This window comes from Oryza glaberrima, chromosome 3 (genome assembly GCF_000147395.1).
Source record: "Oryza glaberrima chromosome 3, OglaRS2, whole genome shotgun sequence".
NCBI classification, from domain to species: domain Eukaryota; kingdom Viridiplantae; phylum Streptophyta; class Magnoliopsida; order Poales; family Poaceae; genus Oryza; species Oryza glaberrima.
In genome coordinates this window covers 8,348,572-8,473,325 of record NC_068328.1, presented here as the reverse complement: position 1 = coordinate 8,473,325, position 124,754 = coordinate 8,348,572, and the positions used below count along the sequence as shown (strand labels likewise).

At 44.3% G+C, this 124,754-nt stretch overlaps 19 protein-coding genes across 30 annotated transcripts; 11 read left to right on the top strand and 8 right to left on the bottom strand.

Annotated features, from left to right (window-relative positions):
- Positions 1-3,778: 3,778 nt before the first annotated feature.
- Positions 3,779-6,711, top strand: LOC127766869 (tropinone reductase homolog At5g06060-like). The gene is made up of 5 exons (XM_052292036.1): positions 3,779-3,961; positions 4,074-4,281; positions 5,052-5,268; positions 5,355-5,461; positions 6,255-6,711. Exons 1-5 carry the CDS (start codon positions 3,864-3,866, stop codon positions 6,435-6,437), a joined length of 813 nt encoding a protein of 270 aa, XP_052147996.1. The 5' UTR covers positions 3,779-3,863; the 3' UTR covers positions 6,438-6,711.
- A 9,464-nt stretch (positions 6,712-16,175) lies between these two features.
- LOC127765089 (probable protein phosphatase 2C 30) lies at positions 16,176-18,229 on the top strand. The gene is made up of 4 exons (XM_052289895.1): positions 16,176-16,653; positions 16,807-17,145; positions 17,245-17,350; positions 17,448-18,229. The coding sequence occupies exons 1-4, from the start codon at positions 16,303-16,305 to the stop codon at positions 17,873-17,875; spliced, it is 1,224 nt and encodes a 407-aa protein (XP_052145855.1). The 5' UTR covers positions 16,176-16,302; the 3' UTR covers positions 17,876-18,229.
- Positions 18,230-26,735: 8,506 nt separating this feature from the next.
- On the top strand, positions 26,736-30,367 carry LOC127768168 (probable mannose-1-phosphate guanylyltransferase 1). 2 transcript variants are annotated; one of them, XM_052293703.1, is made up of 5 exons: positions 26,736-26,955; positions 28,046-28,190; positions 28,926-28,988; positions 29,093-29,332; positions 29,418-30,367. In XM_052293703.1, exons 2-5 carry the CDS (start codon positions 28,080-28,082, stop codon positions 30,087-30,089), a joined length of 1,086 nt encoding a protein of 361 aa, XP_052149663.1. In that variant the 5' UTR covers positions 26,736-26,955; positions 28,046-28,079; the 3' UTR covers positions 30,090-30,367. The 2 variants fall into 2 exon arrangements, with proteins under 2 accessions (XP_052149663.1, XP_052149664.1); XM_052293704.1 differs by lacking the exon at positions 26,736-26,955 and adding an exon at positions 27,294-27,719.
- A 3,145-nt stretch (positions 30,368-33,512) lies between these two features.
- LOC127767902 (digalactosyldiacylglycerol synthase 2, chloroplastic-like) lies at positions 33,513-37,036 on the top strand. 3 transcript variants are annotated; one of them, XM_052293382.1, is made up of 5 exons: positions 33,513-33,610; positions 34,032-34,346; positions 34,835-35,101; positions 35,676-36,025; positions 36,174-37,036. In XM_052293382.1, the coding sequence occupies exons 2-5, from the start codon at positions 34,065-34,067 to the stop codon at positions 36,664-36,666; spliced, it is 1,392 nt and encodes a 463-aa protein (XP_052149342.1). In that variant the 5' UTR covers positions 33,513-33,610; positions 34,032-34,064; the 3' UTR covers positions 36,667-37,036. The 3 variants fall into 3 exon arrangements, with proteins under 3 accessions (XP_052149342.1, XP_052149344.1, XP_052149343.1); XM_052293384.1 differs by having other exon boundaries at positions 33,999-34,346; XM_052293383.1 differs by having other exon boundaries at positions 33,517-33,610; positions 34,035-34,346.
- Positions 37,037-37,850: 814 nt separating this feature from the next.
- LOC127767402 (serine/threonine-protein kinase ATG1c-like) lies at positions 37,851-43,551 on the top strand. Of its 2 annotated transcripts, none has more exons than XM_052292734.1 (13): positions 37,851-38,285; positions 38,854-38,971; positions 39,061-39,119; positions 39,260-39,324; positions 40,180-40,273; positions 40,365-40,445; positions 40,528-40,633; positions 41,310-41,382; positions 41,458-41,813; positions 41,937-42,274; positions 42,524-42,797; positions 42,881-42,951; positions 43,052-43,551. In XM_052292734.1, the coding sequence occupies exons 1-13, from the start codon at positions 38,013-38,015 to the stop codon at positions 43,253-43,255; spliced, it is 2,112 nt and encodes a 703-aa protein (XP_052148694.1). In that variant the 5' UTR covers positions 37,851-38,012; the 3' UTR covers positions 43,256-43,551. The 2 variants fall into 2 exon arrangements, with proteins under 2 accessions (XP_052148694.1, XP_052148693.1); XM_052292733.1 differs by having other exon boundaries at positions 37,852-38,285; positions 41,904-42,274.
- Positions 43,552-44,361: 810 nt separating this feature from the next.
- LOC127765233 (uncharacterized) lies at positions 44,362-48,058 on the top strand. Its single transcript, XM_052290090.1, has 15 exons — positions 44,362-44,547; positions 44,676-44,763; positions 44,846-44,868; positions 44,987-45,061; positions 45,144-45,197; positions 45,305-45,382; positions 45,468-45,536; positions 45,599-45,751; positions 45,843-46,011; positions 46,185-46,225; positions 46,513-46,602; positions 46,682-46,786; positions 46,885-47,055; positions 47,163-47,272; positions 47,360-48,058. Exons 1-15 carry the CDS (start codon positions 44,512-44,514, stop codon positions 47,433-47,435), a joined length of 1,338 nt encoding a protein of 445 aa, XP_052146050.1. The 5' UTR covers positions 44,362-44,511; the 3' UTR covers positions 47,436-48,058.
- Positions 48,059-49,983: 1,925 nt separating this feature from the next.
- Positions 49,984-55,421, bottom strand: LOC127766763 (serine/threonine-protein phosphatase PP1). Of its 2 annotated transcripts, XR_008016288.1 has the most exons (5): positions 55,080-55,421; positions 52,134-52,693; positions 51,824-52,048; positions 50,296-50,426; positions 49,984-50,175 (listed from the first exon to the last, which is right to left on the bottom strand). XR_008016288.1 is itself a non-coding variant. In XM_052291902.1 (4 exons), exons 1-3 carry the CDS (start codon positions 55,297-55,299, stop codon positions 51,860-51,862), a joined length of 969 nt encoding a protein of 322 aa, XP_052147862.1. In that variant the 5' UTR covers positions 55,300-55,421; the 3' UTR covers positions 49,984-50,426; positions 51,824-51,859. The 2 variants fall into 2 exon arrangements, 1 of the variants encoding a protein (XP_052147862.1); XM_052291902.1 differs by having other exon boundaries at positions 49,984-50,426.
- An 8,451-nt stretch (positions 55,422-63,872) lies between these two features.
- Positions 63,873-69,374, top strand: LOC127765350 (LIM domain-containing protein HDR3). Of its 4 annotated transcripts, none has more exons than XM_052290222.1 (13): positions 63,873-64,283; positions 65,581-65,772; positions 66,163-66,296; positions 66,466-66,547; positions 66,639-66,771; positions 66,852-66,972; positions 67,065-67,148; positions 67,273-67,392; positions 67,565-67,777; positions 67,963-68,025; positions 68,320-68,435; positions 68,536-68,594; positions 68,689-69,374. In XM_052290222.1, the coding sequence occupies exons 2-13, from the start codon at positions 65,706-65,708 to the stop codon at positions 69,024-69,026; spliced, it is 1,530 nt and encodes a 509-aa protein (XP_052146182.1). In that variant the 5' UTR covers positions 63,873-64,283; positions 65,581-65,705; the 3' UTR covers positions 69,027-69,374. The 4 variants fall into 4 exon arrangements, with proteins under 4 accessions (XP_052146182.1, XP_052146181.1, XP_052146184.1 ...); XM_052290221.1 differs by having other exon boundaries at positions 63,875-64,283; positions 66,463-66,547; positions 68,689-69,370; XM_052290224.1 differs by lacking the exon at positions 65,581-65,772 and having other exon boundaries at positions 63,875-64,283; positions 68,689-69,371.
- A 1,060-nt stretch (positions 69,375-70,434) lies between these two features.
- LOC127765107 (uncharacterized) lies at positions 70,435-73,531 on the bottom strand. The gene is made up of 7 exons (XM_052289937.1): positions 73,102-73,531; positions 72,520-72,696; positions 72,281-72,427; positions 71,867-71,968; positions 71,710-71,780; positions 71,545-71,612; positions 70,435-71,009 (listed from the first exon to the last, which is right to left on the bottom strand). The coding sequence occupies exons 1-7, from the start codon at positions 73,324-73,326 to the stop codon at positions 70,768-70,770; spliced, it is 1,032 nt and encodes a 343-aa protein (XP_052145897.1). The 5' UTR covers positions 73,327-73,531; the 3' UTR covers positions 70,435-70,767.
- A 6,566-nt stretch (positions 73,532-80,097) lies between these two features.
- On the top strand, positions 80,098-84,933 carry LOC127765578 (uncharacterized). Of its 4 annotated transcripts, none has more exons than XM_052290507.1 (4): positions 80,098-80,438; positions 80,606-80,697; positions 81,671-84,178; positions 84,275-84,933. In XM_052290507.1, the coding sequence occupies exons 3-4, from the start codon at positions 81,767-81,769 to the stop codon at positions 84,560-84,562; spliced, it is 2,700 nt and encodes an 899-aa protein (XP_052146467.1). In that variant the 5' UTR covers positions 80,098-80,438; positions 80,606-80,697; positions 81,671-81,766; the 3' UTR covers positions 84,563-84,933. The 4 variants fall into 4 exon arrangements, with proteins under 4 accessions (XP_052146467.1, XP_052146465.1, XP_052146466.1 ...); XM_052290505.1 differs by having other exon boundaries at positions 81,665-84,178; XM_052290506.1 differs by having other exon boundaries at positions 80,098-80,532.
- A 107-nt stretch (positions 84,934-85,040) lies between these two features.
- LOC127765579 (uncharacterized) lies at positions 85,041-88,121 on the bottom strand. The gene is made up of 3 exons (XM_052290508.1): positions 87,679-88,121; positions 87,207-87,587; positions 85,041-85,929 (listed from the first exon to the last, which is right to left on the bottom strand). Exons 1-3 carry the CDS (start codon positions 88,000-88,002, stop codon positions 85,306-85,308), a joined length of 1,329 nt encoding a protein of 442 aa, XP_052146468.1. The 5' UTR covers positions 88,003-88,121; the 3' UTR covers positions 85,041-85,305.
- A 5,639-nt stretch (positions 88,122-93,760) lies between these two features.
- On the bottom strand, positions 93,761-95,625 carry LOC127765120 (uncharacterized). Its single transcript, XM_052289957.1, has 3 exons — positions 95,539-95,625; positions 94,547-95,041; positions 93,761-93,766 (listed from the first exon to the last, which is right to left on the bottom strand). Exons 1-3 carry the CDS (start codon positions 95,623-95,625, stop codon positions 93,761-93,763), a joined length of 588 nt encoding a protein of 195 aa, XP_052145917.1.
- A 771-nt stretch (positions 95,626-96,396) lies between these two features.
- Positions 96,397-98,130, top strand: LOC127765222 (fructose-1,6-bisphosphatase, chloroplastic). Its single transcript, XM_052290081.1, has 4 exons — positions 96,397-96,894; positions 96,991-97,215; positions 97,311-97,817; positions 97,932-98,130. Exons 1-4 carry the CDS (start codon positions 96,478-96,480, stop codon positions 98,001-98,003), a joined length of 1,221 nt encoding a protein of 406 aa, XP_052146041.1. The 5' UTR covers positions 96,397-96,477; the 3' UTR covers positions 98,004-98,130.
- A 2,622-nt stretch (positions 98,131-100,752) lies between these two features.
- On the top strand, positions 100,753-101,583 carry LOC127765480 (17.7 kDa class I heat shock protein). Its single transcript, XM_052290392.1, has one exon. It carries the CDS (start codon positions 100,873-100,875, stop codon positions 101,350-101,352), a length of 480 nt encoding a protein of 159 aa, XP_052146352.1. The 5' UTR covers positions 100,753-100,872; the 3' UTR covers positions 101,353-101,583.
- Positions 101,584-103,777: 2,194 nt separating this feature from the next.
- On the bottom strand, positions 103,778-104,538 carry LOC127767619 (18.1 kDa class I heat shock protein). The gene has a single exon (XM_052293013.1). It carries the CDS (start codon positions 104,434-104,436, stop codon positions 103,951-103,953), a length of 486 nt encoding a protein of 161 aa, XP_052148973.1. The 5' UTR covers positions 104,437-104,538; the 3' UTR covers positions 103,778-103,950.
- Positions 104,539-104,893: 355 nt separating this feature from the next.
- LOC127766739 (17.4 kDa class I heat shock protein) lies at positions 104,894-105,656 on the top strand. The gene has a single exon (XM_052291872.1). The coding sequence runs from the start codon at positions 105,002-105,004 to the stop codon at positions 105,464-105,466; it is 465 nt and encodes a 154-aa protein (XP_052147832.1). The 5' UTR covers positions 104,894-105,001; the 3' UTR covers positions 105,467-105,656.
- Positions 105,657-105,859: 203 nt separating this feature from the next.
- On the bottom strand, positions 105,860-111,644 carry LOC127766738 (LRR receptor-like serine/threonine-protein kinase FEI 1). The gene is made up of 14 exons (XM_052291871.1): positions 111,393-111,644; positions 110,465-110,700; positions 110,236-110,371; positions 109,983-110,054; positions 109,835-109,906; positions 109,620-109,691; positions 109,285-109,356; positions 109,127-109,198; positions 108,861-108,958; positions 108,426-108,596; positions 108,015-108,347; positions 106,748-106,993; positions 106,470-106,603; positions 105,860-106,355 (listed from the first exon to the last, which is right to left on the bottom strand). The coding sequence occupies exons 2-14, from the start codon at positions 110,556-110,558 to the stop codon at positions 106,143-106,145; spliced, it is 1,785 nt and encodes a 594-aa protein (XP_052147831.1). The 5' UTR covers positions 110,559-110,700; positions 111,393-111,644; the 3' UTR covers positions 105,860-106,142.
- A 2,042-nt stretch (positions 111,645-113,686) lies between these two features.
- LOC127768431 (SH3 domain-containing protein 2-like) lies at positions 113,687-118,985 on the bottom strand. Its single transcript, XM_052294011.1, has 10 exons — positions 118,131-118,985; positions 117,639-117,755; positions 117,479-117,548; positions 117,244-117,392; positions 116,460-116,561; positions 116,189-116,389; positions 115,431-115,493; positions 115,073-115,291; positions 114,326-114,400; positions 113,687-114,081 (listed from the first exon to the last, which is right to left on the bottom strand). The coding sequence occupies exons 1-10, from the start codon at positions 118,188-118,190 to the stop codon at positions 113,953-113,955; spliced, it is 1,185 nt and encodes a 394-aa protein (XP_052149971.1). The 5' UTR covers positions 118,191-118,985; the 3' UTR covers positions 113,687-113,952.
- Positions 118,986-120,177: 1,192 nt separating this feature from the next.
- On the bottom strand, positions 120,178-122,944 carry LOC127766011 (protein ENHANCED DOWNY MILDEW 2-like). Its single transcript, XM_052290999.1, has 7 exons — positions 122,885-122,944; positions 122,556-122,602; positions 121,564-121,657; positions 121,373-121,474; positions 120,813-121,084; positions 120,652-120,729; positions 120,178-120,559 (listed from the first exon to the last, which is right to left on the bottom strand). Exons 1-7 carry the CDS (start codon positions 122,942-122,944, stop codon positions 120,178-120,180), a joined length of 1,035 nt encoding a protein of 344 aa, XP_052146959.1.
- Between the last annotated feature and the right edge of the window lie 1,810 nt (positions 122,945-124,754).

The following is a 124,754-nucleotide window of genomic DNA, read 5'->3' as shown; positions in this document are numbered from 1 at the left end:
AATATAAAGTCTTTAGACCGTCCTATTTGACCCAGATGATATTCAAATCCAAGTTTAGGGACCGAGGAGACACAACTGAACAAGTTGGAGGACCTAAACAAGTGATCTTCAAGTTTTGGGATCGGGATAACACAATCGAACAAGTTTAAGGACCTGAACGGTCGATTTGCGAGTTTAGGGACCGAGATGACACAGCGGTACAAGTTTAGAGATCGGTGATGGACTTTACTCTAGAAAAAATATGTAAGGCTTCCGTAGTTTTTTTTTCATCCATCGTCATCCGTAAAAGCATTAGTTTCACTCGTCCTAATTTTTCTCATGCCAGCACCAGCCTATTTCGCTCTCCGCCCATGCCAGCTCGCTCCGGATCTGCGGCGAAGTAGGTCTCGTGCAAGTCTGTCTCGCCGACGGAGTCGTGTCAAATCATACATGCCAGCCCATCATCGTAGTGAGTTTGATTCGTTCCAACTAAAACTCAGTTACATTATACTCTCTCCGTTTTACAATGTAAGTCATTTTAGCATTTTTCATATTTATATTGATGTCTAGATTTATTAGATGTCTAGATTCATTAGCATCAATATAAACGTGGAAAATGATAAAATGACTTACATTGTGAAACGGAAGAAGTATATAGATTAAAAAAAAGAAAAATCGATATCTCTATATCCTCATCTTATCTTAACGGAATTGTGGCACAAATGTCTTCTTTGGTCGAATCGACTTTAGCAAAAGAAGAGAGAAGGAATTGTCAGGATCGAAGGCGGCGTTGAGTGATCATGTCGAAAAAATATTATTGTTATTGTACCGCTAGAAAAAAAATAAACTCTCAAGCAATTGTTTTATAGAGACCCTGGTATTTTTTTTCCAGAATACCCTATTTTGGGTCGCTACTAATGCTAGCAGCCCTAGTTGAATAAACCCTTTATCGGCTCACTATTGATGCTAATGATCTTTACTTCTTGATCTCAAAATATTACATATAGGTTTTATTTTTGTCTAAAATATAACTATCTAGAATATTTAAAAGGTGATTTTTACCCTATTACTTCCCATACTATCCTTGGTGGGACCTATCACCCCACCAATCCTTGAGACCCGCACCACACCAATATTATTGTTAATTTTCATCACTTCATCATGTATTAATAAAGGATATTTTAGACCTTTTATCCTATCATTAACCCCCAAAACACTCCTCGAAAGTTATATTTTAGGATAGATATCTATTTTAGGATATATGAAATATATGTTATGTGTTGTATATTAGTAGCGGTTCTACCTCTTAGCGCTTCTGATGCATGCCGCAAAAAGACACTAAGGGCTTTTTACGGTATGTGTGTGGTGTTCGGCCTGGGCGTAGATTCCATGCCTAGTGAGGAATGCAGAGCAAAAATGGGACACCCTTTCTCGCGAAACAAGGTTTTACAAGATGGATAGAGGCATTCGGCCATTAAGTAGAGGTCATGTAGAGGCCGGATTCGTATCCATTATCTAACCAAAAAAAAAAAGTGGAGGTCATGTCCTTGTAACTAGTTGCCTAACCCCCGGTTCTCAAATCATGCTTATCATATATCACTGTGACACTTGTGTCCTTCTAAGAACTTGGGCCTAGTTGGCTAGTGAGATCCAGCAAATGAGGAGTTGTATTGCTACTGCCTTAACAAGTTTAGCGGTAACACCCCGCGTGGTGACAGGACTTTGCTCTCGGTAAAAAAGGATGTGTATATTGCAAACAGTGTAGGGTAGGGAAGGAGATCGAGGGAGAGGAGGAACTTGCACAGAAGGTCAGGGATGCCGTGGATGCGAGTGTTAGTCATATGCCCTAGAAGCAATCATAGAGATGATTATATCACACACTATATTTACATATTTATTCGACTTTGTTTCTTAAAATAGATAAACTCATTATTGGTTAATGAATATGTGATTCTTTCAAGAGACTCTTTATGTTATGTGTTGCTATTTCTAAATAATCCCTGATCAAATATCATATGTGAAACAAATATGTTTAGATGATCAGCACATGTATTAATTGATGATCATGGTATAGAGATACCAAATTAATAATGTGGACACATGTTGGTGAATATGTTGTTGGATAGACCCAACATGAGACACTACAATAGCCATATGTATTGTGTCATCAGTGATCTCATTTAGTGTTGGTGTTGAATCCTTAGACCTGAGATTATCATAGTTCTCAACATGTGTAGTAGCTTACTTAGGGACTGCTAAACGCTACTCCGTAATTGGATAGTTATAAAAGTAGTTTTCGGGTATGCTATGAAACGTGTAGTGGGATATGAATAATCAAGATGGGATTTGCCCCTCCTATGGAGAGATATCTCTGAGCCCCTCGATGTTGTAGATTATGGAAGTGCATGGCCATGTCAAAGATGATTGAGGAGTCAATCACAAGTTATATAATCTATTAACAGGTTCGAGTGAATGATTAAGCTATTAGAGGATGGCACATATCTAGCCTTGAGCTTAATCGATATCGTGATGCAAAGGGGTTCATACAAGTATACACTAGAGGTTCAGCCGATATGATCTTTATATATGCCCGGTGGGTCAATACGTTCTGCTAGGGGCCGCTGTTGACGTGTGGACCGAAAAGGAGTTTTGGGTTAGAACCGAGTATACATGAACCTACAGGGTCGCACGCTTAATGGGCCGGAATAAGGGGATTGGATGGAGATCCAATATAAGCTTAATTCGGATAGGGATCCGAATAGGAGTCCTACGTGCCTTGGAGTACCGAGTGATGGATCCTATATATTCGTGAGAGGTGTGACCGGCGGAGATATTGCATCACGTGAGAAACCCTAGTCGTCACTTCCCTCCCCGAGCAAAACCCTAGCCGCGCGCGGGTGCTAGCACATCTGCACGTGGCGTTTCGTCCCTGTACGTGTGGATACCGGTAGAGGCGCCGCTGGTATGCTGTGCTGATCGGCGTGGGAGTACGGCGAGAAGAACGCACGAGGAGGAGAAGGTCGAGCCGATGCAATCGACTACTTCCTCTACATCGACGCGCGCTACTTCGCGAGAGTTCCTTCGACTTCTCAGCGTTTTCTTCCGCTGCGCAGCGCGTCGAGTGGTAACGATCTATGATCTAATATTTGCATGGTTCCTGGTTACGCGATAGAAAATTTTGATTTATGCTATCGTAGCCTACGCGTATCCCAACAGCGAGGTGGGTCTTATTCATAAACATTCGTGTGATCGTCCACTCGCAAAGAATGCGCAACTATTGTGTCAGTTATCATGATTAGTGTTTTTTTTTCACACGATGGTTGTTGTAATTGGCGTATTGTTTTAAAGTTATTAGCTAGGAGTGTCTTTTTTTTAAAAAAAATGATTAGCATTCCTGTTTCGCACCTTATGCATATTTAGCACCTTTAGGAATGATTTTTTTAACATGTTAATGGCTTTATATTCACAAATTTTGGCTAATTTAAATAAAAATTTCTGTTAATACTATTCTCTACTTAAATTGTCAAACTTTATACTCAAAAACTTTCTAAAAAAATTTACACACGTAAACTTTATGCACATATAAATTTTGCAAAAATAAACTTTGCATGTATAAATAAACATTCAATACAATATTTCATACATAGAAATATAAAGTATAGAAACTCTATACATATAATATTTTGGTATAGAAAAGTTATAAACATAGAAATATTCATATTAAAAAGCGAACTTTTTACTCATAGCTTATGATCTTGCCAGCTGGCACCGTCACCAATCTCAAAGCAACCCTGCTCCCACCCTTTCCCCTAGTTGTGGTGAACGGATAAGCGGAAGCAGGGACGCCGGCCGGACCGACCGGCGAGACAGCCGTAACCGGGGAGATGGCCGCGGCGGAGACCTCGGGCACGGTGGCGGCGCCGGGGAGGTGGTCTCTCCATGGCAAGATGGCTCTGGTCACCGGAGGCACCCGCGGGATTGGGTATATTCTCTCTCCCCGACCCCGACGGTTGCATGATTCCCTAGTGACACACTGAGACTGCAAGATTCCCGCGACGGTTGACGCGAGGCGGTTCGTTTTGGTGGCGGCGCAGGCGTGCGGTGGTGGAGGAGCTGGCGGCGCTGGGGGCGGCCGTGCATACCTGCTCCCGCAATGAGGCGGAGCTAGGGGAGCGCCTCAAGGAGTGGGAGGCCAGGGGGTTCCGCGTCACCATCTCCGTCTGCGACCTCTCCGCGCGGGACCAGCGGGAGCGCCTCATCGGCGACGTCGCCGACCGCTTCGGCGGCAAGCTCGACATCCTCGTGAGTTGGAAGTTGGACTAATCCCTCCCCAATCCCCATTCAGTTGAACGCAGTATTGGTATATCTCAAAGAAATGAATGTTCAGGATAAACATTTGCCATTTCCCGTTTTGTCAGCTGAAACATTTTAGTGGTCATGGTGGTGATGCATATCTCCCCTTCAGTGGCAGCTTCGACTGTGCTTGGATCGGCGCATTCATTATTATACATTTGCTGCTTGCAGTTTGAATATCTAAGATTACCTACTTGTAATCGACATTTCGAGGCTTTGACTGAACCACTTCCCCAAGCAAGCACCTCCGTTGCTGCAGAAAGAGAGGGATTTATAAATAGCTTTATGTTCAGAAATGAAGTCCCAATTGAATGTCTTATTTTCACGCTGCACAGGCATATAGCATGGTTCAATTCAATAGAAGAAAAATGTGAGCACAAGATTGAATGGAAATTCCTGATAGCAGCACTACTCATAAGACATGGTGAAAAATTGCCTTTTAGACCTCACCAACCCAAGCCCACTACTGCCCAGTGCCCAATAATGTTTGGTGCTAACCTAGAACTGCCTGGAGCTAATGGATTTGAATATTTGATGCCCGTAGTATTTATCATACATCAATTTGCAATTTGACCCAAGATTGAGTTCTGACTTGTGAGCACTCTCCATGTATATTTTCTTGCTGCAATACCTTTGCTTTGTTAATTTACATGTTTATTGCGCCTGCTTTAGTTTGTCACTTGATGATTTATGTTGCCGTTCTTCATTTGCTCTTCTAGGTAAACAATGTGGGGACAAACATAAGGAAACCTACTACTGAGTATTCTGCAGACGAATACTCATTTTTGATGGCTACAAATCTTGAATCTGCGTATCATTTGTGTCAACTTGGGCATCCTCTTTTAAAAGCATCTGGGTCGGGTAGCATTGTTTTCATATCATCAGTTGCTGGAATTGTAGCCCTATTTAGTGGAACTATCTATGCTATGACTAAAGGTAATAGTTATAGCTCACTATGAATGTCCATTTTATTTACCAGCATATATGATCATGACTTTGTTCTGTCTACAAGTTTTGTGTAGGTGCCATGAATCAATTAACCAAGAACTTAGCATGTGAATGGGCAAAAGACAACATAAGAACCAACTGTGTTGCCCCAGGGTACATCTTAACTTCGCTTTCAGAAGGAGTAAGTGTCTTCTTGTGTTAATTTACTAAGTTTCACTGTATTAATAAGTCGGAATATCATGTGGCTTCTACTATGATGAAGTGTGCTGGTTGCTGCTAGGCTGCATTTGCTTCATGACTATCCTTTATTCCCCCATATAACTGTTTAGATGTTGGTGCTTCAAAGTGCCCTTTTTTGGAAAAATATGCAAAATAATTGTATATCACTATTAAGATTAGAAATGAAGGTTTTGAAGCAATCAAGCACGATCCCTACGTAATTACTTCTTAGAAGTCTCCATGTCTTGTCAATAGCTGCTTCACCATCCTTGTCAATCATTAGTATACAAGCATAAATCATACGCTGTGTTTAGTTCCCTTCAAACTTCCAAAAATTCCGTCACATCAAATGTTTGAACACATGCACGTAGCATTAAATGTGGACGAAAAAAAAACCAATTGCACAACTTGCATGTAAATTGGGAGACGAATCTTTTCAGCCTAATTACGCCATGATTTGATAATGTGGTGCTACAGTAAACATTTGCTAATGACGGATTAATTAGGCTTAATAGATTCGTCTAGCAGTTTATAGGCGGAATTTATAATTTGTTTTGTTATTAGACTACGTTTAATATTTCAAATATGTGTCCGTATACGTCAAAATTTTTACACCTAAACAACTAAACACGGCCTATAGTTATATTTTGCCCAAGTGTGTTGCTTCCAAATGTTACACTGTTCAATAGTTCACTTTCTTTCGATATCTTCAACACGCTGAACCCACATCTCGTATATTTTTATTCTTCGAACAGATTTTGGCAAACAAGGAGTTCGAGGGCTCTGTTAAGAGCCGGACTCCTCTTAGGCGTGTCGGAGAACCAGCAGAAATCTCATCGTTAGTTGCCTTCCTTTGTATGCCTGGTTCAACTTACATTACTGGTCAGACGATCGCCGTCGATGGAGGTATGACTGTGAATGGGCTTTACCCCAGTTGAGGAGGGAGTCATGGATGATGGATGTTCTTGCTGCCAGGAAACAGACGCGTCTGATATTCGTGGAGTTGGTTGTTAGAAACTAAAGAAAAGGTGAAAAACACTTGTGTGAAAGTGAGTCCATCATGGACGCGTGATATATTTTTCCATTGCACAAGCCCTTTCAGAACTATGTGATGGAGGCGTTGTTAGCTAGATATTGCGCAAATACTTTGTGCCTCCGTCTTAATTACCTTTCATCTGTGATTGAGTGATGGTTAGTACCTTTCATCTGTGATCCAGTGATGTTTCCAGATCGTTTGTTTGGATTCACACCCATTGCGTAGAACGCTGGTAATAATAACTGGTAGTAAGAACTGTTGGTGAACAGACGCCAAAAAGGCTTCACCTCGAACACTACAGCAGAACGGAGTGTCCAACTGTCCACTTCGAGATGCTGCTGCCTTCTGCCTCGACGGCCATAGGCCATAGGCTGTCTCGCTCGCATCCGGGAAAGCGAGGCGTGCAGACGCCTACGTGCACCACGGACTCGTCGCCAACAGCGAAGCTGCGGAAAAAAGGGTTCTCCCCGGTAGCCTGCACGAGCAAAAAATCTCGCGCTCGAATCCGAAGTGCCCAACAGCGTGATCTACGTGATAGCAAGGTCTCTCGGCCCGGCGCCTCGCGGGCTCGCGGCCACCGAACACGTTGCCCTCTCCCTCGCTCTCTCGTCCACCATCATCGCGGCGCACGGATTCCACAGCGCCCGCGTCGGAGTCGCGTGGCGTTGCCGTCGCTGTCGTGCCGAGCTCTACCTGGCAGCGTGCGGCGCGGGCGTGTCGTATTCCTAACGCAAAGCCTCGTCGCCGCGCGTGTCTGTGAGCGGACGCTGACGGTTGGGACGTTGCGTCATAAGCATCGGCTTGGCTTGGCCAGGCCTCCCACGTAGACATAGAAAAATATATACCCACAAAAGGCTCGAAATATCGTGTCTGTGATCGATCCGATCCGTGGTTATATGATTTGAGCCTTTTTTGGGTGAAAGGGTCTGATCTGATTACGGATAGATTCGACTGAAAAGACCAGGAGATCGGAGTCGATCTATTACGTGTTGATTCCCTACGAAAGCCAGGTTTTGGTTGGCTGTTGCATAATGCTCGCTCCGTGGCAACCACATTATTGAAAAAAATTCGATGCTTACGCAATGAATTTGACATGTTTTTCTTTTCCTTTGGATAATTCGTGCTTGGTGTATTATCTTAGACGAGTCCACGTAAGGGTATCATAGCTCATCACCTGGCAGAGACATTGGCCAACCTCTACATCTGATACTCATAATAGTATAACACAAGACCGACGAACGTACGCTACCTGTTATATGTTGGTTGCTCTACTAACGTCGTGTCTTACGTTAACAACGGCTTTGATTGTCTCATTTCCTTTCCAGTTAACCCAAGATCCAACATTACAAAACTACTATGAGCGAATAAACTGTGCTTCAAATATTGCTCGATGTAACATATCCAGCCACATTGTCTTGATGAGATATATGACTGGATTTTGCAAATTTCTTCAGCTTTACAGGAACAATCTTTTTCATATATATAATATAGTAATTGTATATATTTTAAAAAGAAAAACTTTGATGATTAACCAGGTCACTGGAGTCTCAAACCTCTTCTAGCCTGATTCAATCAAATATTCCAAAAACTTGTTGCAGGTTAGATGAATCCTGAGTCTCAGAGGGTGAACTCCTCCACCAGAGAACCGTGAGGCCTCCTTTTTTGGTTCGGCCGGGGGCAGCGGGTGAGATTCGAGGGCTTGGAAAGCGAAACTGTGTGATTTTGAGGGGGTTAGGTCCCTCCAAGACGATGAGAGAAAAAGGGTTTATACATGTTCGGGCCGCTATGAAGCGTAATACCCTACTCCTGTGTGTATGATGATTCTTCTGTGCTTAGAAAGTCCCTAAATCCCTGGTGTACAAGCTAGGGTTAGACAAGCTTTGGCTCAGGGATCCAGAGTTCGATCCCCCTCCCCTTCCCGCTAGGTATGGTCCTCCTTTTATATTCTAAGGGGATACCACATATGTTGCGAGTGCTACCTAGGGAGAAGGGAAAATGTTCTCTATATTAGTTACATGTCTTGTGCCTTAGCCCAGAAGCTATCTACATGTCGGCTGCTGCGTGGGGCCCATCAGATCATGCGGGGCGCCCTTGTCATTCACCGTTTAATGGTTGAGGACTTCCGAGTTCCCGTTCACACGGGGAAACAGGAACACGGGTCAGTTCAGAGTGGTTGGACCAGCTCTAACCGGGATAAGAGGCTGTGAAGCACGTCATCATTATGATGGGACGGGATGGAGCACGCCGCACGCTGCCTGACACATTGACAGGGCGGGGGTACACAGTCGCCGTCTCATCGGTCATTCGACCGGTCACAGACCGGTCAGATGCGCAGCACGCCCGCATTAAATGCGGCATGGCGCGGCTGCATAGACCGCTGTAAATGCAGTTAGGTGGGCGTGAGGCACGCCCACCTAACCCTATACACGTGGGCTGATACGTGGAGGGGTCGGGGCGGCAGCCTCCTCCCTCTAGCTAGGAGGGGGCAGTCGTCGCTCCACCCCGGGCTTGATCCCCCTCGGGAGGAGCCACGTGGGTTTGAGGGCGGCCTCCTTCCTCTAGACGTGATACCCCGAGCCGATGTCACCGACACCAAGGGATATCAATCGGTTAGCAGATAAACTGGCAAAGGAAATTAAAGTTCATCACCAACCTAGTAGCTTGGTCCATGTCCGTGAAAATACATCACATAAAGTTAATCAACCTAGTAGCCTGGTCCATAACTGTCAAAATATATCACATCTTGCTTATCCTAGCAGAGGATGCTATGCTTAAGATCTGAAAGATTATTTCAGTGCAATTAATTGAACGCTTAATCATGTACTCTATTTCTTACTCCCTCCGTTCCATTATAAGTGCAGATCCATTATAAGTGCAGCCATAAATTTTCGTGCTCAATGTTTAGCCGTCTTATTTGAAAATTTTATGAAATTTTTTTAAAAAGTTAAGTCACACATAAAGTATTATTTATATTTAACATCTAATAACAATAAAAATACTAATCATAAAAATATTACGGATGGTCAAAGTTGGGCACTGAAACTCACAACTGTGCTTATTATGCAACGGAGAGAGTAAATGAAATAAAGGGCCTCTTTAGATCCCATCCCAAAATTTTTACATCATGTCACATCGAACGTTGAAACACATGCATGAAGTATTAAATATAGGCTAAAAATAACTAATTGCACATATTGCAACTAATTTGCGAGACGAATCTTTTAAGCTTAATCGCTCCATGTTTTTATAATATGGTGCTACAGTAAACATTTGCTAATGACGGATTAATTAGGCTTAATAAATTCGTCTTGCGGTTTACTGACGGATTCTGTAATTAGTTTTTTATTAGTGCCAAACACCCCATGTGACAATCTATATAATATCCGATGTGACATGCTAAAACTTTACACCTCTAGATCTAAACATCCCAACATGTACTGTCATATAGACAGTCCCAAACATTAGGGCCCTTGGAGGCCTCTATAATAAGCTTAGTCGCGCGTCCGTGCAATGGATGATGTTTGCCTATAATATTTGTTCATGTGCATAGTCCATATATGGAATGGGGGTAGGCAATGCCCCTGGGTTCAAGGATACAACGCCTGTAGTATTCCACGTCGATGATAGAGTGGTTTTGTAAGCCGCCCAGGACACCAACTTGCATTATATGTCAGCCGAATCAATTCAACGTACTCTCCCTACTCAAACTACGGGTGTGTTTAGTTTCTTAAAAAAGTTAAAATTTGAAGAAAGTTGAAAGTTTGAAAAAAAAGTTGAAAGTTCATGTGTGTAGAAAAATTTTTGATGTGATATAATATGATGGAAAGTTGAAAAAGGGAGAAACTAAACACGGTCTACATACTCCTACGACTGCCTACTCCTGCCAAAAGGAAGTAAGGTGGTGTTTGGATCAGAGACTTAATTTTAATCTCTGTATTTAGATATTAATTTAGAGCATTAAATATAGACTACTTACAAAACTAATTACATAAATAAAAGTTAATTTGTAAGATAAATTTTTTAAGCCTAATTACTCCATGATTAGATAATGTTTACTGTAGCATCACATAGGCTAATCATAGATTAATTAGGCTCAATAGATTTGTCTCGCGAATTAGTCCAAGGTTATGAATGTGTTTTATTAATAGTCTACGTTTAATATTTATAATTAGTATCCAAACATCCGATGCGATAGGGATTTAAAAGTTTTAGGGCCCCTTTGATTTGGAGGAAAAACACAGGAATTTTAGAGGATTTCAATCCTATAGGAAAATTTCCTATGAAGCCCTTTGAAACAAAGGATTGAATCCTATCTAATCCTTTGAAATTCCTATGGAATAGATAACCCTATAGAGATTTTGGAGGAAATTTAACAAGAGCTTCAACCTCTTGCTAACTTTCCTTTGAGTCTATATCTCTCATCCAATTGCTGTGTTTTTCTTATGATTCAATCAAACGGTAATTCCTTTGTTTTTCCTACGTTTTGCAATCCTCTGTTTTACACTTACATTCATATTAAAATCTTACGTTTTTCTTATTTATATATTTTCTCAATCCTGCGATTCAAAATGCCCTTAGTCATCTCTTATCGCGTCAGCTGGCCGTGCGGCCAATCACACATGTGGAAAATATCACGATGGAGAGGAGAGATGGACCAGATGGCTGGCTGCCGGACCTGCCGCTCCTGCTCATATTTTAAAGCACGGCCCGATGCACGAGGCACCGAACCATTGAACCTGACGACGCCAACGTGCTTACGTGCCACCCCGCTGCGTCCAAACAAGTAGTAGTACGTGCCGGCCGGGGACCATATATATGCCACACGGCGAGAAGGCTACCAGAAGCCGGCGTGCCAGGGACTTGTGTCCTGGCGCGGCCCGTCTCCGGCACATACGCACTTGGCTATACTTGCCATCCCCCCTTGTTTTTTTTCCTCTTCCAATACAATGTAGGAGGAGTACGTATGGGCGTATGGCATATGTATCGCGTATCGGGGTGATCCGGTGAACTGTACCGCGAGATTGTGCGGCGCCCTGTGTTCATCGGAAAATCGCGCGCCTTTCCAAAGAAAGCAGAACAATTCGATACCGTGTGCTTGTTTGTCGCATGCTTTTATAGTTATAGTACTATTAGTTCCCGGCCCGCACAAGTTCCGTGCATCGTACTAGCAGTAGCAGGCAGCAGCAGGCAGGTGTAACCTTGTAAGGTGTGTCGATTTTGTAGTACAATTTACAGCATGCATGGACGGCGTTGACGCCAGAAAGGACAGATATATCACAATAGCAGTGTGGTCCGAGTTGGTTATTTTCACATTTTTAGCGTGCGGGTTAAGTAATTCCTCCAGATTCAAATACTGGATTACTTGTTAACAAAATGTATATAAACACCTAATATATTTTATTTAGACCAATAGTATGCTTGTATGTAAAAACGGATATTGATTCATGTGCTAGGCTGCTAGGGTGGTTAACTCCCAGAAGGGGACCGAGGCATACGATAGTTAGGGGTCTCTCTGATATGATATTATTTTGGCCGAAATTTTTTATTTTTAAATTTTTTCGTGAATTTTGGTAATATTTGTTCAAATTCAACTAAATTCTCATCAAAATTTCGGACCAAAATTTCTAAAATTTCGGAAATTTCGGTGAGGTCCGATCAAATCGGCTAAACCGAAAGGTTTAACCTGACTATAGTACGACACATATGCTTTTTGTTTTTGGGTGAGAAGGAGGGTGGATGAACGACTCTACATTTAAGTATTAGAGAAAAGTGGATGGCTATTAATATTTAAACTTTGAACACTCGTATTATTTTGAAAATTATAAATACCTAAACTTTAAGAAATTGTATAAGTACTCAAACGTATGCTATATCAAAAAAATATGTTGCATCCTTAATATAGTCGTAAAACTTTATTATCTAATCATTCAAAATTTAATTACTTTATCAATTGTCAAAGTTAACAACCGTACTAGTCACAGTAACAAATATTTTAAACCAGTCGAGTATATTTTACTATAGCTAGTGGACATTTCCTTATAATTTTGTAATACACATATACAATCACTCTAATGTAAGATGAATAATTGCATAGAAGTATAGAACGTCATAAGGTAACAAATGAACACCCTCGTCAATCATCAATTTGTCGCCTCACATAAAAATAGACCGTCAACAAAGAAAATCCAATATACTTACGAAAGTTAAGTATACTGTTAGTTTTCAAACTTATTGTGCCATCTCAGTACTTAAAGTCTAAAAATACAGAACTTTCCTCCTAAATTTGTTAATGTGAAATGCAAGATCTAAGGGCATGTACAATATAGACCACAGGCACCAGTGGTTTCAAGAACCAAACAAAAGGTCATACTACCTACAACGGAAACTAGTACAAAATATATTTTGCATTTCAGCCCCTATATTTATATGACAATCCTTATAGTGTATGTTAGTATCAAACCTATTAAAAACTTTATCCCTATAACAACCAAAAGAAGTACATATGCACCCCTAAATACTATGGATCCGTTGTCTGCCTCTTCCCCCTCTCTTTTTTATTCTCTCTCTCCCTAGCCATCTCGTCGCCTTCTTCTCCACGAGACCATCGGCGCTCTCCTCCCAGTCCACCCTGCTAGCGAGACCCCTCCCCTCCCAGTGACCTCGCCGGCGAGACCCCTTCCCTCCCAGTCCCTCACGCCACCGCGAGCTCCCTATCTCCCATCTCCTTCTCTCTAGACGAGATGAGGGCGACGAGATCGGTGGTGCTTGAGCTCTCCGGCGATGAGAGAGAGTTGGGCGGCGGATTTGCCAACGAGCGGCGACGCGACCACAACGGCGGCGACGGTTCCTCTCCCCCTCCCTTCTTTGCAAGCGTCGACGACGGTGCTTCTCCGGCCATGAGCTTACCGGATCCGGCGGTGGGGAGCAGCAATGGCGGCGGATCTAGCAAGTGGCAACGCGACCACAACGGCGGCAGTGAGCGGCGACGACGACCATGACGAGATGGGGATTTGGGGTAGGTGCACGAGGGGACCGATCGGATGAGACGACGCGCGGGGCTCCGACTCCTCTAACGTGAGTCTTCGAGCTGTGGCTTCGCGACTCTCGAGCCCAGGTGCGACGCTTCAAGCGTTCCCTCTGCAAGCGCATTTCCAGCCTGCGGAACCACGCATTCGGCTGCCAGCTCGGCTTGGCTCCGACATGGAGCCGTGAAACCACAGGACAGAGTGAAGTGTTGTACATGGCCTAATGTGGCTTACCACCTACTCCCTCCGTCCAAAAAAAAAAACTCAATTCCTAGAGTTTGAATTTTATCCCACAAAAAACCTACTTCTACCCTCCTACCTTCTCTCATCACGTAAAACGAGAAGTTTTATTCCTTTAATACCCTTTACCTACCTATCACTCTTACTACTTTTTTCAATGATTAAGGGCATTTTAGTCATTCTCACTCTCCACTAATTCCATCTATTAGGAGTGCTAGGAATTGACTCTTTGTACAATGGATGGAGTAGACCATTTCTCATCTCGATCTCTCCTCGCTCCCATGGAGCAATAGCATCGGCTAACCAAAGTAGAGTAGAGCACTTCAGGAAGGAAAAATGGTTGTCGGTAGACACTGACCATGGCCCTGTTTGGAAGATTAGCCTCGGGCTAATTTTGAGAGCTAATGTTTAGTCTTGAATTGGTAGGCTAAACATTAGCCTAGGGTGATATGTTTGGATCCATAGGCTAATTGAGGGCTAAAAGGTGGAGAGAGAGTAAAGAGAGAGGAGAGAGAGAGAGAGAGGGAGATATGGCTGCTTTTTGATAGTCTCCACAAAAAATCAGCCCCATTAGCACCCCTTGGAGGGGCTAATGTTTTGAGGGGGACTAATTCACTTTAGCCCCAAATTCGCCCACATGTTTGTATCCTTAAGGGCTAATTTAGAGCTAAAAGGTGGGGGCTAATAATTAGCCCATGGAACCAAACAGGGCTCATATCGTGCATGACAGTAAGATAAGATTACCAATGGTAAAATGAGTCAAAGTGGGACCTAGCCAAGGAAAAGTGTTTTCATTTCTTAAGGAGATATCTTCTTGTTTCGTACGTGTCACCTAAATAGTTATTTTTTAAAAAAAATCACAAGATAGATTAATATGAAATATATTACTTCACAGACATGCAAAGCCAAATTTAATTTTCAAAAATTGTAACAAAAATAACAAATATAACTGCAAACATACTATAACAATTTTCAGTTTAATTGGTTCTTTTTGTTGCAACTTGTAGAAATCGATTTTGGCCTTACATGTTTGTGAAGTGATATATTTCATATTAATTTATATTATTATTTTTTAAAAAAAATTAATAACTATTTAGATAACATGCAAGCAAAGAGGGGGCATCCTCACGAGGGATGAAAATCCACATCTAACTAGCCACATCAGTAATCAAAAGGTGAATCTCTTTTAAAATATTTTACAATATTTTCTTTTTAAAAATATTTTAAAATATTAGAGGGGCTTGATATGCATGTTAAGTTTAAAGTTGGGGGTGACACCAGGTACAAGTTTAAAGACCAACCACCGTACTTTAATTTGATTATAAAGTTTCAATGCAAGTCCATCTCCTATTCACATTTTAGGAGGAGTGCTGAGGAGAAATTCTGAAATAATAAAACCCACATCGTAGAAACACGATCAGACGCTGGCAAACACGACTCGAACAAAATATCTAGCTGTAGAAACACGAAATATCCCATGAAAAACACAAGCCAGTGTCAAATTTAAACGCACAGGTCCACTCACGTCCACATGGGCGAAGCCGCAGGTACGAGCTGGACAGAGCCTGACCCGGACGGCGACGCAACGAGACGACGTAGAACCGTACACCCCACCGCTAACCCCTCCCCTCCACGTGTCCCCTCCTCTCTCCCCTGCCGACCTCTACCACTCTTAGTGCACCACAATAGTTATTTATAAACTCTCTACAAGAAATCCATGTCAGCATATTTTCCTACTTGGAAGGTATTAAATGAAGAGAGAGAGAGCAAAGCTATCTACTAACTTAGAGATAGTCTATAGAGAAAAACAAGGCAATGCATGAAATAGCTATAGATACCAATATAGACATACTATTAATGTGGTTTACTATTAATCGAGTCTATTACTGAGATGAACATGTTTTATAGAGAGCACCTTACTTTACCATTGCGGTTGCTCTTATCTCTCCACGGATCCGCGCTCAGGCCACGTCGACACGGTCCCCCACCCCCTCCGCACCCCGCACACAGCCGAGCCGAGTGAACCGAACCGCGGCTCGCTCGCGCCTCGCCTCGTTTACGTGTCGCCCCGCCCATCCCGCGCGCCGAACAGCAAACACCGCCGCGGCTACTAGCGCCTCGCCCAACTCGTGGCGCGCGGTGAAGCCTCCCAGCTCGCGACCGCCCGGTGGACGCGTCCCAGCCTCGACACGCGTCCGGGCGGCACGTACCGGCCACGGGCGCGCGTCACGTGGAGCCGCATCCAACGGCCCCCGGCGCGATCACACAACTGTACGTGTGGCCCGCGCCCGCCGCGTGGCACGTCGCCTCTCCCACCCCCACCCCTTCCCCCACCCACTTTTATATCGCCGGCCGCTACTTGCCATCACCTCTTCTCAATCGCTCTCACCGCTTCGAGGAGAGAAAACATTTCTTGCTTGACGAGCTGAGCTGAGCTGAGCAGAGGAGCTCCCACCTTCTCTCCCTCTGTTGCAAGGGATCTTTCGGAGATTTTGTTAGTTCATGGCGGAGATTTGCTGCGAGGTGGTGGCTGGATCGTCGTCGGAGGGGAAGGGCCCGGAGTGCGACACCGGGAGCCGAGCGGCGAGGCGGCGGCGGATGGAGATCCGGCGGCTCAGGGTGGTCGCGGAGCGTGGGGCGGAGGAGGAGACCTCCGGGAAGAGGCGGAGGCTTGATGGCGGCGGGGGAGAGGCCTCGACGGACGAGGAGGACAGGGAGGTGGAGCGCGCTAGGTACGGCTTTACGTCGGTGTGCGGACGCCGGAGGGACATGGAGGACTCCGTCTCCGCCCGCCCGGGGTTCCTCCCCGGCCACCACTTCTTCGGGGTGTTCGACGGCCACGGCTGCTCTCATGTGCGTGCCTTGCTCTCTTTGCTCGAGTTGTTTAATCGAACACCTTTTTGATGGTGTCAATAGATCTATGCGCCGAAACGCGCGGCGCGCGCATGTGCAGCGGTTTTGACTCGGGGAGTAGTACTTATTGGAATGGTTTGCATGTGCATGCAGGTGGCGACGTCGTGCGGGCAGCGGATGCACGAGATCGTGGTCGACGAGGCCGGCGCCGCCGCTGGGTCGGCGGGGTTGGACGAGGAGGCGCGGTGGAGGGGCGTCATGGAGAGGAGCTTCGCGCGGATGGACGCGGAGGCCGTGGCCTCGTCACGGGGGAGCGTCGCCCCGGCCCCCACCTGCCGGTGCGAGATGCAGCTGCCCAAGTGCGACCACGTCGGCTCAACGGCCGTCGTCGCCGTTCTGGGCCCTCGCCACGTCGTCGTCGCCAACTGCGGCGACTCGCGCGCCGTCCTCTGCCGCGGTGGCGCCGCCATACCCCTCTCATGCGACCATAAGGTATGGGGATGTGTGCGTACACATGGTCAACCAAAAAAAATCTAAGTTTTTCTTACTTTAATCGCGTTGCTCTAAACGTATCTGCTTTGATCGATTCAGCCGGACCGGCCCGACGAGCTCGAACGGATCCACGCGGCGGGAGGGCGCGTCATCTTCTGGGACGGCGCCCGCGTCTTTGGCATGCTCGCCATGTCACGAGCCATCGGTGAGCTCTCTACTCTAGTACTTTTGAAAATCTCTCGCTATGACACAAAAGAAACAAGCGCCATATGCTGACTGTTTCCATGGATGCGCCATTGCAGGGGACAGCTATTTGAAGCCGTACGTGATATGCGACCCGGAGGTGAGGGTGATGGAGAGGAAGGACGGCGAGGACGAGTTCCTCATCCTGGCCAGCGACGGCCTGTGGGACGTGGTGAGCAACGAGGTGGCCTGCAACGTCGTGCGCGCCTGCCTGCGGAGCAGCGGGCGGCGCGAGAGGAACCGGTCGAGCCCGACGTCCAACCTAAGCCCGAGGCAGAGCAGCAGCAGCGGCGACGAGGCGCCCAACGACGGTGCTCCTTCCGCCGCCGCCGCCGCCGCTGGCTCGGAGAGCGACGAGGAGAGCGCCGCCGAGGAGGACAAGGCGTGCGCCGAGGCGGCCGTCCTGCTGACCAAGCTGGCTTTGGCGCGGCAAACCTCGGACAATGTCAGCGTCGTCGTCGTAAATCTCAGGCGCCGGAAATTGTGACAAGTGGATCCATCAGACATACTACTCCTCTCGGTTTCCTGGCCATCTCTAACTCGAATTCACCTGGACGAAGCCGTGATCAAACAGAACGTTCCGAATTATGTGATCAAACGGAATGTGGCATCCTCAAAGCATATAATTGCAGATTATTATAGCATTATTTCGTTCACTTCCTTTCTTTGGGCGTTTGTGATCTCGTCAGACAGATCAGCCCGCTCCTTATTTCAGCAAAAAAAGCTCATGTGTTTCCGATGTTTGAAGAGAAACTTCCTCAAGCGTCAGAGAAATTGTAGTATAATTGAGTGTCCCCTTTGCTCGTGGAAATATAAAGAAGTTCCTACTTTGCTCTGACTAGATTACTAGATTGCGACACACTGCTGTGTTCATGCGTTTATAGTTAAATTATTTCCGTTCATCCTGATGATTGTGCAAACGTATTAGACGTGTTGGGCAACCGAATCGCTTGTGCCGTCTCGATTAGTCAATTAATAACACCCCACGGATGTTCCTCTCTTCTTGCCGTTTCCGAAAAGCTCCGATTTTAAATTCAGTTTGGAACGGGTAGAACACATAGGCTTCAACACACATACAATATACGTGTGCTTTTCGCACGCTAAACTCAAAAAACGCATCATTATCATAGTGTCGTTGGTGTCGTGTTCCCCTATTTGATGATCATGATGCGGGCTTTCGTGGTCGCTGAAAAGTCCTTGCTGGTGGGTGAACCGTGCAGTGGTGTGAGTCAACAAACACGCGAGCCTAAGATTAGCAACCAAACTAATAGTGGACACGAGGCACGCAGCCGTGCTACGACGACTTGACGAGCAGGCGAACACAGGAGAGAAAAATGAAAAAGAAAAGAAAAGATGGGTGAAATGAAATCACGTTTTCAGGAAGCCGAATGCCATCTGTCGCGTGGTCCTCTGTTTGGCCGATATGGCTACGATCGCATCGAAGATTCTCTCTCCGGATTGTGCATTGTTTGATTGGGACGGCATTTATCATCTCGCGCCACGTAAGGGGGCCGTCCTCGGCTGGGACTTTTCGGTTCTATTCGTTCTTCCTTTTTTTTTTTCTTCCTCTATCTCTTTCTGACGATGCCGATGCTGTACTTTTCGTCCCTCTAGTGGAAGGTAGCTGTGTCGTCGTCGTGTGTTACACACAGGTCGCGTAGTGTAACCTGGCTCCTGCCTGCTGGATCGTCCCGGGGCCTTTTGGCTTTTGCCTCCCCTAATGCTTTCCGTGTTGGAAATCAAATGCAAATAGTTTATGAATATAGTCAAAGTAAAAGAACATGGTTTTGCCCAACCCACCATGGTCGGCTATACGAGGAGAACTCCAAAGCATCCCTAATTTGGAAACAGGAACATGTCCGAAGTAATGCGCGGTTCAAGAAAGTGCACGAAAGTGCAGCATTAACCATCCATACTTGATCCTTCATAGTATTGAACTAACCAAAATTCAGATAAAAAAAATCGCATAAACTGCAGAGAATTCACCCGTCAGTCTGTCAAAGCCGGAGCAGTTAGTTTCAGAAGCATTAGAAACCCAAGGACGCATCCTACGTTTCTCGCCCCACTTTGCTTCGCGGCGTGGACTCTACAATTCGTTCCCCGTGAAACACGAGTGCTTGCGTAACTCTCCCAGATCAGCCACAATAATAAGCATATACACGCGCCTAACCTTACTCTTACACTGCAAGTCTGGTACCCTGTCCACCTGCCCTGCTGTCATTGCACACGCCTTCAGAAGTTCAGGAAAAAAAAAAGAGCACAAAAACGAGCTAAGCTAGCGTTATCTGCGGTGCAGCGGCAAACTACTCAGGCCGCAGAACCAGAGATGCCAAACCGAGAGCTTTCGCACCATGCAAAGCACGTCAGAGGTCACTTGCAACCCAGCTCGGCATTCAACATTCTGATCTCAACTCTGTTCCACTCGTCGTTTTGACAGCGATGAGAAGAGCAAATAAAAACGTAGCAAAAAGTAGCCCCTTTATTGGGGGAAAGGGATAATGGCTTTGGGTAGACAGCAGAATCGGTTCGACCTCAACGAAGGCCAAAAAAAATGGTGATAAGCCTTCGCACTGGGATGGCGACTCGGTGAGTGGCGAGTCATTCGCGTTGGGATCTCGCGACATAATTGGGCGGTCCTGCGAATCCAACTGGGGTAGTATTTTCGTTACAGGATTGCTGGAGCATGAGTATGACAGGGCATTTGTCCCCGTCATGAGTCGTTCAACGGGGCCGAAATAGTTGGTCCATCTCATGAGGCCTCGAAGGCCCAAGATAGAAGTTTACGGTTCACAGATTGTTAGGCCGTCCATGGGCTGTCAGATTATATTTTGGGGGAATAAGTTCACTATGTGACCCTCGAAAGTGATCGAAATCTAATCCGTGACCTACCGAATATCTCGACCCCCAACTCTTAAAACCGGTACAATTTGACTCCCTCGGCGGTTTTGGAGGGCGGTTTCGCTGACATGGCGTCTACGTAGCGATGTTGACTCAGTCTGCGGTCCACGTGGAGTTGACGTGGCGCTTATGTGTTATAGAATTAAAAAAAATATGTGCGGGTCCATTTGTCATTCACATCAAAATAATGTGAGACCCACTGATATGTGGGGCCCGCATGTCATTCATGTTTCCTTCCTTTTTCTCCCTTCTCTCTTTCTCTTTCTCCCATTTCTCTTCGTCTTGTCTGCAGGCGGCGGCAAGCGCTCGAGGGTCCAAGCGGCCGCAGTGGCGAGCGGGAAGGGAGGCGGCGACCCGGTGGCAGCTCGGCGGCAGCAGAGGCGTGCGACCCACAGGGAGAGTTGCTGCATTCCACAACCAAATTCCAATGAAAAACCAATTATGGCACAAGATATGGATTACCAGTGAAAGCTACTTAACAAGATTGAGCATCGCGTCGTTGATTCTAAGTACCTCGAGTCCAAGAATATGGAAATCAACTCTTCCAGGCTCACCGGCGATGCCCGCCATGAATCAACCTACGAACATGTGAAATCCTCTCATTTCACGGCGTGCCCAAAATGGCAAGGCACAGCACAAGCCAATAGCGCCATAAACTCAAGCTTGGCCTCAGACTGGAGCGTCGCGAGCACGCGGGGGAAGCTGCTGGACTCAAGGAATGCGGCGACCGTGGCCACCACAGTGGGCCTCGTCGTCGCGTCGGGGACGGCGGCGGCAGCGAGCCTTTGGAGGACGAATTGGTCTTGCTCTTCTCCTTCCTCGAGTCCTTCGTGGCTCCCTCTTTCGTCTACGTCGCTGCTGCCGCCGAGCCGCCGCCGGGTTGCTGCCTCTCCTCCCGCTCATCGCCGCGGCCGCTTGGACCCTTGAGCGCCCGCCGCCGCCTGCAGACGAAGACGAAGAGATATGGGAGAGAGAGAGAAGGGAGAGAAAGGGAGGAGGAAGAGGAAGAAGGAAACATGAATGACATGTGGGCCCCACATGTCAGTGGGTCCCACATTGTTTTGGTGTGAATGACAAATAGGTATAGCACATATTTTTTTAATTCTAGAACACATAAGCACCACGTCTAACTCCACGTGGACCGAAGACTAAGTCAACATCGCCACGTAGGCGCCATGTCAGTGAAACCGCCCTTCAAATCCGTTGAAGAAGTCAAATTGTACCGGTTTTAAGAGTTGGGGGGTCGAGATATCCGTGTTTTGTAGTTTTTGGTAACGGATTAGATTCTCGTCACAAAGTGAACTTATTCCTATTTTGGAGGGAAGTTGGGCTGTCAGATTTAGACGTACCATATGCTATGATCTTCTCCAACACCAACATGGTAATTTTTCTGCAGATCAATCTCTTGAATCCTTGATGCTCAGCAAAAACTAGTCCGCCTACGACAGTCATGTACCTTGTGTCTTGTAGCATTGGTGATGGGGTAGTATGCACCGTTCGAACTGCTTTTCAAGTTTTGGATTAAAGTGGCACGTTTTTTAAACTGTTAAACGGCGTGTTTCACGCGAAAACTTATATGAAAGTTGTTATAAAATATCAGATTAATCAATTTTTCAAGTTTATAATAGTTAAAACTTAATTAATTACACGTTACTACCACCTCATTTTACGTGAAACACTTTATCTTTATCATTAGGAGATTCAAACACCACCTATATCTTGCACACGCTGCTCCGCAGCGACATGGCGAGCACTATCGAGTGGTGCGTCCCTCGTCTCCGTTTGGACTGAATTGGTCCGGACTGAATGCAAGAGCATCAGCTGGAAGAGTTAGATTTCTTTGACCTGAGCATTCAAAGGATCTAGCCCTTGCAGCTGGGGAAAAAAGGATAAAATCGAGTACTATAGTATTTTCAGTAAGCCCTTTGTAAAGCTGTCATCACTGGCACAGTACTTGCATCGATCTGGAACAATAAAAATCTCCCAACTGTGACAATGGGTTGCCACTGCTGTACCAACCCGCTGCTTCTTCATGCAAGCTGTGTTTCACGGCGCCGACTTCCTAAACCGCAACCGCGAAGCGCTATAAACGCTGCTTCGCCCACGTACGAGACGTGCACGATGCACACCTGATCTGAAATCTGAAACCGATCAACGGAGTAATGGAAGGGCTCCTGCCGTTCGTGTACAGGGCGATCGTGCACAAGAGGGACGGCCACCGCGCCATCGGCAACCCGTTCCTGAACGACGATCCGGCGGCGGCGGCCACAGCGTACAAGAGGCTCGCCACCTGCGACTCCGGAACCTACTCCCGGCCCGCCACAACCGTGGATGCGCCGTTTCTCGGCGGGGCAGTAGTCACGGTACACTCGCCGCGTTGGCGGCCGGCAGCAGTGGCAGCCGGCAACGGCACACTGTCCCCTCGCCATCACGGCCCGTCCGCTCGGTCGTGAATGGACGGCAGACGGAGCACGCTCTTCGGATTTCGTGAATTGTCTTTCGACTTTTGCGCTGCTTACAACGCGAGTTTGTGCGTGTAATGTGTTTGTCTTTCACCTCTGTTCTTTCAGCTTCTTGGTTTGGTCTTTCCAAAAGGGAAAATATACTGCGTGAAGGCTGTTTAGTGGCTTCTTTGTGGGGATTGCGCTCCATGTGCAACCGGCAAACCATATAGATCTTCCTTCCAAATTTCTTGGTAAAGTTCTGCCTGTTCTGGGGAAAAGCGATCGAGTAGGGGAAAATGACTATTCTCGATCATGATTGGTCAAAAAGGGCCCATTTGTTTAAGGCGCCCCCAAAATTATGGATCTGAAAACAACTGGGCCCTTTTTTTCATTGTTCGATTGTCTGGTCCCCTCAAGAAATTTGGCCAAGTAAATTGGAACTAAGACCTACCACACACTTATCCTAAAATATAATAACCTAGTAATAAATTAGATATATTGTAGATTATAAATTTGAACAAATTCGATTGTGGGGCTGTCCATATTCGTAGTACCTTTGTCCAGAATTGTAGTACTGGATTGACAATCCAAATTTGTAGTATTATGGCATGTCGAATCCAATATACTTCTTCCGTCCTCAAATATTTATTATTTTAGATAGTTTAGCATATATATATTAAGGTTTAAGAAAAAAGGATAATAGTCCCTTATTAGAATGATGTATGGTTGGAAGTGGAGTGATGGTTGAGAGTAGAATAGGAAAAAGTTTAAATGAAAGATGATAGACGGGACAAGCAACACTTTAGAGTGATAAGTATTTTATGATAAATTTTGAATCAATTTTGGGACGAGTACTACTGTACGTATGACCCAGTTGTACAACTCATGTATAACTAGATATATGCAACTATAGATCAATCAAAGGAGAGCATGTTTCATATGCACTGTAACTGTTTACAACCATTGATTAAATGCAATCGTATGTGAGTCGAACAGTTAGATTGTATGCATAGTAATTTCCTTTTGGGACCAAGGTAAATAGGTTGTCATAGTTTTTGAGATAGAGGGAGTATATGATTATGCATGGTACTTATGATGGAGGATTGGAGGGTGCCACACTGCCAATCTCTACCCGGGAGTTCTTTGGTGCCTCCAGTAATTCTTAGGTGTATGTAAGATTTTGTGTGGGGGCGGACGGATCCATCTTTTCGCTCGCCCTCTCCCTCTCCAATCCAAAGACATGGATTGAGCCAGGTGTAGTTGGGTCGTTGTACTCCCGTTTTACCCTCATGGAGTTATTTTTGTTGTAGGCATGTTGTGTGGCTGTGTTTTTTTCTTGATTATAGCCTCCTAGGGCTATGGTCTTATAATTTTCTTCTGTTGTATCAATATGAAACATTGCACTATATTGAGTGGTTCATTTAAAAAAAGTTAGATATGTCATGCGTATATGCTGTGTGTATATTACCTAACAAAAATTTAGTTCACACGTCTGAATTGTGCTAAAAAGAAAAGGAGATCTGAATGTCTAGATCGAATAAGTGCTGAACCATGAAGAGCTCAGAAAAGAAAATTGAGGCAAAGGAGCTCGGAAAATTTGGAGCAATTTATCGACTGAAGACTATAGTGCCATTATCATCCAGATGAATTTGCTTCTTACTCTCCCATCGGCCATCACGAAAGATAGCAACTCTGACAAAATGACAACTCACAAGTTGCAAGTTGCACGGATCAGATAAACAATGTACATGACTACAATATACAAACGGTATTCAACAACAACCGAAATATACATATGAACAGATTGACAGATCATCATACATTACATTACTCTTATGTTGCCAGGAGTATCAACCGACAGCCCAACCGACAAATTAAGAAGGCCTCAGCGTTTTCACCTAGCTAATGGACAAGCTGAACTTCCCCCAGAATGAAAATCGAACAGGATGATTGAGACTTGATAGCACTGTCGATGAGGCCTACGTATAAATCTAGAATGCGCACCATGAATGTTCTGTATTGAAACATAAAATTTTTACACTTAACCATCATCACATGAACTGATACTCTGATAGAAATCAGACACTAGTACACGGCAATAACAAACGAGATAGGAGTACTACTAACTTGTGATCAGCGCACTAAATGCTGGTCCTGATTGCTGTGCAGTCCATTAGGTGCACAAGAAGATGCAAAACTCAGATGTGTCGGTGACGTTCTTGATTATTGCTCAAGCAGCACTGTCTGCCGCTCATCGGGCTGAATCAGGTTGGTATTATGATATTATCTAATCAGATCATGTGACACTCTGACTATGAACTTGCACAGATGTGATATAGGATCATGGGATTAACAAACTAATTCTGTATTATTTATTAAGTTCTTTTAATTTTCCGTACTGCAAGCAGGGAAATCTTGATTCTTTAATCAGCGCTTAAATCATGATCCAGGCCGAAATCAGAGCTTAAATCAAGTACTCCTGGTATTATGCAATAGTACTAGATTAGTTATTCAGGTCTTGTCAGAATTAAGACAGCTAATACGAATGAACGATGCGTTCTTCCATTTTGGAGTACTGCTGTTGCATACAGTATATAGCTGGTACTTGGAACGTCGATAACTAAATGGTTGTTTAGATTGTAGCTAAAATAAATCTTATCAAAATTTATTAATATCAAATTTTTGACAGGATTTCTTATGCGTTTATCAAAGTTTGGCTAAAAACTAAATGCAAGCACATCTTTAACAACTTTATAAAAAAAAAGGTATAGTTAGAAATGCCATCAATCTGAACATACTCTAAAAGCGTTAATTTACAGGTAACTCTATTTACTGCATTGTTCTCTTTTTGACATGATCCAGCTGCAGCATGATTTATTTGTGTACCACTTAAAGGAGGGCGCGCTTGTGTGATTCTGTGGCAATTCATTCCGTACTCCCACTCAAAGGCAGATGGACAGTTCATTTTCAACAGAAGTGGGCAGATGCACAAATGTACAACAAGCAGGTACATGAACATCATAAGCATTTGCTGCATTAGTGGTTTGTGTAGCGTAAGAAATTATTGAGCTCTGTGCAATATTGCTTCCAATTGTACAAGTTGAAGAATGCACCAACCGCTGAAGCTAGCCAGGTCAAACATGTAGTAGCACTAGCACATGAAGAAAAGATCGTGCTCTTTTACAATGGGACGGTACCCGTTCGTTGACCTAGGAAACGGTGTCAAGTTCTGAGATCTTTGGTCCTGATGTTGGCCTGGCTACTCCATACGAGTAGAGGTGAACGACCTGTTCGTGCCCTTGTAGGCTTGTAGTACCTACCAACAATGTATAAAACGTCTAAATTTGATTCAGAAAAAAATGAGAAAAAAAAGGGGCAAAAGGCCATGTGCCAGATGATCTCTCGGCTTGACGGGGTTGGCGTGCCACCGAGAAATGTGGCGGCTGGCCCACTGGCCATGGAGCCAAGCCCCGCCCACCAAAACACGTCGAAACCACGCGCGGCGGCGAGGAGAAAAGCGGAGAAGCCACGTCAAGTCGTCTCCCGCCCGGTCGTCTCGCCATCGTCGGAGGAGCCTTCTTCCACCGTGCCATCCGCCCAAAAACGCGCCTAAAAACCAAGTACTAACGCTAACCGTCGCCTTTACCGATTATCCGGTTCTTTACTAACACAAAAGCACAGTGCTCACGATAAAGTTATCATGGCAAAACATGTGTTGGATGAAGGGGTGACACCTGATACCTGGTGGCCCGCATGTCATGCACACACTGTACAGGAGCTGGTGGGCCACCTGTTGTTTAATTATTGTTATGGATAAACAAATGGGCTGTGATTAAGCCGGGACAGCAAATCCAGTGCTAAAAAACAAAAAGATGACATAATAAAGAAGAGATAAAAGGAAGAAGGAAAGAGATGAGATGGCAGGTCGCAACCTCGCAGGGATTGATTAGGATCGAAACTTGTGTTAAACACGTCAACTTCATGCATCTGCTGGAGGGGAGAGAGGCCATCGGAGGCGGGTGAAGGCAAAGCAGTGCTACTAGTATAAAGAGCGCCCGCGTCGCTGGCAGCCGCTCTGCGACGCGGCCGACGCTGTCTTCTTCCTCGTCATCAATCATCTTCCCCCCTCTCTCTCTCTCGTTCTCTGACTTCTTCTTTCTCAATTCCCGCCACCCCGGCACGCCCGCTCTCCTCTGCTCGGCGCAAGTTCTTCGGCTGCCTCAAGGTGCGTACACCACGCCCGAGTCTCTGCTCTGTTTTTTACTTGCTATGCATCTCTGTTCGTAGCTTATCGATGTCGAGTCACCATGACACCTGTTCCGTGCTCGTGCCGTTAGAGTTAGCAATGGGAATATGGGATGCGAATGGCAATTCCGTTGGTAAAGATCGAGAAAGGCGAGATCTTCCTTGCCGCGGCGCGCGCAGGCAGCGCCCACAGACAAGAGCTAGCAGAGCGGCAGAGAAGGCCAGCACCCAGATCTGCAATGGGTGGTAGCCCCACCGCTCATTCCTTTCTCCTTAATTTCGCTCCCCTCCGTTTTTTTTTCCCTTTTTCTCGTCCTTCTCTCGCGTGTCCCGGTCGGAGGGTGGGGGCGTGCCGGCGCGGCGCGGCGTGGGTGCTCGATGGCCGCGACCACTCCGTCATCTCTATCTCGTCTCTCCTCATCATGGATCCAGCCATGGAGAAGAACCCCACAAAAGTCATACAGGAGAGATAGATAGAGTCGTCTCTTCGTGCTGGCTCGAGATCTATTATTGGCTAGCAGGTTGGTTTTTCGGTGGGAAGCAGAGTGGTTCAATACAAGCGGACAACGACGCGTTCATCGGCAAGGTTAGGTGGATGGATAGATTAGGAGGCGGGCCGCCATATCTCTCCTGACGCCTGCAATTTGCCGTCTTCCTCGTTACCTACCCGATCAAGAGAGATCATCATTCCCTCTCCATCTCCCCTCTTTTTCCGCACGGGGTTTGGAGAGATCAGCCGATCAGGTCGCCGATCCTTATCCCAATGCCGTCTTTCAGTCCGATTTCTACTGTATACGCACGCGTATCGCGTTCTTGCTACCTGTACTTTCAGAATTCTGCCGCTTCTGCAGCGGCTGCAGCGGCGCAGATGCCATGACATGGGTGCTGTCCTGGGACACATCACACATGGCATCTGCGTACTAGACAGGGCGGATGGGTCTTGGAGTTCAGGGGCATGTCCCGACTCCCGCACTGTGGCCTCCGTGATCACGCGGGCATTAAGCGGGTTCTGGATTAGATCAGATCAGATCGTCTCATCGTTCTTATGCTGCTTGCTGCATTTTTCGCAGGGTGAGGAGGAGCTGAATTAGCAGGGCTGCGACCATGAAGGCGCTCATTCTCGTGGGAGGCTTCGGCACTCGCCTGCGGCCGCTGACTCTCAGCGTGCCAAAGCCGCTCGTCGATTTCGGGAACAAGCCCATGATCCTGCATCAGGTCAGCACAAATACTCCAATCTTTTTATCTCACAATACAGTCTTTTCAGTTCGTCAGGCATGACAATAGAGTAGTTATGGAGAACTTATTTGGGGAAATGGTAATGCAAGATGAAAAATGTCAGTTTGTTCCATTACCCGAGTTGGGGATAAGATGTAGACAGTTGATGTTATTGGCCTCACACTCTAGTCATGTCTCTTATGATGGATCGATCCATATGAGTTGATTCCTCACAACAGTAGCATCTATTTGCATCACTGAATTTGTTCATTCTAGTCATAAATAGTTGTGACAAATTGATATTACATCCGTCCCAAAATAAGTGCAGTCGTAGGGAACCGTGTTCGACGTTTGACCGTTCGTCTTATTTGAAAAATTTATGAAAAATTTGAAAAAAAAATAGTCACACACAAAGTACTATTCATGTTTTATCATCTAATAACAATAAAAATATTAATCATAAAAATTTTTTAAATAAGACGAATGGTCAAAAGTTGAACATGAACAGAGCAAAACTGCACTTATTTTGGGACGGGGGGAGTAGTAAACAATTAGTACTCCATTTTCCTATCGAAGTGAACTAATATTCGACCTTTTCCATGTCCCGATCAAAGATCTGATTCAGACTGGTATTTAGTCGTTCTTTTCAGAAGAAAAAGGACTTGTTGCTACTTGCACTGATACATCATTTCTCGATGCATCTTTGGACTGATTTTACAATGCACTGCTCACCAGATCGAAGCTCTGAAAGAAGTTGGAGTTACAGAAGTTGTTCTGGCCATCAATTACCAGCCCGAGGTAAACTGACATATCATGGCACATGGGGCGCTGTTGAACATCGTGCTTCTGTCGGTTGCTGAGATCTTACTGATGCACACTGTTTTACTTTGCCAAAATCATAGGTCATGCTTAACTTTCTCAAGGACTTCGAGAGCAAGCTTGGTATCAAGATCACCTGCTCGCAGGAGACAGAGCCACTCGGAACCGCCGGGCCGCTGGCCCTGGCACGCGACAAGCTCGCTGACGGCTCCGGCGACCCTTTCTTCGTCCTCAACAGCGACGTGATCAGCGAGTACCCATTCGCCGAGCTCATCCAGTTCCACAAGTCCCATGGCGGCGAGGCCACGATCATGGTCACCAAGGTATCACGAGACACCGAAGAATCTGGCATTCGTGGAAAAAGTGTCAGACCATCAGTGCACTGAGAAATGTTGCTGCTTGATGCAGGTTGACGAGCCTTCCAAGTACGGCGTGGTGGTCATGGAGGAGGAGACCGACAAGGTGGAGCGCTTCGTGGAGAAGCCCAAGGTGTTCGTCGGCAACAAGATCAACGCCGGCATCTACCTGCTTAACCCGTCGGTGCTGGACCGCATCGAGCTGAAGCCCACGTCCATCGAGAAGGAGGTGTTCCCGCGCATCGCCGCGGACAATGGCCTGTTCGCCATGGTCCTGCCTGGGTTCTGGATGGACATCGGGCAGCCGAGGGACTACATCACCGGGCTGAGGCTGTACCTCGACTCGCTTAGGAAGAAGGCGCCCGCCAAGCTCGCGTCGGGCGCGCACGTCCTGGGCAACGTGCTCGTCCACGAGACCGCCGTCATCGGCGAGGGTTGCCTGATCGGGCCGGACGTCGCCGTTGGCCCCGGGTGCGTGGTGGAGGCCGGGGTGAGGCTGTCCCGGTGCACGGTGATGCGCGGCGCCCGCGTCAAGAAGCACGCGTGCATCTCCAGCAGCATCATCGGGTGGCACTCCACCGTCGGCATGTGGGCGCGCGTCGAGAACATGACCATCCTCGGCGAGGACGTGCACGTCTGCGACGAGGTCTACAGCAACGGCGGCGTGGTGCTCCCGCACAAGGAGATCAAGTCCAGCATCCTCAAGCCCGAGATTGTCATGTGACAAGGCGAGGCGAGGCGAAGGATTAATCTGCGCGTCTTTCGTTTACATGGTGGTGACGATGCTAAGTGCGTCGGAAGAAGGGGGCCATTATGTGCTTGATATGTTTGTTGTTTGATTTGTTCCTGAACTGTCTCTGAAACTGGAAGTGTAACATGTTGTCCCAAGTAGTATGTGTCATCAGGCTATATGGTTGAATGAGTCCAAGTTTCTGTCTTTGCTTGTAGATAGGTGTCAAATGAATGGAAAAAAAAAACAAAAAAAGGCAGTTCTTTTTGTCTGATCATGGTATCATAAAGTGCGTGTGCATTTCTGTGTTCTTGTTTCATTACAAGAGGGAGAGAGTTTCTTCATCATGGACTTTGCATAACTTTTTGAGAACGACTTTGCATAACTGGATTGTTTTTTCTCTCTTCTCCTATGTGACTTTCAGTCCATTTACCAAACCTCAAGCTCTTCTGGCTCTTGCAGTACCTTGCTTTCAGAGTCAGACTCAGCATTAGAGTACTATTACCTGTTTTTGTCAATCTCGAAACAATCCAGTTAATTAAGGCTACGAGCTTTCATCGAACAACGGATCCTTCCATGGCGACTTTACCGTACCCAGGTTGTTAAAACAGCCCTATCATGACATGGGGTCCATGAGACCATGACTTTGTCACGTTTTCATCTTGGTGGCCCTGATGCAGAAGTTTCTTATTTGTTGAAAGGAAAAGGACAGCGATGAATGCTTATGATCCAAGATCTCGATGTTGGCAAGGAAGCAGATGATGGTGGTGGTGTGCAGTGTACATGCCACTAACACTGCTGGATAATTAATTCCCTCACCACAATTAACAGAAGGACGCTGTTCTTTCAAGCACATGTCTTCACCAGAAACTTTCTTTTATCAGCTTCCAACCGCAGCGTGTTTCAGTTTTACAGCTAGACTTCCATGGCCAGCGCTCAATTGATTCTCCCTCAACAACTCCTCAAAGCTCCTAGGATTCCTAGCTTCCCCATCTGAGCATGAAACAGAAAACAAGAGTTTTAGTACTCCTACACCTGGCAAAATTCTCTAGTAGTAGTAAATTCAGAATCTGCAGACACTTGACCTTAAAAAGGGCTTTGCTACTATGGCATGTTTAGAAAATGGGTTATGAAAATGTCATCCAATGCCACCCTATGAATGATAACTTTTAATCTTAGCCATCCATTTATCTCACCTCCAAAGAAAAACGAAGACGAAAGATTTTGGAAAAATACAGAGTAGAATTTGTTGTGTCTCGGATACGAAGATATCAAATGGGATTTCATCACAATCTTTCGTTCATTTCCATTTTCAATTCCACTCTTTATAATCCATTATCCAAACACACCCTCTTGGGTTGTTCTGCTGAAGTCAATGTTAGAAATCTAGTCATAATTCGGTATATTTTAATTCAAAAATGTAACATGCTAAATATGGCATGTCAATAAAAGGATAATCTACTGATAGTACAAAACATGAACACGCTAATAACATGAATAGCATCGTCTAATAACATATTTAACACTAAAGTGAATATAACAACATACTCAGAGAACACTCCATATCTAGAGACGGTGTTGGTGTTGGGGTTGACGTTGGTGTCGATGTTCCTGCCGTTCTCCCCAGACATGGTGATGCAGAGGAAGCAATGGAGACGTAGCAAAGCAGTCGCGCCGAATAAGCGCTCCCAGAAACTTGATCGCCCGCCTATTTATGCAGGTACTCCAGCTGACAAAGTTCCGGAGGCTTGCTCGTCCCGAGTACCCATGTGCGCAAATACCCAGAAACCGAGGAAAGCCTGAGTTGCACAAAAACAGAACAACAGAGTCTACCAAGAAAACCGTGGAAAGCCTGAGCTACACATAAACAAAACAACAGAGTCTACCCAAGGAGAACTAGAAATGGAACCAAAGAGACAAGGAGGAAGATCTTATCTACCTTTGACCTAGAATATAAATATTTTTGGATTTTGACATAATTTGTGAGATACTATTTTGACCAACAATATCTATAAAAGTAAGATTTTTTAAATAAAAAGAGTTACATATTATGATAGTTTGTTTAATGATAAATCTAGTAACATCAATTTTACATGATTGATTCTTTTTTTATTTTTTTCTATTAATAGTCAAAGTAAAAAATATTTGACTTTGCACTATTCTAAAAATATTTATATTTTGGAACGGAGTGGGTATTTAATTCGAGGTGGTATACTGGTCTCGTTGGTTGTTAAGGTGATATTAATATTTTAATATTAATTATGGACCCATAAAATTTATTATGGTTAAATTAGACCTAGCTAATTTAATTCTAACAAGAAGTACTTTACTTTTTGAGTTATCCAAAACTACTGCTAGACTGCTACTAGTTGCTGGATTTCAGAATGCGAGATCCACCGAACATAGAGGCAAGAAAATTCTACTCCTTATTCCATAATTGCTGAAATATGGGGCGGCAGGGGGACTTGACACGACTTGCTGTTCCTGTCACTCTCATTGTGAAGGTAGGACAGCTTTGCTTTGATAGGAGTTTGATTGCAAAGGACATTGCACCTAGTCCCTCCTTTTCTTAACACCACACTAACACGCAGCGACAAACCACCTGTGTTAAGTTCAAAGACAAAATTAGGATAGGAATTAAAAAACAGGGGTAACTATTTTATCAAAACTATTACTTAATTTGCTGCAAAATGGCAAGATATTCTATAAAATGCAATATAAACGTATGATTTTGCCATAGAGCAACAACTCACTGCTTTGAAGTTTGCTCAAATTTGAAGGAACTCTTGTAGCTTTATTGTTTCGCTTATACCTTCCGAAGTAGATTTTGTGTTTTTTACGTAGTTTATTTTATACTATTTGCTTTAGAATCACTAAGTACATACACATAATTTTTTTACTTATAGATAATTTCTTAATTTGTTGCGTTCGGCAGATGAAGAAAATGAGTGAGTTTGTTTCGATTTCCGCGCGTACGCTTCCCAAACTACTAAACGGTGTATTTTTTTGCAAAAATTTTCTATAGGAAAGTTGCTTTAAAAATTCATATTAATCTATTTTTCAAATTTAAAATAGTTAATACTCAATTAATCATGCGCTAATGGCTCACCTCGTTTTGCGTATCTTCCCAATCTCTTCCTCCTCAAACTCACCCTAAGCAGTACGAACAAATACAAGCACAAACGAAACGATGAAGTTATGGGTTGGAAAAGATAAAAAAAAAGATATGTGTCGGAGGGCCCAAGAGACAGACACCGAATAGATGGAGAGACGAAAGATTCACGTCTCATTCTAGGCCCAAGCCCAACCGCACGGGGAATCTGGGCCCGCATGGCAGATTCCTGCGGGCCCCGGTGCCGTTCCGTTGGGGATGACTGCGAGGTGCGAGCGGTGACGGCAACCTCCACACCCAACGGCCAAACCTGAAACGCCATCCACTCCACGGCACCAGGCTCCCCCTTCTCCCTCCTCTCCGCCTCCTCCCATCCACATCCGCGGCCGCGCCGATCGCACAGGTAACCAGCTCCTCCCCTCCCCTTCCCCTCGCCGGGTTCCTCCCACCCGCGCGCTGTCCTGGAACCGCGATTAGGATCTCGAGCTGGGCGGGTTGAGTTTGAATCGCCGGTGGGTAGGGTTGGAATTAGATCGATGCTGCGGTCATGCTGGATCTCTCTGTTTTAGCCCCCGAGTGTTCGTGAATCACGGCTGCATGTTGGTGGGCGCCGAATTAGATGCTCCCTGGATTCTCTGTTTTTCTTTAAAGAAAAAAATATCCCCAAGAGATGATTCGATTCTCCATGCGTATGGGCGGGATAAGGGGGAAAAATGATGGCACGGCTTTGCGGGATGCCGGCATTGTTCTTTGGCCACTTGTAATGATACGCTTTGGCGATGTGATTTAAGGGCTGGTGGGGTGGTGCTTGTTGGTCATTTCAGCAGCTTTGTGCGGTCGGGGTGGTCTCGGTGCCGATGGCGAGGAAGCAGCATATCGCCATATTCACCACGGCGAGCCTGCCATGGATGACTGGAACTGCCGTCAACCCCCTCTTCCGAGCGGCCTACCTTGCGAAGGCCGGGGACTGGGAGGTTACGCTGGTGGTTCCATGGCTTTCGAAGGGGGACCAGCTGCTGGTTTATCCTAACAAGATGAAATTCAGTGTGCCCGGGGAGCAAGAAGGCTATGTGCGACGGTGGCTCGAGGAGCGAATTGGGCTGCTGCCGAAGTTTGAGATAAAATTCTATCCTGGAAAGGTAAAGTAAACCAAAATTTCCAAAGTACTGTATAGTTCTATCTGATATTATCATGATCTAAATGTAATGTCAATTTATTGCTTGTTTGATATGATGCTTCTGATTTTCCCATGGTTCGCAAAAATTCATCACACAGTTGAGTTTAAATTGCTTGGCCATACAGTTGTACACACTACACACGTTGCTCTTAGCTCATGTTAGTGTCAAAACTAAAATGGAGCAGGATTGTATGTTCTGATTCTTGTTGAGATTTGAGAAGCAAATCCAATAAACCGTAGAAGTTGGTTCTTTTTTTAAAAAAAATGCATGCATCTAGTACCTTCAACACAAGAATTACTAGAAATATCTATGGTAGTGGAGTGAGCAGAAAATGAGACACTGAGTGTTATAAAACTTGAAAGGCCAGTATAAGTTGAGCGGGTGGTCATGTGGTTGATGTTCTTGTGATGTCATAATGAGGTTGATTGACATATTTTCTCCCCATACAGTTCTCAACGGAGAAAAGAAGCATTCTACCTGCTGGGGACATCACCCAGACTGTATCTGATGATAAAGCAGACATTGCAGTTCTTGAAGAGCCAGAGCATCTTACATGGTACCATCATGGACGAAGGTGGAAAAACAAATTCAGAAAAGTTATAGGTGTTGTTCATACCAACTATTTGGAGTATGTCAAGAGAGAGAGAAATGGATATATCCATGCATTTCTCTTAAAACATATCAATTCCTGGGTCACTGACATCTACTGCCATAAGGTTAGCACCTTCAATTTCTATTATATTTTTCTGGGTTTGCATGTTTTTAAAGTTCTTTTCTATTCTATTTTGCTGGTTTGCATATTTTTAAAGTTTTTCAGTAGTTCAACTATGAACATCTCAATTTGCTTCATATAACCTTATAAGTCTCCTGTCTCAGTAATACCCTTCATCCTTGATGGCAAAATATGTTCTTAACATGGATATGATTCTTTGCTCTTTGGACATATGTGACATTGCCTAACTTCTAGAAGTTCATTACCAGCTGCTGTATGACATTAGTCTATGAAATGAACAGCTGTGATATGCCTCCATCATGCATGGAATCACCATGTTCGCATAGTGACCAGATAAATATTGCCATTTTTTGAATATTTTTGTCAAGTTAAGGATGTTCCACATATTATGCACAGTATGATGCCGAATGGCATAAAAACCTTTGTAATGTATCCATATTTATTTAAATAATGAGAGCTTGAGAATTTATTCTTATCAAGTTATGGCATTTTCCGTCTATAATTTGATATGTAATCATGTGCTTTATTTTTATCTTTCATTGTTATTTCTTTTGTAGGTTATAAGATTATCAGCAGCAACTCAGGAAGTCCCAAGGTCAATAGTTTGCAATGTCCATGGAGTAAATCCAAAATTTATTGAAATTGGTAAACTGAAGCATCAGCAGATATCTCAAAGAGAACAAGCATTCTTCAAGGGTGCATATTATATTGGAAAGATGGTCTGGAGTAAAGGTTATACAGAACTACTCCAGCTGCTTCAGAAGCACCAGAAGGAATTATCTGGTCTTAAGATGGAGCTGTATGGCAGTGGAGAAGATTCTGATGAGGTTAAAGCATCAGCCGAGAAACTAAATCTTGATGTTCGAGTCTATCCTGGTCGTGACCATGGAGATTCCATATTTCATGAGTGAGTACTTAGCAGAAAAGTAATGGTTTAAATGTTATTCACAAGCAATTTAGCTGCTAGATTGTATTTTGGGCTATGTTTTTATTAGAAGTGATTTATGTTATTGATTTACTTATGATCTAACTGAATTTTGTTATCTCTTTTTCAGCTACAAGGTTTTCATAAACCCAAGCACCACAGATGTGGTATGCACGACAACTGCAGAAGCTTTGGCGATGGGGAAAATTGTGATATGTGCAAACCATCCTTCGAATGAATTCTTCAAAAGGTTTCCTAACTGCCACATGTACAATACTGAGAAAGAGTTTGTGAGATTGACTATGAAAGCATTGGCTGAAGAGCCAATCCCACTGTCAGAGGAACTGAGACATGAGCTTTCCTGGGAGGCAGCAACAGAGAGATTTGTCAGGGTTGCTGATATTGCACCAATCATGTCTATCAAGCAGCATTCTCCCTCTCCCCAGTATTTCATGTATATATCTCCAGATGAACTGAAGAAGAACATGGAGGAGGCGTCGGCATTTTTTCATAATGCGATTTCTGGGTTTGAAACGGCCCGTTGTGTTTTTGGTGCCATACCGAATACTCTGCAGCCTGATGAACAGCAATGCAAGGAACTTGGCTGGAGGCTCCAGGAATGACAGTCATTTCTTCCCACGCTGTTGTCAATGACAATAGAATGCCAACTAACAGCCCAGGGAACTTGGCTTGGGGAACTAACTACGTAACGCAATTATCTTTTGCTCCAAAACTACGAAGGACTGAACAGACAAGGGTGGTTCTTGTTTTCTGCTATGGTGGTACACTGGTATTGCAATTCTCCTTCACAATTGTGGAGTGTCCATCAGACATCAGTTACTGTAATGCATCATATCTGGGAATTGTAAATGTGCGGCAGTTGAAGTGATTACCAATGCTGTCTTTTCATGTAGCCTGTGTAATGTAAAGCTTACTGTTGCTTCCCGAGTTTGGCACAATTTTAAAGATATCTTGTCTGGTGTTTCACAACCATTTTTGTTGGCATGCTGCTGCTCCTTTTCCAATTAAAAATGATCATTGTATCCTTGTATTCCTGTCATCCTGTGTGCCACTTGATAGAAAATAACTTGCCTTCTGGGACTTAGGTTTTCTATATGAGAGTAGCCGCAACAGCGGCAAAGCTGTGACGTGATGCGTCGTCTTGCTTGTGGTAGCAATTGACCCCCCATTCGACGCATCATGGCATTTTTCTGTCTTCATCCGGTCCGCACCAACTACACCAAAAATATGCCAAACTGATTTCAGGAGAAATCCAACTTACACAAAGATTCAATCCAAGCCTAGAATTTCGCAGCTGCCATGACCAGATTACTATTGCTACACAAAATGTCAAATTGTTCCATACTCCTGAATATTACTGAATATTATGGGACAATTCTGTGAGAAAAAAAAGAAACAATAAAGCATGCTAGAACCTCCGTACTCGTAAAGGAAGTCGTTTAGAAGAGTGACACGGTCTCTAAAACACAACTTTGACTTCTTATTTATATAAAAATTTTTATTGAGAAGTGATATATGTATATTTTTATGAAAGTATTTTTCAAGACAAATCTATATATATAATTTTTATATTTTTTAAACTCAACAACTTGAAAGTTATTCATGATTTATATTCCCAAGGTTTGACTCAAACATTATTGTAAACGACTACTATGGGGTAGTACTTAAAAACGTTATGATGCAGATACTATATCGTTTTTTCGGCCAAAATAAATGGGCACATCAGGAGAATCTTGCAAAAGACGGAGGAATCTTTATAAAACCAGCGGAAAGGGATAACCATACGCCGCGAGTAGAGACCTGGCCCTCCTCCCCTTTTCTCTCTCTGTTCCGCGCGGCGAGATAATTCGGTTGCTTCTCCCCGCGGCCGCGGCGGCATCTCTCCCGGCGGCGGCGGAGCTCACGTCCTTCGCGGCGAACTGCGCTCCAGGCAGCGGGACCAGAGGGGATGGGGGACCGCGCCGCGGGGAGCGGCGGCGGGGGAGGGGGAGGAAGCGGCGTGCGGAGGGTAGGGGACTACGTGCTGGTGCGGCAGATCGGGTCGGGGGCGTACGCGCGGGTCTGGCTCGGGAAGCACCGCACGCGGGGCACGGAGGTGGCCTTGAAGGAGATCGCCGTGGAGCGGCTTAGCAGCAAGCTCCGCGAGAGCCTCCTCTCCGAGGTCGACATCCTCCGGCGCATCCGTCATCCCAACGTCATCGCCCTCCACGAGTCCATCAGGGTACCCCGATCCTCGGATCAACGCCCTTCTACTGTTTATATTTTGCGCAATTGCGTTCGATTTGTTAGGATTTCATGCGGACGGCGACTGTTTATAAACCTCGGATGAATAAAATCGGGAGTTCTTATAGTCTCTCTTTTAGTTGAATTCTTCTGAGCTTTCTTGGTATTCAGATGCCTCAAGCAAAGGAGAACTCATTGGGCTTGACGTTCATTTGGGTGGTGATACTATGCAAAGTTTTAACTTAATGCTAGTACCATAGCGTAAGTTGTTTAACTTTGGATGTTTGTTCGCTGGCTGTGGAAGCAAAACATTAAAATTCCAAATTTGGTAACTTGTTTGTTTTGGATATATTTTCTGGTGGAATTTAGGAAACTATACCATTAGTTGTTCCCTCCTTAGAGTTCAAAAGCATACCTAACATGTTTAATTATGCCTCCGATATTAATATTTCTAGGTGTTCCACGAAAGGGAAGCTTCCCTCTAGGGAGATTGTTGGACATAATTATTTCTTCACTCTCATATCTAACTATTATTTGCGTATCTCTTTGTTATTTGATGATTTTAGGATGGTGGGAAAATATATCTTGTATTAGAGTACTGTCGAGGTGGTGACTTACACTCATACCTTCAGCAGCATAAAAGGGTTTCTGAAACAGTTGCTAAGCATTTCATCCAGCAGCTAGGCAAGCACTTTCTCAGAACCTCAGTGTCTTGCACTATTTATTGCTTTATCTCTCCCCAGAGCCAAAATCACATTCTCTTCTTTATGCAGCATCTGGTCTGCAGATGCTGCGTGAAAACAACGTGGTTCATCGAGATCTAAAACCACAGGTTAAATTATTTAATTTACTGTTATTGAGTGGATATTTCCATTATATCTTCATATTTAATGACAAAGAATTGATGAAAGAAACGGAATTTCCTGACATTTTGTTTTGTTTTCTATCCTGAATTTGTGGCTGTTCAAATAGAACATTCTTCTAGTTGCAAATAATGAAAATTCCCTCTTGAAGATTGCGGACTTTGGATTTGCAAAGTAAGTTACTTATGTTTGATTGCTTTTATTTTGGAGTTATATTATCTTATTTTCCACATGGCCTTTTTTATTGAGTTTATCAGCAATGAGTTTGATACCTGGTTTAAGAATCCCCTAATAGGTCTGTAGAAATCGCTCCTACCTGAAATGAAATTGCAGTATTGTGAAAGAAACGGTGTTGTGCATTTTAAAATGGAATAACTTCTCAAGAAGTTCTGAAAAAAATACAGTCAATTTGCACTATTTCAAAAGAAAAGGTGCATCATTTGAAAGTCTCATCTTCATGTCTTGAAAGATGTTAGAGACATTCCATTTAAAGAATGAAATATTATGTGCATCACTTTTTAGGCCCCCTTCAGGATTTGGCTCCACAACTGCAGCATGCCTTCATTGTTACAAAAAAATATTTCATGTACCAATACACCTATGTCGCATATGTATTACTCCAATTAAGCTATCATTGTTACAAAAAAAAAAGCTATCTTGAGTCCAATTAATTCTCTACACTCAATTCTACTTTTTTTTATTGAACAGTCCTACTCCGTAATGTAATGTCCTTTGAATTCACACAGAGTTTTACACAAAAATCTGTGCATAAAAGCTAAGTACGAAACATTCTTGAGGACAACTAGATAAGTATCGTGCAGGGAAAGAGAATAAGATCATGTTGCTTTGTGCTTGATCCTGTGTTTCTCTGCTTCCTTGCATATTTAATTACAGCCATGACAAAATTGGCACCTCAGCTTTCTCTCTGCTTCTCATTCATCGATGGTTGGATCAAGTGAGGCTTGGTGGGAGGGTTAGACGCGGATAGTATCAGAAATATGTACTTACCTTTTCTATTCTTGCAAGCAGGTTTTTAGAACCTTCTTCTCTCGCTGAAACACTTTGCGGTTCACCGCTTTACATGGCTCCAGAAGTCATGCAAGCTCAGAAGTATGATGCAAAGGTCAGGGCTTTTTTCTGCTTCCTTGTGAGCTTTATCATGTACTTTTACCTGTTCTTGACTCGTGCTTCATGCCCGATTTCTGACAGAACAGGCAGATTTGTGGAGTGTTGGTATAATTCTATATCAACTTGTTACCGGATCTCCTCCTTTTACCGGGGATAGTCAAATCCAGGTTTATTCAAATTTTCCACATGACCTGATTTCTAGTGCATTATTAAATCAGGCTACTACTGAAAAATGTTATTTCCCATCAGTTGCTGAGAAATATACTCAATACACGAGAAATACGATTTCCATCTGATTGCGACTTGAGCCATGGCTGCATTGACTTATGCAGAAAGTTACTGCGAATCAATTCAGGTACGAATCCTCTGCTACACTTATGTATAGTTATATATAAAAACAAGTTTCATAAGACTTCCTCATGTCATTATTTTTTCTTACATCCTTACCAGGAAGGGTAAAATTTTCCAGAATTATACTGTGACATGACTGATATTACGCCAAAGAAAAACATGAATGACTATCATGCAAGAGTAGACTTGGGTGGGTGACATTGTAATTAGTCCCTGTTTTCTCACCTATATTATTCACATGTGACCTTCTAGATGTAGTCTTGTAATCAGTATGTCTTACATGAAGACAGCTTAGAGATTTATTCGTGCTAGAAAAAAAAAAGGTTCTGCGTGTATAAAGCTGTTGCAGGAAATATGTTACACTCCATGGCATGCAGCAGGACACAACTCATGAACTATGCTGCACCCAAGGAAGTTTATATATTTGGTTGCTTCGCAGTAGTTTATCTGATCAACAATGTGTTAGAAGCCATTGCAGTTGTATGGTTTCTTCACTCGATCAGTTTATACCACTGCTTACTGTCTGTCATAATCCTGAAACCCTGTGGGCTGTCGCACTTATAAAGCAACTTAAGTTTGTTCAAAAGTAGCAGATTAACTATCACTTTACATGATTATTGTTATGCTGACGTTACAAGTGAGAATTAATACTTAATGATTCTGTGCCAATATTAATGCAGTGGAACGCCTTACCGTTGAAGAGTTTGTGAACCATCCATTTCTCGCTGAACATGCTTTGGAGAGAACCTTGAGGTAATATATTCTTTGCTATAGTTTTACTTCTACAGCATCACGTGACATGTTTGATATTCTGTATTGCATTGACAGCCGGACACCATCGGACATAAGAGATGGCTTTCCATTCATTAATAGCAGTCCTACGAGACCTTCAAGCCAAAGTTCTCAGGAAGATTGTATGCCTTTTCCTTTGGATGATGAGTCAACTGGACAGGATGAAGGTCCTGTTTCTGATAGTAAGAGTGCAATAAAATCCTATGGGTTTGCCACGAGTAAAAGGCTTGATAAAACTTCAGGTCAGAGTCCAACGAAACATGCAAGTCTGGTCTCTAAATATATTAGGGGAAATAATTACGCATCTAGTAGTCAACGCCTGGACCATCCTAGGAGAATCAAGGAAAACAAGGGTGATGAAGGGCACAACCCTAAAGGTGGTTATCCAGAAGGTATTGCAGTCTGTTGTGACTATCACATGTTTCATTATAATTGTGAAAAAGTTCTTACTAAATTTGTTATTTCCTTACTTGTAAATGTAGATTCCCCTATCATTGATTCATTAGAGTTTGTAGATCAGGAATATGTCTTTGTGCACCCAGAGGGATCCTCCTCTTCGATGAATGACTCCCGACAGCGCACCATGCCATCAAAACTTGACAGTTCTTCTCTTTCACCACCGAAGTTATTAACTGCTGTGAGTGCACCAAGGCCAATACATGGCATGGCAATTAACAGACAGCAATCTGGTGGAACTGGTAGCTTGGACAGTCACTGCTCTCCAGTATCTGGTACTTCACAAGGATCTGCAGATCTCAACGATGCTATGGATCAACCACCATCTGATTGTCTGACCAGGGTTAGATTATTGGAGCAGTATGCGTCTACCATAGCAGAATTGGTGAAAGAAAAGGTAACTTTCTTCTCAGTGGACTCAAATTTCCTTGCCTCCTATTTGACTTCCTTCTGTTTAACATTGACCAAAGTTCTCATCCTTTTGATATGTTTGGATTCTCTGTCCAAAACATTGTAGTGAAGCTTATTTACCATATAAACTAAGGTCTTGTGTTTCATTCATCTGCCTGAGACAAGTCTTTATCTATGCAATTGCAAATGCTAACCATGCTTTTGTTTTGCTGATCAACCACTCAAACTTTTGTAGATTAAAGATGCCAAGCACTTAGAGGGATTCTCGATTCAGCTAGTTGTTCTTGCAACCTGGAAGCAAGCAATTTACATCTGCACTTCTTATGCATCTTCTGCCACAAGAGAGAGTCCTTCCCATGATGTCACCGCGAAGGGTTTTGGCTCAAATGCTCCCCATTTGCTTGCAAACTCTCAACTGTTATATGATACATGCATGGAGATAGAGAGTCAGTTTTTGGTTCAAATGGAATATGCTGAAGAACTTGCCAACACTATAGGACAGACAATTGGTATGTTACCTTGCCTAGGAGCTTTAAATCGTTGGTTGAACTTCTTGAATGCTGAATTGCTGATTGTGAGCTTATGCTTGCAGATGCTACAGAAATGCCAGATGCGATAGAAATCATATTTCAGACCGCGCTTAACCTGGGAAGACATGGTGGTGTAAGTCAATATCAAGCACACTGTCTTACATAGCAGAACGAAAGCTTGGTGTGCACTCTTATCCCACTCTTTTTGTGTGTTTTGTTATGCTAAATTGCAGGTTGATGAGATGATGGGGAAATCAGCATCTGCCATGGTGCTGTACTCGAAGGCAGTATCCATGCTGCGCTTTCTCCTGACTGAGGCACCGTCACTCGCCCTGAACCCCGCTCTGTCCCTAACAAGAGATGATCGACGCCGCCTGCGCACATACATTGAAGCCGTTAACGCTAGGCTCGTCCCGTTGCAATACCAGCGGCACTGACCGCTCACCTGTACAATATTCTTTCATCCTGTACATATATTCGTTGGCCCAAACGAGGGCGTGTAAGATATGTCATGTCTGAGAACGTGCTCCGATTAGGAAGAAGTAGCGAAAAATCCAGTGTAACTTGCCCAAACTGCCTACTGTAACGTGAGCTCGGTGTGCTTGCATGGTACGCCTGATTATCAGGCAGCTCAGGCTGGCAGCTGAAGGCCCGACCATGGTCGTTTGTGGACATGTAAAGCAGACTGCTACCTCGATGGTTTGTTCATTAAAATTTGGGCTTTTACACTGCATATGTTGTCCAAGTCATCGTTGATTTTGAGTTGTGCTGTCTAACTTGTCCAAGTCCTGTTAATTATGAATTGAATTTGTGTGTGAATGTTTTTTCTCCGCCACCAATGCACCCAATAGATTTGACTGGAGTGGATAATACTCTCTTCCTTCTTGAATAACTGACACAACTAAAACAAATAACTGACACAATTTACTAGAGCCATCCTGCTTTGACCATAAATCACTTTTAAGTGATTATATTACTATAAATGAAAGTTTTAAGTGATTATATTACTATAAATGAAAGGTTGATGGTTATTTTTCGCGAACGCGCAAAATGATTGCACGTCAGTATATTACAAGAAAAGAATTTTATTACACGACGTAATAAGAAGAAAAAAATTTGAGAAAGGTTGATGGTTATATTTGTAATGCCACACATTTTGATGATATAATTACATTTCTAGTAATTTATAAATTATCTATAAAAATGACAGTTAATTAAAGTTTAAATTGAATAGTATCCGCATGAATTATTTGGGAACGGAGTGAGTACATTGTCGTGTTCATATATCACCCTCCGTTGAAGAAAAAACAATTCAGACTAAATATCTAGACAAGATATGAAATGTATGTTCAAATTCTTCGTTAGGATTGGATTATTTTTAGGATGAAAAAACTAATTTTAACTATGTACATAGATAAAATGCCTGTTCAGGATTGTGTTACTCCATTTTGGAACGCATGGGGGTACTGAATAACCTGCCCGATCGGGCTCGTACGGGCCGGCTTGTGAACTCTAGAAGGCCAACACGTTGGCTAGGCCCACGAGTTTGGGTTTCTTCCCCTTCTCTTCTCCGGGCATCACAGGATCGAGGCGATACCGGAGGAGCCCCCGCCATCGGCCATCCTCCTTCGCGTCGCGCCTCCGGATCCCGAGCTTCCAGAAAACCGACCGGTTCGTCGGCCGGTCGCCGGAGATGGAAGCCAATCACGCCTCGCGGGGGCGCCGCACCGTATGCCTCTCCTCTCCTCTCCCTCCTGCTTCTCTGTGACGCGAGGCGTTTCAGATCCGCGTCTCGTTTGTATCTGGGATTTGAGGCTCAAATTTGTGTTGGGGTTTGTGTGCGCGTTTGTCTGGCAGCTGGAGGAGATCCGGCAGAAGAGAGCCGCCGAGAGGATGCAGCAGCAGCACAACCCGGCCGCCGCGGCGTCCCTTGTCGACCCTTACGGTTGGTCCATCCCTCTCTTCCCCTGGAACAGTTCGTAGTTCAGTGCTAATCTTGTGGGCTTAATGGCGATTGTTTTCTGTAGGGAACCCAGGAGCCGGAGCTGAGGTTTGCCCCCCTTTCCTTTGTGTCGAATAGTTCGGATGAACATTGATCGTTGCAAGTACGTATCCAAATTCTCATGTTGTTTCTAGACTATAACTAAGGCTTTTGGTATGAATGGTAGCTTCTTGGTCGAGTTAGAGAACTTGAAAATGGGAACATAGCATTGGAGAGGGAAAACCAAATGCTGTTATCCAAGGTATTTTCTCTGCAGTTCAGTATTGTTGTGGTACAGTTACCTGAAGGATGAAGTAATATTAACAAAGCATAGCTTCGTCTAGATTGCTGAGAAGGAAGTCGAGAAGGATTCCCTCGTTAACCGCTTGAACGACCTTGTGAGTTTCATATTGTGCATTTTAATTTGGTACTTGTGTTGCAGTTTGATGCATATGGCTTCCATTTTGCACGCATTTTACTTTGGGGATTAATTCGCTGTTTGCAGGAGCGGAATATAGTACCCTCCTTGAAAAAGGCTGTGAATGACATTTCTTTGGAGAAAGATGCCGCAGCTGTTGCTAAGGTACTTGACTGTCTTCGTGTTTATGGTATTCACGATTCTGATATGTCTAATCCCCATCATCACTTCTACCTGGTATGCTAAGTAGGAGGATGCTCTCGCACAACTAAGGAGCATGAAGAAACGACTGAAGGAGGCAGAAGAGGAGCAATACAGGGTATTTTGAAAAATTGTGCATCCTTAGTCATATCATTAGTGTGCTAATCTTATGATTTACAGGCAGAAGAGGACTCTGCATCATTGAGAGCACAGTTAAATACCCTGCAGCAGCAAGTAATGAGCAACTCTTATACTGGATTTCCAGTTGGTGTATCAAATGAGCACATTCTTGCTATGGAAAAGGAGGTAGAAAATTTGCAGGCTCAGCTGAAGGTAGGTCATTTTGTCTTGCTTCAGTGTTATGCTTGTCCTTATTATTGATTATTCTATCTAAGCAAACTAACATATAAAATGGTTAATGCAGCAAGAATCATTGCTAAGGCAGCAGGAGCAACAGAAACTTTCTGAAGAGTCCCTATTAAGGCAACAAGAGCAACAAAAGCTAACTGGAGAACAGTCTCGTGCTGCTTCCTTGGTTGCGGAAAAGAAAGAGTTGGAAGAAAAAATTGCTGCCTTGACGAAGAAAGCATCAGGTGCGTATGAAACATATTTTGTAGCTTCATATAGGGTACTCTATCTCTAGTAAACGTGCCATTCAGCATAGTCTTTTACTTCCACATTTGTCATGCTGCTCTGCTTTCCGTTCCTTCAGATATTCCATATTTTACTGGTAAACTGCATGAAATAAGTTTCCCCTACCATGCAGATGAAGCTTCTGAATTTGCTGCACGCAAGGCATTTTCAATGGTAATGTATCGAACAAACTTCAAGTTTTTTGTTTTTCCATGAGTTAAGATTTTGCCAAGGTAAATACTTCATGTGTTAGTCCATAGTTATCAAGGACTCAAAAGTAAAACTGAGATGAGATCTTGCATTACAACAGGCTAGGTGGACACCTGTAAGCCTGAATGCCCTTGTCTTAATTCAAAATTTTCAGGGGTGATTAGAAACTTGTAATGCTAAGTGTTCGCCGTAATCTTCTTGCTGGGCTCGAATCAATCTTAAACTGTACTGGCCATTTTTTAATTATGCAGGAAGATAGGGAAAAACTTGAAAGCCAATTGCATGATATGGCTTTGATGGTTGAGAGGCTAGAGGGCAGCCGCCAAAAGTTGTTAATGGAGGTGTTTGATGCTGCCTTCCTTTTCTTTGAACAAAATAAGTTCCCAATGAGCTGGCTAAGTTTTGGATTGTGTTTGACAGATTGATTCTCAATCATCAGAAATAGAAAAGCTGTTTGAGGAGAACTCAGCCTTGTCTACTTCATACCAAGAAGCTGTAGCTGTTACAATGCAATGGGAAAACCAGGTGTGCTGTTATCAGTCATTTCATGCATGGAGAGACAAACATTTATCATTTATGGATGATACCAGCATCTTGCGTGTTCAATTAATCACAATTTCCAGGTAAAAGATTGTCTCAAGCAAAATGAAGAGCTACGCTCTCACTTAGAGAAGTTAAGACTTGAGCAAGCTACTCTATTGAAAACAAGTAATACCACTATCCAGCCAGATGGGCAGAACGAGACCAGCATTTCAGTCCCGCCAGAGTTTGTAACTGAGAATCTCTCCCTAAAGGTTGATTGCTGGAGCTGTCGAGAATATTTTCTTGTCTATACCATGACTAGTCAAATCTATTTATTGTCATGTCATTGGTTTACAACTGCATATTTCATTGTCTACAGGATCAGCTCATCAAAGAACAGAGCAGATCCGAGGGGTTGTCGGCAGAAATAATGAAACTTTCAGCTGAACTCAGAAAAGCGGTGCAAGCGCAGAATAACCTCGCACGCCTGTAAGTATACTATTATTGTTTGTCCGATTCTGCATTTTATTTTCCCCTCTGTTTGGTGAAATTTAACTGTTGCCATCACTTATGCAGATATAGACCTGTGTTAAGAGACATAGAGAGCAACTTAATGAAAATGAAACAAGAAACATATGCAACGATCCAGTAATTTTGGATGACCGATTATTTTCCCCCCTTACCTGCCTACACACAAAAGGCAGAGCTTACAGCAAGTAACGATCATTTGTAGAGTTACAATCAACTATAGTCAACATTGTTGTACGTGTACATTCGGTTCACTGTTGTATTATATTGGAAATGGGGGCAGTAACAAATGAACGAGTACACCCGCCAGCGGACTTTGGAATCAGATTTGCTTGTGTTGAAATTAAAACTATTAAGGGGGCTGTTATACCACGGTTTTCTGTTCTGGAACGGTACGATGGTATGATATAAGTAGTACTCCTAGGTATTAAGTCTTATGCCTGTTGGTACTAGATCGGTACTAAATACCAAACCTACAACAAATTGATGATATTCATAGGGTAACAAATCTAACCTGCTTGTTGGCGTCGTCATCTTTGCAGTCCATTCTAAAACATTTTATTTGAGAATTGATTCAATTCAAATTAAATTTCTACAAAGACCATACATTTGGAAGAACCTCTTGTGGGGTTTTAGTTTTGAATTTAACATGTAGATTGTATTTTTAAAGAAAAAACATTTAAACTGACCTCTTTTAATGCATTTTAAATTCCTAAGACAACAAATCCGGATAGGTGGCTGTCAGATTCGTTGTTACTAGATTGTTTACCATACTTACCTAAGTTTTTTTTTTGGATGAAGGGACACCGTTGACTTTTAACATGATGTTTGACCATTCAATTTATGAAAAAAAAGGGTAAATATGCTAAAATATAAATCAGACTTAAAATTCATTTAACGATAAAACAAGCCACCTCGAGATCGCTCGTGTCGGCAGCTCGAGGTTACCATAGGGCTCTGGTTTCAGGTGGACTTTTTTCTGTCTGAGAGGTGGTAGATACACCTTTTTTTTTTGGGTTCCTGGTGGATTTTGCCCCTTTAGTTCGCTCCTAGATTTTTCATTGAGTTGGTTGTTGGATCAAACCAGATTGAAAGGATATGAAGGATCTGGATGTTATGTTGACACTCAATAGTCTCTAGAATTTATTTATTTTTCTTTTTTTTTGAACCGGCTTGTCATACAATTCACACAAATTGGGAGAGAGGAGAAGCAACACGTGTCAACAAACTATTGCTTGCCACATCCACCAATCACAAGCCGGCAGAACTACCGACGTTAGAAATACAGGGTCTGTTCGGTACTGCTAGTTGACAGCCAGCCACAGTATAATACAATGAAGAGCATGTTTAGGTTGCAGCCAAAATAAACCTTATCAAATTTTAGCAATACTAAAATTTTGGCAAGATGGTAATATTGCCAAAATTTTGGCAGGACTTCTTATGTATTTACCAAATTTGGCAACAAACTAAAAGTAGCCAAAATTTTAGCAATTTTACCAAAAAAAGTGGTATATTTAAAAATAGCATCAAAGTGAACAGGCCCAAAGATATATGGTGGCAGCTGCCGCTGCTGTACAGCCGTGGTATAGGGCAGCCGAACAAGCCCATAGATAGATATTCATAGGGTACCAAATCTTCCAATTCTGATACCTATTGGTACCAGATTTGATATTCATATGTATCGGATCATAGGTTACAAGGCCTATGTGTATCGGATTTGGTACAAACAAGTATCAAATCTAGTACCGGTTTGGTGTTGTTCGTAATGGCTGATATCGCACATCTTTTGTCATAGCACTTTCGATGATTTAATACTCCTTCCGTTTCGAAATAAATAAACTCATTATGTCCACATTCACGTACATAAACTTATTGTCCTTTGTTATTTGGGGATGGAGGTAATCCTAGGTACGAAGATGATACTATGCAGGTATGGATGGTGAGCAGCTACATCTCAGTTTATTACTCCCACCATCCCAAAAATATAAAGGATTAGTTGGATTGTACTGTCTCCCTAAAATCTCCGTTGGAGAGTACTCTCTCCGTCCAAAAAAAGAAAAACCCTGGGTTTCTGTGTCTAACGTTTAACTGTTCGTCTAATATGAAATTTTTTTATAATTAGTGTTTTATTGTTGTTAGATGATAGAACATAATTAATACTTTATACGTGACTTGTCTTTTTAATTTTTTTTAAATAAGACAGACGATCAAACGCTGAACACATAAACCTAAAGGTTGTCTTTTTTTCTTTTTGGACGGAGGGATTGTCTTTTTTTTCTTTTTGGACGGAGGGAGTAGTATACAACGTACTAGTGGCTTTTATTTATTCTCATTTTAGGTAAAGTGACACTCCATACGGGCAGAATTTGACAGGTGAAGACACGTGCATCATGGTATAGCTGGCATAAGAATCTGGAGTCTGGCAAAGAAATCACCACCCAGCCTCCCACGACAGATGCAAGGCTCACCCACGTTTGCTGTTTAAACATTGAGTGGGACACATGGAAGGAAACACCATAACAAAATAAGTATACAATGTAGATCACGCAGCACCTGTCAAGCTGGTCCAGTTTACAGGATAAACCATTCATTAGCCTTTCCAGAGGACTTCTAGATTCTAGAATTGCAGTTCGCAAATGCTTAAAGGTTCAATCATCCAGTACATTCTAGAATTGCAGTTCGCAAATTGTTGCCATTGGCAATATTAGCACGCTATAGAAAACAAGATAAAAACTCATCCAATTTTGCTTACAAGCAACAGAAAACACGGGCTTGCATAAGTAAAGTTGTTACCTCCATACAAGTGATACATGTGCTTTTAAATAGTGAAACTACCAAACAGAAACTCCATATTCAGATTTTTCCTGGCTGCAGAAGGAAACCGCCTCAGGTCAATTGGCAACTTCATCCTTCCATAATCAATATATCTACATCTACAAGATAGTTTCACGCATCATAACAGAAAATGGAAAAAAAATTGGCACTTGCCATGAAGAGTAACCTTCCAGACCAACTGTTAGATATGATATTATTTGGCTTCTCCGGTAGAATTAGCCCAATGTTGCTTCAAGCCTAACGCCTGCACGTTGATGTCTAGATGCATCCACAGGACAGCCTACAGTAGACATGATCATAATTAAGCGCCAACCAGCTGAAACCATAAAATGATGTTTGCAGTATCATATCTGACTAACACGAGCAGAACATTTGTGATGGTTGATTATCTGCCTAACACAAGCAGAACATTTGCCGTACGACTGCACCAGCCTACTTACATGATGAGCTAGGCTCTTGCAAATGAGTTCTGGTTGTATATGTGAAATATTCTCCCAAAATTGGTGGTGGGCCCGATTTGCAGTTGTTTCTCTCCACACATTATATTGCCAAATTATGTTTCCAACTATGATGTCACAACTCACAGTTACAGGCCCAGATAAGATTATTTCAATCAATAATTATATCAAAAGGACAAAAAATAGTGTTTTTTAAATAAAAAACCATAAATTAACAACTGTATCGTCTGAAGGGCTCCTAAATTATTCTATTCATATTCACTGAGTGCATAACACCTGCTGGTGAACCAAACCAATAACCTAATGAAATTCCAAGGTTACAATTTGTAACTCAAAGTAGGCACTATGAACTTGACCTGGTATGGCGATTGTCAACAAGGTGACCAGCATAGTCTTTCTGCTTACTCCCTCCATCCCATAAAAAATGAATCTAGGACCGGATGTGACATATTCTAGTACGACATATGTCCAGATTCGTAGTAATAGGATGTGTCACATCCGGTACTAGGTTGGTTTTTTATGAGACAGAGGGAGTACTCCACAAGATTGTGCACAATACAATTGAAGGATTTTATTCTGGAAAATGTTATTGGTGAAAAAACACTAGCAATACTATTATATTGCACTATTATATTGCTTAGTGTAGAACAAGTAATTTTCTGCTAGCAATTTTCCAAAACAAAGTATAATCATGAATAATACATTATATGTTTTTGCGACTGAAGGGAGTACTAACGACTACTCAAAAGATAATGACTACTCAACTAGTGTAATACATACAAAATAGATTTGCGCGGAGGCGACTAGGGATCTATTTTGTATTCCTACCTGCATAACATCAGCAATGGAGAACAAAGCACCTAATCAATTCTTTTACTCTCCATGGACAGGTAGCTTTTTTTTTGTGTACCATATGCTACTGGGATAAAATTCTGATACAGGTATGGCCTATAAGGTAGAGCCAATTTTACTCCGGAGAGAAATATCAAGGCCAACACATACAACAAACTATAAGAAAAACTAAGAACTTAACATACTTATAAAATAAAATTTAGTTGTAAGTTATGATACACATTACTACATCAAACATAGAGCAAATACACCATACATTTTAAAACTTTTCAAGTGAATAGTTAAATGCAGCACACAGTAAACATGTTACATTTTCAAGCCACACAAACTATATGGCAAACTTATGGAACAAGGTAATGCAACTGACCTCAGAGTCGCTATGAGCGAAATGGGCTTCACCATTTCACATTTTGTTTGATGCCATAAATTTGCCTTTTCTCTCAGCAGGTTTAAGAATTTGAAAAGAACACATCAAAGTTTCATCAACACTCATCATTGCACCTGCATTATCAAATTCACCACAATAGTTTGGAGCTGAGAATATGGTGACAAGTTGTCTGTCGGCAAAGAACTCATATCCATCCTCAACAACCTGACATCACATGAAATATAAATATGATCACCTCAGTTGACCAAAAAAAATACTGAAAGGAAAAGATGTTGCATTAAAATTGTACCTGATGTGCCCGGCAAATAAGATCAAGGTCATGTTTTTCCAGGAATTCTGAAACTTTGTCAGCACCAAAAGTGTATGAGACCCCCCTATCATTCATGCCCCAACCTTGAACGTCTTTTCCTGGATCTGACCAAAGTAGGTCACATAGCAGACCTGTATCCGGTACATCAGTAGGACGGGGCAAGCTCTTTATCTCATCTAAATGTGTCAGATCAGGAGAGAGGCCACCATGCATGCATAATATTTTATCATCAATTAGCGCAGCCACAGGGAGACAGTTAAAACAATCAGTGAAGACCTTCCATAGACGCACATTAAATCGGCGTTTGCATTCATCATAAAATCCATATATCCTGTTTATTGATGCACACTCATGATTGCCTCTGAGAAGAAAAAAATTCTCCGGGTACTTGATTTTGTATGCAAGGAGGAGGCATATTGTTTCCAAACTTTGTTTGCCTCGATCAACATAATCACCTAAGAATAGATAATTGGCTTCTGGGGGAAAACCACCATACTCAAAAAGCCTTAGAAGGTCACTGTACTGACCATGGATGTCACCTGGATACCAAATGACAAGTGAAAAAAAAAGTTAAATACACACCTTAGAGCCACCAGCTACAAATTTACAGGCTCACTACAGATTGAAACTCCCCAAGAAGGCGCTAAGTAGAAATGAGCTCAACATTATTTTGGACTCCAATAAACACAACCCTTTTTTTAGATGAATACAACACAAACAGGTGCTGTAGTAGATAATATAAAAGAGTAAATTTCAGATAACTGCAACTATTTTGTCAAAATTATCAATTTACTGCAACTTTATCTAGACACTTCAGAGAATTGCAACAATAGTGTACGATTTTATCAGAAAACTGCAATTTTATTTGCCTGGCAAGTTTTAGTCGCACCTGTCATACACACAAAGGGGGGCTAAAGGTGCGGTTTTGTGATAAATCGTTTGCTATTGTGTGAAATACCCATCTAAAGTTGTAGAAAAGCAATGGTTTTGATAAATTAATTGCAGTTTATGAAATTCACTCTAATTTAGGAGAATTACTGCACAGAGCATTAGCACCCTATTTAGCTCATGTAGCATGCCTCCAATACCCTCGTCACACACTACGCCACACCATGCTCTCCCACTTATCCGTTCCATTCCGCTACTACCTCCATCCCAAAATATAACAACTCTTAGCTATGAATTTGGACAAGTGGTTGTCCAGATTCATAGCTAAAACTTGCTATATTTTGGGACATAGTGAGTTTACTAGCGCACCATAACCATATCCCCACCCCTTGGCAAGCGGTGCTTCCACGGCGGAGATCAACTGCAAATCGATGGCGACTGTGGCAGTGTGCTACAGATTGGAAGCGAGGCAGAGGTTCCAACGCAAGCAAAGCCCAAGGTGGAGGTTGGGTCAAGGACGAGGCCATCAGCGACAGATCTGCGCAATCAACGCAATCCGTGCTATCTGCTCCTCTCGTGCTTCCCTACTCCACCGACCTCGCCAAGCTCCTCCATCTCCGTCAGCGGGAGGAGCAGGGAGGAAACTGGCCCCTCCTGGGAGATCTGCAGCCAAGGACACTACTATGGTGAGGTTAGCCGTCGGTGTAAGATTTACTCGTCTTTTTTTTTGTTGTCCGGAAGATCGGAGTAAATATGTTACTAATCACAACATCACTAATGAACCTAAACGCAAAGACAAGACGAATGTGTATAATTTCTTTTACCACTGATCCACCTTAATAGGGAGTGGGTTTTTTAATTGAACTTATAGAAGTATTTTTTTACTCAGATAACATACAGTATTTTTTATAAAAAAAAAAGAATAAATCTCAAAGTTGTAATTATTTTACTCGGACCAGAGAGAGATGCAGAAGTGGACGGACTTAAAAAGCAGGAGGGCGGCAGGGGATACCAGGATAGTAACTTTTTATTCAGATAAAAGACAGGATCACGGGAGAGGGGATGCCGAAGTGGAGGGACAGGAACAGAAAAAAAAAAACAGGATGGTTGCTGGGAACGGAAAAGGAGGCACTACCTTACGGGATGATTAGTGCTACCGCTAATATAGATAATCTCATTTTCATGATTACAATGTTTCACCGAATATGATGCAATGCCAGCAATTCAACAGCAGAGGATAAAAATACTAACAATACATGAAAGTAGCAAATAAATAGTCTACCAACTGGTGTTCTCAATGAGCAAATGCTCAGTAGATCATATTGCTAAGGAAACTACTGCAGAATTACGAATTCATGGTTGGGAATTTCAATACGGCTGCAAACCTGGAAGTGGTTACAGCTGCCCACATTTACTATTAACTCACTGACCACAGAAAATCAAGTCAACAAACTTGAAGTCATTTTCAAATTGGCATGTACAAAGTGGTTGACGTTTCATCATTAATCAGTGTCATCAGGAGAAAACAATTCAACATGACCCTATCTACACTCTGCCGTGCCTAACTAGATGTTGTTACAAATCATCTATGGACGAACAGTTGTCAGGACAGATAGGTTTAATTATCTAGTAGAATCAGATGGCGCTAGACAATAGAAGCTGCTGTGCACACGAACAATACCGAAAATTAAAATATCAAGCGAACTAATAAAATTTGAAATAACACAGTCAGAATTAAAGGAAATCTCACTCAGCCCTTGTGAATGTGCTCGTTTTGAAAATGTTCACGAAACAACCTGTTCAATAAAAATCTACCTCACGAGAACTACAATCGAGAAAAAAGTTGCAAAAAAAATAGATAACGCCCTTGACCATACTTTCCAAGAGAGACAGATTGATGCTAGCCTTGTTCAAGGCCGCGACACAGAGAAGCAGTCTCCCCCCACAACACACCAGCTTTCGGCCGCGCGGCCAAAGCAGATCTACACGACGGCGGGAGAGGGTTGGGGGGGGGGGGGGGGGGGGGCGAGCACGTACCGCAGATCTTGATGGGCGCCTCGAGCTCGAGGAGATTGGGCTGGCTGAGGAAGATTTCTCGGGATACAGTGCAGAGCTGGCGGATCTCCGACTCGGAGAGCTGCACCTGCTTCCCCGGGCGCGCCGTCCGCACCTCGAGCAGGCGGCGGATGATATCGTCGAGGAGGACGGCGTCCATCCCGCCGCCGCCCTGCCCTCCCGCCCCCGGTGCCGCCGCCATCCCCTCCCTCCCCTTGGGCACCTGGAGAGATCGGCGGAGTTAGGGTTTCGGCTCTGCGGGGGGAGGAGGGGGTGGAGGAGGCGGTGGGAGGTGTTTTACGCGGCCGAGGAGGAGAGAGAGAGAGAGATTGGGCGGTGGGCCGCCGCTGGCTAGATAAACTCGCCTCGCCCTCGCCGCTGGCTCGTTTGTACTACGTGTATTTTCCTTTCCTTTTCTTTATTTTATTATTTCGTTTTACTTCTCGAAAAGAAATTCTCTTTTTGAGGTGGTGGCGCGGTGTGGGGTCCTCGGTCTCCAATTTGGCGGAAGCGCCAACGACCACCACGTAATATGCAGGTATACTAGCACCTCCTTATTATGTCATGATCCACCTCTGATCTTTTCTTTGCACAAATCCTATACCCGCCTGTGGTTTTACCGTAGAAAACAACGAAAAATGCATTTATCCGTTCAGAAATTAGCGTTGTTGAAAGAAGGATGGACCCAACAACACAGGAACAAAGAGAGAAAAATACACGTCGAGCAGTTTTTATCTAATGGATATTCTTGTGATATCTTTATAGACACACATGCTACACACCCTGATTTCATCGATGGTCTTGGGTCAATAGGTGTGGTACTCTTTTATTCCGCTCACATCATATCCCTCAAGTCACTAGCATATGAATTGATTTCATGATCTACGTTTTATGCTTTTCTCCTTGTGATGTTCGCCTAATCCACCAATTCACCAATGTATCATCTTTGCCATGCGTGTTTGTGATGTCATGTCTTACTCCTTGTAAAGTTCATTCCCACATTTGCCGCACGACATTACAGTCTTTACAGCGGTGTTGCATACTTTTCAAGTTCCAATAGTAGAATTGACAGAAGTGATTGTTGAGCCATTGTCTAATTTGCAGCTTATCGGCCATCCAAATCTCTTTTTTTTGCAATAGCAGCCAACCGGAGTTCTCGCACTTTGAAGGTGCCCAGCTCTGATTTGAGGTGTTATTCTCACTGACAAGGGAAAATGCATGTGGATATGTAGAAGAAAGAAGGGTTTCCGCTGCATTTCAGGGGCATGGAAATTTATATAATTTTATCCAACTTTAGTTGAAGAAAAGAATAGGGTCATAGTTTTTCAGTTGGCTAAAACTACATTGTCGGAGATATAGGCCCGGGGGTATGCGAAGTGTGGGGAATCTACCTTCCCATCCTGCCATGTGTCCCTACAGCCTAGTCCTGTCCCCGCAGTCCGCGAACCGCAGGAGCGGCCGGGGGGTCGAGGCCTCGGGGTGCCACGTCATGCCCCTCGGGCCCTTGCACCGCTTTGCCCCGAGGCCCTCGCCCAGCCGCCATTTGGTGGGGGGAGCGAGCGAGGAGGGGGCCCAGGCTGAGCCTCCTTTAATGAGCGCAACGCCCCAACTACCCCCTGTCGCATTTAATGCAATGAGGCAGACGTGCGACGTGCTAAGCTGACGCGCCATAGTCAAGAATGACCGGTCTGTGACCGGCTTGACGCCGGTCACGTCTGATTGGACCGACAACCGTGCTCCCACGTCGCGTCTGCTTCCGGCAGAGTGGAGGTAGGTATGACCCGTCCTATCGGAGGGTCATTCGGACGGCGGCCACCACAAGTCTTCACCTATTAATGAGGGAATGACAGGGTTGTCCCCCGTGTCAGGTGAGGGACGGCGTTAGGCCCCACTCAAGGACAAGCTGTGGCTTAGCTTCCAGGCGAAGGCACGGGTCGAGTTCCAGTCAAGATAGGGTGGGTCCCCACCCGAAAGAAGAGTAGGTAGAGGCGGTGCATGTGGTATCCCCTTGAGGTATAAAAGGAGGACCTTGCCCACCGAGAGAGGGGACGACCCTCAAAGAACTTGAGCTCTAGGAGAAGAGTGTTCTCCCGAGTTTAGGAACCCTTGTAACTCTCAATCTAAATCCCAAACACAAGAGTAGGGTATTACGCCTCTCAGCGGCCCGAACCTGTATAATTTGATTGTGTGCGAGCTAGCTAGTAGCCTTAGGGACGGATACGTGGTTTCTAGAGGCGAGCTTCTTCCCCCGGCCGAACTCATGAAAGGGGGGTCTCACGACCTCCCGCTAGAGAGGATCATCCCTCGACATACATATTGCTAAGCCTACACTAAATTTAATTTAGTGCTATGCATTCTGCAAGTTTTGTTCATTCTAGCCCTGATTTTGTCGTTGTAGATTTATGTTTATCCAAGTTGGATACTTTTACATGTATTTATTTATAACTTGATAATTTATTCCATGTTAGGTCAGTGCAATTTTTTGTTTAATCTTTTATTTGTGAAAATAAAGGATTTTCTTTTGAATAATTAATAGTGGGAATGATAAGAGCCATTGGATTGTCATCCAAGGGATGAGAAAAGTGACTGACACTCCCAAGAAAAAAAATGGAAGTTTTCATGCCCCTGCATGATGATTTGTACCAAGGTTGTGTTTAGTTCCACGTCAAAATTGGAAGTTTGACTAAAATTGGAAGTTTGAAGAAAAAAGTTGAAAGTTTATGTGTGTAGGAAAATTTTCGCCGTGTTTAGTTCTATTAGAATAGGTGTCGAATATACTAGTCCTATTTGGTTACAGTTGGACTTGGAGTTGTAATAGGTGTTAGAGGGTGGAGTTAGAGTCGAACTCTGTAACCCGTCATCTCTCTTAAATAGAGAGGGGGGCACCACAATGTAACTATGGCGACTACAATATATCGTAGACATGCAGGGAGAGGATGGCGGCGAGGCCATAGACTCGTAGCGGCTAGGAGCTATATTGGTTGGGGAGGAGCGCCCATAATCAAAGCCCCGGGGATGTATGCTTCGGCTGAACCTCGTTAACAAATATCGTGTGTTCCTATGTCGTCATCTGGCATGTTGTTAACGACGAAATTTGGTAAGCCCAAAGTCATCATCAGTTTAGAGTCAGTATCGGCTTCAGAGTTATGGAATCAGCCAATGGGAGTCGTCAAATCGCCAGGAACCGTGTTCTCGATGGAGTCGGATCAACTAAGGGGAATTTATCCAGAAGAGTCCGAGTTCAAGAAAGATGCGGCATGGCAGTTTATCTATTAATTAGGAATAGTTTGTTAGTTTCCTTTTATCTTTAGGAAAGTGTGTTTAGTGTCCGATAAGGACTTTATGTTTTTCTTTTATCTTTAGGAAAGTTTCTTTCTTGTCCGACAAGGACTTGTATCAATCCATGGGTATAAATATGTACACCTGGGGTCTATGTAATTTATCACACAGATCAATACAACTGCTCTTGGCGCATTGCCACCCTCTTTCCCGAGGTTTTTACTTATCATCCGACGGAACTTGGCACCTGACGCGGGGCTGCATCGGTTTTCGATCTCTGGCGAAGGGGTAAGTCCTACGTTCCGTCGGCCCTGGTGAATCTGTCGGCTATATTGGTGTTGTTCAAGGCTGCATCGCTTCGATCTCTTGGATCGCTCTGGTTTGGTTAATATATCCGCCTACCTGATATCTCAATTCTATCTCTAATTGCATTATGTTTAGAGACACATCGGTTTAGTTGGGACTGTCTTGGTTAGGTAGGTTCGATCTTCTGTCTTAGCTGATATATCTCTACGATCACAGTGCTGTTCTAAATAGATTTGTTATATCCATCACATTAGATAGATCTATCGGCTCATCGAGTATTAGATTATCATATACAATCTCGTGCTGCATCAGTTAGGTTCGACCTACTATATTGTTGTTGATAATATAAGTCTTGTTAAGCCGATAGGTTCATGCTAATATTTTATCGGGGTGCTAGCCGATAAGTTATCTGTACGTTGCATCGGCTTGTAAGGATTGCATATACATATAAGTTGGATTTAGCTGATCGGAACAAAGGTTTCACTATTTAATCTAATCTTGTGGATTTTATGACAATCGACCTACAGCCGATGTATGCTTTAACCTTTGGATTGATGTTTATCTATCATATCATTATTAGCCGATTGGTTTCCACTGGATGATATTGCTATATTATTGTTATTTATCATCATCAGCCGATCGCCTTTATATCATTATTTACATCATATTGTTAGCTGATTGGTTTCTACTGGATTATATTGCTATATTATATTATCATCAGTCAATTGCCTTTATATCATTATCTACGTTGAACATATAGCCGATTGATCAAAACCCTATCGCTATCGGCTGGTATCGGCATCGGCTGAGATTGCTCCATCGGCTTGTCAGCCGATCGGCTCATTGATCTATTATTTGAATATCTTGTCAGTTGCAGGATCAAACTAACTGGCACGCCCGCATCTCAGCAACCTGCACTGAAGCTAAGCAGATCTCCCAGGCCAGTGTGTGTTTTTCGTATCAACACATGTCTTAGGTGATCAATGACTGAAGCGATCGGGAAGGTTAGTCGTTGTTCCGCTATATCGACTAACTTTAACAAGTTCCAAAGTTTTTTTTCAAACTTCCAACTTTTCTATCACATCAAAACTTTTCTACACATATAAACTTCCAACTTTTCCGTCACATCGTTCCAATTTCAACCAAACTTTTAATTTTGGTGTGAACTAAACACAACCTTTGATGTGATGGAAAAGTTGGAAGTTTGAAGAAAAAGTTGGGAACTAAACTTGGCCCAAGATGGATTGATGAGTATGGCCGTGTTTAGGCAAGGTTTAGTTTCTAACTTTTTCTTCAAACTTCCAACTTTTCTATCACATCAAAACTTCCCTACACACACAAACTTCCAACTTTTCCGTCACATCGTTCCAATTTCAATCAAACTTCCAATTTTAGCATGAACTAAAACACACACTTAGTTTCCTTCAAACTTCCAAAATTTATGTCACATCAAATGTTTGGACACATACATAGAGCATTAAATGTGGACGAAAAAAAATTAATTGCACAGCTTGCATGTAAATTACGAGATGAATCTTTTGAGCCTAATTACGCTATGATTTGATAATGTGATGCTACAGTAAATATTTGCTAATGATGGATTAATTAGGCTTAATAAATTTGTCTCACAGTTTACAGGCGGAATCTGTAATTTATTTTATTATTAGTCTACATTTAATACTTTAAATGTGTGTCTGTATACGTAAAAAAAATTGGCATATGAACTATTAAACACGGCCTATGTATAACAGTTAACAAACGGCCTATCTAGTGGTCCAGCTATTATATTCTACTAGTTCAGAGGCTGTTTGGTTTCCAGGGACTTATTCTAAGTCCCTATCACATCGGATGTTTGGACACTAATTTGGAGTATTAAACATATACTAATTACAAAACCCATTCCATAAGTTTGGACTAATTCGCGAGACGAATCTTTTGAGTCTAATTACGCCATGATTTTGACAATATGATGCTACAGTAAACTTTTGATAATTATGGATTAATTAGGCTTAAAAAACTCGTCTCGCGGATTAGCTCTCATTATGAAATTAGTTTTTTTATTAGTCCATGTTTAATACTCTAAATTAGCGTCCAAACATCCGATGTGACATGGGCTAAAAAGTTTTAGCCCCATCTTAAACACCCCTTGCTGGCTCCCCTTGCCCATTCCCTACGTAACTCTCTGTGCATTCTATACACTATGAATTCAGTTAGGTGGATGCTTCCATGATACAGCATGTGACTTGCCATGTAAGTTAGTCCATTGGTTAAGACTATCATAGGGTAACCATGACGTGGACTTTTCTTTTCAAAGACAGGGAAATGCTGTTTTCTTGAAGTTCTTTTAGTGCCATAGAATACACTCAAACAGAGGAAGGCAGTCATAGATGGAGGAGGTTCCATTTCAATTCCTGCACACAGCTAACAAAAATACAAATGTATCTGCAGCGAACTAAACTAACTGAGAATACTAGTTAAAAACAGGATTTCAACATCACAGATAACATGGTTGAAACCTGAATTGTAGCCATGCATGGAAGCGTCTCCATCAATTTCCTTTTTTTTTTGGGTACTCCCTATCCAAAATGGCTCGCTATTTCTCTGCACGCTCTTGTACCACCCTAATTTCCCAGTCGCATCATCGGCAGTTCAAGCATCGTATATTCAGGTCAGATGCTTGCACTTTTGTAATCATGCCAAAGGCAATTTCTGATCAAGAGCGTGCTAACGCACAAACCAATTTGTACGAGCCGAAATTTCCTTAATTATATACCAATATTAGGCTGTGTTTGCTCCAGCGTGTTCCCAACCGAAACATGCGCACGGAAAATGGAACGGTCCATTAGCGCGTAAATGATTAAGTATTAGCTATTTTTTTAAAAAAAATGGATCAGTATGATTTTTTAAAACAACTTTTGTATAGAAACTTTTTGCAAAAAAACGCACCGTTTAGCAGTTTGAAAAGCGTGCACGCAGAAAACGATGGAGATGAGTTGGAAAACCTAGGGTAAGAACACACCCTTAAACTACCGAATATGAGATAGGGAGCGAGCTTGACTCATATGAGGAAGGAGAAGATACATAAATGAAGTAGGATGGAGATAGGTGAAGAGGATTGGAGAGGTTTGGTGCAGAAATGCGAATTGTCGTGGGATAACTAAGACAAAATTCTCAAATAACAGGATGTACATTGGAGTTTTACAAAATCTGGATGTACATTGGAATTCTACAAAATCTACAGTAAAGTGGTTATATCATGAAAGAAAAATAATATCAGTCCTCTAAACAGTCTAGAACAATTCTTATGGTCCCATTGATATATTGCATTTCTGTGCATGATAAAACTATTACTAGTACAGTAATTCCTACTCCTACAAAGGTGGAAAAAAAATGGGCAGGACCTCGGTGCTCTGCTCCGATGAAAAGACCACGCTTCCTAATTGCCACGTGTCTACACGAATCTTGGAGCATTGACCTTCTACCTCCAACTCAAGTGCTTAACTTTTCCCCTCATCTCCCCATCTCCATTCCTCAGTTCTCCTTGACCAGAAGCTCCCTTGCCGCCTTCTCCTTCCTATTGCTGTGTGGGAAGACACGTGGTGTAGAAGCAGCATGCCGCGACGCCCAACCGGCACCCATGTCGGTACATGCGCTCCTTGCTAGGGAAGCTATTAAGGTTGACAACTCATGCCCCGACGAATGGAAGAGCTCTCTACCACCGCCGACATCATTGCTGCGCATCAAGCTCTAATCAAAGATTAGACTTCCCACCTGAAAGAAAAAGAGAGGAAGGGAAGTAGTGGAAGTGGTTCAAGTGGAAAGGAGAGAGAGATAAAAGTTGGGTGAACGAGCTCGATACCTCTTGCGCGTGAAACGTAATACTCCAAAGTCCCAACAATTGGGCCTCTGACAAGGAAGGGAGGCGGGAAGTGGAGAGGAGAAAAGAGGGGCGAAGTTGAGGACTTGAGCTGAGGTAAGCGATGAGTGCTCCAAGATTCGTGTGGACACACATATCAATTAGAAAACAAAGTCTTTTCCATTAGGTGGAAGGACCGAGGTCCTAACTTATTTTCTTCCTGCAAAGGCGATACGAAACCAGCGTCCACAGATAACATATGTGAATATCAGTGCACGAGAGCGCTACATTCCCTTAGGCTACCAAGTTGCAAGTAAGGGCCCCTTTGAATCGCAGGATTCAGAAAACAGAGGAATAGGAAAAACTTAGGAATTGAATGCCATACTTATTGGATTCCTATGGGATTTTGAAACACAGGAAAGTCTTCAAACTGTCGTTTGATTAGCACACAGGAAAAACGCAGGAACCTTAGACATATGAAGAGGAAAACATGAGGTGAGACCTCATGCTTATTTTTCTCCAAAATTGCTCTAGTAAGGTTCATTCCATAGGAATTTTAAAGGAATTGATAGGAAACAATCCTTTGTTTCAAAGGACTCTATAGAATTATTTCCTATAGGATAAAATCCTCTAGAATTTCTATGGTTTTTTCTTTGAATCAAAGGGCCTAAACTTTGGCCTTTGTTGCTTTGCTAGGCTACCCACCGCCGCGTCACGCGCGCTCACCATGAGTCCACGGTCCATGGGGCAAAACACCGGGGCGGGCTCCCCCGAACAATGGAAATAATGGGCTGTACGCTCGCCGACTCGCGTGCGGGCTGGCGAATGGCGATCGACAGCGGCAGCGGCCAGCTTTCAGGGTCGCACCCTTTTTCCCTTTTCTTTTCCCTATCCGAGAAAGGAAGGGAAAAAAATTTTCAGAGCAAACGTACTCCTCCCGCATTGCTAGTCGCAGGCCCAGCGCAGCGCCACCCCCGCCGCCGCTCTGCTCTCCTCCCGTTTCCGCGTAGCATCACCGTCTCTCAGCGAGCACAAAAAGAAAACCAATCCAAAAAAACCAAAAACAAAAAAAAAAAAGCATGCAAATGGAGGGGCATACATTCGCGTTGACACAACGAATCTCTTTCTTTTCCCCTCCCGCCGTTAACACAGAACCGAAAATATTCTCCCCGTGCATCCGCCACTAATGCGCCATCAACTGGCGGCACGGCGACTACCGAATTTCGATTTTTCTTTCTTTCTTCGCTAAAGAAGACGCTAATTGCGATCGAGTTAACCCGGTGAGAGATCGTTTGCTTTTTGCACGGAACGCGGAGGAGGCGAAGGCGAGGAGAGGCGAGATGAGATGAGATGCCGTGCGTTGTGGGCGGGCGGCCGCCCCGCGCTTCGCTTCACCCTCAATCCTTTCCTTTCTGTCGCGGCCAACTCCTCGCCACCACGCCGCTTTATTCTCTAAGAACCCCCTCCCCTCCCCTCCCCTCCCCCTCCTCCTCCTCCGTCCATCGCAGCTACTGCCTCCTTCTTCTTCCTCCTGATCCTCTGCTCATCGTAGAATTCGCGATCGCCATACTTGACCTTGCAGAGCTCTGTCTCTGTCTCTCGCTCTGATTGAAGTGTTCTGCTGCCATCTCTCTCCCGCTTCTGTCTCCGTGTGTGCATATATATATGCTGTATTGGGGACGTTGCGGCAGCGGTTCTTGGGTACATGGCCTACTCCTCACGGTCTTGTGATCAGTGCAGTCACGGTAATTTCTCTGATCCTAATGTTCAGCCGTTGCCATCGTCGTCCTCCTCGTACTTTTTGACGTTCTTGTTCATGTTGGACACATGGTTGGTTTGCTTGTGCACTATGGGTAGATTAGATTTCACGTACTTTTTCAGCAGCAGAGAGCTATTGTTTTCATGGCACCAGTAGCTGGTCGTTGTCTCTTGTCTGACTAAGATTTTAACTTTTTATTTGTTGCCTGCTTGAAATATATGTGCTGTCTTGATTGAACTTCAAACAAGGCAGGCTAAACTACTGTCGGCAGTGCAATTAACGTCAGATAGACTAAAACGAGGTTGATTTCAGCAAGAAAAGCAAAATGAACTTTTAGCTTTCCTAAAGATGACACTCCGGGGAACACAAAAATGGATCCCAGTTGATCCCTTTCAGAGAAAAAATTTAGCATACCAATCGATCGATGCGTCAACATCCATGGCAAAATAGCCGATTTTTTAGGCGTTTCTTTACACATGAGACTGTTATCCGTTAGACTCCCACATCATGTCCACTCTCTCTGAAAAACTAGTTCTTGTTGCCATTAGGCTGTCCCATTCTAAGGGCCTGTTTGTGAAACAGGGACTTATTTTAAGTCCCTGTCACATCGGATGTTTGGACATTAATTTAGAGTATTAAACATACACTAATTACAAAACCCATTCCATAACCTTGGACTAATTCGCAAGACGAATCTTTTGAGTCTAATTATGCCATGATTTGACAATGTGATGCTACAGTAAACTTTTCATAATTATGGATTAATTAGGCTTAAAAAAATTGTCTCGCAGATTAGCTCTCATTTATGAAATTAGTTTTTTATTAGTCTATATTTAATACTTTAAATTAGCATCCAAACATTCGATGTGATATGGACTAAAAAGTTTTAGCCCCGTCTAAACACCCCCTAATTCATGGCGTGAGCGTGGCGCAAATGGTGATGGTACAGGTCCATATTATTGGTCTAGCTTCGAATCGACCTTTAGCTGTTTGATCCTAACATCGATCGCCGTGCAATCACATCAGATGAACATTTCTAACTGTCATGCATAAATCATACCACTGTGCTATTCAGAGGAGGGAAATTAAGGCACCGTTTAGATAATAGGAAAGGGAAATAATTTCCCACTTATGAAGGGGTAACTTTGAATTCTAGCTATTCATTTTCTTCACCTTATTTCATCCTAGCCATTGATTCATTTTCTAATCCCAATCCCACCCTTTATTTCCCATTATCCAAACATAGCATAAATGGGAGACTCAAACTGACTCTTATAATCCAGGATAAATTTGAGGGCCACCAAGATTTGACTGACCCTGACTGCGCCTGCGTGCCCCGTCAATCGGAGGTAGAATTGAAAAAGGAAAAGAAGATAACGCTGTGATTAGCACGGTGTAGAGAGGGGCCATGTTAGCAACGCAAGCAATTTCGTGTGGCGTTTTGTCCCTGTGTTTCTTGATCTTGTTCAATGCAGGTACACGCATCTGCCTTTTTTTTTCTATGACAGTCCAATTAACAGCCTCATACAAACAAAAACTTAAAAATTTAGTTTAGCTGTACATGACATGATGACTGATTTTTTTTTTAACTGTGCAACTGTGACTATCTGATCAAAGCAAAGGGCTAGCGAAATTATGTTGTTGATAACCCATCACCTAATCCACTTACAATTAGCATCCAACCGAGCATATAAGACAACCAAAGTGTTTAAATACATCAATTTTTCTTTGCCTGCTTTCAGCGGGCAGGAAGTGTTAGGTGGGATGTTGCTCTCCACATTTCAGTTCTAGCCATGTCTGAGATCCTTCTTTGCATAGTGCCTGAAGCCCTGAACCTGTCCGGTTCTAACATTTCTGCAACGCAGAGAGGAGATCCGGCTTCATGAAGTGGCTCTGCGCTTTCCTGAAGGGGACGAAGGACGGCGAGGCCAACCGACGGCGCCCTCGGGTGACGGCAGGAGAAGAGACCACGCTCTGGGAAGAACCAGTTAGACCAAAGGTAATGTTTCTCAATTCCTCCGCAACCTGACATTTTTCTGTTCTTTTCTTTGGTTCATGGAGTGCCACTATCCAAATTCCCCTTCCTTTATCAGTTAGATTATGGTAATGATGTAGCACTATCATGGGGAAAAGAGTTTCTGAACCTTTCTTTGTTATGTTTCTAGAAGGAAGAACCACCTAGACATAACAATGAAGAAATGGACCATGCACTTGCCCTTGCTCTTGCAGACGATGCCAAAAATACAAAAGGTGCCATATTTGTGAATTCTGTGATATTATGATCATATATTTTTAACCTATCTCTTCACTAAGCACCATTGATGCAACTTTTTTTGGGTAGAGAGAAACCATGACAAGGGAGAAAACGATGAAGAACTCGCTAGAGCAATACAGGACAGTCTGAACATGAATCCTTACCAGCCTTACAATCCTTGTGCACCCTCTCAGACCCAGGCCAGGTCGAGAGGATACAGGTTAGCAAATCTGCTTTCACTAACCTGTCTACAATTCACAGAAACAGCTGGTATGTAAAGAAGCAATATATATCTTTCAGGGTCTGTGGGGGTTGCAAGCATGAGATAGGGCATGGCCATTACTTGAGCTGCATGGGAATGTACTGGCACCCTCAGTGCTTCCGCTGTTCTTCCTGTCGCCACCCTATCCGTGAGACGGAGGTAACCTTTCTGCAATTCAGTTTAGAATGTCTGAAGGTGTGTGTGTTCAGGTGTTCTCAGGAAGTGACAGTTTACTTTATTCTGTTTCCCAGTTCACCTTGCTAGGTACAGATCCATACCACAAGCTGTGCTACAAGGAGCTTCATCACCCAAAGTGTGACGTCTGCCTTCAATTTGTAAGATTTTTTTTTTTTTGTGGATGAACTATTTGCAGAAGTGCTAGAACTGATTTTTGGATTAGCATGCCGTTGGAACAGCATTTGCAGGAAACCCTTTTTACGTGTTTGGTTTTTATTGCAGATCCCAACGAACAGGACTGGTTTGATAGAGTACAGAGCCCATCCATTCTGGGGACAGAAGTATTGTCCTTTGCATGAGCATGATAGAACACCTCGTTGCTGTAGCTGTGAGAAAATGGAGGTTTGTACTGCCTTTCTTGCATATGATGAATGTATTTCATGCTTACAAATACACATTAAAAATATTATTAGTTTCTCTATTTTCTCGGCAAAATTTCTATAAATTGCAATTGTACTGATTTGTCAGTTTAAAATATGAGTTCGTACTTAAGACATTTTGTGAATCCCTGCAGCCAAGGAACACAAAGTATATGTCATTAGGGGATGGACGCAGCTTGTGCATGGAATGCCTGGATTCTGCAATCATGGACACCGGTGAATGTCAACCGCTATACCATTCCATCAGAGACTACTACGAAGGGATGAACATGAAACTAGACCAGCAGATACCCATGCTCTTGGTTGAACGTCAAGCCCTTAATGAAGCTATGGAAGGAGAAAGCAAAGTGGGTTCTTTACATCTGTTTGTTCTGTAATGCATAATGCATTACTCCGTCTGGTCATAAATATTTAACGTTTAGGACAAGATTTAATCAAACTTTGAAGTTTGTTCAAATCTTGTCCTAAACGTCAAATACCTATGACCGGACGGAGTATGTGTTATTGATCATTGCATCTTGTATTTCTGCAGGGACCGCATCATATGCCTGAAACACAAGGCCTTTGTCTGTCAGAGGAGCAGACTGTGACCAGTGTAAGTACAACGCATGTCAACCTAAACAGTTTTTAGGATGGTACAATTTCTCTAATGAATAACTAACAAATCAAGGAAGACCAAGTGGTAATATGAAATCAACATCGTTCTGATCAAACGATGAGATTCTCTGATAAATACTGATCATCTAATGAGATTCCCTGATCAATGATGTAGTTGCAATAAACTAGACAGAGTAGTTGCTTTCAGATCTTACATCCACAGTTCCACTGAGTAGCAGGTTGGCCAAATGAAATCATTGACTTTGTTCCTTTGTGTTCTGATTTTCTACAGATACTTAGGAGGCCCAGAATTGGTGCAAATCGGTTACTAGATATGAGAACCCAACCGCAAAAGCTAACTAGGAGATGCGAAGTCACTGCAATTCTTGTATTGTTTGGCCTCCCCAGGTCAGTGCATTCTTCACAAGTATTTCCATTTTCATGTAAATCAAATGCTACAATTCGTGTATCATTTGTGTGAAGTCATAAACATTCCATACAATTGCAGGCTGCTAACGGGCTCCATTCTTGCCCATGAATTGATGCATGGGTGGTTGCGCCTCAAAGGTAATCATCTGAACATCCATTTCTCCCATTTTCTGAAATCCTATCTGAACATTAATTAATTTCTTTGTATCCTGTCTGACAATGGCACCTACAGGTTACCGGAACCTAAAGGCGGAGATTGAGGAAGGTATATGCCAGGTCATGTCTTACCTGTGGCTGGAGTCAGAGATCCTTCCATCCACTTCAAGATATGGACAGGCTTCAACATCTTACGCTTCATCTTCGTCGTCCTCCTATCGACCACCACCGTCCAAGAAGGGTGGGATCTCTCACACCGAGAAGAAGCTTGGAGAATTCTTCCTGCATCAGATCGCCAATGACACATCATCAGCATACGGCGATGGTTTCAGAGCTGCCTATGCAGCTGTGAACAAGTATGGCCTTCGCCAATCACTGAACCATATACGGCTAACCGGAGGCTTTCCTGTGTAACACAAGAAAGCACTGTGTCTATCAGTCTATGTCCATACTGGATGCGGGTATACAGATATCATACACACATACATATGGAGATCATGTGGGTTATGGTAATGGAGTAAGATTTCGGATTTGGGTGACCTTGAGTTTTCAGAGAGGTCCTATCAGAGTAAATCAGTTAAGGAACTGCATTTGCTCGAATTAACAGGAGCTGAGGTTGCAATGTAATAAGGTGACTAAGAAACACTAATGTAATGCACAGTATGGCCCATGATAATGCAGTGAAGTATTTATATACGTCTATGTGTATAATGTACTAATTATTTACTGTTGATTTGCATGACTAGGGGTGTAAGTGGCTAACCCGCAAAACCCACTTATAGGCTAAAATAAATCACGAACCCGCTTATTTGGACCTATAAGTGGGTTCGCGGCTGACCCACTTACAGCCCTATGCATGACTGCATACAAGCAAGAGTATCTTTCAAATGAAAATTCAGCGAGAAGAGGAGAAATATTTTCCTAAGCAATCTGTTCGTTCTCAAATACTTGTCACGGGACACTATTCATAATTAAGCTTCAATCATTTGTCGCTTTTTGCAAAAATGTATAAGTACTTAATTGTGTTCATCCTAAATATAAGCATTTAGCTTTCGTTCATCGTAGTCTAGTCATTTAGAAATTACTAATGTCGAAGTTGAAACAGTGATAAGTATTTAAGAAGGGAGGGAGACACCTTTCAAGTAAACAATGGCCCCTCAAATCTGAAGTATGCTGAACAGTCTTCAGTGACCTGTTAACAATCCACTACCACAGATCAACGCCTTTGCGAATCGCAGCCAATACTCGTGCAAAGGTGCAAAGAAGCAGCGGAACCAGATGACATGCATTCTGAGGAAGCCATCAGCTGTGGATTAGCTACTCAGTTCTCACATTATGTACTGCTAGCATTGATGTCACTGAGCATTTGAACTCTGTTCTCACATTATGCACTAGCATTGAGCCATTGATGACGACATAATGGCTCTGCCGCATATGACACTACACTTCATTATATGTCTTCTCAACGAAGTTTAGCAGCACCTCTCTTCACCTGAGTTAACTAAGCATTTGAGATTGGTTCATTTGCCGGAAAAGGCCAGGCGTTTCTCAGTCCATAAGCAGTGGAGACATGTCCAATATTTCCCATAGACAGTTTTGTCCATCGTGCGAGCAAGAAGTTGAACAATTACAATGTGGATCTAAAATTAACTTTTAACTTGTACTTGCATCCAAGAAGAGGCCGCATTAACAAACTATCGTCCAATAAAGAGGGATACAACGTTCCTTGCTCACTACCAGGAAATTTGAATGACAAGGCCATTCACAATAATGTAGCCGAACTCACTTGTGAATTGTAATAAGCTCACTAGGACAACATGGATAAACAGATCATCTTGGAGGCCATCTTTCAATAGTATTGTAGAGCTGAAGACAATGGCCTCATGTACCATTACAAAACTGAAACTGTTAACATACACTAAAACTGGTGGACAGAAATTTGAAGACCTATGGCAGCGGCTCTTCTTTTACCATGCACTACAAGAAATCTGTAACCATATGAATATCCTTCCATTCCATGATATTATAAACTTAAAAACCTAGTACCATCTAGATCCTAACATATGCTACAAAGTCATTTTTCTCGCTCTAATCAGCCTCAAGTGTTATTCTGGCCCAAACATCAAAATTGTCAAGCGTGACAAATGTTGGACAGCTAATCATCTGATGCCAGTTCCGTGAGGATGGACTTCAGCGTCTCATACGTCATAAAAACAATGCCAACACTTGGGACCACTTTGCAGTACTCGGGCAAAATTCCTCTATACAATCCTCTTAAACTTTCTGTGCGAACGATATGCCCAAATGTTCCAAAAAGTCCAGTTTGGTAGACACGGGCCCTTCCAGCTGCGCCTTCCAACTGCATGCGGCGTCTTACTAGATCCAACGGAAATGTAACTGAAATATAATAAATGATAATGATCAGAGCAAGGTTCACTTAGTGACAAAAAATACAACAGATAATTGATCTTTGAGGTGTTATTGACCAATTTGCTCCAATAACAAAAGTCTAGACAGAATCAGAGCATAAACTAGTGGAACAGTGCAAAAAAATAGTTCCTATGTTATTCAACTATAAAAATAGTTTGTGGATTACATGGTAACTTCTTTAGAAGTGGGGGAAACAAATTCTAGCAAAGTGGGGTCTTTCTATTTTGCACATAATTTGCGTATTCACACAACCGTTCCACATTGTACGTTTCATTCTTGAGAAAAGCTCGTCACACCTCAGTAATACAGAATACTTTGTACTCCCTCCATTTCACAATGTAAGTCATTCTTACATTTCCCACATTCATATTGATGTTAATGAGTCTAGACATATATATCTATCTAGATTCATTAACATTAATATGAATGTGGAAAATGCTAGAATGACTTACATTGTGAAACGGAGGAAGTAGTAATCAGCATTCGTTTACAGATTACTTACTAGTTGAGGATGCAATTCCTGAAAGACTTCCACAAGCCAAACTGATCAGAACAGGGGAATCATATGGCCTGGTTTAAAGATCAAAGGTAATAAATACAGTTAGAACAAATGCGAGAAGTGGCATGGATATGAATAAAGAGCCCACTTGTATCTTGTGCAACTTACCTCTCTATTTGCCAATGAGATCGCAATGTCTCATAGACACAGAAGCTTATTGCTATGCTGGGACCTACTCCCTGTATTTTAGATAAATATCAATTGGATAACGAAAGGTAGAATGCTCAAAAAGATGGGAGAGAATGGCAGTGTCGAACATTCTTACCAGCAAAGTGGCACCAAGGCCCTTGTAGAGCCCCTTGACACCCTCGTCTCTGCAGATGGCGTAAAGAGCATGAGATATGCCCCTGTAGTAAGCAGTGTTCGTCTGCAAACATTTGATGAAAAGGCTTCATTATTAGTGAAGATTACATATTAAAAATGCAAAGCTTCAATGGAAAAAGGCCTACAGTTCAATAATGCCCAAAGCAGAGAGCATAAATGCAATATGCCTTCTACCCTGAACGTGAAACTGATAAAAGGGAATCAACAGGGGATTTTGAGTTATCTATGTCCTTCACATGGAAATAGATGTTGTTTGGTCTAATTGCAGGGAAACTTTTTCAAATAGTGGCTTTTCAAGTGGATGAGAATCAACACAGGAAGCCAGTGATATGCAGACTGGTGACAATAGGCTTACCTGAGCAGCAAGACGAGTCCGTACTAAGTCCAAGGGATATGTCATCGAAGCTGCTGTTATTCCAGACAAACCACCACCTATCAATCTAACACCAACATCTGCACCAAATCCACCATTCCTGTCAAGACCAGGTATCATTTGTAGCAGCTGCACAGTCCAAATTTAATTAAGAAATTAGCCATATAATAATTGTGATAGAGAATGAGCATGCAAGTTCATCTGAAGAAATCTGTACTTACGTTCTTGTACCTCTCATATGTGTAAAAGCTAATTGAGGAGTAAGGTAACCGGTGTGCAATAGTTACAAGATTTCCTTTCCAGAATGCTCGGAAGCCTTCTTCGTAGACAATGCGGGATGCCTCACGCCATATGCTAGTCTTCCGCATGGTAGCCACATCTGAATGCATTCCTTGCACCTGCATATAGAATACATAAATTGGATTAACAGCCACAGTATTTTAAGTAAAATATTGTAAGAAATGTGCTTTCATTGCTTATAAAGAAAAAGAAATGAGTTTGTGCCTCGTTTCACACATCAAACCAGATCAAGATTTCTCAACAAAAGATCTTGTGCGTTGAGTTTTCTCTTCACAGTTAAGTTGTGCAAAATACTTAATGGTTGCTCGGGAAAACAAAATGCCAAAAATATTCCCCCTTATTCCACCTATCTGAAGCAGGATTAGTCCTCGCAGCTCAGCTAAATAGTAGAAACAAATGTCTCACCTTTTCTTAGTTATACAAACCCAAATATCGCATGGATTCATAGTTGTCTACACATGCTCAGAAGAAGTTAAACTACCCGGTCAGCAGCTAAGACGAACCTGGAATAGAATAGTGAGGCGGGCGAGAGGCGCGGTACAAGTCTTGCTGACGGCGCCCGCGACGCCGCCGGCAAGGAGGTGGGGCACCGTCCCGAGCTGCGGCTGGTGGTGGTGCAGCTGCGGCGGCGGCGGCTGCTGCTGCGTCGAGTACCTCCGAGCGGCCGCGGCGGCGGCGCCGCTGTCCATCGTTGCGGCGGCCATCCCCACTCTCGCCTCCGTCTGCATCCGCCGCCCCTCCCTTCCCCCTCCGCCCCCACCAACTCTGGAGAGCGGATTCTGGTGGGCTTGACCAGATCAGGGAGCGCCGCGGGTGGGAGGAATGCGTGGGGAGAAAGCGAACATAAACCCTAGACTTGGGGGACGGACCGGCGAATCGCCACGGGAAGGGGAGGAGGGCTTTAGGGTTTGGGAATATTATTTGGGATCCCCTCTTTAGTTTTCTCCTTTGTGTATGAAGTCGGCGCCCGCGAATAAAACGACACGATGCCCGTCGAGACACTGTATTTTCTATACTGTCGTTGTCGACCCACTCCAAGTAGTGCCAGTGATACATTTCTTGTAAAACTACGGTGATGCAGTATTCAAATTGCATAGTACAATATTTTGACCACAATTATTACGAATGTACGATGGTAGTGGTACTCATTTCAGTTTTTAATATGTCTGGAGTCATTGACTTTTAGAAATATATTTATCATTCATCTTATTTACAAAAATATGTATTTGCTATTGTAGATTTTGCATTCATGTATGTTTAAAATCAAAGGACGTTATAATAAAATATATTAACAAGCGCTAGTATATTATACGCGCGTGTACATCTGGAATTTATCGCTGTGTGTATGCTTGCCGCCATAGAACGAGTTTGATGCATCACGTGCTGATAGAAACTGCTCGTTTCGCGCGTGCCGGTAGGTAGAAGAGATTTTTTCCACACCTGTGGTAGCGTCGCCCGCCACGCCTTCCAAGTTTTTTTTTTTTAAGGAATACGCCTTCCAAGTTCTAGGGTCGGTGCCGGGGAATATCCACGGCATCGCGGGAAGAGGTGCGCCTCTGCCGCGCCACGCTGCGCCGTGTACGTGGCCGCGCGCGCGGCCGGCCGACCGACACCGTGGCGTACTGTCGTCTCGGGCCGTCACGCGCACGGCCGGCACGGGCAATGGCTGGGCCGCGCGGCACGTGAAGGTTCACCGTTTCCGTAGGCCGCCGCCTTCTCGCGGCACACGGAGATGGGCAAAGCAGCGGACCGTTCTAGCCGGCGTCGCCTAGGCCTAGCGCTGCAGCCAGGGCCTCCTACGAGTACTAGACTGGACCGAGCCCAAGTGACTGTATTACGTGGGCCAATTGCAATATCTGTATTAGTAACGTGGGCCAAGAAACGGGTGCATCGTAACAGTAGCACATGGGTCAAGCTGGGCCCACCGGAACAGTCACAGCCTCACAGTTCACACGACTCGTAGTAGCGGCGGGGCCACTGGCGTCCGGACGTACGCGCAAATTGGCGGCCTGACAGGTCGTTTGCTCCTCGTGGCCATGGTAGTTGGTCTCCCGGGAGCATTGTGAATACCGTCTTCAATGAATACGACTGCAGCAAGAGAGATCAGCAAGGCTGCTGTTCCCGTGAGTGACCACCGGAACAGGGATGCCATCCTGGATCTTTAAATAGCATCTTAAATCACGATCCTGAATCTTAAATCACGAGTTGCAGTGCTTTTATACCACAGTACTAATATGTCTGTCAATGTGCGTAATGGAATGGAGACAAAAGACAATGGACGGATGGCTCGGTCAGTTGCAATCGCAGAGAAATCCAGCCGATCACAACGTCAGCCCCGGCTCGCTGATCATCCGACAACGCGACACCGCGCCATGGCGCGAGCACGAACGAACGAGCCTCGTAATGGGCGAAACCACCCGTAGCATGTGGCCGTTTTCATCCCCCTGGACGCTACTCGTTCGTTGCCGATTCTTGCCCCGCGTCGGACGGCTTTGCCTTTGGATTCTTCCAAAGCCATCGATGGGATCATGACAAACACTCATCTTTAGCCAAAGTACTCAACTCCATGGTACAGTACTACTAGTATTTAGGGCTTTCATTTCTAGCGTTTCCAGCTTCACACTTTCGCCGGTTTCCCGAGCTTTGCTGTCAAAATGTACAGCGTCCAATAGGCCTCTTTTTAGGCTGTGGTCTCGCCGAGCGTAGGATGAGAACTCAATCACCATGAGATTCCACGACAGGACGGAAAGCTGGTTCTTTAATCCACTCATCGGACCAGGACAAGATTCTCCCAATCATTTCGATGCATTTTCCTCATGTCCGTGCGTTTGTGTATTAGTAAAATTCGTGATCCTTATCTCTCCTCGTGAGCTTCCTCTTATCGCGTACTAGCAACCACCGCGTTGCTGACTACGGAGTACTAATCACCTTGTTATTATTCGATTCACATATCACCGTGACCGTGTGTGTCACATGGGTTATACTCAGAGACATTTGTCATATCTGCTAGTAGTAGAGTGTTCATAAAAATGCGATCAAAGATGATGTTTGTTTTACTGAAGATCCAAATAAAGTTAGGACACGGAAAGCATAAAAAATATTAGCACATGATTATTTAAGTTTTAATTATTATAAACTTAAAAAATATCTAGCTGATATTTTAAAATAACTCCGATATAAAAATTTTACAAACGAAATAAATCATTTAGCGGTTTAAAAATGTGCTAACAAAAATATGAAATAACATAGGTAAGTGAATAAGAAAAGAGCGGGTCAAATTTAACAGCAAAACTGCAGGCAAGCAGCTTAGTATGCTGCATTAGTTAGAACACACGACACAAGGGCGTAGAACCCCGGGGGCCCCAGCGGCGTTGTGGATCTTGCAAATGTCTCGCAGATTTCGCATGGTAACAAAAAGATCTGCATGGCGCGTATAGTACTTCCCAAAGCCTGGCGTGTACGCAGTTAACCACTGCTTCAGGAGAGAACTTGTTCTGGGCAACTTTGGAGCACAGCATATGGGAGATCGGTGCCGAAAGAGGATTCGTCGTGGACTTTGTGGTGCAGTAGCTCTGGATGTTGTTGGATCGGTGTCTAGCACACGCATTGTATGCCGTCCAAGACGTGTACTGTGTAGTGGTATTTCGTCTCGGAAAAGCTTGAACTGTATAAGCCATATTTGTTTGTGTTCTCGCTTGCACATGTGAGCCAGAAAAGAGGCGGACAAAGATACGAAGTACGTGTTGATGATTAAAGAATGGCACCCAAAAACCTATTTCACGACCATTTCCGGAATAAAGAAGCTTGCCACATGTGCCAAACAAAGCGGCCGGCTCTGTAAAGGATCGAACGATATCTAACGTCTGTTTTATGTTGGAGTAAAAGAAGAAACAAAGGAAAGCAACTCAATCTAAAGAGAAAAGGGAAGCAAAGGATCGATGCTAAGCAAGCAGGATGACACAAGTTAATCTACTACGTTTTGTTTTCCGGTGTACGTGTTGTGTTTTTTCATCACGTTTAGTCACGTATCACCGATAAAAGTTAAAGTCGTCCATTTGGAACGAAAGAATTCCATAGTATTTTCATATATACGAATCCTAAAATTCATTATCAATAAATACAGTTAAAGTTATCTCTCTATTATCTAATTAAGCCATACCACCTTAATTGTTTTTAGCTATTAGATGATTAATCTATGGTCTAAATTATTTCCCTCTTTTCCTTCACCTACGGAATCATATATTACTTAATTTTGTCTTTGGATAATTAATCTATATTATCTTTTCATTTCTCTTATGTTATTAAGATGTATCATCGTAGTTTTGCTTTTGATTGATCATCCTATATATATGATTTAAACTGTTATAACCACGTCATCATCATAATTATTTATAACTTTTTTCATGGCCGATCACAAATGAAAATTATATAAAGTATATAAAGTGATATTGTCCAGCTATATTAAATGTTATTTACACTATTATTATACAGAACTCCCATAGCAACGCACGAGGTTTATCTAGTTTTACAAAACAGTTAACTCATTGGTAGAGGCAAAAATAAATATAAAAGAACTAAAGGCGTATGCAATGTTCATTAATAAACTTCTCTCGTAGTGATGTCATATAGTACTCACTCCTTCCACAAGAGTTAGATCTATTTTATATTTGAGTTTCCAAATAAGTTGTTCTGTTTGTAATCTCTATGCATTACAGACTTAAGTGGAGAGATAAATTAAATGTTTGATCAGAACCCGAGAAGCCATCTTCATACTCATTGGTTGCATGCGTGCATACATTTCTTGTTCTTTGTTACATGCAAGATGAGTTAATTTATCCCTGGTCTTGGTGCCAAAAATAACATGTGTAACTTTTGTTAAAGGAGGGAGTATAATGATTTTTAGGTTGTTTAGTAAGTACTAAGGTAAGTTCAACAGATTTCTTTTTTAAGTCACTCTAGTTGTCATTTTTTTGAATTTCGAATTTACTTATCAAGCATCTAATTGGCTATAGAATTATTGAGTGATGGAAATCATGAAAACTGGTGTATACATGCTCATATTAATACGAAATCTGAACCCTAGAATTCCTTGTATTTTAGAATGAAGGGATTAATTATTTTGCTAACACAGTTAGACTTGGAAAGAAGTTGTTCGCTTTTCAAAATTCACAGTTAAAATATTCTCTTCATCTTATAATGGGTTCATTTTTAGCACATCCTATTTATCTCAAATAAATTCTTTTTTAGCAATCATTGCATCAGAGTTTGTGAAAGTATGTATAGGTACATTGGGAGTAGATAAAAAATAATTGCATAGGGATTTCATAAAGTGAAGGTATTATAGTCTTTTTTTTTTGTTCTACATTGGTTTTTACGGGATGGATGAAAATGAACTTTATTTATTCTAGGGCGGAGGGAGTAGTTAGCATCCTTGCTACTAGTTTCCACATTTAGGGATAAAACTTATTAACTTAATAAAGTAATAGAAAAATGCGCCTCCATATTCACTCTCACGCCCTAGAAATTCTCATATTAATCGAAGAAAAAGAAAAACAGAGTCCATATAGAAATACAATTTAGAAATAGTCAAAATTCGGAATTAAAACATAGTAATAAATATTGGAAGATGTGACTAGAGCCCATGCCGATATACAATTTAGAATTAATGGAAATTCAGAATTAAAAATAGAAAATTAAAATTAGGTTAGAGTCCATATAGAAATACATTTTAGAAGTAACTAATATTCGGAATTAAAAAAAACATATCGAAAGAAGAGTATAGAGTCCAATACAATTAAGAAATACTTGGAATTAAAAAAGGAATATTAGAAGAGTATAAAGTCCATATAGGAGTAGGAATTTAGAATTAACTAAAATTCGAAATAAAAATAATAAATTAAAAGTAGAGTTTAGAGTCCGTATAGAAATATAATTTACAAATAACTAAAATTCAAAATTTAAAAAAGGGACGACGAGTCCATATAGGAATACAATTTAGAAGTAACTGAAATTCGAAATAAAAAAATAAAGAATATTGATAGATGAGTTTAGAGTCCACATATAAATACAGTTATAAATAATAAAAAATCAAAATTAAAAATAAATAATATTGAAAGAATAGCCTAGAGTCTATATAGAAATACAATTTACATATAACAAATATCCGGATTTTAAAAAATAAGGATATTGGAAGACGAGTTTAGAGTACATATAGAAATATAATTTAGAAATAACTAAAATTAGATATTAAAAATAATTAATAACTATTACGTATATACAATGTAATATGATTATTACACATCGGTAGGTTGGTAATGTTAGTATAAAATTTAAAATTATGTTGTTATTTCTAATATATTTTAATAATTAATTGAGAGAATATATATGCTATTATACGAGAGAAAATATAATTATTTTAGCCGCGTAATCTGCACGCGCCACTATGGTAGTTTAAACAACATGAGCAGCTATGCCTGGAACGGAGGGTGGGTACTCTCTTACATTGAAGCTATGAAGTTATGTCAACCATTTTTTTTAGGAGTAATAGATGAGTGCATGATTGTTGGGCCAGTAGAATAGAAAAGATGAGATAGCGCACTAACCATGATAATGAGCTAACCGCTAGACACAAGTGGTCGAATAGAGTACCTCTTTTAGGTAACACCGGTGATCAAACTTAGCTCAAAAATTAGATAGACAGGCCTTTTAGGCTTTAGCTCTCCACTGAAACACCCGAAGTTCGTAACCCCTGTGGTCCAAAAGAGAACGGCTCAAACCTGAAAGTCCGAAACACGTTCCCGGCCAACCGCGCGGTACACCTGCATGGTACACGTATCACCACCATTCACCAGCCACCACCAGGTCTCCGAAGCATCGCATCAGCGATCACATTTCACATCACCTCCACGGCTCCACCCACCCGTCCGTCCCTCCGCCCGTCAACTCCCCACTGGGTTTTCTCAGGGGAAAAAAAAACACTCCTACTCCTACTTCAGGCCTTCAGCCCAGCCGCGTCCGGTAAACAAAAGCTGCGACACCACGTACCGCACGGATCACAAGGACGAGATGGGGAGGAACAGGGAAGCGATTGCAATAATTTGATGGCTCGATGGGACGCCGCGAGGGCGAGAGCTGCTGCTACTAGTGCTCGTAGCCAGTAGTATAGGTGGTACTCACCGAAGTCGCCGTCCTCCTGCGCCGGGCGCCGTGCCTGCTGACGTCACCCACCCAAGCACCCACACCACCCCCCGCCCCCGCCGCGACAAAACCGGCCCGGCCCCCCTCCCCCTCCCCACGCCACCCGCCCCCGCGCTTTTCTCTCACCGCTCTCCTCCCGTTCCCACCACCACGGCCGCGTCAAGATCCGATCCACACACCCATCCGACCCCGCTGCCTGCCGGTCTCACTCTCATCCTCGTGATCCCCCGACGACGACGACAAGGGACACAGCTCGGTTTCTTGCTCCCCCCCCCCCCCCCCCCCCCCCCAGTAATGCCCGCTGCCCCCACCGGCCTCCCTCCCAACCACGAGTGCTGCTGCTGCTCCTCCTCCTCCTCCTCTTGGTATTACCGGCTCCCCCTCCTCCGCGGCGTGGTAGAAGTAGAAGCGGGGGGCTGTCAATAGGGGAGGGGAGTAGGCGGCGGCGGGGGGGTGCGAGAACGCTGGCGACTGGGCGCTCACCCGCCTAAAGCCAATCCACCCACCTAACCAGTTGGCGGGTCACGGAGAGGGGACAGGAGTAGTAGAAGAAGTAGGAGGCTCCTAGCTACCACCGCGCCTCACTCCCAATCCTACTACTACTACTACTACCACCCACCGAGTGCGCGTCGCCGTGCTCCAGGTCTCTATCCAGTCCAGTCCACCTCCGAAGCTTTCTTTCGCTCCCACTCTGCTGCGCGCTCTCGTTCCATCTCGCTCTCGCTTTATCCCCCAAGGTGGCGCATCTTTCTTGGGGTGGCATTCTTTCTCTGCTTGGTCGAGGTTCACTGATCTGTGTTCTGGTTGTAGGGGAGGTGGCGGATCTGCGGGTGCGTGACCTCCATATGGGATCTCGATGAGCTGGGGGGACTGTTCTTGAAGTGGTTCTTGGGAGCATCTTGGTATGTTATCTTCGTGACTTCGTCGTATGTGTGCTTTTTTCTTTTCTTCTTCTGTTTCAATGTTTGGGTAATGTGGTTGGTTGGCTCGATTGGAGAGAGATGCTGAAGAGTGGTGGGTTTCTGTTGGGTTTAATGCCGCAGCTGGTGTTCCATCTTATTCAGTTCAGCAAGTTTTCTCCAACTTCCCCCGTTCTGCCGCTATAACGACCATCGTTGATGATGATGCATTTTGTAGGCTAATTTGCAAAGGGAAAAAATGGTTTCAACCTAATCCATATGGTAAAATATTTGTTGTCTATGCAACTCCAGATTTTATTTTATTTTTGCCGGGCAACTAACTTTAGTTTTTTCCCCTCTTGCTTGTAGTTAGACCTTTAATTTTTTTGTGAGTAGCTAGGCTTGCACGGCTAAATTTTCATTTTGTAAGCCACCCAACAAAATCAAGTGGAGAAAGGTGCCCTTTTTCTTGAGGGAAACGGGGAAAGATGCCCCATAGCCATAGTTGATATACATTTATCAGGACTGACTGAACTATTTATGGATGGCTGGGCCCTTAACAATGTGCAAACTATTTTTATATACAAGCCACACACGGTATAGCATCAGGGCAAATATCTATAATTATTTGCACCTTTTATCATTAGTGGGAGCCCTTTTTTTTTTTCAGTCTTGTTTGCATGGTTATTGACATATCCTAATTAGAACATTATTGTGTCAAAACTGTCGGTGGGCAACTCCCAACCCCATTAAGTACATGTAGAAACATAATGTTTCATAAATCCAGGATTCCCGGGAGACAAAATGATGCCATTGTCCACCGACAAATACTTAGTTCTGAATTGAGATACTGCAATACTGTAGTTATGTTGGTTCTGTGGTGCTGCCTGCTATTTTCTTTCTGTTCATTAGTGCTCTGGTGGCAATATCAGAAGCTACATATCTGAGTTTTTTTCTGCTAATATTGAAGTTGCAGGTTCAAGGAAGTGTAGTATCCTGTTGAAACTTGACGATTCAAATTGAATCAAGTGAAAAGCTCTGCTTGTTGGCGTATGTTAAACCATAAAAAAAGATGCCAACGAAAGGACAGTTTAGCAGAGAAAGGAATGTAAAGGCCACATTAGGTCGTGATGGACGTCAAAGGGGAAATTCACAAGATCAATCTGTACAAGTGCCAAAAGAGAAGATTGCAGTAGTCGGTGGGAACATTGATGGAAAATTTGAAGATAGAATCAGAGTTGTGAAAAATGAGAAGTTTCGGAGGCAACGGGAACCTCGGAGTGCAGATGCGGGTGGATCCTTGAAAGGCTCAAAACCATGGCCTGGTCGAAAGGCCACTACGGTTGATGAGCTTGTCAAGCATATGTCAAATGTTCCTTCATATTTGCAGCGTAAAGAGACATCAGGCCATCTTCAGGACAAGGCATTGAATGTTGGAGTTCTCGAGTGGGGCCTCCTAGCCAGGTGGTCTCACCAACAAAAGCATGAGTTTTCTAGCAGCCATGGTGCCTCTCCATCTAATACTAGTAGGTCCCTGATATTCTCTTCTCCATCCCAGTCATCTGCAAGTCCCAGCAGCAAATCTCTTGAAAGCAATCAATCTCCTACACTCAATGACCATCAGCATTGTTCTATGGAGTTTCAGCAAAGTGATCTTGAGGATAAATACCATGGGAAGGCCAGATATTCACCTAGCCCAAATTCTGCAGTGTTGAACTTGTTGCCTGTTCATGGAAAACACTTTCCAGAGAACACTGGCAAATTCGGTGACTTGAATCTCAGAAACATATCTCCACTCTCGGACCCTCTTCTTACTGCCACTGGGAGTTCCATGCGACATGAAATGGTTGATGATGAGGAGACTACAAGGAATATAGAGGAGGCCGTCCATCATTGTTCGCGCAGGCTTTTTACAGATGATGATAACATTGGCCAAAGTTTCTTCACCTCACATAACAATGATTCTGCATGTGGTGATTTTCAGCAGAGCAGTGGCGTGACTGGTGAGGTTTTTGAGACTCTAGTGTCTAGTGCGGTGATGGAAATGGAAAGAAATGCCAGTTTGTCACCTGTTGGTTTCTCAAAAGATATTGGGCAACACCATGAATTTCCTCGAATTCCATACTCATGTCCACTTCCTATCATGGATTCATCTGAAGAGCTTGGCACCAGCAGAACTGGGACTCAAGGTGATTCTGTTGGTGCTGCTGTAACTATAGGTGAAAATCGCAACCAAAAGCAAATTTCCAGGGGTGCCTCTGAGAGAACTCCTCGGATCAGTGCAAAGTTCAGTGATATGGATGCGTCACCACATAGACATCTTGTTTCTGGACTGAATCGAGTGAACCGCTGTTCAAGCCTGAAGGATGGACCATGTCCTCGACAACCTGAAGCAAGCACCTCTGTGGATAAGATAAATGGAGATAAGTCATCAGGCAACAAAGGCAGTAGACGCAGCCCATTGAGGAGGATGTTAGATCCAATATTAAAGCCACGTCAGTCATCCACTTCTGGTCCAATTCAACCTTCATTTGTTCCAAAGTGTCATCTGCCTGGCCATATCGATAAGCAATCTCTGAGCTTGGGAGGATCTGCTTTGCAGAATGTTCAACGTAGGTCAGTTGATTCAGTGGTAAATTCAAATTGCCGAACAGAAACTAATACAAACCAGCCTCCTCAGGTCCTGAACAGTGAAAGGTACCTCCAGCAAGATATAGATTCAACAACAACAAGGCATGCGCTTCTGCAGCTAGCGTGGAAGAATGGCCTGCCTTTTTTCATGCTTTCTTGTGGTTCTGATATCCTGGTGGCTACCGTGAGAAGGAAGGGCATCTCCGATAACAATGATCTGGAGAGCACATACACTCTGTTTGGTGTTGAAGAACCTAAGAAAAGAGGTGGGGCTTGGATCAAGGCAGGTAATAAGAACAAGAAAGATCAGCTTGTTTATAATATTGTTGGGGAAATGAGGGTTTCACATCGAAAATCAAGATGCTACCAGGCAGAAAAAAACCATTTGCATAGAGAATTTGTTCTGGTTGGCTCAGAGCAGCTACCATCTTCTGAAGAATCAGGTGATTCACATGTTAGCAGAGAGTTTGCGGCTTTTATTAGTGCGGTGCCTCAGCAAGAACCAGAAACTTCTCGTCACTCATCCTCACAGCATTCCAGCCGAAGCATGTCAACACCAACCGACTGTTCTTGCCCATTGGGAAATTTCCATCCTAATACGAGGGATGATAGTTGTGCATCATCCAGTGTTCTTGCCGTACTTCCTAATGGCTTCCATGGTACATCAACCTCAGGACAGCCACTACCTCTGATTGAGAGGTGGAAATCAGGAGGAGCGTGTGACTGTGGTGGGTGGGATGAAGGCTGCATGCTCAGTGTCCTCAGCGATGACGCCCGAGAAAACAAAGGTGATAAATCCACTCAAGCAAACCAGACGACGGATGGAAGTCAACGGTTTGACTTGTTTGTTCAGGTGCGTCCTTGTGCTTCTCTGTTCTTGCCTATGTCCTTATGTATCTAATCTATGACGACCTAGTCAGTTGATGCTTATATAAATCTGTATTTGTAGGGTCGATCACGAGAAGACAAGCATGCTTTCAGTATGGTTTCATTCAGAGAAGGGTTATACACAGTTGAATTCAGATCATCCATTGCTTTACTTCAGGCTTTTGCTATGTGTATAGTGATGCTTCACGGCAGGCGCCCTACCAGGACGCAAGCAGGTGTGCACGCATCGCAAGAGCACGCATCCCTCGCTGACCATAAGCTCAACAAGATCATGGCAGCTAGTCAAGGGAGAGCTCAGGCAAGCTATGTGCCACACCGGCCGCCGCTATCTCCTGTAGGGCGAGCCTAGCTTCCTGTGATAAAAATGTATGTTTTTCTTTGTTTCTTTTCGTTTTCTTCTGTAACTCGAGTTGCGTCGTGGAATCTTATGCCATGATCCATATGCGACTCACATCGAAATGTGATGAATCTTATGGAATCGGCTTTAGCGGGGTAGCTAACTGTACATGTAAAATGACTAGGTGTGTTGCTGCAAGGCTCATCTCAGTGCTTAGCTACCCTTTTTATATGCAAGCAAAGCAGATCCTCGCAAAGCTTCTGTCACTCAACCCCTTGCAGAAATGGCACCGATGTTGTGATACGTTTGTGCCACTCTCTGTACATGTTCTGGGGGCTGAAAGCCTGGAACTGCATTGTGTTAATCTGAGGACTGAGGCTTAAGTTTTTACTCTTCAAAACACTTGCAGCAAGTTATGTGCGTTTTGGATTGCAGCCACCTGTAGCACAAGTATGTTCAGGAGAAGTGGAAAACATGCTGAAGCCCAGTGTGTGACTAGCAGAACTGGAGATTCTTTCAACTTTACAGTGAAGGGGCGTCATAAGCAAATTACAATACCGCTAATTAGAACATCTATCCCGGATTACTCGCTTTACTACTCACCCCTGAGCATCTATCTGAGGTAAAATCCACTCCCCGAAAACAAAAATATCTCAACCTGCAATATATTTACAGATCTTACCATAAGTAACTTATGGCGATAAGGCACGTAAACACACACGACTCATACGGTGTAACACTGCCCGCTATGTATGTCATGACCTCGCAATGAGCGAATCGGAATCATCCATGTTGACGGCGGCGACCTGCGATGGCCCGACGCGGACGGCCACCGCCGGTATCCTTATCGGCGGCGGCCGCGCGGGCTTGACGGCGGCGGAGACGTCCTTGTCCTCCTTGCTATCCTTGAGGTCGCTGGGCGGCAGGAAGCAGTCCATGGAGAGTCCCCAGATGTTGAAGTCGACCTCCTCGATGTTCCACACCTCCTCCATTCGCGTCCGCGTGTTGCCGTCGCTGCTGTCCCCGAAGCGGACGAGCGAGACGGCGGTGCGGCCGGCGTGCGCGATGTTGACGCCGTCGACGGCGCGGTAGTCGTGGAGGTGCGACTCCATGGTGGTCTCCCAGAAGACGCTGCCGTGTCCGCTCGACTTGATCTGCAGCAGGTGCGAGTCCTCCAGCTGCACCAGCAGGCCCGTCCGCTGGCTGAAGTACCCCCACACCGTGTGCCGGATGATCTCCACGCTGCTGCTGTTGCGCGCCCGCAGGCTCGACGCCTCCGCCTCCACCTTGAGCACGAAGCAGTCCTCGCCGTCCACGCTCCTCTCGCCGATGCACACCGCGTCCGCGAACAGGCTCGCCGTCAGCATCGGGTCAAGTCCCTGCGTACCAAACACACCATGCATGCACAAGTTAGTTAATTTCTCCAGTCACTTAATTTAATCCACGTGGACACTATATACTAGTACTATTTATAGCTGTTATGAAAAAAGAACATGGTATGATAGTTGACACCGCGGTCAAATTAAATCGGGCTGGTTGGTGCAGCGCGATTAGCGGGGAGAGTTCAAGAGTCGGGTGGAACCGGCCGGGTGACAAACCGCGAGCCACCAACCGATTGATGGCGTGGGTCGCGTCCCGGTTTAGGCCCATGTCCACGTGATGTGTCCCGCCGCGTTGCTGCAGCACATGGCGGCACGTTGCGGTGACGGTGTTGAAAACCCGTCCCCCCTAATCCCGCTGCTCCGTGCTTTGTTCCCGCTAATCGCCCTCCCCTTGCCATGATTCGCCCCCACTCCACAGCGACAGCGTGCAGCCACCGCTACTGACGATGGATGATGAGTACGTCCCCCATATCTGTGTGTACCGGGTGCCCTGGACCAGATCTCTCGCGCAACGGCACAAGTGTACAAGCCTCATGATGAGACGAGCGAGCGATCGGCCAGCCCTATCCCGACACCGCCCTGGACTGACCTTGACCACAGCTAATGCCAACGGCCCAATGAGTGCGGCAAAGGCGTAATCATGTCGCTCGGCCGTGCGGGTACTCGACCGATCTGTCCTGTCCTACCGACAGTATGCAGGGAAGATCCAGGTACGTGACACTGGCCAAGTTGCCATGCATGCTCTACTCTCTACTCGTACTACGCACGCTCGGTACGGCGCGTACTGATGGCCACCTAGTACCCAAATCAGGCCGGTTTGAGCAGGACGAAGGGGAAAAACAGAGCTTCTTGGGACAAAGAACTACAGAAAGTAAGTTCCCATTAAGATGAGAACTTTGCGACTTTGGACGTATGCGTTCCATGTCATGATACCGATGCCTATTAGTACCTACCACTAGGAACGATGACAACAATGGACTCGCTACGTAAGTTCGGCCAACAGCAACGTTGGATCGACCCAAACACAAAGGACTACTCGTTTTGACGTCGAACCAGAAAAGAAAATATGTGCCACCAAATTTGGTTCTCGTAGTCGTCCGTCTCATAAACAGGATCCAATTCAGTACGTAGTTCTCCTAGTCGTTGGAAACTTTAACTGAGAGTTGAGCGTGTTTTCTATGATGCTACGCGACCATGCAGTATTGCAGTCAAGTCGTGCGAATACGGTAAGCGTTTATATGGAACTAACGAAGAACTCGCGGTTTATATTATACCTGGAGCGATCGGCGGAGAGGGCGCGGCGGACCGCGGGAGGCGTGCGACTGATGCCACGGCGTCTGGCGCCAGGCGACCTTGCCGTCGCTGCCGGCGCTGATCTTGCAGCCGGACACCACGAGCTCCAGGGACCACAGCTCCGGCTTCTTCTGCCACAGCACGAACCCGCCAACCTCGCCGCCGTTCTTGCTGCTCTTCTTCCCGCCGCGGTGCCCTCCGCCACCGCCGCCGCCGCCGCCGTCGGCGTCGCTGCTGTTGAGCTCCGCGGCGGTCATCCTCACCTTCCCCATCGCGTACATGCTCGTGACCTTGTTCAGCGCCCACTCCCCGCCCGACGCCGCGATGTACTGCTGTATTATGTACTTGGCCGTGGACGACTCCTGAAAGGGGACACGCCATAAATGGATGAGCCAATCAGCGCGCGGCGATGGACAAACGAAACGGAGAAGAATCCGATGATGGCGATCGTACAATGGGATCGGCCTTGAGCTGTTCGCAGAGGACGGAGCAGGGCGACTGCTTGGCGTGGTCGACGGGGAGCGGTATCAGCGGCGCGCCGATGACGCCGAGCATGAGCTGCAGCTCGCCGCGGCTCATGGAGCACGGCTCTCCGGCGCCGCCGGAGCGGTCGGACGCGTTCGGCCGCACCCACGACTTGACGTTGGTGCAGCCGAACCTGGAGCCGCGGGAGCTGCCACCGCCGCTGCCGCGTGAGAACATCTCCTCCGGGATGGGCACCTCGAGCACCGTGTCCAGCGCGTCATCGCGCTCCAGGTTCGGGCACAGCTTCCTCATGGAGACAGCTCTCCTGTTGCGCGAGCTCCGATCGCCTTCGGCTGCTGCTTCTGCTCGCTTTGGTGCCGCCGCGCGGTTCCTTTTGTGTTGCGTTATGACGCCTACCCTGTCTCGGTGGGTTTGTACCGGTTTTGATGAGTCGTGCGGGCAGCTGGCAGGTGGGGTCCAAGATTTGCTCTTACATTATTTTTGCCCCCCCCAAAATTTGGTCGTGGCCGCACGCACTCTGCGATCTTGTTTAACATTTCTTTTCTCAAGAGATATCCTTGTGCTCATCGTCCAAACAGTAATATACACATATACGCACGATCATGCGTTGCCCTTTCCTGGTTTCAACTTTCAGCCTTTGTGCCGTTCTGCAGTGTTCCCACACACTCACTTTATCAGTTAAACTTGCATTTAACCGATTCTTCGCTGTTGAAGATGATACTACGTACGGAGTGTTGCTGCACGAGTAGTCAATTCGATGGAAGCATCGACACGTTCAGATTGATAATGGGAACCTGGAGTTGTTGGGAAGCAATTGATCGATTGCCTTTTTTTTTTCTCTCTCGATCCTGATCGCGCATCCGTGGAGTGAGATGTAACACAGTACGTACAAGTCACGAACCATAGGCATGACGCCTGAGTACGTACGAGTTACGACTAGCTAATCCGTTCCGAACGGCCCGCGAGTCCCTTTCCATAACCGGTAGGGCGCCTACGTGCGCGGCACTGGCTTCAAACGATTAGGAGGAGGGGATCGCGAACAGTACTAGTTGTAGTCGTAGGCTGTTGACGTTCGCGCGCACGCACCGTGCACCCGGGCCCCCGTGTTAGGTTGCCGCAATGATCGTCGCTTGATATCGGGCCGTTTCGCTGTGCACGCCGCGCGCCAGATTCCCGGTGTCTCGGCTTGGTTTATCCTCACGCTCCCGGTGGTTGGGCCGCGCCATTCGCGGCGCCGGCGCGGGTGGACGGCTTGATCGGCGGGTCGGGGTTCCGTCCACGCTGCGCTGCGCTGTGGCTGGACGCTAGCGTCGTCCGCTCCGCCCCCGCCCCGTGCGTGCGGGCGTCGCGTCGCGCGGGATTATTGTATTCGCGTTCGTGGGGGTGGAGATCCTGTCCGTTTCCTCCGACGTGCCAACCAGGTTGCTGCCGCTGCCGCTGCTGCTGGAGATCGAAAGGCCATGGACACCACGTACCACTCTGTGAGATCGGGTCTCATCATTGTGATTGCCCGGCTGCCGCTCGACATGGGAGATCCACGGATCAATCAGGCCAGGGTTACTCATCATTTACAGTACACTGATTCGATCCGATCCATCCGTCTGTAATACTATGCATATTTTGCATACTCTCCAATCAAATGGCCGGATCAAAGACATTATTACGGAGCGTCAATGATTAGCACGATCTAGATACGCATAAGTACTGGATAAGAGGTGTCAGTGAAGGCAGATAAGATATGGTCCAAATTAAAAGTATTGCTAGTATTTTTAGAGGTTACACAGCTGAGCTGGGTGAGTGGGTGAGTGCCGAGCCATATATGTTGCTCCTCCGGTGTTTTACAGGAGACTGATCGCCGCCGGCCGGCCGCTTTCACGATTGGTGAGCCTGGGCTTGCTGGTGGAAGCAGTTGCCACAGAGACGGGAATATTATTGTTTGCTCGACGTGGTATCCCCAACAACCTGACACTGCGATCGAAATCCGGTGAGCAGATTTCCCTTTCAAAACAAAATAAAACCCGGTGAGCAGGGTGATTCTTTCATGTTTATAGTATAACTGAATTTCTGATCGAAGCATTGCTTGCTAATTTCGCGCCAAGGCCCGACACCACTGGACTTGTCAGATGCTGACGCTCGCACCGTCTTCACGTACGGGAGGCAAACCCCCCACGTTCTGGCGAATCTTATTACCGCTTGGCTTGCCGTGCCCACTGACGATGGTGGTTCCGGTGGTCACATCTGCATGGAAAATGGGCCTCCTTTGTACGTTACCGACAATTCATCCCTTAGATCAAAGATGCTACTATCAATGACCACAATAACGGAAAAAAATTGTGGTGATGCACTGCTGTTCAGCAGCTAAGCTAAGACTTCCAGTTTGTTTAATTCTCATGCTAAAAAAGTCAAGAGCGCAATAGGTTTATACAACGAAGGAATTGGAGTTAGGCTAGCTGTGGTGGAATGGATCTAAAGTATTGAAAGCTGTAAGAGGTCAAAGAAAAAAGAATAACAAAGTCAATATCTAGGAAATAACTTCTATGCTTCCACAGAACCTGAAAACGACAGGGGCTGCAAATTAACAGAACCACCGAATCCTCTTCTACCCTTTTTTTCTCTTTTTGAAAACAAAGAAGGCATCGATGTTAGATCATGCACGGTCGGCGACGGCGATTCCAATCCATCATGTTACTAGCAGCTTAATAACCTACTGTACTACTATTACTTTATCCGTACCAAAATATAATAATTTTTAGTATTCAGAATTTGTCTCAATATATAATAGCTTATCTATCAACGTTCTCTTTCCAACCAATTATAACTGTTCACCATTTAATTTCTTAATCTACCGTCACTTCTCATCCAATCATAACCTCTTCCGTTTAATTTTACTTATTTTCTTAATAACTGTATTATCTCTAAAAATTTTTGTATCTTGGGACAAATTTAGTAGTACCAGGTTGCTTTGCAAGTTTTCATTACAGCTGCGAGGAGACAGTACGTCCCGGTCCTGATCTGAGCCAGCCTTGGTACCTAACGTCGCATGCAGTCAAGCCATGCATGCATCGCATCGATCGGATTGGAGCCCGTTCAACATCAGCTGCCGCGGAGACGTCGGGATAGGAGAGGAGCACCGTTTCCTCCACAACCGGCCACTGCCCCGCGCGCGAGTGCGCGCAACCAACCCCGTCCCTCCCAATCATCTGCGAGACCGCCTCCCAATCATCCGCGAGACGCCCTCGTGTTTTGTCCGACCCGGGCGGTTGGTGCGCAAAGGCGGCCGAGCAATAGAAAACGAGGCGTGCCGAGGTGCGGAGGCCCTTTTGAGTTGTAAAGCGATGCCGTCTTCGTCACCTAGCTAGCCAGTGTGCGAGGCTGCCGGTGCCAGTGTGCGAGCCTGGGAAGACGGCCTTGTTTTTGTCACTGCCATGAGCCCATGACCTGTAAGTGTATTACTGCATGCGACGTGCTACGTGAGCTGGGCACTCAGCTGCAAGTAGCAGCCATGCCCAGCTAATGGATGTGCGTGTGTGAGAGAGAGTGATCAGGTGCAGCGACACGCAAAGTCAAAAGGAGCTAGTGTCTCCTCTGGTAATTAGGTAAGATGAATTTCTGTGAACGGGACGAAGAGAGGCGGCTTCAGATCGATTGTTATCAGCTTTTATAATTAGCTGCACGATCTGCGGCGAAAAATTTGCAGTGAAAGTGACGGCCGCTGAAACGAATGAAACGAGAACGTGGTGATATCGCCATCTGCCCCATCTCGCTGTTCTTGGGTGTCCTTGGGCTAGCTAGCGATCTAGCTATTGTGTGTGGGGGGTCGATGTCTCCGACTGGACCAGAATTATTGCTGCGGAGTGATCGTCTATAGAGAAAGGACAGCAGCAGTACAGGTCGGTCGTGAGATGCTTTTCAGTAGGATATATCTACGTTAGGTTAATCTGCCGTGTGAAAGTACAGTTTCAGCAAAAGCAAGCGCTCATATAGGTCATTGGCTCCTTTCGTGTCGAGAAAAAAAGGTTACTGTGTTATTCATGCTGGCGCTCCAATGAGGTCATCCTATCCTATCCTATCTGTTCAGTTTAATTTGGTGCGTAGGGTCAAGCTGCCGCCTGCCGGAGAGGGGCAAGCGGGGCGAATCTCGCTTTGGCTGTATTTAGTTCAGCGTAAAGTTTGGATTTTGGTTGAAATTAAAGATGATGTAACTGAAAAGTTGTGTGTGTATAACAGGTTGATGTGATGGGAAAAGACTGAAGTTTGGATCCAAACTTTAGATCTAAACACAGCCTTTGTTGTGAACCTATTCGGATTCAGAAGTCAAGCTTGGAGTGGCAGCTGGTAAGCTATAGAAAATCTAGGCCGTTGGTATGCAAATGTGGTTTGGCAGAATCTCCCAGCATGATCTCCTAATTATGAAATGTTAACACTTTCAGGATCAAGAGATGGAGTGGTGGAAGTAGTTGGGTTCATAGAGTGTGGTCGAATCAAACACTGGTTTGAACCGACGACTATAGCTACAGGTTAGTTTGAGCGTTCAGATATGTATTATAAAACACAAAGAGCTAGAAGAACAATCAGAAGTCTACTGTTAGGTCCCATTTCTTCCATGTGCTATATAGAACAGAGTAGGCTTGCTCGTTGACTAATTGTGACATCGATATTTTTCTCCCGCCACTAACCGAAATGCATTTGGTTTCATACTGACCTGACTCGGTTTGGCTTTGACCCTACCGGACATGGCATTTCCTAAGACGACGAGCACAGCATGAGATAATCAAGAGGGTGATTGCTAGTATACACGCTAACTCGTCAAATGAATTAGAGACCTTCTGAACAAATTAGCATGCCTGCCATTCTGCCAATGACACCTTGAAGATTCCGTTGCCCGTGAAGAGAAACCAAACAAAGAGTTCTCGACAAGTGTATTTTGTCTTTGCTTTTGATGGGTTACGACTCTGTTTCTGTCTCCGATGAGGCAGGAGGTAGCTGTGCTCCCCTGCCCAATCGGTAGCTGACAAAAATTGCCACCGTCTTGGAACAGGATAGGACAAGATTGCTGGACATGTCAATGTAAAGCATAGCACATCGACGTGCGCGCCTGAATAGGTAGGTTGCCTTGGAATGTCCTGTTTTTTGTAAGCATAGGAGTTGTTTTCTACTAGTATTTGATTGGAATCCTGCCACGCAATGGTACAAATTAAGAGTAGAGTTTGCTAAACTCAAAGCTTAAACAATACGAGGATTGGACTCTGCAAGAGAATTATATTATTTGGTCTACAAAAATATTGTATTTCTTGTTCAAAAGGTTGGTGTCGTGGAAAGAGCAAAAAAAAGGATTAAGCTGGAGGAGGTGATTATTGCTTAATTTGTTAGTATTCTGATATGTTCTTTTAAGAATATGTTCTGATGTCTGCGTCATGTCCATCTTGCATAAAATGTTAGATGATACAAAAGTATTTTACAAATAGTTCATATATCTATATATACCTATTTAAAAAATGCGTAAAGCTTCTGTTGAAATTTTCATCCATCAATGATTCCCTTAAATCCCTTTGAGATTCGGCTTCCGTTCGTCCCTCCGCTTCGTTTCATCATCGCTGCACCTGCGACACGATCGAGAGTCTAATCGAGACCAAGATTCCTTTTTTTATATATCTTAATTAAAAATACGTAAGGCTTTTGTAGTTTTTTGGGCTCGTCAATGTCCGTAGCGCTACCGTGCGCGTGTTTTTATCTCAAGTTTTACAAAATTGGGCTACGACGATTTGGATGCGACGCTCTGATTTTGGGAGAAATGGAAAGAGGATCGAGATCGAGTGGATTAAAACCCTCAACCAATTTTGAGAGATCGAGAAAGATTCCACCGGACTTGATGGGGATGATTAGCTCCGGTATGATACGGGCACATGACTGTCATCTAGAGGTTTGAAGACGCTACTGTAGTGCTTGGAGGAGGCAACCGATTGTGCTAGCTGGGCTCTTGCAACTCCATTTGTAGGGTGCGCTGGAGAGAGGCAGGCCGAGCGGAGGGAGATATGAGGCGTGGATTGGGCTAGGGCTGAAAATAAAGGAATGGGGCAATGTATAGTGATTCCAATGTTTCAATATATTGCTTAGCTCCTATTAGCCGTCGTACCACAGAAAGAAAAAAAATGTTGCAACGCATGGACATTTTGTTTCTAGTACACAAGAAATGCAGCATTGGTTTTCTATTGATTTGGTACAGCTGTTTTATACCCCTAGAGAAATAGAAAAGCAAAAGTAAAACGGTAAGGAGTTGTCAAATTGGGCCACGGCCCACAGAGTATAACAAGTAAGAAGCCCAAGAAAGAGCAGCTCGGCTCAGGCTACATATCAGGATTTGCTGAACGTAAGTAGTTATAGGGCCTTCTGTTGGATGGCACTCCATTCCTTTAAAGTCCTTCTGATTCTATTCCTCATTCGTGAAAGAGGATGTTCTAACCCCCCAACTATTAAAATTGATGTAACTTAATTATCTTGACTATTTTAAATGAGACAATTGTATCTATGCCCCCACTATCAAACCTAATTGTTGTTTTATCCTCACTTTTTGGGTTTGTAGTTTTACCCTCACTTTTTAAATCTGAACCAGCCGACTACCCCCACTTCTAACATCCGGTTTAACGGTGTTAGTTGTACAGCAAAAGGACATTTATACCCTTAGTGATTATTGCATTTTTGCTCCTATTTTTTCCAGCTTGTGTGATTTTGCCCCTATTGTGTGATTGTTATAAATAATTCAAATATGAGCATCTCTTGTGATGTTTTTGTACTTTAATAAAAAAATCACAAATACTAGCCAAGTACATAATCTGACCAAACTTTGAACAAAATTTAGACAGCATTTCGACAGGTCCGGGAAGTTGCTACTGAAGAATTCCTTGATGGAGAAGGTCATTGGCGACGGTGGGCGTGGACAGCAGTAGGCTATGCGTGCTAGCGCGAACGACGGCATGGGTTGGGGGGGAGGGGTTGCGCCGGCGGAGTGGACAAAGGGGCTGAGGCCGCTGAGCCAGGAGACGGAGGCTTGGTCGAGCGGGGAGAAGAGCCTCGACGGCAACGAAGCCATGGGGGGCAGCGCGGAGGGCACCGGGGAGAGTATGCTTGGGCGGGTGGGGCCGAGGACCGCCACGAAGGCGGCGTTGCCATCGCCATCGACGTCGAGCAGGATGGGGTCGTCGCCGGCTGCGTAGTAGTGCGAGGAGGGTGCGGTAGGGGGAAGCGGTCGTACAGACCTCTCGATGGCGGCATACCTCGCGGCAAGGGAGAGGGCGGCGATCGGGGAGAGCATGAACTCGTGTGGCAACTGGAACTGCGAATCCCCGTGTCAAAGCCCCACGGCCGCCTGGCTACCGCTCGCCCGCCCTCTCCACGGCTGCCGCCGCCGCGCGTACGCCCTCGCAGCCGCCCGCCCTCGAGTCCTTGATTCACGCACGCACGGGTTGAGAGGATTTAGTCCCTACCCATTCTCTCAGGGGTACAAACGTAAATTCATATTTCCTAAAACCTTTTTTATTTCCTTTTATATTCCTTTAACACAAAACGTGGGACCCACCAAACAATTGTTACAAGTAGGGGTAGACGGCCGGTTCAGATTCAAAAAGTGGGGCTAAAACTGTAAACCCTAAAAAGTGAGGGTAAAACAACAATTGGGTTTGAAATTGGGGGCATATATGCAATTGTCCCATTTTAAAAATGGTTTTCACCAACGTGGCAAGTTGGTCCAACCGGATGTGGGGGTCACATGTCAGTGAGTATGTATCAGTAGGCCGATGGGTAACAACAGCTCGAGGAGGTTGTGGAACTCACTAGGGATGGAGGTGACGACTCTGTGGCCTCATCCTGTTGGCAGGAGCCTCCTAACACTACGACATGAGCCTCCCCTCCCATCGCCATCGCTACCAATGTTGCGAGCAACCCCTCTCTTTCTCACCCCCCTCTCCTTTCCCACACCGCCACACGAGCTCGAGTGGGGACAATAGTAGGCAATGGCGCGATGATGACGGCAGAGAAAGCCGCCCTTCCTCATCTTCCCCTTCAGACATCATCCCCATCCTTGCCTGCTTCAGTCCTTCACAGTCGCTGCCTACCTTGCCGTCCGTGATCCCGGTAGGGGAGTGGTCTGACACCATCTCTCTCATTGGGCCACGCACGTCACTGATGCTTGAGCCTCTACTGGCAAACCCATATGAGCCAGCAGCCTCATCATCGACAGCTGACCACCGTCTTGCTCCTTTGTCCTCCGGAACTGTGTGGATCTGGGCTCATCGTTCCAATCGACACTGAACTTTGTGCCGGGCCATGCCGACCCAACGTGCCGAGGTGGCAGCCCAAGCACGACATGGCTGTCAGGCTGGGCCGGCATGGCCCGACCTGCCATGCCTGGGCCGGGCCAAATCACCTGGCCTTAGGCTGGGTCATATGACCATCTATATTCATAGGTACGAATAATAGATCTGCCTAATCAAAAGCACAAGTATATACTGCCCCTGAGCAAGGCGATGCTACTTGTATGTGACTGTACGTGACGCTGGCTGAAGGACAAGGAGTTGCAATTAGGCTAGTATCTGAGGCAACGCCATCCTCACAATTCTCCCCCAATCCACACACTCACCTCCCGCCCTCTCTCCGGCCACACAAACCGCGGCTAAAACCAATGGAACAAAACAAGAAGCCATCGGCACCAAGACCAGGTAGCCGCAGCGAGAGGAGAGCGCGAGCAGAGCAAGCAACCAAGCAGCAGCAGCGATGGCCGCCGCAGCCACGACATCCTCCCACCTGCTCCTGCTCTCCCGCCAGCAGGCGGCGGCCTCGCTCCAATGCGGCCTCTCCTTCCGGAGGCAGCCCGGCAGGCTCGCCGGCGGGTCGTCGGCCCCGAGCGTGCGGTGCATGGCGGCCGTCGACACGGCCTCGGCGCCCGCCGCGACGGAGGCTAGCAAGAAGAGCAGCTACGAGATCACCACGCTGACGACGTGGCTGCTGAAGCAGGAGCAGGCCGGGACCATCGACGGCGAGATGACCATCGTGCTGGCCAGCATCTCCACGGCGTGCAAGCAGATCGCCTCGCTGGTGCAGCGCGCGCCCATCTCCAACCTCACCGGCGTCCAGGGCGCCGTCAACGTGCAGGGCGAGGACCAGAAAAAACTCGACGTCGTCTCCAACGAGGTAAACGACTAAATTATCAGTAGCTCGTCGTGGTTAGTGCGCGAACCACCGCAACAAGCGCGACCGACCATAAGCTGAGCGCTATGCGCACCGCAGGTGTTCTCCAACTGCCTCAAATCGAGCGGGCGCACCGGCGTGATCGCGTCGGAGGAGGAGGACGTGCCGGTGGCCGTGGAGGAGAGCTACTCGGGCAACTACATCGTGGTGTTCGACCCGCTCGACGGCTCCTCCAACATCGACGCCGCCGTCTCCACCGGCTCCATCTTCGGCATCTACAGCCCCAACGACGAGTGCCTAGCCGACATCGCCGACGACCAAAATGTAACGCGTTATCGATCGCCTAGCAATCGCTCATGCACACACTGACACGGTGCTAACAGAACGAAACGCCTCTGTCCGCGCGCGTGTGCCTGCAGCTTGACCAGGTGGAGCAGAGGTGCATCGTGAGCGTGTGCCAGCCGGGGAGCAACCTGCTCGCCGCCGGCTACTGCATGTACTCGAGCTCGGTCATCTTCGTGCTCACCATCGGGACAGGGGTGTACGTGTTCACGCTGGACCCGATGTACGGCGAGTTCGTGCTGACGCAGGAGAAGGTGCAGATCCCCAAGGCAGGCAAGATCTATGCCTTCAACGAGGGCAACTACGCGCTCTGGGACGACAAGCTCAAGAGCTACATGGACAGCCTCAAGGAGCCCGGGCCGTCCGGGAAGCCATACTCCGCGCGCTACATCGGCAGCCTCGTCGGCGACTTCCACCGCACGCTGCTCTACGGCGGCATCTACGGCTACCCCAGGGACCAGAAGAGCAAGAACGGCAAGCTGCGGCTGCTGTACGAGTGCGCGCCGATGAGCTTCATCGTCGAGCAGGCCGGCGGCAAGGGCTCCGATGGCCACCAGAGGATACTTGACATCATGCCTACAGAGGTAAAATATGCACACACATTATATGCGCAGTGTTATTAATGGATTAATCTACGAGTAGACTTAGAAATCGAAATGTGTCTATATAATTGATTCGTTTGTGAATGTGCCGTGCAGATCCATCAGAGAGTGCCGCTGTACATCGGGAGCGTGGAGGAAGTGGAGAAGGTCGAGAAGTTCTTGGCTTGACTGCAAGTTTCATATACGGGGGTGTTTCTTAAAAAAAAAGTATTGTAACTAAATTATAATATATTTGTAGAAATTTTCTTTTCTGATGGCGAATTAATTAAACCCATTGTGAAGGATTTCATCCCTACTGTTGATAGGTCGAGGCTCCTTCTCACTAGTCCTGAAAACAGTCGACAAACAGCCTAAAGCATTTCTGTAGCCATTTATTTTTCACGGAAACGGTAGAGGCCAAAACAAAGATAATATTGGAAATTGAAAATGGAACTGTTAGAGCACCCGCAATGGTAAAGTAAGGTGCTCTCTATAAAACATGTACATCTCAGCAATAGACTAGATTAATAGTAAACCACCCCAATAGTATATCTACATGGGTATCTATAGCTCTTTAATTCATTGCCTCGTTTTTCTCTATAGACTATCTCCAGGTTAGTAGATAGCTTTGCTCTATCTCTTCATTTAATCTCTTCCAAGTAGGAAAATATGCTGACATGGATATCTTGTAGAGAGCCTATAAATAACCATTGTGGGTGCCCTTAGAACGAAAACTTACATGTATCGATCAGAACAGACAATTCATGTGAGACATACATAAGAAACTCATGTCAGAAACTCTGAACCATAAAAATCGCATATGTAAGACGTTACAATATATAAAGGGAACTGTCGAATTTTGAACAGTTGAATTTCTTTAAGACTAGAAAAAAATGCTCGTGCGTTGCAACGGGTGAAGTCTATTTTAATCTTATTATTGTTATATGGTTTAGTTAAGATGAAATTTACTGTGGGAATTCCCTTGGATATATATATTTTTAGAAAATCATGAGCTGCAGTTAGCAGTCTGATCGTCTCAAGTTAGCATGCGAGTTTTTTTAAACAGATTTCTTATATGATTCCTTCTGTATTACTGAAAGCAAACGAACTTAAAAACCGACTCATACACGGATGACGTACCAAAATACCGGCGAAAACATCTTTAATTTTTATAATAGTAGAGAAGATATACAGATTAAAACCAAAACATAAAATTAAAACCGACTCAAACACGGATGACGGACCGCGGAAACATCTTCAATTTTTATAACCGACTCAAACACGGATGACGGACCGTGGAAACATCTTCAATTTTTATAATAGTATAAACCAAAACATAAAATTAAAACCGACTCAAACACGGATGATGCCATCTTCAATTTTTATAATAAGTATAGCTATAGATTGGTGCATACATCCCTAAACCTTACCCCGCCCCTCCTCTCCTCCCTTCTCACTCTAGTGTCACCAGACATGATTGAATCACCCGCTCGCTCGATGCTTTCCGTCGCCACCGCCCTGCAGCCCGGCCTCGCCGGTTGGCCGGAACGCGTTAATAACACTGGCGAGCCCAATCCCCCCTCCCTCCCTAGCTAGCCTCCCCGTTACCAACCTCTCCTCCTACTCAAGTCGTTGGCTGCCGGCCGTGAGGTGCCCCGCTCTGCCCTTTTCCTCATCTTTAGTGGCTCCTCACTACCTCCTAACCATAAATTTGCTCTAGTATACCACTCTCTTTCATCCCCACAGCTCCAGCGTCGTCATTGTTGCCTTGTTCGCCTGCTCATGTCCACCGCCTCCTACTTCCATCCATCTAAACGCATGGATATCCCCTTTTCCCCCTCCTCCTTCCACTGCCACCCAACCCCCGGGGCCCTAATCCGTTGCTACTCCACTAGAGTTTGCAGTGTCACCGGTGCCAAAGAAGAAAGGGAGATCACCAGAGCTACAAGATAAGGGTCTACAGCACGAATCGCAAAGCACATCTAGTGACCCAAAACTATAAGGGCCTATTTAGATTGTAGCTAAAATAAACCTTACCAAATTTTAGCAATGCCAAAATTTTGGCAAGATGGCAATATTGCTAAAATTTTGGCATGATTTCTTATGTATTGACCAAATTTGGCAATAAACTAAACGTAGATACTTTTTTTTACAACTTTATTAAAAAATGGTATAGTTGAAAATGGCATTAAAGTAAACAGGCCCTAAGATTTGGGGATGTTTTTTTATCGACAAAAGGTTAGTGATTATTATGAAATGACCATATAAGTTTATGCTTACATTGTAAAACGTGTGAACGGTCTCCTTTTTTGACCGCTTAGGCGTACTCAAAGTAGAAATTGGGAGTGATGGGTTTCTATGCTATAGGCCAGAGGAGATGTAGGACTTGTTCATTTTTCACTTGGAAAAAACTTATCAAATTTTGGTAATTTTACCAGAATCGAAGTTTAGTAGTCAGATAATAAGGTAAGGATGTGGACGATGTTTGGTTTAACACATTACTAATTTGTGTAGTAGCTAGAGTAGAAAGTTCCCGAATTACTAAAATATGGTTGCATTGCTAATAGTATGTTTAGTATGCTGCCTTGTTAAATTTTGATATTACCAAAAATTAAAAGGTCTTCGTTTTAAATATTTTTTTAAAAAATAGAAATAGGAACAAATCTAACTATAGTTCACAATAGATACATGGCAATTTCTATATTAACATGGCAGAAGGAAATCGGCAATTGTAAATCTGTAACCAGAGTCCCATGCCGTTTGGATCCACAGGGCCAAAAGTTCTGGAAGGCACTGGATGATTCGGCCCAGGCGGCCAGGCTCCAAATCAGGTGTTTTCCAGTCCATTCTTGAACTGACGAGAATTATCAGGATCCCACCTCTCAACGCCGCCCACAGCCCGTATAAATCCGGCCTCCCCTCCCGCTCTGCGGCCCAGACAAAGATCGAAAGCAACTCGCAAATCGCGATCCCTTGTGCTCACATCCCAAGCTTCCCAAGCACACACTGTTTTAGTGTTGACAAACACAGCCTTCCTTCTCGCCCAAATCCGTCAACCATGTCGCTGATCCGCCGCGGCAACGCGTTCGACCCCTTCTCCCTCGACCTCTGGGATCCCTTCGACGGCTTTCCCTTCGGCTCCGGCGGCAGCAGCAGCAGCAGCGGCAGCCTCTTCCCTCGGGCCAACTCCGACGCGGCGGCCTTCGCCGGCGCGCGCATCGACTGGAAGGAGACGCCCGAGGCGCACGTGTTCAAGGCGGACGTGCCGGGGCTGAAGAAGGAGGAGGTCAAGGTGGAGGTGGACGACGGCAACATCCTGCAGATCAGCGGCGAGCGCAGCAGGGAGCAGGAGGAGAAGTCGGACAAGTGGCACCGCGTGGAGCGCAGCAGCGGCAAGTTCCTCCGCAGGTTCCGCCTCCCCGAGAACACCAAGCCGGAGCAGATCAAGGCGTCCATGGAGAATGGCGTGCTCACCGTCACCGTGCCCAAGGAAGAGCCCAAGAAGCCCGACGTCAAGTCCATCCAGATCTCCGGCTAGAGCCCCGTTTGTTTATTCTGCTGCTTCTCCTCAATGCTGCAATTGATCTCCTCCTTTGGTACTTTGCTTGTGTCGTGAGGGACACAGTCCAAAATGTGTGTGATATGATCATGTGTTTATGAATGTGTGGTCTCCTCCAAAGGTCCCAAATGTGTTTGTCTCCTATGCGTTTATGTACGGGAAATAAACTTTAAGCTTGATTAATGTACCAATGTTTGAGTTTTTCTTGAGCCTTTTGGAATGGAAACTGGGAGTGGCCAGTTCGGTTCTACAACATTGGTTGTTCTGGTAGCTCGGTTGATTTAGAAGGATCAGTTCTGATTATTATCCAGCATAACTAATATACGCTGAATCTCTCCCATTTTCTTCTTATAAGAGACGTAATAGCAGAATCCGAATCGACCGTCACAATACTATGCCGGTGAATTAGCAAGACATAAACCAACGCAATCACAAAGGTATGGACAAACGAAGAAGCGGCAAGAACAATGTACGCACCTGGCTGATGGCATGGCACACTTCCCGGATTCATTCTCCTGCATCACCATGGACTTATCCAGCGTTAAGACTAATGCCATTGCCACAACCCAACGAAAGCGCAATGATCATTAATCTCTGCACAGAAATACCAAGAAGTAATACAACAGGGGATTAGGAAGAGGGGCACACGAGCCCCTTCACCAACAATCTGCGCGAGGCGCATAGGGTCTTGACTCTTGAGGGTTGAGGCACCCTGGCCTCTGCCAACGCCGTGGGACCACGAGAGAGAACGGAAGGGGAGGAGAAGAAAATAATTGGCGCCGCCTCTTCAGGACCCCAAGCCCGCTTGAGCATCCAAGATGGAGAACGGCTACCGGAACCAGCCGTGCAGGCGATTTGATCGCCGGCGAGGCCGCGAGGGATGGTGGCGGTGATGGATGAAGTCTTTGTCAGTGACAAAAGGCATGTTGCCTTTGAAGGTAGAGAATCTCAATCTCCGTTTATGGACCAAATGGTGGGCTCCACCTTCTCTTGGGCGAAGAGTGAACCATCTGCACATGGTCCCGGAACAGGATTAGGACAATTAGATCTATTTACCCTAGTCGGATTTGCTATTTAGCCTACGTGCTTTCGTAACATGAAAGTTTTCATGTAAAACTTTACAGATGAATTTTTCAATAAAATCATTTCATATGAAAAAAGTTTAAATAAAGTTTTGAGAAAAAGAAAGTGCGCTAGAAACAATCTCGTGCTAAAGAACAATACCCTCATATTAGTTGATCTATAACAGGTTGTGACATGATGCCCTTATTTGTTCGATTGAAGGTTCGGAGTGGGATTGCCCTTAGACATGCGGCCATGCGTTTTTTTGGCTGAAAATCTAAGATGTTTCTGTCCATAGCAAAGTATCCACTTTTTATACGTCAGAGTTTTAATAGTTGTGAATATCATGGCATGTTCTGCATGAGCTACCACCGTCGCATAAATAAAAGTTCTATTTTATGGATTTATTAGAAGTAGAAACTCCTTAATCATAACAGAGCTTCATATTTATATTTGAGACTTTCTATTACACATTTGACAGAAAACACCACTTAAAAATTCTTATAATTTTTATGCCATTAGATCGCTTTCGGATTGGTGCAGATATCCAAACCCTAATCCTTTTCTCTTTTATCTTTTGTTCCTTTGTCCTTGAACAACGCTCAATGGCTCTCGTCATCGCTGCCTCTGTTGCCACCTCAATCCAATGGTGGTGAGGTGCCCCTGCCACGCCATCTCCTAACCCGTCGCTCTACTTTGCCCCTAACACTGACCCACCGTATGTTATCGACCCTACGGCTTTGGCGGTGCCGTCGTTGCCTCGCCACCCACTCATCCCGCCGTACATCGTCGGGCCATCACCTTCCACAATCATCCCTCTAAGCCACCTTCCCCTTCTCTCTCAGCCCCAACCTAAACCCAAACCTATTTGCCGGAGTTTAGGTTGTTATCAGTGTTGGAGAAATAAATGAGGTTATTGGAGTTGAAGAAAAAACACATGAAGTACGAATCGCAAATCACAATATTAGCAATTTCGTTATATTTGGTTAGTTCAGTCATGGCCTAGCATTGGAATAATTTTTTAGTCTGATCTGAAAACGGAAATCCTATAGGCCTTTTCTCAGTCCGATCTGAAAACGTAAAACCTATAGGCATCTTTCGAAACAAGTGAAATTTTTGGGACTTCTGTTGGAATCGAATCGATTGCTGTGAAAATGCTGAAACAAGTGAAATTTGTGGGACTTGTGGAAATTGAGCTCTCAATTTCCAAAATGAACTCTCCAGTCTCGACAGAAGGATTCAAGAACCAAAGGCTAAAAGTACTAAAACATCGAGATCAAAATGGCAGAATATACCGGAGATTAGATTAAACAAACAAGTGTAGGACTAGTATAATCTCAGGTTCGTTCACAAAACAAGAAAAGTCTCTATTGCTCACTTCCAACATAGCTTTGAACTTTTTCACAGCATAAACACTGAGGACCAGATTTGACGCTTTTATTTACTGCAATTCATCACAAACCGAAGGCTCGAATCGAAGCTCTCCACCGTGCATGTCACACCCGAAGTTTCTTACTAGCCGGTAACCTGGATGGACTTGACGTCGGGCTTCTTGGGCTCCTCCTTGGGCACGGTGACGGTGAGCACGCCGTTCTCCATGGACGCCTTGATCTGCTCCGGCTTGGTGTTCTCCGGCAGCCGGAACCTGCGGAGGAACTTGCCGCTGCTGCGCTCCACACGGTGCCACTTGTCCGTCTTCTCCTCCTGCTCCTTGCTGCGCTCGCCGCTGATCTGCAGGATGTTGCCGTCCTCCACCTCCACCTTGACCTCCTCCTTCTTCAGCCCCGGCACGTCCGCCTTGAACACGTGCGCCTCCGGCGTCTCCTTCCAGTCGATGCGCGCGCCGGCGAAGGCCGCGGTCTCGGAGGAGGTGCCGCGGGGGAAGGACGGGAAGATGCTGCCGCTGCTGCTGCTGCCGGAGCCGAAGGGGAAGCCGTCGAAGGGGTCCCAGAGGTCGAGGGAGAAGGGGTCGAACACGTTGCTGCGGCGGATCATCGACATCGTCGGAATAGCTGCGAATTTGGAGGTGGAACGATCGGACTTCTCTGAGTTCTTACTCTGATGTTTGCTTGGTTTGCTTTGCGTTTTCTTCGTGGTTCTGCCGGTGAAGGGGAGCGCGGTTTTATAGAGGGCAGCGAGAGGGCATCGTGGAGCTTGGAATAAGCTTCTAGAAACTTCCAGTTTGCCCCCGCATGGGCTAGAACCTAGTACGAGATAGCTTGGGCTAGAAGTTTACACCACCGGTAGCGGGGTGGGCTGTAGCCCATAGCGTCCAGGACTCTCCAGAATAATCTAGGCCATAAGCAGGCCTAGAACAATCCAGAAGAACACTTCCAATTTCGGCCCAAATTAACGAACAAACGAGAACTATCCGGAAGCAAAACTTCCGGTAGAACCCATGGACCATCACGAACTGCTATATAAATTGTTGCCACCACGCAGCGACAGGTGCCAAGGAAATCAGCTCATCGATCGAAAGATCAACAAGCTCTCTTGAGAATTGAGATCACCCTTTCCATCTAGAACACAAACCAGACAACCAAAAAACAGCAAGACACAATACACAATGTCGCTGATCCGCCGCAGCAACGTGTTCGACCCCTTCTCCCTCGACCTCTGGGACCCCTTCGACGGTTTCCCCTTCGGCTCCGGCAGCGGCAGCCTCTTCCCTCGCGCCAACTCCGACGCGGCGGCCTTCGCCGGCGCGCGGATCGACTGGAAGGAGACGCCCGAGGCGCACGTGTTCAAGGCGGACGTGCCGGGGCTGAAGAAGGAGGAGGTCAAGGTGGAGGTTGAGGACGGCAACGTCCTCCAGATCAGCGGCGAGCGCATCAAGGAGCAGGAGGAGAAGACGGACAAGTGGCACCGTGTGGAGCGCAGCAGCGGCAAGTTCCTCCGCAGGTTCCGGCTGCCGGAGAACACCAAGCCGGAGCAGATCAAGGCGTCCATGGAGAACGGCGTGCTCACCGTCACCGTGCCCAAGGAGGAGCCCAAGAAGCCCGACGTCAAGTCCATCCAGATCACCGGCTAGAGCATTGTGCTAATCTAAAACGATTTATCTGTGGCTTCAAGTGTATCGATCACTTATGTGAGGTGTAATTACTGGTGTTTTTGGTGTGCTCTGGTTCCTTTCAAGTGTGTTGTTGCCGCTCGAACTACTCCGCTATGTAAAACGGTAAAACCTGTTGTCTCATTATGAAAGTGAACTATATTATGTTCTACTACTACTCTACTTAGTCAATTTTCTTCACCTTGATTAGTGTAAATATGAATCTTATATTCTTATGTCTTAAGAAATTAGCACATGTGAAGCCTCCAAGTGCATATTTTCTCGATCGCGAGACGCACAATGCGTGAGAAATTCAGCTGGTTATACTCAAATATATGAATATATCTAGCAGCAGCTCATGGAGATTCAGGAAACTTGGCATCCCTAATCCCTACCATTTCCATTCTTCCGAGATTGACAGTTCAATACAAGTACAGTAATCTCCTGGTAAGTTTCTTATTAACTTGACATGTAGTAGTAATAATTTGTACGTAGCATAGATACATAGACACAAAAATGTCCTCCCCATTGAGCTAGCCGATTGGAGCCGAACACCGCAGGAATGAATTTACATAATCTGCAAAGAATAAATGGAATGTGCCTCCACAGGAAAACCAGCGGCAGTGTGGCGTTTTCAAGAGCAGCCGTAAGTCGAAGCCTATTCTGAATCGTAGAAATCACTGGGGCATGGTGTAATTACATCCGACTCCAACATCTGTACCACCCTGTGCATTGTAGGCCGCTCCTCTGGCAAAGAACTTACACATTGTTTAGCAAGAGAAAGTAGAGCATCCAAGGTCTCAATCTGCACTCCCTCACAATATGGATCGACAATTTCCCTCTCCCGATTCTCACCGACCAGGAAATTCAACTGCCACAGAGCAAGTAGATTATTTCAAGAATACATTAAATCAATTGAAGGCATACGTAATTCATATCAGAAAACTGTGGATATGAAATGGAAGGACATAAAGGTCATACATACCCATCCAACAATGTTCAATCCCTTCTCAATAAATGATGCATCAGTAGGTCGTTTTCCGCTTAGTATTTCAAGTAGCAAAACTCCAAAACTGTAGACGTCAGTCTTTTCGGTGGCTCTGCCACTTTGCATATACTCTGGATTTTGAATTTTGCAAATTAGCTCAGAGCATATGAAATTATATAGTGATAAATAAAATCCAGAGATGCAATAAGGTGGTAAGCATTTGTTATATGCTGTTATTTTCCCACAATGAATGAAACAGAACAGTTTTAACATACCTGGTGCAAGATAGCCAAATGTTCCTGCAACTATTGTAGTAATATGGGATTTGTCGTCCTCTAATAGCTTTGCGAGTCCAAAGTCTGATACACGAGCCTCAAAATTGCCGTCTAGTAAGATGTTGCTCGATTTAATATCACGATGTATTATTCGAGGTGAACAATCATGATGCAAATAAGCCAGGCCTTTTGCAGCTCCAAGTATTATGTTAATACGTGCATCCCAGTCCAACTGTTCAGATTTTTCTGTCAAGATTGAAGATAGATGAGATATTAGGACTTGATGTTAAAAAATAAAATAGTGAAGTCTGCTAATGTAAGACCTAATTATACATTGTTATAAAATTCAATGCATATATTCCACAAGCATATGGAATATAAATGGTAATATCATGGTTAAGGTTTTCACTCTTATCTCGATTGTTTAGATCCAGATGTAATTGAAGAATGAACAGAGGTCTGTATTTAAAGTAATAAAGTATAATCCTCAGACTCGCTGCCAATGTAAAATTGGAATCACCATGAGTAGACAGCATCTTCTGTCCTTGTGTCCTAGTATGTTATATAACAACCCTCTACTCGTACTACATAATAGCTGAAGTCCCATGCCCATCGACTACTAAGAAGCATTCCATTTTTGTTACAAGAGGCAGAAATAATATCCATCGTGGAATCTGTAGCTGCTAATTCACATGGAGGTCTGAACATGCCACAAAATAGCCAAATGGGACGATCAAGAACTTAAAAATGAACAACTTGGTTGCCCCCACAGTGGCACAATTTTCACATACTAAAGTCTTCATCTCCCACTTGGCTATTGCATTCTGTGTCTAGCTGACATTAGCTAGTATGCCCCTTAAGATATTGTTGTACTTGTACCTCTTTCCAATAGGTAGATTGAATGTAACTATAGTACTATACTATCCTATGTTCTAAAATTCAAATTATATGTATACTCCTCATGGAAGAATATGTAATTTGCAAGAGAGCATCAATCCACACTGATAGCCAAGCCACACATATAAAAGTATCTATGCACCCTTAGAAGATAACACCAACCCCAGAGGTGGTGGTGGAATGGCAGACTCCACCATCACCACTAGGTTCTTTCATATCCATTAACTGAATCACCTCAAACCTTAATTTAATGTTGGGCTTTGAACACATACTTAACTCCTTACTGAGGAAGACAAACTAAAACTGTTAACAATTGGAAGAATGCAATACAAATAAAATAAAGAGGAAGTAGAAAACTGAACATGCTCACCATGTAGCACCTCATCTAGGTTTCCACCTGGAAGATAGTCATATATCAATAGCTTTGATGAGGGAGAATTGCAATAGCCACGGAGATTGACCAAATAGCGATGCTTAACACTTCCCAGTATCTCAAGTTCTCTATCAAAGAACTGACCAAGCCCTTCATTTGTTTTCATTATCCTTTTCAATGCAAAAACATTACCGTCATCCATTGCAAGTTTATAAACCGTCCCGAAGCCCCCTACTCCAATGATATTCTCATCATCCATGGTCTCTAGTTTCTTGAGGATTTCTTTAGTGGAGTAAGGGAGGTCCCCGTGGAACATCACAATGGAAGAGCCTAAAAGAAAACAAGCAAGATTATAAGGACCGCATAAATTGAAGATGATTCGCATAGCATATTCAATGACATGGTTACCTCCACATAGCTCCACCCTGAAACCATGAATATCTTTCTTTCCAAAATTTTTGTACAGAAAGCAACCCCAGAAACACATCAAAGCGACCAACAGAAGAGCTCCTACTGTTGCTACTGCACTTATAACAAGTCTGGTAGAATTCTTCCCGTTTCTTCTATTGATGAAGTCGTCTGCCATATGATAATCAGAAGAACAGAAGTCATAGGTTCATGAAAAGAACTGAAAAGAAAGGGATCAATTTACACTTTACAGAACCCAAAACTGCCAGAAGTATATTTCCTAGTCAAATATAAAAGCAACTGATACTGATGATTGATATTGATGGATAAATATTAAATACAAACATTGAAATCTTGCTAACCATTTAACTATTTACAAAAAATGTTTGAAGCATGAAAAAAAGGTATGTAGACAGTTTTAGAAACATCTGGTACCTGCGGAAGGTGGCAGAGGGCCATTTGATGGTGACTGAAGTGCATCTTTGCACACCGAGTTAATCTGCTTCCCACATAAACCACGGTTCCCGATGAAGCTGCATTGCAACATGCAAAATCATATGATATATTACAAGTGTGATGTAGTGTAGCGCATCATGAAGAGGTAAACAAAAGCACTCTATCACATGACATCCCCCACTCTACTTGCTCAAATATACATATTGAATTAGACAAGAATAAACAACATAGAGAAGATAACTCACGAAGTTTCATTAAAATTCACAAGTGAACCATCAGATGGTATTGCTCCTGTCAGGAAATTCATGGAAACATTGCTGCACAGGTGAAATTTCTTATTTGATTTGCCGCACAAAGTTAGCATAAAAATTCAATGGATTTATCAAGATAAAAAAACACTCACAATGATGTAAGCTTGGCCAGCTTATCAAGAGAGGGTGGAATCGATCCGCTCAACGTATTGCTGGATAAGTCCCTGAAGGGGAAAAACATATTCCAGAAATATGAGTAATCCTCTAAATTGACAAACGAATTCATTTGCAATCCAGTGCACTTAATTTTTATATCAGAACTTTTGTGTTGATTGTTTCAGTGAAATGGTACGTTTCTGATGCATAGATTGAACTAATCAGACAGGGGAGATCAGTCTGATGTGAAATGGACAGCCAGGAAAGACATTGGTTGATTGAGGTAATAAATGATTAAAAAAAGCAACCAGAAACTCCACCCAAAACTTACAGTGTACCAAGTTCCACCAGATCACCAAACTCTGAAGGGATATGCCCACTTAAATAATTTCCTTGTAGATACCTGCAGGTCATCTCACAAGTCAGAACACAAAACGTAAAAAGTTGCATCAATTAAAATTGCATAACAGTATGAATGTTATGAATAGTTTTTTGCAAGACATGGTGTTACAAATGCTGGAAAAACAGTAATACTTAGAAACTTACAGTTGTTGTAACTTGGTACAATTTCCCAATTCTGGAGGGAGTGAGCCATACAAGCTATTCCCTTGCAGTGATCTAATGACATAAAATAGTAATTTCAGATGCTGAAAAGAAAGAGGTTAAGCAAAGAACGCTATCAACACACACTTACAGAGCTTGCAACTGATTTAACCTTCCAATTTCTGGAGGTATGGGCCCAACTAACTTGTGATTTGCAAGAATCCTAAACAAAAGATATTGGTGGTCAGATATATTTATAACAATGGAAGCTATGAAGTTATCATTCCCTTCCTATTAGAAAATGCCATCTTAAAAACGAAAACCATATTACTGAAGCAAAATAATAGCCAGGTTGAAATTCTAAGCATTTCACAATATTTATGTAGGGTTTATTTTGGTCTTACAGATAAACTACTCTCTTGGTGTGAGAGTCACATCCAACACCCTTCCAATTGCAAGGATCCACATCTTGTTCACGCCAGTTGAGAAATATCCCATCAGAAGTTGTAACTGACTTCTTGAAGGCAAGAAGTGCTTCACCTGTAGGAAACCGTCAAAAGAATCATAGTAAATGAGCACAGATTGTCAAATGTAGCACACAAATACCAACCATAACTATGAAATGTCACATACCATCTGAACTTAGTGCTCTTGCTTCACGAGCACCAAGGTGCAGAATTAACAAAATTAAGAGGAAACTGGGCTGTTTTCTCAGAAAAGAGCCCATTTTTCACCAGTTGGTGAAGCATATAAAGATCACCGCAGCTTATTACAGAGGTCATGGGTGAGGTATACCATGTGCATCCTCTTTTATGGGAATGAACTCCACATGTAGATGTGCCCCTGGTGAGGGAGGCAAATTGCTGGCACTGTAAGTGAAAACAGGAACATATCAGCAATCATGCAAAGTTATCAAATAAACAGAGCAACAATCAGATATGCAGATCAAATGCAGTACATTGTGACACACTCATAGCTCCTCTTTAGCAAAATGGACGACCATAAGAATCAAAACATGACAATTTATTAATAAAAAAAATTATGTGCTTCCACAAAATTGTTTAATGGTATTTGAATTACCTAGAACCTGCAATTTGAAATTTCCCCAAAAATTCTAACAAAAACAATTTAGACAGCGGTTAATTTCGAAAACAATTTAGTCACCCCAATTACTGTAAATCAACATCTTTCAGTTACTTCTGAAAAAGAAAAAAAAAAGGACCAACTTAGTTAGCCGAAGAAACAACAAAGCAGTTACTAATTCCAGCTCGCAACCGCCAAAACGCAAGCACGCATCCAGTCATCCAGAGTTAAAGCCGCCGCAACTGCCGCCGCCGACGCCACTAAGCAAAAAGTAGGGTACAGCCACAACCCAACCCACAAGCCCCCGCGACGCTACCGACACGAAACCGAGCACACCAGTTTTGAGCGCCCGCTGCCGCGGCATCACCAGTTCACCACTCAGCAACACACAAGCTGACGCGACGCACGGGCTCACCGCGGCCGCACGAATCGGCGGCAGATCCGGCGCGAGGACGGGGAGCGGGGGCAAGGTTTTTACCTGCGCCTGCCTGCCTGCCTGCGCTCTCGCACTGGACAGCGGCACGGCGATCCGCGTCGGCGCGGCGACCGGCGAACACGAGGACGACGACGACGACGACGACGACGAGGTCGTCGGCCGAGACGAAGCGGCAGTGAAGGGAGCGACGAGGGGAGAGAGTGCGGAGAGATTAGGCGGCCAGTGCTGCGCTGTGCTGTGGCTGCGAGAGGGGGAGAGGAGAGGGGAGAGAGGGGGGGGGGGGGGGGGGGGGAGGAGTGTAGTGAGAGAGAGAGAATGCGGTTTTGTCCGCGTGCGGCGTGGCGTGGGCGAGCAACGGGACACGGGACGAACAGCTAATCACCCCCGCCTCGTCTACTAGCTTTTGCCTCGCACCGCAAGCTGCTTTTACGTTTTTCTTCTTCTTCGCCCGTTTTTTCTTTTCCTTTCCTTCTCTTTTTCGTTCACATTTATTGGTTATTAGGTGTGCGTGCCTTTGCGTCGTAGCGGTACTTGTGTGGCATGCTGAGTGAAAATGACGTGCCAATTGGGACGGGACAGCGATAGATTCCCATGCCGGACCGTGCTTAGCCTTTGGGACGAATTAAATTCTGAACAATCAGATGATAAGCTACAGTGTTTCTCTCTTTCCTATCGGCCCTCCCTGTGCTCCCAACTTCCAAATAGGCGAAGGTAGGCCGAGTTATTGCAGCTTGTCAATATATGTTGGTTAGGAGTAGTACATTTTGTTAGGTCGGCATAGACCTCAAGATAGATAATTGAGCCAATTGTTTTGTTTCAATTTGAGCTATTTGGACCTGCGATTAGGACAAAATTTCTACAGAATATCAGCTTTAAACTAGATAGAGCATGTCAGTCTGTCACTGGAAACTACACGCGGTGTCGACTTCTCCATGATACTGAAGATGTTCAGTTGAGCTAAGCGGCGTATCGTATTGGTAGAGTATTTAGGTATTAGGTAAAGTATTGATTGTGCAGCACCTACGGGTACAATTATACAAAGCCTAGTGAAGCAGGACGACGGGTCGCTGGTGGCGGGCCCGGAGCTCTGACCGACGAGGCGACCCAGAGGTTGCTGAGCTGTGCTGTCTCATACCCGGTGTCCTCTGCTCTCGATGTGACCCTTCCTCCCATCGGCCAGGACAAACCGCCTGTTTTTTCACCCTTCCACACCACTGCTCCCGTTTTACTGTACTCCTGCTACTCTCACGCTGTGTTTTTAGTTTCTGAAATTGGAAAGAAGTTTAAGAAAAATTGATAGTTTAAAGAAAGTTTTGGATGTGATGTGATGAAAAGTTGAGAGTTGAGGGAAAGTTTGGTGTGAACTAAGACATGACCTCAATCTTTCGTTGTCGATTGTTGGTTGATGCTTTCTCTCCCTAGTCCCTAGCTGCTTCACTAATGTTAAAATCACGTGGTAGTTTAGTACATGTCCTGAAAATTTAGCCAAAAGAAGATACTAGTCTTGGGGTTAAACCCACCCAGGCAGGCAGGCAGGCAGACAGACGAACGGTGAACACTGGCAAGTCTCCGGCACGCATCATTTTCTCTCTCTTCCATCTCTGCTACCTTGCCCCCCAAAGCGATCGGCGGAACACGGGCGATGAGGCGAGCCGCGCCATAACTGCACGAGGACCCAGCAGCCCAAGACCGGTGAGGCGAAGCGCACGCAATCAATCCGGTGGACACCACCACCCACACACGCCGCCCCTTGCGCACGACGCACCGAAGACCCATCCTGCCGCCGCTGGTGCGCGCAACGTGCTACGGGCTAACGTCGCGAATCAATCCGGGCTACGTTGCACTCATCGCGCGGGGCTTGGGAAACGCGAGCTTTCCGAGCTCCATGTGCGTGTCGCCGCAAGAAGCGAGGCGGCGGCGGTGGCGCGCTCATGGCCAGGCTACCGCGATTCCGCGAAGCGGACCGGCAACGGAAGAGGCGTCAGGGCTTGGCCCCATAAATTCAGCACCCGCAGAGCCAAAAGTAGGTAAAAGTGGCAAATTAACTTTGTGGGCAGTGAAATGATGAGAGGAGGGGAGCAATCAAACAAGTGCTCCTGTTCCCGTTAAGGTTCAGGGTTTCAGATAAAGTTGGATCCAGGAATCCAGCAACCATGCCTTCTTCTTCGACCCAATCAGACATACCGAATGCTGCAATCCGTCCTTTGCTTTGCTGTTTTGATAAGAACAGAAAAAAGAAAGAGTAAATAGAGTTTGGAGGGAAGTAGATTACGAGCTTTTGGGTCCAAAAGTGAAGGAACAAGGCCAGTGAGACTGTTCTGAAATCCATCTCACAATTTTGACAGGAAGCACGCTTTCCACAAAAGAAAGGGAAGGTTACAGCATCCCAGGACCAATAGCTCTATACATTGTGAAAGAAAGAGAAAACGAGATGCTAAAGGCAAAACAATAAATTTTACATACAATTATTGGGTAACAGCAAGCCTAGAAGCACATGAATATGCACAGAAAGGTAGAAGTTCTACAAAATGCTATTCACTCAAGAAAAACCCCATGTACAGGGGAAACAGGGCGATGAAAGCAACTATTAGTATGAGAGAGATTAAGTAGTCAGCAATCCAGGCTCTATCACCTTACTTGCCGGGGCTTTGTCCCTCTGCTCCACATAGGCAGATGGGAACCAGCCAGCTTTTCCTTTGCATTCCCCTTCAGACCACCCATTGGGAGCCACCTGTGAAGACAGACAAGGAATGCTTAGTTAGCATTCTGGTCCCCCCTGGTCACCCTTGGAGAACTAAAAATATAACAAGGGGACAATTATATGCTTGCACTGCATCTGATCATAGTCCTGCAGCGGTCACAGATGTATACACTAGGATGCTACCGCAGTGAATTATACAGTACATCAAGAACTTCAGAATTTTGGTCATTAGTTACCCCATGGCATGAATAAAACCTGCAAAAACCATGTATACCTGCCGGACCACAACATAATCTCCCACGGAAATACTGAGCTCGCCATCAGCCTGAGCATCGAATGGATGGATTACCTGACCAATGAGTAATTCACAAACTGCTCAGCTTGTATAATAATGTGCTGATCTGTTTTACTGATTGTGTAACTGCTAAAATTGTTGAACTAGTAATTTTGGCATATACTGATTATCCTTTGCCTGTATATGTTTGCTTCTTTTTACCAGGTGACTTCCATACCGACATTCGGTGATAGTATTTACCAGGTGTAAAGAGGAGTAAAGTGAAATGTAAAGATTAAGGTAAAAGGTTATGTTGAAGAAACACCGGTATGTTCAAGTTGCACCTTTTGAATTTAAATTCACATGATTTCAGACTACCATCGTTACCAACAGTAGCTCTAAATTCCATTCCTAAAAGGTTAAAAAAAAAAGTAGCTCTAAAAAATCACATATGTATTGCTCATGCTATCGAAATTTTAACTTCTAAGGTGGCTGCAGAATCAAACCGCTTTATATATATCATGTGGACATAAAATTCAGTCGAAGTACCATATTTGTAAGAGGGTGTATCTATGTCTAAAACATCTCATAAACAGATAGCACAGATACAATGCCAGTAATACAAGCTAAGGTCTAACATTTTATACTGCACTGCAATTAAATGAAAGACAGTGATGTTGTGAGTTGGTGACACATTATAAGTTCTGGTATGATCATTATGAGCAGCAGTGCAAAGGGCACACATACCTCTCCAACATAATGCACTTCCTGACCATTCCTTGTAGGTTCACTAGTTTCAGTCCTTGTAGGTTCACTGGTTTCAGTCCTTGTAGGTTCACTAGTATTAGTAAATATGTGATCTTCGGATGTGCTACGTGAATGCTCATGTGTTGCAGCTGTTTTAGGATCTGATGATGTCTCATCATAATGGTTTTCCGGCTCATCATGGTGTTTTGCTTGGACCATCTGTGCAAATTAGCAGAACAAAAACAGAGCGATATTCAGCATAAACATACACACTTTTTCCAGGTTTATGGCATTCGAATTTCCTCTAAGCCAACAGGTGTAAGAATCTCCATTTCTTTCTTTTGCAACAGTTATGTACCTCGTCGTGAAGTTTGTTCAGAATATCAGCAGCATTCTGATGATAAGCTCTCTCAGCATCAACCTGCAAGTGGGTCATAAGGTAAATTGGAGATGCATGACTCTTTATGAAAGGAACATCCTATGGACAAATGGTATAAGTACTGGAACTACTAAATGGAAATCCAGATGAGAAATTTATATGGGAACTTAAGCAACCACATGATATAAAAGATAAGATTGTTACAATCTAAGGTGAGCAGGGAGAAAAGGAACCCTGTATGAGAGTGTGGGCTTAAGAGTCAATACCAGGCCCTTAGGAAAACCGATCAAATTCCTGGTATTAAATTTTATAAGGACTGGGACAAACCACCCCAACCAACCAAGGCCTTAAACAATGGAGTGGGATTTTTCATTGTCGTAGATATGCAGAAACTTCTAGGATTATGGGTCAACATATTGCAAAGATATGCTCTAACTAACAAAGGGGCCTGCACATTGGGGTTGACAGGGAAAAAAAAAAGCAACATCCAAACATGGCCACAAACACCAATTCTGCTCAGAACCCAAAGGTTATTGTGACCTTGATGTCTACAGTTTTCTACCCCTAATGGTGTACATGTATTGGTTACACCATACTCAAAGCAAAAGAGAAATAGCCATGTTGTTACGATGGATAGGCTCAACTTGCCATGTACATGAAGTCTTAACCATTGGCAAAAACATATTATTTGATGATGTTAAGCAATATTTTTATGAGAACAGTGAGGCTTATCATACCATTGCAAGGAGACGGTCAAAGGTAACTTGTTGTTGCTGAACCTCCACAGCCTCCATAGCTGCAGTTGCCTCTCTTCCTAATGCTGATAATGTAGTTCGGAGCTCAGATAATTTTGATTCTGCATGTTGCAGTTTCACAGAATTATCTGCATTACCGCTACTCTCCTTGGACTTCAGTTGCTTTCTCATCACATCAGCTATCTAATAAAATTTATTTTTAGTATCTGGTTGTCATCTCTGGTGAACAGGAAGTCTCACTTCGGGTAATTACCTGAGATTCCATATCTTGTCTGATCCGTTGATAACGGTAAGTTAACAGGCGGGCATCTTCAAGAGGAGCACTCATTATCATTTCTCGAAGAGGCTCAAAAACCTGCAAGATTGGAGCCGAAATGAAGCAATTAAGGCACTCAGTTTTACACAGCAATAAAAAAAAATTCCCTCCAGCTCCATGCACTGCATAAACAAACTATGCTACGTCCATCAACTTAAATATCAAGCATCAGCAAAGCTGAATAAGTTTCTGTTTGTAGCAAACTTCCATATATAATATGTACTCTTGGAGTAGAATCCACCAATTGTTTTTTACACTGTTTTGTTACTTTCAGGAGAACACCATTTAATTTCAGGTAACTCAAGGGTCAAGGGTACAAAAAGAAAAATATATGGAAACCTAGAAGATTCAGGTTAAGAACATTAAACAAGATTCTAGGCAGCATTGAAATTTCTATGCAATATAAAATAAGTTAGTGGTGTTGGTGATAGTAAGTGCCATCGCACACCACATCTTGAGTTAGTGGGATGTTTTGAGGATAAGCATAACATCTGTGCATGTGTTTTTTAGAAAATAAGTGCATGTTGCTTATAATGATGCTATTTAGGGATTGATGTGTGCTTGCAGATTATATATGTTTTCCTCTAGGATTTATATAAAGCTTTTTGAGTATACAATTTATGATATATTTATTTAAATATCCGTTGCATGTTGCAATGTATTTGTTTTTGCTTGGTTCTGAAAACTTAAGAAAGAGAGGAAAATGATAATATGACAGCACCTGCTCTCCAAGAAATTTAAGAAGATTCTCCCGCTCTTTCTCCATTTGGCTATGGGAATTACCAAACTCAACTGAAGCCCTTGCAAGAATAAAACCAAAATTTTGATTGTCGTTTCCATATCTGCAACAATCCTCAGCTAGCTTTTTCACTACAGGAAGAAACATCGCAACGTGATCACACAAAAATTATAAAATTTGGAAGGATGTTGAACAGATATTCCATGGGAACAGTTACCAATCTCCATCTGTTTGGTGCTGACAGCAATGAAACCCTCGACACCTCGTACAATACTTCGTTGGAAATGCTATACAATGAGACATATGCCCAATAACTTTTACATCATGAGCTAGACAACTTTCTTATATCACATATAACAAACAGTTGGAGCACATACTTTAGCAGCTCTTGTACTGTTGTATAGCCTCTGAAGATTCTGGTGGCACTCAAGTTCCGCCTCATCGACAAGAGAAGGATCCTGGTTATAGCGTGCACTGAACTGCTTCCGAACAGCCTGTAATCACAAGGAATTCTGTTATTAGTTACCAAACAAGCACATCTACTGGAACAAGTGAAACTCAAGCTTCGGAACAAATCATCTTATATACAGAAATGCGCAGCAAATGAGCAGTTCATGTTCAGCTCCTTCCACCAACTGCTGGCCTGCTGCTATCCCAACCCAAGTACTCGCCACTCCCTACCCTGATTCCTACCACTAGGTATGCGGAATTAACTGCGGGGAGCAAACAAGAACTCCAGTAACCCGACCACGCAGCTCCCCGCACTCCCAAATTCCGGTTTTTTAGCCGCGCATCGGGCCACGCGCTGATCGGTGGTGGTGGCATAGTGGGGAGACGGAGCCACTGGAATTGGGCAAAGGAACCCGTACCTGCTGCTGCTTGGCGACGTGCTCCCTGAGCTTGCTGGCCTGCTTCCTGAGCGTCTCCATCCGCGCCGCGCCGATCGAGCGAACCAACGCCGGCGAGGATTGGATTGGATTGGATTGGATTGGGGAAAGTAGCAGTAGCGTGCTCCCAGACTAACTAAAAGGCAGGCTTAGCACACTAGCAGAGTAGCAGGCAGCCAACTCGCAACCGCGACTCCGCGAGTCCCCCCGCAACCACGAGCCAACGGGAAGCCTCCAGAAAGCGGCGGCGGCGGTGGGCGGTGGCTGCTGCTGTCACAGGGTGGCGACGGAATCTAGCCGGAGCCTCGCCCGCGTCGCGCGCGCGCTCGCTCGAACCGATGCCTCGACGCGACGTGGGAACAGTACAGCACGCACTACACTAGGCCAGCCGCGCCGGTAATAGTAAACTGCCTCCGCGGCCTCCCCGAGTTTTGTTCGGTTGCGGTGGTGGTGGTGGTGGTGGTGGTGCGGTTGGTGAGGATGGATTGGCCCTTGCCCTGGCCCCGATTCGCTGCCGCGGCCGCTGCCGTTGCCGCGCGGGTGGCGGTAATTGGTTGATGCGGCTCGCGTCGGCGCACACCGGCGGAGTCCCCGCTGCTGTGCAGTTGTGCTTGGGCGGCTGGCGTGACGGGGAAACCCCGAGTTTGCGGGCTGTAGCGAACGGGAAAACGTGACAGCCGGATGCCAGATGAGAAACGTTGCCACGGGTCGGTTGTGTGGAGCGGGCGCGCGTTACTCCCACGCCATGGCGTGGTGGTGGTGTGGGTGCGCGTAGGAGCGAATAAACCGGAAGGGGCGGAGACGTGGAGTTGGTGCCTTGGTGGCGTCGTCGCGCGACTCCGACCCGGCCGGGAGTGGAAAATGGAGATTGCCCTGGTTGAAGGCTTCAGCTTTGAATCTTTGATGATAACAACCGTGCGGCTGTGCGCGATTGCTAGTGGGTCAAGCTGCCACTTCACCGCGGTTTATGACTTATCTAATCCTCTTCAGACAATTCTTTTCTTTTTCTAAGAGGGAAATTTTTTTAAGTATGTGTGTCGTTCGCATACATGAATACCGTCAAACGTATCAAACACCCGCTAGAGTATGAGCATCATGTAACCACCAAGACGTGCCCACGTGTATTCCTTTCTAAAATTAGCAGACATCAGTGTCAAACTTAGAATATAAACCCAATTAGATACACCGTCACAGCATGTTACCACCTGTAGAACTTCCCTGTTGCTGGCCATTATTCCGGCTGACGGAGGTAGACACTGTTTTTTTACTGCTGCTTCTGCGTAATGTGGACTACAACCCGATCGCTTTCGCTTAAATAGGCTATCACGTCATCTCCTCATCTAGTTTGCAAAAAATAATAATTTCATCATGCCATCTCAACTGAATGCTTTCTGAGGCATGCATTAGTTACTGGAGTTTCCCACTGGCAAACTTGCAATTGACAGTCCACCTATACTCCCTTGTCCACCGGAAATCAAGCTATCCACGGTCACGGCAGCTTCCGCCGGCCCGTAACAGAAAAGAAAATTATGAAAATAATTGGAGGAACCAGTACTGCATAAACAATGAACACACAGCAAAATCCACCATATCCGTCACCTCAAATGAGCTGGACAAATCGGCAAGATGCAAGGCTGTGACCTGCATCACCGATTCACCATTGTAGGGAAACAGCCACACTCCCAGTCTCAGAGGCCAGAGCAAAGCTGCCCAACAGAGAGTTACATACCTGCATTACACATTAGTGCATTGTTTCACCTAGGTATGAACAGAAGCATTTTAATAACATTTCATACAGGCGTTCGCGAAAAACATTTCATACAGTGATAATAGTACTTAATATATCCTCATTCCTGACAATGGAAGGAATGTTGCTGCCACAGTATCCAGACATTTATACTCAACAGTCACCAGTAATTAACTACCATCACGAACATCAACACAACGGTGTTACATGCTACAGACAAAGTTATCTGCCATACATGAAACTTAAAAATCTTCAGTTTTCTTTCTGAAATACTATCATGAATCAATCATCAAGCCAACCACAATTGCCTGGATATGGGAGTGGGAACAAGGACTTAAGTGCAAAAGACAACACGAAACCAGTGCTTGTGTTACGGTCAGACATATAGTTTCGAGGTGCTTCGGTTTGTTCATGTGCTCGCAGATTAATATCTCTACTTCTCTGAACATGATCACTTTCCTTGGTCCCATGATCAACTTCTTCCACCATGGAAGCTCCTTGTTTCTTAGATGCACCTCTATGTCGTTTCCTAACATAAACAATAAGTTTTTTGTTTTCAACTTCTCTTTTGGGAACATACTTCTGCATGTGCTCTTCCATAACTTTTGGAAATTTGAGGTGATCCCTTGTTGCACTTCTGAGATGTTCTACCATCGTATGCTTTCTGAAAAAGTTCTATGTGAATAATAAGTTCCACGAATATAGTGGAGATGGAGAACATATGCTAACAAAAAGGATGAAGTGCAAAAAGCTTACAGGCAATAGAAGAAAACTTGGCCCTTATTAGTTTTCCATTTCCTTGGAAGACAACCTTTGGGAACAGAGGAAATATTCCTAAAAAAGAGAACACCGTGTCAACAAAATATCCTTTTAGAAGGGCACTATCACTAGCAAATAGTGCCAAATACATATCACACCTGGGCAAGCACTTGCGATGGTATGCTATTGGACATCGCCTGCATAATGCCAGGTGCATTTTCTTGTTGTTTTCCGCCCCTTGTTTTTTCTTGATACTCTCGTGCCCCTTGTTCTTGCATGTTTCCTCGTTATATTTTTCCCCTTTGTTCTTGCATGCAAAGCATTCATGCAGGGGGCATTCAAAAACTGGTGGGTTCTTACTAGAGTCAAATTCAGCAAGACACTTAGGATGGTAAAAGCGTCTGCATCTGCTCTTACTGCACTGATATACCTAACAAAAAGTGAAGGAAAAGTTGGAATTTAAAGGAAATTGGTTTATGCTGACGAGCACATACAAAAAAAAAGTTCTTGAACTTTAATGTGTATACAATTCCAAAGTATCGCTCTCAGATTCCTCAAAGTTATCATTGACTCCTAGCCATCCCTAAAAATTGCTTTCAAGCAGTGCCTTAATTCAATTCCATAAGAAAATTGAAAAACAAAATGATAAATCAAGGAAATACCAAATACAAGAGGAAGTATCCCAAGGACATACAAAGTTTCTTTTTCTTATACATACCTCAGCTGAACCCGATGACATGTCAGAGGATCCCAACTCTCCACAACCAAAGCATTGGTGTTGCTTATACACACAGTTCTTGCATATTAACTTTGATGATTCCTATATTGTTGAAAAATATTAATGGTAAATGGCAATACTGGAATACTTAAACAAGAATAAGTTGAAGAGGCAAAGGAATATGCACTTACCACTTGTTCTTGACTCATGTTGAGAGTTTCACAGTTAAAATCTGCATCATTGGAAATGGTTCGGTGGAAATACCTTCGACAGGCACCCTCACAGCTACAGTAATCAAGTATCATAATATTAAAATAAATTGAACGCATAAAGCGCTTTACCCTGATAGTTTTAGTACAATAAAAAGCAAAAACCTTGAGCCTTGATTGCAGCCAAAATCTACAAGAATTATGGCATATGGGAAAATTGTCTACCTAGTACTCGCTCCAGTCATAAATATTTGGCGTTCAGAACAAGATTCGGTTAAACTTTAAAAACTTTCACCAGTAATTTTACATTATGATACTTTATAAAACCCAATAACTTTATGATTTTTGATATTACTCCCGCTGTTGGAAATATAGGGCACACGTGTATTCAGAAATATCAACATTTGTTATTTTTGACAAAAAAAAAAGTTAAGTTTCCAATATCTATGTTCAGCACCATACAAGTGGCATCAATGGATTTATATTTAAAAATACTTTCTTATGATTTTAATTTCATAATTTCAATATTTACAATAATAACATCTATAAGTATTGTTTTCTCAGCTAATGGTAAGGCTCTTGAAAATATAACAGTAACATGACAACAAAATAGGAACACGTGTGTTGATCAAGAGAGTAAATAGAAGGGAAAATTTGCCAAAACCTACTCAGTGTGATCTGGAAAACTCAAGGTTGAATGTCTTCAATCTATATGAGGACATCGTCTCAAACACAAATCTAATACCCATCATCCTATCGACTATGTTCCAATCCATTGTCCAGTGAGCCTAAACTACAATGCCTTAGACAGCAAAACAACTCTAGTATTAATTTTATCCATCACCCTATCAAGTACAATCCACACTATCGGTTTAGTGCCTTAAATAAGAGAACAATAACAAAGGGGAAAAAATAGTACAACTAAACAAATATATGAAAAAGAAATACGATAACTAGACAAAGAATAGGCATACCGTATCAAATTACCACCATCATCACAAATTGCACAAATATGGCCATCCTGCATAAAGAATGTAAGTTTTGTTATATTGGATGAAAATAGATTTACAATTTAGAGCTGATATGCCACGGAGAAGATTCTATATGCAAAATCGGCAAGCTAACTCTTTCCTGCAACTAAAGGTAGGAATCAACTAATCGCGTCATAAAACACCAGATCTATATCTGATCAAGGCTCAAACAAAATATTATTTTTCTTCTAACATATGCCTTTTTATTTGTCCGGAAACTAACGACAAGTACCACAACAAGGATATTTAAGAAGATGGATTTTTTTTTTTACCACAAAGCCCATCCTCAATTTATAATTCTTTGAATCCTCTTTTGACACATGATTCTCCATAGTTGCTTCAACTGCATAAACATTTAGTAAACACTTAAGGGTCGGAGGAGTAAGGAAACCAGTAGAAAATGCAACATCATAGTGCAGTGAAAGTCGTTATCTGATCGGAGCTCCAAAGTTAACATTTTCTCAAGGATGCTCATGGAATCATTTAGAATAAGCTGTAGAGGTGACAACATTTTTTTTACTAGATTTTCAACTATAAGTGAAAGCGACCAGAAACTAGACCCCGGACCCACTTACTAGATTTTCAGATATAAGTTGTAGGGGCCAGTACCCCGGTGTACACCTGGCCACCCAATCCATCAAACATGTTGTGGGATGAGACCGGCCTATGGTTGTCAAGTGGCCGCGCAGTAGCAAGGCAACATTATCACCGCATAGCTCAGAGCTGATGAGAGACATGCACACACGACACAAGGAGCCCTATGTGTTAACAGTAAAATTTGGTAATCGGCAAAGACGTCATCGGCTTAGAATCTTTATCGGCTGCAGCATCTCGGAATCAGCCGATGAGAGTTATCAAGTCGCCAATAGTCGGATTCCTGCTATATTCGGTTAAGGAAATCAATCTACTAAAGGAAGCTTATCCCTAAGTGACCGAGTTTAAAGAGGATGCGGCATGGCAGTTTATCTATTAATTAGGAATAGTTTGTTAGTTTCCTTTTATCTTTAGGAAAGTGTGTTTAGTGTCCGATAAGGACTTTATATTTTCCTTTTATCGTTAGGTTAGTTTCTTTCTTGTCCGACAAGGACTTGTATCAACCCATGGGTATAAATATGTACACCCGGGGTCTATGTAATCTATCTCCACGATCAATACAATTCGGCGCATCGCCACCCTTTTTATTTCTACTTTTGTTTTTACGTTCCGGCGAAACTTGGCACCCGACGCGGGGCTGCATCGTCTTCGATCTCCGGCGAAGGGATAAGTCCAATGTTCCGTCGGTCCAGGCAATTGTATCGTCTACGTCGGCGTCATTCAAGGCTGCATCATTACATTCGACCTCTTGGATTGATCTGGTTTGGATGATATATTTGCCTACCTATTTATCATATGTCTCTGTTAATCTAGTCTTAGCATATCAATTTAGCTCTATCGGCTGCTTCTCGTTTTAGGGTTTCTGCCGGTATTGGCTAAATCGCATTGCTAGATTAGCTTAGCTTAGACATCTACCACCCTGAAAATCAGTCATCGGCTTGATTGTCTAGATATTGTGTTTCTTTTCATACTTAGTGCTGTATCAGTTAAGTTTGATCTACTAAGTCGTGCTTAGAACCATAATCTCTAGCCTGCCTCTTGATTGCCAATAAGGGTTTCATGGAGGTTTCAGCCGGTGAGTTATCTGGACGTTGCATCGGCTCATAAGGATTGCATATACATATAAGTTGGATTTAGCTGATGACAACAAAGGTTTCACTGTTTAATCTAATCTTGTGGATTTCATGATATCGGACCTCCAGCCGATGTGTGCTTTAACCCTCGGATCGATGCTTATTTATCATATCATTGCTAATCGATTGGTTTATACATGACTATATTGTTATTTTATTATAGCTTCATCAGCCGATTGCCTTTATATCATTATCTACATTGGACATATAGCCAATTGCTTAAACCCTATCTCTATCGGCTGGTATAGGCATCGGCTGTTATCGGCTATCGGCTGGAACTACTCCATCGGCTTGTCAGCTGATCGGCTGTTTTGATCTACTATTTGCATATCTTGTCAGTTGCAGGATCAAACTGACTGGCACGCCCACATCTCATCAATCTTTGGACCTACACAGGAGCTAAGCAGATCTCCCA

Excerpts from the sequence above, each read along its gene's own strand:
- LOC127766869 (XM_052292036.1), top strand. The coding sequence starts at position 3,864 with ATGGCCGCGGCGGAGACCTCGGGCACGGTGGCGGCGCCGGGGAGGTGG. Across the intron at positions 3,962-4,073 it reads GGAGGCACCCGCGGGATTGG|GCGTGCGGTGGTGGAGGAGC; the intron begins GTATATTCTCTC and ends GTGGCGGCGCAG. Across the intron at positions 5,462-6,254 it reads TAACTTCGCTTTCAGAAGGA|ATTTTGGCAAACAAGGAGTT; the intron begins GTAAGTGTCTTC and ends TTCTTCGAACAG.
- LOC127765089 (XM_052289895.1), top strand. The coding sequence starts at position 16,303 with ATGGCGGAGATTTGCTGCGAGGTGGTGGCTGGATCGTCGTCGGAGGGG. Across the intron at positions 16,654-16,806 it reads ACGGCCACGGCTGCTCTCAT|GTGGCGACGTCGTGCGGGCA; the intron begins GTGCGTGCCTTG and ends ATGTGCATGCAG. Across the intron at positions 17,351-17,447 it reads CGCCATGTCACGAGCCATCG|GGGACAGCTATTTGAAGCCG; the intron begins GTGAGCTCTCTA and ends GCGCCATTGCAG.
- LOC127768168 (XM_052293703.1), top strand. The coding sequence starts at position 28,080 with ATGAAGGCGCTCATTCTCGTGGGAGGCTTCGGCACTCGCCTGCGGCCG. Across the intron at positions 28,191-28,925 it reads AGCCCATGATCCTGCATCAG|ATCGAAGCTCTGAAAGAAGT; the intron begins GTCAGCACAAAT and ends ACTGCTCACCAG. Across the intron at positions 28,989-29,092 it reads CCATCAATTACCAGCCCGAG|GTCATGCTTAACTTTCTCAA; the intron begins GTAAACTGACAT and ends CCAAAATCATAG.
- LOC127767902 (XM_052293382.1), top strand. The coding sequence starts at position 34,065 with ATGGCGAGGAAGCAGCATATCGCCATATTCACCACGGCGAGCCTGCCA. Across the intron at positions 34,347-34,834 it reads TAAAATTCTATCCTGGAAAG|TTCTCAACGGAGAAAAGAAG; the intron begins GTAAAGTAAACC and ends CTCCCCATACAG. Across the intron at positions 35,102-35,675 it reads CTGACATCTACTGCCATAAG|GTTATAAGATTATCAGCAGC; the intron begins GTTAGCACCTTC and ends TTTCTTTTGTAG.
- LOC127767402 (XM_052292733.1), top strand. The coding sequence starts at position 38,013 with ATGGGGGACCGCGCCGCGGGGAGCGGCGGCGGGGGAGGGGGAGGAAGC. Across the intron at positions 38,972-39,060 it reads GCATTTCATCCAGCAGCTAG|CATCTGGTCTGCAGATGCTG; the intron begins GCAAGCACTTTC and ends TTCTTTATGCAG. Across the intron at positions 42,275-42,523 it reads CAGAATTGGTGAAAGAAAAG|ATTAAAGATGCCAAGCACTT; the intron begins GTAACTTTCTTC and ends AAACTTTTGTAG.
- LOC127765233 (XM_052290090.1), top strand. The coding sequence starts at position 44,512 with ATGGAAGCCAATCACGCCTCGCGGGGGCGCCGCACC. Across the intron at positions 44,764-44,845 it reads GTCCCTTGTCGACCCTTACG|GGAACCCAGGAGCCGGAGCT; the intron begins GTTGGTCCATCC and ends TGTTTTCTGTAG. Across the intron at positions 46,787-46,884 it reads CAATGCAATGGGAAAACCAG|GTAAAAGATTGTCTCAAGCA; the intron begins GTGTGCTGTTAT and ends CACAATTTCCAG.
- LOC127766763 (XM_052291902.1), bottom strand. The coding sequence starts at position 55,299 with ATGGCGGCGGCACCGGGGGCGGGAGGGCAGGGCGGCGGCGGGATGGAC. Across the intron at positions 52,694-55,079 it reads GGCGCCCATCAAGATCTGCG|GTGACATCCATGGTCAGTAC; the intron begins GTACGTGCTCGC and ends TTTGGTATCCAG. Across the intron at positions 52,049-52,133 it reads TTATTTGCCGGGCACATCAG|GTTGTTGAGGATGGATATGA; the intron begins GTACAATTTTAA and ends ATGTGATGTCAG.
- LOC127765350 (XM_052290221.1), top strand. The coding sequence starts at position 65,706 with ATGTTAGCAACGCAAGCAATTTCGTGTGGCGTTTTGTCCCTGTGTTTC. Across the intron at positions 66,973-67,064 it reads ACCCTATCCGTGAGACGGAG|TTCACCTTGCTAGGTACAGA; the intron begins GTAACCTTTCTG and ends TCTGTTTCCCAG. Across the intron at positions 68,026-68,319 it reads AGGAGCAGACTGTGACCAGT|ATACTTAGGAGGCCCAGAAT; the intron begins GTAAGTACAACG and ends GATTTTCTACAG.
- LOC127765107 (XM_052289937.1), bottom strand. The coding sequence starts at position 73,326 with ATGCAGACGGAGGCGAGAGTGGGGATGGCCGCCGCAACGATGGACAGC. Across the intron at positions 71,781-71,866 it reads GCCTTGGTGCCACTTTGCTG|GGAGTAGGTCCCAGCATAGC; the intron begins GTAAGAATGTTC and ends TCTAAAATACAG. Across the intron at positions 71,010-71,544 it reads AGGAATTGCATCCTCAACTA|TTACATTTCCGTTGGATCTA; the intron begins GTAAGTAATCTG and ends ATTATATTTCAG.
- LOC127765578 (XM_052290507.1), top strand. The coding sequence starts at position 81,767 with ATGCCAACGAAAGGACAGTTTAGCAGAGAAAGGAATGTAAAGGCCACA. Across the intron at positions 84,179-84,274 it reads GGTTTGACTTGTTTGTTCAG|GGTCGATCACGAGAAGACAA; the intron begins GTGCGTCCTTGT and ends CTGTATTTGTAG.
- LOC127765579 (XM_052290508.1), bottom strand. The coding sequence starts at position 88,002 with ATGAGGAAGCTGTGCCCGAACCTGGAGCGCGATGACGCGCTGGACACG. Across the intron at positions 87,588-87,678 it reads AGCTCAAGGCCGATCCCATT|GAGTCGTCCACGGCCAAGTA; the intron begins GTACGATCGCCA and ends GTCCCCTTTCAG. Across the intron at positions 85,930-87,206 it reads CTCTCCGCCGATCGCTCCAG|GGACTTGACCCGATGCTGAC; the intron begins GTATAATATAAA and ends TTTGGTACGCAG.
- LOC127765120 (XM_052289957.1), bottom strand. The coding sequence starts at position 95,625 with ATGGCGATGGGAGGGGAGGCTCATGTCGTAGTGTTAGGAGGCTCCTGC. Across the intron at positions 95,042-95,538 it reads AGTCGTCACCTCCATCCCTA|TTCCAGTTGCCACACGAGTT; the intron begins GTGAGTTCCACA and ends GGGGATTCGCAG.
- LOC127765222 (XM_052290081.1), top strand. The coding sequence starts at position 96,478 with ATGGCCGCCGCAGCCACGACATCCTCCCACCTGCTCCTGCTCTCCCGC. Across the intron at positions 97,216-97,310 it reads ACATCGCCGACGACCAAAAT|CTTGACCAGGTGGAGCAGAG; the intron begins GTAACGCGTTAT and ends GTGTGCCTGCAG. Across the intron at positions 97,818-97,931 it reads TTGACATCATGCCTACAGAG|ATCCATCAGAGAGTGCCGCT; the intron begins GTAAAATATGCA and ends TGTGCCGTGCAG.
- LOC127765480 (XM_052290392.1), top strand. The coding sequence starts at position 100,873 with ATGTCGCTGATCCGCCGCGGCAACGCGTTCGACCCCTTCTCCCTCGAC.
- LOC127767619 (XM_052293013.1), bottom strand. The coding sequence starts at position 104,436 with ATGTCGATGATCCGCCGCAGCAACGTGTTCGACCCCTTCTCCCTCGAC.
- LOC127766739 (XM_052291872.1), top strand. The coding sequence starts at position 105,002 with ATGTCGCTGATCCGCCGCAGCAACGTGTTCGACCCCTTCTCCCTCGAC.
- LOC127766738 (XM_052291871.1), bottom strand. The coding sequence starts at position 110,558 with ATGGGCTCTTTTCTGAGAAAACAGCCCAGTTTCCTCTTAATTTTGTTA. Across the intron at positions 109,199-109,284 it reads CTGGCCAAGCTTACATCATT|CAATGTTTCCATGAATTTCC; the intron begins GTGAGTGTTTTT and ends TCACCTGTGCAG. Across the intron at positions 106,604-106,747 it reads ATTTGGCTATCTTGCACCAG|AGTATATGCAAAGTGGCAGA; the intron begins GTATGTTAAAAC and ends TTCAAAATCCAG.
- LOC127768431 (XM_052294011.1), bottom strand. The coding sequence starts at position 118,190 with ATGGAGACGCTCAGGAAGCAGGCCAGCAAGCTCAGGGAGCACGTCGCC. Across the intron at positions 117,549-117,638 it reads ACAGTACAAGAGCTGCTAAA|CATTTCCAACGAAGTATTGT; the intron begins GTATGTGCTCCA and ends CTCATTGTATAG. Across the intron at positions 116,390-116,459 it reads GACAAGATATGGAATCTCAG|ATAGCTGATGTGATGAGAAA; the intron begins GTAATTACCCGA and ends AAATTTTATTAG.
- LOC127766011 (XM_052290999.1), bottom strand. The coding sequence starts at position 122,944 with ATGGAGAATCATGTGTCAAAAGAGGATTCAAAGAATTATAAATTGAGG. Across the intron at positions 121,658-122,555 it reads GATGGTGGTAATTTGATACG|CTGTGAGGGTGCCTGTCGAA; the intron begins GTATGCCTATTC and ends TGATTACTGTAG. Across the intron at positions 121,085-121,372 it reads TGTCATCGGGTTCAGCTGAG|GTATATCAGTGCAGTAAGAG; the intron begins GTATGTATAAGA and ends ACTTTTTGTTAG.